This window comes from Lichenostomus cassidix, chromosome 1 (assembly GCF_008360975.1).
Source record: "Lichenostomus cassidix isolate B80296 chromosome 1, HeHo_3.0, whole genome shotgun sequence".
NCBI lineage: Eukaryota > Metazoa > Chordata > Aves > Passeriformes > Meliphagidae > Lichenostomus > Lichenostomus cassidix.
This window is the reverse complement of record NC_139479.1, coordinates 64,319,197-64,447,347: the sequence shown is the minus strand read 5'-3', so window position 1 is coordinate 64,447,347 and position 128,151 is coordinate 64,319,197. Positions and strand designations below refer to the sequence as shown.

Here is a 128,151-nt window from a genome sequence, read left to right as displayed (position 1 = left end):
CAAGTGTTTGGGCTTCTTGAGGATATTAATAACTTGGATGACAATAAAATCTATTTCTACATTAGCAGATATAAGTATTTTGCACCAAAAATATGCTATTTGGCAGATCTTTTAACTATGAGTCAGACAGACAATTGTAACCCTGCATCAACAATGTCTGTCAGGGCTGTCTGTTTGGAGAGACAGTCTTTTTGAGAAGTGTTATGCAAGTTTCTCAGATGGTGAAAATCAACAGAGTCCCCCGAGCTGTCAGAGACCTATAAACAATTCAAGTTGTATTTCAGGCCCTTAGCAAAGCTCAAATCAACTCCTTTAAAGCATGCGCCAGAATTTAAGGCCCCACAAATCAAATCAGCATTGCTGCATAAAATGCTGGAGCTCAGAGCAGTTGGCCTAGTTCAGGATATCACAACAGCAGCTGCACATGCTCTCACCTAATCCACAAATAGCCTAGAACATCCATAGGTGAAACAAAATAAGCATCCATCTTGCTGGTGGACTACTGAAATCTGCATAAAGTAAACTATTTTTTTCCACTCCTGTTGAAACCCATTTAGTTGCCTATTGAGGTTGCAAGACTATTCATTCCTATTTCTGTTCCATCAATAAAGTCAACAAAGCCTAGGCTTTCACTGTGTCTGTGGCATGTATGGGGAGGGAATTGCAAGAGAAGATTCAAATGCTTGCTAGGACAAGGGTGACAATGAGAGAACAGCCAGACTAAAGTTAACAGCAACAGAAGGTTCCTTAGTGCCCTCTGAAAACCTTTGAGGAAATATGAAATGTTGGAGGTGTGTGCAGGACGTGGACAAGAGCTGCCATTTCATGGAATATCAATGGAGTTCTGTCATGGGAGGCAGAAGGAGTCAAGGCAGCAGTGGCTGAAGGCGGTTACACTGTCATGCAGTAGTTAACTAGGACATAAGGTCAGAGACAGCATGGATGACAGCATGTTTTATGTAGTAGTAATGAAGACAGAACAAAGAGAATTAACCCATGCACAAGCTAAAGTAACAAGGGTTTGCATCAGGGATCTTCTGCTGGTCTGTCAGTTCTGGATGTGGCACTGGAAGGATTAAGAATCCTGTGGTGGCAGTCAGGCTGTAGGCAGCGTGTGTGAGCAAGAGGAAAAATTAATCCCTCGGCCAGTACTCCTCACATAGCAATATGGGATTTCATGGTAGCACTAACATCCATGCAGTATTGTTAAGACCACACAGTCCTTTCCAAAGACCTATCATAGATGCATGCTTACAACCCGGCACAAAGATGGAACATCCAGCTAGGATGTGCTGTGTATAAGCTATTGCTGAGGCTAATTCTGGAAAGAAATTAATTTAAAGAAAGGATATGTGATAGAGATGAGGGAGGTTTGCAGGTCAGAACTGTGAAGTGATTAAGTTATTGTGATTGACTGTACAGGCATTAAAACTAGCGATAGTAGTAAAATCTCTGTTCAGGAAAGGAATTAAACATAGACAGGAAAAGGAACAAAGATACAGGGCCAAGTGTAGTGCTTATCAATTCAGATATCTATTGGTTAGTGGATGTATGTTAGGTAGGACAGGATACAGATCACACTATTTGATTTTTCCCCTCCCAGCTGGAGAAGAAAGACAGTGAGTGAGTTTTAATGAGAGGATTTTAATGAGACGCTCTTCTATGAATGTCACATCTACCTTCCTGACAAGTGATCAGCCAGTGGTCAAGGATGTTGAAATATCTCTACTTCCATGTAACATAAACTGGCCTTAAACTGCAAGAAAAATGTTAGAAAATGAGCCCATGTGACCATCACAATGCTTATATCTCACACCATCTTCTTGAAAGGTTGTTCTACAAGATTTAAATGTAGTCTTGCTTGAATGTTCTTTTGGAGTGTGGTTTCAAACCAATAACATAGATAATAGAGTTATATTTGTTTTAACAGCTTTGCTATACACCAAATATTGTTTGCTATATAAAGCCCTTTTGCTAATGCACAGATCCTTCACAATTCAGAGTACATGACTGCCACTAGATCAACCATGCTATTGTATGTGTGGTCATTTTTTTCAAGCATTATTAATTTAACATGAACTTCTCTGTCAAGGTATTTTGATGAGGCAAAAAAAAAATAGACAGTGATTTTCAGGCATGTCCTTCTTTTTGTGGATTAATTTGAATTCTCAGCAAGCGTCAGATGAAAACTCATGCACTTCTCTTCAAAAAAAACACCAACTTGTTTGAATGCTAAACAGGTGTAAGCTTTTCTGATAGCGGTATTTTGATCATTGTTTCCCATAGCAGAAGCTAGAACATAAGTCATGAAAACTTTACAGTCTAAACAGTCAGGTTGTTTTTCTAAATTGTGTGTAAGAGTTTGGAAATGGGATGAAAATGAGTATTTTAAAGGCAAAAAGCAGGAATAATGAAAATAATATTCACTGGAAAGGGAAAAACACTTTGCTTATAAAGAGAGGCAAATAACTGTGAAAAATGGACAGCTGACCTAACTCTTTCAAAACTGTAAGTTCTTCAACCGAATACTTGATAGCAGAATAAGAATTAACAGGATAGATCTTGTTATGCCAGAAGATCAAAATAAAAGGGAAAGGCTTATTTTGTGTGGACTGAGGCAACAGCCAGCCATCGTTCTCTCTAGTCATGTCTAACTTTAGCATATTTGATCCAACCGCTGCCAACTGGGAACAGAAAAGAAAAATAGCAAGATCCTGTTTTAACAGGGTAACTCTAGAATGTAAGAAAATGGCACAGGTTTTTAAAAAAAAATTAAAAATCCAGCTATCACACTGTGCATCATTAAAATTCCTCCCCCCTCTAGCCCTTCCCCCAAACTGGAATAATTCTAACATGACCATTTTTGAGGGCATATGTGGATCTATGAAGATAGATTCATAGATCCAGTTTCTGAGCCATGAACAAGGACAGTTTATTTCAAGCAGCTGTAATGGGCTGTACCCTGAGCCATCTGCTGATGTTCAGCTCATCAGCAGCTCATTTACAGAACTACTGTCAAAGAAATCTGCAACTGTTGACCATTTAATACACCATGTTGAAAACTGTGGTAGGTCAGCTCTTGCTTCAGAACTGGTTTATCCAGCCCTGTGTGAAAAAGGTTAAGACAGCTGAACACAAAGCTGTGCCAGTCACCCTCACCTGTGAACGCAGAAACATCAGCTCTTGTCATCTCACCGACTGAAAGAGTAAAACAATTCATACTCTTTGAGGTCTGTGTACTACTGGCAAGACTAATGTCCTTTCAACCCCTGCATTTAGCAACAATCATAACCTGTGTGAAGAAATCCTGGCCTACCTTACAATAGAAATAGAAATAAACAGATGAACAGATTATTTGGAACTAAGAGAAAAAATATTTTTTTTAAATCAAGAGCCAAACTAAACATCAAACTTTTGTTTTATTGAATCCCAGAGGTATTTCTGCCCCTGGTATGTGTCTCTGTAGCATTCTCCTGCTATGACCACCTACACAGTTCTGTAATCCTCATTTTTCCATCTCTTTATGTTCCTCCTCTGAGGGAGGCTCTGCAAAGCATTAGCCAGCAGCTCAGCTCAAACTTGCAAATGTTAGACATGCTGAGAGGACACGGGTAGGAGGAAGGAAGACAGAAAGAAAACAGTCCCATGAGAGATGCTTCATTACAATAATACCTGACAGCCTTTCTCCTAAGAAATATGCTGTTTCTTTCCTACTCCATGCAGCATATGCCAGCAGTTCTAATGCCACTGCATGCTCCTGGAGACCAACCAAAGCTGTTGGACCTTAAAGGGATTGCTGCATTATTGCTGGCTGTTTATTGGGGTCTGTACCACCCAGCTGGCCCCTGACACTGCAGGACAGACAGGAGGGACTGGGTTTGGGTTTTTTTAGCACCCCGGTGGTGCCTTCCTGACAAATATCATGCACTCAGCAGTGGCAATATTCCAACAGCTGAGCTGCTCCTTGGTGGGGTCCCTCCCTGTACAGACTGCAGTGATTCTTTCTTAGGACTGTGGCTCTCATTTCCTTAGGCTTTTTTTGGGGACTGCAATCATGTAGTACATGAGACAGCCTCGCTGGCACTCAGACAATGTCAGAAACAAAGATCTGGGTGGGAAACAGGCAGACTGGGTCAAGATCAGTCCCAGAGAGAGCAACAGATGTTATGTGCTTCCTGGTGCTGTCCCATCAAGCCTGCAGTGTTGAGAGAGGCCTTGGGGAGCCAAGCCAGCAGGTGAGAGTCAGCATCAGGGATGCAGGAGGCACAGCTGCTGCACAGCTGGTCCTGCTCATGCTGCATCCCTTCAGGTAGAAGCAGCTCCCCAGGGAGAGGAGCAGAACACCTGCCCCACGATGGATCACATGTAGGAGGAGCTGACCCTGTACTCAACTGTGCTCAGCTCCCTAATGCTGCCAGAGATACTGCTCAGAGAAGGATGCACTCTGTGTCCTGACAATGACTGCATGGGGACATAAATCCCCTTTATTTTTGGCTAGCTAACAGTGTAACACACGGCAAAACATCTGTCTATAACAGCAGTATGTGTTGTTACTGATCTCACTGCAGAGGGATGGTGGGAGGTAGAGACAAAGAGATTCACAACACTATAAAAAAAAGTAGCTTTTCTCTTCTGCTCTTGTCCTTAACTCTTCCATATTCTGAGAGGGAATGTGCATGTGAATTTGCATACAAAACCATAGCATCTGCTTTCACTCTTGGTAGGAAGAAACATAACAGATATTGCAGGACATCCTCAGCTACATATCCTTCTGCTGAGAAGGGATTAAGATTATTTTTTTAAATTAAAAAGAAATTGATTTAAAGCCTGGCAGTGTTTAAAAGTCGTCTGTTAAAATAAACAGAAGTCCTGCCATTTGCCACCCTAAGACTGGAATTTCACCATGTGCAATATAATTTTCCTTCTGGTTACACCAGGTGCAGAAGAAATCATTTAATATAGATTAAAGGGGAAAATAAACTTTGTCCTATCTTCCCTGCAATAAAAAAAATTAGAATCATAGAATTGTATAGGTCAGAAAATGTCTCAAAGATCATTGAATCAATTTGTTAATGCAGTACTGCCATGTTCACCACTAAACCATGTCCCCAAGTGCCACATATGCCCATTTTTAAAATGTGTTCAGGTGATTCCACTACTTCCTGGGGAGCTTGTTCCAAAGCCTGATCAACCTTTACCTGTTTCTTGTGTAAAATAGACTAGACTTCTTGAGAAGTTCTATTGGATGGAGGATTTAGGGAAAGTTTCATGAAAAATCCCAGGGCTGCCGATCACTGTAATCCTAAAAAACAACGATAAGAAAATGCTTTTTATTTAAATTCATCCTAGACAAAAAACAATAACACCTCTGCCAAGAAAGAAAGAAAGAAAGGGGGGGGAGGGGGAAAGAAGGAAGCAAGGAAGGAAGGAAGGATGGATGTAGAAATTTCACTGACACACTTATTTTCTCTTCTTTTGCTTCTGGTCAGATGACAATATGGACATCAACACCATTCATGATTAATAAAAATTGAAACTATTGAATTTACTGAATACAACTTAATATTTAAACACAGAAAATAGCAACATTAAGACTATGTTTGGTCAAATATTTTCTTGCTTTTTACAGGGCATTGAACTGAGTTAACAGTCTTTATTTTATCCTTTGGATTTACGGATAAAACATTCACTGGCCTTTCTGTGTTCTCCTTCAGCTTTGTTTTAACATTTAACTCCATATCTCGGCAATATCCTGTATGGGAAGAATGATCTGGAACACTAATGGAAGATGATGCCCCCCTCAAAAATAATTATACTTAGTTATATGTTCTCATCAGCCTTAAAGGACTTACAGCAATTATACCTGTTAAAATATGGTGGCAAAAACCTCTGAATATACAGGCCTGTTAAACTCTGCTTCCCTGCCCTGAAATATCTTCAAATTGAAATCAGAATTACCTCAGTGAGAGACAGGATCTAGGATTGTACTTGTTATCTCCAGACTAAAGCCTCAGAAGAGTCCCTGGTCTCACAACCATTGCACAATCCAAAAGACTGGGCATGTTCCTTCTCTACTAGGCTGGGGAAAAAGAATTTTCATTTAGTGGAAGTTTTTGTTCCACATCTTCCTCCTTTGCAAAGAGTTGCATAGGAGTATAACTATCCCAGAATTCTCCTCCTTTCTCATTGGAGAATACACAGAATGAGAAGAAAGGAATTCAGCTTTACAGAGAATTGGTTCCTGTCACTCTGAGGCTGCATAGGTTGTTTCTTTTTAGCATTAACATTATCAAGGTCATCAGAGTGGTGAGGGAAAAGGCAGCTAGTCATTTCCTGCTACAATCAAAGCTTTAATTTGCAATCAGATCTCCTTAATAGAAATAAAAATGAGACTGGATTAGGTCAAAGTGACCAGGTTCCCTGGCTTCTTTTCATTCTTTGTGACTTTGAGCAAGTTTCTTAGCCTCTCACTATTTACCCAGCACTTTGACCATTCATAATGTGCATTATAACTGCAGCTAAGAAAGAGCAGCTCCAGCAATCACTTGTCATTTTGTTGGATTTTATTTTTTAAAATGTATTCACCAGCCCTTGAGAATCCTGCCAGCAAACAGATTAATAACTTAATGATCCCAGAGCATTACAATAAATGCATGATTTTGTTCAACTAATTTCTGCAGAAGCAGGAATATACAGCAATGACTTTTTGACTGAGAAAAAACACATGCTCTCAATTTTCCTTATAAGCCATATCAAAAGGGGTTTGTTTTCTCATAGCAAGTCCTGGAGTTTCACATATATGGGCTATTTCTGGGCAACAGTAGAGAGATCTTCACAAACAAACATTATTATCCTTAGAAAGGAATGATTTGGGGGAAAAGTGCTACGCACTGGAGACAGCCCTTCTGCTGGCCATTTCTCCTTGTGGAGGCATGCTTTTGACAGCTCCTGCTCTGCTCAGTGCAGCCACATAGATTCCTTCATAGAGTGACTGATATTCAGTGACACATTTCTCAGCCACTCCCTTTCTCCTGGAAGGGAAGAGCCTCCTCTGGCAGCCAGCAGGCAGTCACATCAAGCTGCTCCCACTCTGACGAGCCAAGCTGCTGCCAGCTGAGCATCTTGTAAGGCAAGATAGGTGTCTGTGAAATCTTCTCTGGAGCCACCATGCATTTCTACTATGCTTTTCCCTTTGAACTGCATATCTCAAAGCAATCAGTGAAGCTAAAACCCAGACAGGACATGACAGCAGCTGGACAGAAAAACACCTTTTTTTGGGAACATACATGCAATATGATTCTCTTCCATCTCCCTTTGTTGTCTTTCTATTGAAATATTATCCCTAAGTGCTCTGTAGGACTGGGCTGTCTGTTGTTTGACCCCAATGGCTCTTTGGAAGCAATAATTTTTGTTTCTGTCAGCATGCTTCACTAGGCATTAGGAAAAACAAGTATAAGGATGACTGATCTAAACCTGTGCATCCTGCACTTATGCCATGGTGTTTCATGACAGAGCCCCTAGAAGATTTCTGCATTGTGTTTAAAATACAAATATAGATATAACTATGCACCACAAACATCAGAAGAATTAAAAAAAAAAAAAAAATCAGTCGTGTTCTGAAACAAGCAGTTTCTCTGTATGCTGCTGTAGTCTCTGGCAGCCTGGATGGAGGAGGGCCTGCAAAATGAAATGAATCATCACAACTCTTATATTAAGCGTGAGTCCCTGTGAGTGAAATATCTTGCCCCAGATGACAGCAGTAAGAAAACAACCCACTTCCCCTCCCCCCTTCATCCCCTCCAGAATGTGTGCCTCTTGCCTTTACCACAGACAGAAAGCTATTCTGCACACAAAGACTCAGAGAAATATAAAATATTTTTCCTTTTATAGGCATTTTACAATTGCAGAGGTCAGGTAGACACTGTCTCTCCCTGATGAAAAATCTGTTCCTTGCCAGAACTGGTGAGTTTGGGCAGAGGGCTGCATCTTCATCCAGCTTAGAGAGCAACTGTTTACTGTGGGGTGTGTCTTGTCTAATTGGTACATTAACTAACAAGCCTCTTCCTTCTCCTGCCAAGCACTGTTGAGACATAGAATTGATGAATATATATATAGTTTCTTTCTTTTCCTCTCCCTGCTTTCTGCTTGGCATGAAATTCATGCTCAGAAAGCAGACCATGCTGACATGATCAAAATCTTGCAGTTTTAGGAGCTCCTACAATTTGAGGAGCTGTAACGTGGAGAGGTAATTATCATGCATACAGGGAAGAGCTGCCAGCAGAGCTAAGGCAGACAGGGGAAATTGTGAGCTGTAGGTCTGATTTACTAGGCACAAATACAGGCAAGCTCTGTGTACTTCACAAACTAATCAGGACTGACTGCAAGTGCCTAAAAACCTGTTAGTTTTCTCTAAAAGCCATGTCATAGTGGGGATACAGAAAGATGTGTGACACAGAGATACACACAGGATTGTGCATTCAGGAGAGCCAGTTTTGGAAACATCACTTTCTTTCCAACCTGCAAAAGAGAGCAATTGTTGAAAAGACTTGCAGTTTTTCTCTCTTCACAGATGCCCAGTTCCCATAAGTACTATTTCTAATGGTTTATATAAGCACAGTGCATTTGAAACAAAATAAGAGGGCTTGAATGATAGAGAATATGTTTCTATGTTCAAAATCATAGTCATGATTTGTCTTCACCGACGGACCACAAGTGCTGTGAATTGTACTTTCTGCACGGCCATCTTCTGTATTACTCATTAATGTTTTTAAAGTTTTTCAGCTCAGCACTGTCAATTCAGCCCTTCCAAAAAAAAAAAAATCCATATCAGACATGTCTCTGAGGTGACATCAGCTGCAAAATTGACTGTCCAGATTCAGAATGTCCAGTTGAGAATCTGCCATTGATTTGGATACGTTCAGTTTGTTCTTAGATCTTCGGATTCCACTGAATTTTTGCAATTGCAGTGAAATCTCTGAACTGTGAGGTATATCTGCAACTGCAAACTGCTCTTTCCTCAGATTTCCTAAGTATTGAAAATTTGATAGTAGCAGTAAGCTTCCCTTTGCCAATTATTAGCAGGTTCCCATTAATTGTCTTCATCGTGAGCATCCATGCTCAGTGATGCTCTGGACTGTCTTCTGAACACAATCAGGTCTGAAACAAACAGGAACTTTGCAGCATCAGATGGTTTGGCAGCATTATTCTGTGAGAAACGTTCTGTGAAATTATAATTTCTGAGGTTGTATCTAGATTGTTTTCCTTGTAAAGGACTTCCACCCTGAGTTGAGTATCTCATCCTTCTATTTATCTTGCACCTCTTACCTTACATTAAATACAGATATATAGTATAGCTAGGATTTTTAAGTCTTCTGAACAGGCTACAAAATTTGATGTTACTTGCAATATCTATTGTAGACATGCAGACATCTATCTTGTGTCATAATACTGCAAAAAGGAACAAAAAGGATGTGCTGAAGTAAGCAGGCATGATCTGCCACCTTGTCTATCAAAGCAAGTCAATAATATGTAATGAAAATCCAACCTTCTATAATAAAAATCAATTAAAATCAAGCTCACACACTGCAAAAGACAGACACACACAGAAATAGGTATAGAAATTTAAACTTTGTAAGGAAAAATTTGTCCATAATTAACATTGAAATAAATGACAAGGTAATCCCACCATCAAAATATATAATTTTGAGACTTTAGAGAGTTTAATCTGTTTAACATGCAAATCATATACTCAGTATTGGGGTTTGATTAAATACTTGCATATTTTTCTACCTTGGAAACAAAAATATAATCTAATATTTATATTAAAGAACATTTTTCTCACAACATTTCTAGTTTTTTCTTCTTGACGAGAAAAGCAATTATTTTATTTTTCAATAATCATAGCTGCAAATTATATAATTCAATCAATTGTAGTATTCCACCAAAGAAGAAAAGTCCAAAAGTGTAAGTTACAGCATAAATCTGTTTACAAATACAGCTGATTCCACACATTACCTGCTTGTATACATATAACTTATTTCTGGGTAAATGATCATTTTAACCAAAATGCAGATTAGTTCACTAGGGTACTGTCAAGTTAAACAGATGAGAGTTGTAGTGAAATGTAGCAAAAAGGAGAGTAATACATCTTTACAACTCACTGGATTTAAAAGTGTGAAGTATTTTCAATCTTTTTTCCAAGTCAGTTGTTGATAAATTCAGTTCACACTCTCTTTTTCCATTTCTATATATGGACAAATAATGACAGTTAGAAATGCCACAAACCCATAATAAAGTGTGCCCAAGTTTCTCTGCACTATATATTTTGACATAATTTCTCATACAATTGTTGTTCCCACCATTCAAATAATGATGTTTTTTCTCAGCTCAGCAGAGTGATGTCCAACAGAGTAGTGCCTGGGATGTGGAAGGCCAAGAATCAGACTGATCCTTTCTTGGGAAAGGATTGAATCCATCTTCTGGGAGAAGACCAGCACTCTAATGAACAGGCACTGGACACTCTTTTCTCCTTTTCCAGTAGTAGTTTGAAATAAAGGGCCTTGGCTGCACCAAAAAAGAAAAAAATAAAAAGAATGACCCTCAGGTTAAAGGAGGCGATTCTTCATCTCAACTCCACTTTAAAGCACTTTGTCCAGCTCTGGAGGCCCCAACATAAGAAGGCCATGGACTTGTTGGAACAAGTTTGGAGGAGGGTCACAAGTATGATCAGATGGCTGTAACATCTCTCCTAAAAAAACAGGCTGAGAGAGGTGGGATGGTTCATCCTGGAAAAGAAAAGGCTCCAGAGAGATATTATAGGATCCCTCCAGTGTTTAAAAGGCTCCTGCAAGAGAGAGAGTGGAGCTTTTTACAAGGGCATGTAGTGATAGCACAAGGGGTAATGACTTTAAACTGACTGACAGTAGGTTTAGATTAGATATTGGGAAGAAATTCTTTATTGTGAGGGTGGTGAGGCACTGAGACTGATATCCTTGAAAATCCCAGTTTTTAAGATAATCCATCACATCTCACTGAGGGTGGTGATCCCCAGTATGTTAAACAGGGTTTTTGAGGATCCCATCTCAAAGCTTGGAACAGACAACCATGGAGGGATGTACTGAGCTTGCTAAGACAAGCACCACTGAAGTCAACCAGCAATGCAGCTCTAAACAGTATTTTTATGCCTGAGGCCTGTTCAGTGTCTAGGACTGTACCATTTAAAATGTATCTCTTTACAAAATAACTATCTGAACAAAACTTATATAAAATTTGTGTGCCCATAAATTCTTAGAGGCAAAAATAATTGGGAGCATCCTGCATGAACACTCATTTGTGGAAGTTAATTTCCCAGAAGACCTGATGTAAGATTTCAAAAATGCTGGTTTTAATTTTAGCATAGAATAATTCAGAAACAATTACCAAGAACACAAAAATTTCTTCATTCATTGCTTGCTTATGTATAACATTTGTCATATAGGGTTTATTGCAGTATGAGAAATATGTGGTGTAGTTAATTTCAGGGAAAAGCCTTCTGTTTGTTCTGTAATCTGACATGGTGAATCCAAAAGTCAGCAGTGGGGGATGAGCTGATCAAATGGTGGCGATTTACTTGCTGTTTCCAACTTCTTATTACTAAAAGATGAAATTTATTAAATGCACTTCATAAGTATTCTCTGTGGATAAAAATGCATGAAAATATCTGCCTTAAGATATCTGATCTGAATTATGAATGATTTTTAAATCCACTGATTTCATATGATGTGTTTTTCTGCAACTGGTTTTCATCTGGATCATAGATTTTAAAGCCAGGATGACAAATATAATAGTTTAAACTTATTATCTGTCATAAAATCATAAAATACAAACTTTTCTCTCAGTGAATACAGATAGCTTTGATTAAATGAAAACTCACATTTTTAAAAACCTAGACAATGTTAATCTAATGATTTCTAGTGCTAATGTACTGCAACACTCAATAAATGTTTCCAGGGTCTAATTTCTCATGCAGATGGTATTTCCAGTTTGAACCTATGGCAGTTCTATTTCCAGCCATTGGGCCTAGACTTCACTGAGATCTTCAAGATCAAGACTGAGCTTTCAGTATATTTTTCCTAAAAGTTTTGCAGTTGAAAACTTCTCAGAAACCATCAACAAAGACATCTTCCTTAAATTTATTCAAAACATCAATATGGGTTATTGTCAAATAAAATTCTCTACCAATGTCGTCATATTAATCTAATTTTTACACTGTTTGTACACCAATACACAATTCTTATTATTTCTTTTGTCTTTCTTCTTCAACATTGTTTTGAAACAGTTTATATATTTCAATATAGAGTTCTGGCATTGAATGTATTATTCATTTTTGTTGTAGTGGAGCTAATATAAAATGTAATCTTCTGCTAATACTTATCTAAGGAACCAGCTGCTTTATTAGGCAATGCAAATCCTAAAATGCAGCTTACAGTTTTCCCATTCTAACTAGTTAAATATGTAAATATAAAAACTCCTAGAAACACAGACCTGAAGCACAATATTATTGCCTCCTGAGAATAATTTAACCTAAAATTGTCTCCTGCCTCCTTTGGTTTTCAGTTATGCCAATTATTATATTTTTACAATTTTTACATTTTAGAGTCATCGTCCTTTTCTGTATCAGACTATTTCAGAATTACGTAAAAAAAAATAGTTTAACAAGGTCTACTGATGAATTAAAAAAAGTAAAATGGGGGGATTCAAACTTTTTGTCAGCTCAGTTTCTCTTTGTATTATACTTCATTTCTTATGGGGATTTTTTTTCTTTCCTTATAACCAGCCTATTGTTTTTGTCATTCAGTCCTGTTTATTTATCTTACACAACCACTATAAAAAAATTCAGTAGCCCTTTATTCATTCAGCAGAAATATCTACTTTAAAAGAAAAGTTCTCTTATCCTGTATGCACTGCGTCAAAGCCTCTTTGGTTCTGTTCATTTTTAAGAGATGACATTTCTTGATAATCTTTACATTAAACTGGTTTGTGGTGACATTTTGAAGTACTCATTATCCTGTCTGAAGTCTTGTCAGCATTAGCCTTTAAATTGGCTTCAGCTTTGATATAAAATGGAAGCTAAATATTCAAGTGGGTAACTTTGGTACATGCTGAAAGTATAATAGATATACATAGTCAATTCACTAGAATTCCATGCATATGAAGGACAGTTCTTCAGCCAGAGATTTTTCTCCTATTTTCAAATAACAATCATTGAAATTATGCAAGGTTTTTATCCATTAAAAAACTCGTACTTACTCTGGAAAACTCAATTTGTGTTCCGTCTTTCAACATAGATTTTTATGTAGGACTTGCACATAATTCTCATTACCTTAGCAAATTAAACTCTGAGGATCATATTCACTTATTTAACAATCTACCAGCAAAATTACTTCGATAACTTCTATAACTCACAACAATGAGATGAAAATATCAAAGTTCCTAGGTTATAAAAACCCCATAAAATTGATTTAATGTGAATACTAAAGGCAGATGGACATTCAAAAGGACTGGCTCTCACCTGCATAAATTGCACCAATTGTGTTGAAGTGAAAGGGCACTAAAAGCTGTCATGGGTACACTCATTTTTCTGCTATTTTATGCTCTCAGAACTGTGTCAGACGCCTAAACATCTGTCCCAAAAGTAACAGCCACTCTCCATCAGACTTTCTTCTAGTCTTGGTGGAAGTTAGCCCCAGCAAGAACCAGTCCACAGTTGGCCACTCTCCCTCCTTTTGCCTTCATCTTCAAATTCATTCAGCTCCCGTGAAGAGCAGATGAAGCAACAGAGGATACTGGGAGTTATTCTTCTACCTCCACACTAGGCACACATACTCTGACCTTTCACCAGAGAAAATAAAAAGATATCCTGGTTTCTCAGAAGGAGAAAACAAACAAGTGAATACACATTCGTGATGGAATATTCTTCAGTAAGATATAAAGTCTACTTTAAACTTAATATTAGAAAATAAGAATAATAAGAAACTAATTCATAATTTTGAAGATGATAGTCTATGACAATGACTATATTTGACAGCAAAGAACACAAAATCTATGAATAAAATACCTTTGGCAGGGAAAAGTAATAATTCCAGAGTACAAAATATATTTTCGTCTAGTGTTTGTTTAATCACAGATTTTGGCTGCAGCAGAAGAAAGCACTGATGACATAATTTGACACTTTTCTTCTCTAATCTTATCTCTGTTGAAATACAGATAATTTTATATTTGGATTTTAACTCAAATGTCCCAAACATGGGATGATTTATACCTGTGCATTTTCATTAACTTTGATAGCATTGTTCTCAATTTGTGGAGGCATGAGCTAAACCCAAATCTCTTCTAACTTGAATGAATACCAGTAAAAACTTTGAAAACTGCAAATGTCATAATATTCTTTCAGAATATACATAATTTATTCTGACCCCTAAAAAAGCCCTCCTTTTTAATTCTCTGTCATTGGGACAGAACTTATGTTTCCATCCCTCCCTTCTTCTGCCTTCTCATTTTTTCTTTCCATATAGGGACTTTTCTTCTCCCAGAGGGTGGCTGGGCACTGGCACAGGCTCCACAGGGAAGTGGTCACAGTGCCAGCCTGAGAGAGCTCAAGAAGCATTTGGACAATGCTCTCAGAGGCACATGGTGTGACTCTTGGCGTGTCTTGTGCAGGTCAGGAGTTGGACTTGACGATCTTGATGGGTCCCTTCCAACTTAGAGTATTCTGTGATTCTGTGAATTTCCTCAAAATGATAATGTCTGTAATTTTACCTTTCTTCCTCCCAGAGATTGTTACTGCCCCTTCTGAGCCACAGGGCTCCAATTTTTGCATTCTGCTACATCAGAGCTGGACCTTGTTTCCTTGCTGCTGTGTAACCCTTCATCAGTCTATCTACTCTTTTTCTGCCAAATCTTAGATTTTTGCGTATATATTTATGCAGACTGGAAGACGTCTGATATAGTTGGACCATCTTCTTTATTTTAATTACCACAAGGAACAATATAGTACCACTAAAGAAAGCATATCTATCATTCGACACTAAAAGCATATTCTGACCATTTACACAAAAATCAAAAAATTAAAATTTGGCTATATTTCCATTACATTTCTGTGAATTTAGATTCTTTTTCCCCTTACATGAATTTCCAACCAAGGAAGAAGTTCTGGACAATGCATTTTCTTTTAGAGAACATAAATTTTGCTGACAACTGATAATTCACTTTCCCCCCATTTCCTTATCTTTTCACATCATGATATTTCTAGCACTGTCTTCAACACATTCCTCTCACAAGTTCTGTCAGTTTGATTTAAGAAAAGAAGGCTCTGTTCAACTCCATTTCCCAGAATTATACCAAGCTCTTTTACGCCACAAAATACAGACTGTGGTATTCATAAACTCACAGAATGGTTTGGCTTGGAAAGGTCCTCAGAGATCATCTGGTTCCAGGTCTCTGCCATGGGCAGGGACACCTTCCACTAGATCAGGTTTCTCCAAGCCCCATGCAGCCTGGCCTTGAACATTTCCAGGGATTGGGCATCTGCAACTTCTCTGAGCAACCTGCTCCTGTGCCTCACTGCCCTCACGGTAAAAAAGTTCCTCCTAATATCTAATCTGCACCTACCTTCTGATTGCAGCTATTTTATCTTGTAACATAGAGCAGGCATTTAGCTGCAGGACTGCAACAAATACACCTTAACATTATGATCTAAGGTATCTGCATGTGAACCATGTGTTTGTGTGATTTTGTGTGAAAGTTCTGCAGTGTTATCCTTGCAATCCCCAAGGCAGGGCAGGAATTTTTTAACAGAAAAGAGGGAAAGAGAAATAAGGCATATCTTATAGATTACTGGGCGCTTTTTTTTTTCCCCCTAAGAGTCTGAAAAACCTAATTTTGGACTGTCGCAGAACATGCTGTTACAATACTGAATCCCTTTCAAAGTTTTAATTCTTTAGTGGGTGTAAGAATAGAAATAAGGAAAATGCAAATCGAGACAATTCAATAAAGGAAGACAAAGAGAGGCCAAGGAGGCAAAATGTCATGGACTGTTCTCATCAGGTCCCATCAGGGCTTCTGACAGCAGTATAGTTCTATTTAGAACCACAAATAATTCACCTTATCAACAGAAATATATTTTTTCTCCTTTAGACCTAGAAAGAAACAAAAAAGTAAGTCAAAGAGGAGTCTGAAATTACCTTATTTTTGAATATTATACACACTATAACACGTTTCTTACTGCTCATATAAACCAAGCCTTGCTCCTATTCAAGCCTAAATCACCCTCTTAAATCATAACCCCTTCCATTTCAGACACTGATTCCTTTAGAGAGACCAGTAACTTTCTTTTCATTGAATCATGCCTTGAATTTGACTAATGCAAACCTTTCATGGAGACATCTAGCTTTGATTTAAAAATAGCAGGAGATATGCCACTTCCTTTACAGAAACTCCCCAAGCTTAATCACTGTCATTGTTTGAAATTCTGGCTCTTGCTTTCAGCTGTCAGCTGCTAAATAAGGCAGGCATTCAGGATGGCAGTCAGTGTATCCCAGGGAGGTAGTCTCTCTCTGGGCTCTGTCTCCAGGGAGAAGACCCTCATGGGAGTAATTCAGAGTTTACCTTCTGCTCTGATTGGCCTCATGACCATATTATCTTTCTGTACAGATGGGATAAAAAAGCCTCTAGAAGAATGGTCCAGGGCTGAGACTTGTTCTAATTTCACACCCATACATTTTGGCATGGAGGTACATGTGCTGTGTAATCAGGCTGCCTTTAAGTTCCCTTTTTAATGAGACACACAGTTGAACTTCTTAAGCACAACTGCTCTCTCACCAATCCAGGAACTATTTATTTCGATTTTCATTGGAATTTCTAATTTAGTTGTTACAGGAAGTATATACCCATCTTATTGGGTTATCTCATTATTTCATTTAAATGAGGACTCAGCATATTTGTACAAAGAGGCAACTCTGTTCTTCTTATTGGATTCCTATTTGCAATCTCCTTATCTAAACATTCCAGAGACCCAAAGGCCAGAATTGCTTGTTTAGGTGCTATTTTTTTTCTCAGCAGTACAGTGAGGTCAAAATTACTTTCTTCCTCTGGGGGACACTGAATTTCCTTCAGAGAGGGAAGGCACAGTCAGAGGTGACCTCATGAAATCACTTACTTTGAGGCCAAAGGCATTGCATGAGCCTACATCACAAATCTATGTTTTAAAAAATATTCCTCATTCTTATATCCCTTGCTTGCCTGCTGTAATGTCTAACTCATTTCTCAGTTGAGATTTTCCCCACATCAAATCTGCACATTCACTGAGGTAAATTCTAGCAACTATTTCTTGTTTCACATTTGCTGTACATTGAGAACAATGCAACACTTTCCGCGTTTTATCCTCCATTAGCTTTATCTTTTCCAAACTATACTGGTTTTCTTTCTTATTTTTTCCCTTTCCTAACTTCCACCCTTTGGATGGCTGCCTAACCTGATTTCCCTCCTGTTGTTGCCCTTCTGCAACATGTGAACCCATCTGCCAAAGCAGGGTGCCCAGAGGTGCACACAGTGCTCTGCATAAAGCCTCTCTGCTGCCAGGTACATATGAATGGAAATTACTCCATCATGCACTTTATGTCACCGTTATTATATCCTGGACTGACATATGCCTTTTTTTGGTGGCTTTTGTTTTTGCTTTTTGCAGCAGCATTATATTTCTGACTCTTACTCAATTTGTGGCAATTATTATTCCCAGACCCTTTACTGCAGTAATGTTGCTGAGACAATGAGTCCCAATTTTGCCTTTATGTATTCCATTTCTCTGTTCTTAAATGAAACACTTTGCCATCGTCTGCACTACTTTATGCTTGTTGATATCAAACCATCTGTCTAATTTAGCACAGACTTTCGAATTTTCATCCTGTCTTTCATTATTTGTGAGGCAGGAAGCCATCCATAAATTTTACAAATCAGTTCTAATGAGAGGTCAAAGTCATTAACAAAACTATTCAATAATACCACACCAAGACAGACCTCCCTGGTACTTACTGGAAATGTTCTTTTTCTCTGACAGTGAACAGCTGGTAAACAGCCTCTTATTATGGTGCAAAATGTCCTTTTTCTTATGTGCTTTTCAGGCAATCACCAATTTACATTTAACAGAGATTTCATCATACAGATCTAGATAAGAAACAGAAAGGAATAAGGTACCATAAATAGAGTAGCAAGATAAGAGTAGAATATTTACAACATGTAGCAGCTCATGGTTGGTTTTATTTTATTACAGAAGTGCAGTTTCTGTGATAAAAGCAATGAAAATGTATGAAGGCAATTATAGAAGGAGTAAGCTTGTTTTCCAGTTGCTACTATATGATGGGGAAAACAGCATTGCTGTAGAAAGAATATGAATAGGTTATAAAAGTTACCCATATTGTAGCTGTACAGGAATTATCTGCAATTTCCATTTTTTATCAAATGTTTGGAATATAATCAGTTCCACTCTCATCTTGTTCTTGTTTGCTTTATGGGCTGTCAGAGCACTAAGAATTTCAAAAACTAGTTTTTCCAAAGCATACACATACCTGCAGAGAGAATGGAAATGACATTACAGCTAACATTGTTTCTTTCTGGCTAACACTATTCTTCTGCCTCACCGTGCAAAATCAGTAAAAATAAATGCAACATTGCAGCAATAATGGACCCTGTTTTCCTAAAAGAAAAAAATATGGTTAGTTTAGCTTTCTTCTGAAAAGATCCAGAATTGTATTATAAATAAAAGTCTAAAACATTGCTGTAATGGATTTTATAGTTGATTAGAGGAAATCATAATGGTCATAATGAAGTCATAACCCAGGCCTTGGTTTGTTTAAACACATTTTTGTGCAACTCTTGTTTGGAAATGAAGAACCATTCCAGTAGTAATTTCATTTTTCAGTTTTTCTGGAAGAGTAGTGAGTGAAACACACATTAAAAGTTCTGAAATATGATTTAACAAAACATGACTTGCACAGCTTTCCATTGGCATTGGCTTTTCCCATAAGTGTATGCAGTCATGTTTTGGGAAAGAGGTATCTGATGAAAATCCTGAGCAAACCTGCTTGAAACACTGATCTAGTTTACCAAATTGTCTAAATCATTGTCTTTCCAGATTTTCATTTTAATTGCAAAGAAAATTGCTTTTTATAAATTTATGTCTTTAGTTTACATTTCATAAATAAATGTCTTAGCATTGTCAAATATTATCCATGTCATCCCCAGTTTGCCCTGTGCATATGCACACGGACTTCTAAATAATTTTCTAAATGCAACTATATACACTGGTGTGATATAAGTGGTTTTATATTTGTGCATATATAAAGTATAATAATGTAATTAACAGTGTGTGTGTGTGTGTGTGTTTGGAAATAGTGACTTAGACTAAGAGCAAGGCAAGAACTACAAGGCTTGTCTGTTTGTTTTTCAGTGCGTCAGAAAAAGGAGCAGTATTCAGAACTGCTGAAAGGGTAAAGAATTTGGAGACAGAAATTAGGTCTATGACCAACTTTATGAATTCAAAGGTATCAACAGAAACTGCATGCAATCAATGCAGGATAAAATCCTGAGGAACAGATAAAGTCCATTACACTTCTTTAGAGCAGGTTTTGGAAAAAAATAGGATCAATGAAACAAAGGATATATTTGTCTGAAGAGATGCTTAGTTTTGGTTTTAGAAAATGAAACAGCAAACAAAAACATCTTAGGCCTATGCTATCAATGTGGAGATGAGATATCATAAATCTGCTATCTGATAAACTAGCATAATTATGGTTACTGCCTTATATATTGCTGCTATAAATTAATATCTGATCAGGTTTTAAAAATACACAGAGTAGTCAACTAGAAAGGATCTTCTTTGATTCATATTCTAATTTGAAAAACAAAGGGAAATAACTCTGACATCAGTATGGTCTTAAGAACATTTAATGTGAAACCGAACTGAGTATTTGCTCCCAGAAAAAGGTTTTTTAAAAAAAGAATTTGAGATCCATGTAATAACAATAATAATCATTATAATTATTGTAACAATCATAGCCTGCTTAGCTTTAATGAAACATATTTTATGAATTCATTTCAGTTAGTTGCCCAGATCAGCTTCAATATCAAAGCATAATTATAGTATATGCCAGGTGAATGCCATTCTCTGAAATTAATTACCATGGAGATGGCCTCATTATAATCTCTGATAAAGAGTTCATTTATTTTTTAAGAGCTATGTGTTTCCATTAAATGTGAATCAAGAAGACCTTAAAGTAAATAATTAAAAGGTGAGGTGTCCTTTCACAGAGATCTTTAAGCAAAATGGAATAAAAGTCTACCTAAAGTGAAATGACAGATTTTCTCTCTTAATCAAATCCCAGTTTTGACAATTGGATTATGCCACCTTCCCCATGCAGAGAAATAACTTTATTGGCTTCTCTCATTCCCATACTAAGGGCTGATCAGTACAGTCTCTTTTCTCAGTCTCCGTTTTTTAAAAGTTGATGATCAGAGCCTTAATAATTGGATTTCTCTAAAGTGCAGATTAGATTTGATGAAAATACAGAGAAGAAAACTCCTGGTTAAAGCACTTACTGCCTCCACTGACAAAAATAACAGAAAAGGTCTCTATTACTGAGTATCAGTTTTTGTTAGTTGTCATCTGAATTTAATGAGAGCTGTAGCTCAAATATATTCTTTCTGTCTCATGTAGGCATCCAGCCAATGCCTAAATATTAGTTCCTTAGTAAAACAATATTTCTGAAGGCAATTTAGTGGAGCCAGTGGTGTGAAAAGGTCTTCAGAAGAGCATCTTTACCTGAATTTAAAAGCACATGACCTCCCTTAGGAAGTGCTCAGGTACAGTTTCCTCTCCACCTCTGCCGTCAGCTCAGAAATGTGTGTGCTTGCACCAGAGGAATTGTTTTATTAGGCACTTATAGTGTAGACATGCCAGTGGTGTCACTGGGGCAGGAAGTGCCATCATCAAGACTCTTCATGACAAGTGGCTTCTGGAGTGTCACTGCACTGGCCTGGTAAAGAGTTCAAGTGGAAAAAAAAGCCACACATTTCCAAACATTTCCACAGAACTCTAGTGTAACCATTAAATTAGTCCCTAGTCATATTCACAGCATTCTGTCATATTACCTAGAACTCCAGAGTTCAGTGAAAAAAAGAAATAACAAATCCCATGGCAGTTAATTTCTTCAGCAACGTGTGACTTGCAAAATCTGAGGTCTAATGTCTGGGCTTTTTTTTTTTTTTTTTAGGAAGGTAAGGCACCTAGAAATAAAAGTAGAAAGTTTTCAGAAGAACCTACCATTACAGGCCTTTCTGAAAACTGTATTTACATACCTGAGCACGTGGCTTGTTTTTCAGTCCACATGAAACCTGTTTGCTTAATAAAGAGAGCTGGTGAGAGCAATTAAGTGCCTATTCACTGACTGCAGGATTATAGAATAACTCAGGCTGAAAGGGACCTTAGGAGGTTGCTAATGCAACTTTCATCTGTGATCAGATCGAGCTGCTCAGTGGTTTTGTATGACTGATTTCTGGGCATGTCTGGAGACTGCACAGCCTCTCTGGCTGACCAACTCCACGAGGCAGAAAAAGCTTCTCAGCTTGATGTAGTGTATTCTGAACATCAACTCAGTGAGCTTGTGCACACTGCCTCTTGTTGTCCCTTGCTTCAGTGCAGAGTGCCTGCCTTCATCTTCTCAGAAAGGTACTGGAGGGCTCCTAAGTCCCCCAAATCACTTTTCTTGAGGACGAATGAGCCCAGCTCCTTCATCCTCTCCTTGTAGAACAAATGCTCCAGCCCTTAACCATCATGGTCCCTTGTTGAGCTCCCTTGAGTTAGGGTCTTTCTTCTATTGGGCTCCCAAAAATGGATGGATTGTAAAGGTGTATAATTTTGAATATTTCTGTCTGAAGTCAACTTTTTCTGCCACAGAGCAAACCAGTATTTCCCAGTTATTTGCTCACAATACTAGAGGTGGCCTACATGGCACAAATAAGTCTATGCCTAAAATGCCATTATACCTATTTCTAATTAAATCAGTATTGCACAAGTCAGTTTGTAGGAAAAGACACTGTGCTCCCCAGCCACGGGTGAATTTCAGCTGCATTCAGAGCACTATCTGAAAAGCCTTCAGTACAAAAATGTTCACCACAAAGCTGGGCATTGAGAGAAACAACTAAACATAATTCAGAGCAAGGGTGGCAAGCTAAACTCATTCAAAGCCCTGTTTCCTCTCAACCAGAAATAGAGTGGCAAAGAAAAGAAGGCTGAGCACCTGGGAAGTGCTGCCTGTGGTTGAATTGCACTGTGCATGTAACTGGTGATTTGGGCAAACATTCAGTCAGAAGTAACTCAGATGAATATATGTTTTAAAGGTGTCTAAAATCTCTGGAGTGCATCCAAATTATAAAGGACAAAGTTAGTACACAAAATTACTTGCATTTACAAGTGGCACACTGTATTCTGTTCTCTGAATGAAAAATTCTCAGCACTTGGGATTCTGAGCAAGCTGTCAACTTGTTTTTCACCCTAATTAAGTGCAGACCATACCACACTTTTTCTCAGTCCAGCATGGACTGACAGAACTTCTGTAGACAGATTGCTACACTTACTGTACAGCATGAGCATACTCACTTTTCCTACTGCCAAAAAAATAATTAAAACAGGACAATATAAAAAAGAAACAAACTTAGAGATAGGCTAAATGGGATTAATAATGCCTTAAAACCATAAATTGCTACTCTGGAGTAATCAGATATGCTCTGCCCTATTCTTAGGGCTCCCTAGGTAGACAAGACTTTCCTATTGTGCCCCAAGTTTCATAAATAGCAGAGCTGTGGTCTCCATTCCTCTCTGAGCCCTCTGAAATACATCCTTGAACTGAGGAAATGAAGAAGACTGTACAAAGACAGTGGCAAACCAATCTGATGCTAAAAAAGAAGAAAAAAAAGGTTGGAAACATCTTCATTCCTCAACAGCTTTAAAAAAATGTATCACTTTATTCCCATACATTTTAGTTTTAGGTTTTCCAGGAAGGCTATTTTATTCTTTCAGAAAAGCGAAGAGATTAGTAAAATTATCGGCAAAGCAGGAACAAGATATGACTTAAGGCACAGTAAGAACATTATAAGTGTTTTATCAACATTGTTCATGTATTTCTTCCTCTAAGAAACCATGTAGATTCAATGCCTGGAAGGAAACAAACAGAAACCTATGTAGAAATCAGAACTGCTAATGTTGAATATGTATTGGGTACCTGCTTTTTTGAGAGTAGAATTTAGGCATTTAAGAGTATCTTTTAAAAAGATATTACAGGCTTGAGAAAATCATGGCAATATATATCCATTTTAGAGGTCCAAGGGACATATCTACTATCTCTGAATTTTGAGCACTGTAATCAAATATTTCTGGTATTTAGACATGATCAACTGCTCTGTTAGTGGTGTTGCACTATTTACTCGGTAGAAAGAAAGATCTCATGATCCCTCTAATTTGCTAAAAGGCCTGAAAAAGTATCTGCTGCAGCTCACCAAGGAGTCACAAGGTATTATTTCAGGAGAGACATGGAGGAACTCCTGTTGATAAAAATAAAGGAATATATTATCAACTACTAAGGCATTTGTAGTGATTTCAGAGACAAAAGAGATAATCAAAAGTTCATTCAGATGTGGGACATCTAAAAATCATCGCATAATTAGCCACAATCCACTGATTTTTTTTATTAAAAAGATTGTCTGTAAATTCTGTTTCTTTAACATCTATGTGGTAACAGACTGTTCACTCATAAAACCAGTTTCTGTTGAAAATTTTCATATCAGATGATCTGAAAGAACAAAAAAATCTTTAATTCTATCATTTTCTGTAAGAAGATTGTTCCTGTTTCAGTTTGTAGCTTTGGAACTATATTATACAGTGAAAATAGTTGTTTATTTGGGTATTTTTTACTAATTTATTCTCATTTAGAGGAATAAAACCAAGATTTCCCTGATGTTCATTTGAAAAACTATCATAAACAGCCCCTTTTGATTGTGAATAGATAGGAAACTGAAACACTTTTAAGAGGAAAGAGAGTGCACAAAGTTAATAAATCAACTGTATCAATGAGTTTGCTGGTAATGTCATAATACCACCAGACAGAAATGCTCTCAAATAGCTTTTAAGTACCCACAGGAGAAATAAAGCTCCTGTATCTGAAGCAAACTGGCACTGAATCTCTGGGAAAATGTGCACTAGAAAAAGCAGAAGGAACTCTTAGATGATGAAAAAAAGTAACATTGAGAGGTGAAAAAATGCATGGGATTGGAACTTCTGCCTTTCACCAGCCCTTGAGCACAAACCTACTATGTATGTGTAATGTGTATGTATGTGACTGAGTACAAGAGTATGCACCCAGGCAGAGGTGAAGGGGACACACAACTTTGGTGTTGCAAAGGATGTCAAAGGTCCTAGATGAATTGAGGGGGTGAAAAGTATATTTTTTGGCTTAATTGAATTAAAGCACCCTACTGCAACATTGTGAAACTACAATTTGTACCAGAGGCAGTGACTTTGCGCATCAGATGTAGCTTGCTTTACAAAATGAGTTTTTTTACAATTATATCTGTCTTTGACAATATTAGAGCACAAGTCTCCAACATGTCTTTATTGTAGAATTAACCTTTCATACAGGGTAGTAGAATAAATACCACACTGTTTACTCCATTCATTTCCTTGTACACGTTTCATGCAGGCACTTCTGTAATACTAATATGTAAAACACACATATTTCCAACCACTGATTTTTGAAAAATCATGTAACAGTACCCTGCAGCATTCCATGAAAACACAAAGATTATGCTCTATCAGGCATCCCATGCTAGCTAAGAACTACCAGGTGACATGACAAGGAAACTTTTGCTCCCTTCAGTTTCACTGAGGTTTGAATTCTGTTTGACCACATGAAAACCTTTCTCTTGCAAATTTACACTAGCAAGGGTTGTCTGACATCACAGCTGTAGAACTGATAATGTGTAGAGAGCTTGCTGAAATAGCTTGGCTGAAGTGAAGCAGAGTCCTTTTTAATTTAAAACTTGAAAAATTTTGGCTTACTACCTGGATATACTTGGAAGGGACAAATCTGTTCTCCTACTATTCTCATAAAAATCCTCTTTGCCAAGTTGCCTACAAAACTCTCATCCATGTGCTCTGATCTCCACAGCTCATTATTTATTGTACTCCAGCTTTAACCATGTGGCTTTACTGGTTTTGTTTGCTGCACAAATTGCAGCTTTCATCATTGCTTATGCAAAACATTGAAGGCAAGGATTGATCTTTTCTTAAATTTAGTGAGGTCGTGACTAGAATATAGCATGCCATCTATCTAACTTTTTGTAAAGCATCTCCCTACCCTTCTGCCCCCAGGATCAAAGAGTTGTAGGTGATAGTGACTGTTCCCCTTGCTAAAAGTTCTGATGCACAGAGTCCGTGCTGAGCCAAGGTGAGCCCTGCTCCATGTCTTCACCCAGCTGATGGACACTGATAATAGAAGTACTTTTGATCCCCTGTCAGTACTAGAAACACTACAAAGTGAACAGGAAAGGGAGAAACTGAATTAACACTCAGGTGGGTGAGAAATGGATTTCGGGCTCTACTTCGGAGATTGTTCTGTTCAAGAGAAAAATGTGGGATGTTGCATATGTCACAGTGGTTTTTTTCATCACTGCACAGTATCTGAACATCTCGAAAACACAGTAAAATAAAATTATTTTGACACAGACTGTGCAGAACTTTGTTAAATTCTTGCTATGACCTTCTAGAGGTCATAGAAAATATGGCTGGAATGGGACCTTGGAGGAATTGCCTAAGCAGCTCATCACTACAACCCATTTAACTGCAATTAAAACATTTTGGACATCTGCTCAAAGGTGGTTGATCATGCTGATAAATTCTTTGTTTTGTTGTATTGTCACTCGTTTAAACCTGATCCTGCTGAGAAAAATCAGTTGTTTTGTTAGCCTGAGAGTATGTTGTTTCTTTTGTTGTTGCTGTTGTTGTTTGCATTAAGCTTTTATTTCTAAGTAATTTTTATGATTGCAAGACAAACCATAAAAACTGAGAAACAATAACAAAGAGCACATAAAGTCCTGTTTGATTTTTGCCTTTTTTTTTCATTTTGTTGTGAAACCTTTTCAGTGCAATTATCAAAAGCATTAGACGCTAATGCCAAGCTTTGTTTCTTTGTTTACTTTTACATCTTTATTTTCAGGGAACGTCTTCATTCTAATACAATTTCACCCAGTTTTAGGGTTCAGTAAATTAGTAAATGCATTGCAGAAGGAAAAAACATTTCTGTGGGGAACTGGTGTTCCATCTCTGAAAAAGGGCTTGCTGTCAACAACTTCCTATCCATCTTGGAGAGAGATACGATGTTCATGTAATTAACACTGCAAATGAACCAGGAAGCCATCAGTCAGTGGTATCTCTCCAAAACATGCAATATCCACTGAGGACACCTCTACAGAGGAAAATCATTGAGCCATGTAGTTTGGTCAGAAAATACATTAATTTATGTAAATATGAGCTTTTTCTCTGTATGCATGGAGTTTTAGTGATAGCAATATCACACACCCTGTTCTCCCAGACTTGATATGTTGAGCCAGATGGTACATGCACATTCCAACACGATTAAAAAATTTCTATAAAATTAATTTTCCGCATAACTTATTGAGGTATCACTGCTATTCCCCTGTGAAATTGTTCTTACCAGCTTCTGCAGGTCCCAATGAAATATTAAGATTAATTTTTAAAAAATCGGTTTGCTATAGATACCGTTTTCAAGCCTTTAAATCCTTAAACCAAAAGAGAAGCTGCTATCATCCAACAGCAGTTGCTGACAATGGAAAGACTCCACCAAACAGAGAATTTCTGAGCATTGTTCTCTAAAGGAATTTATCCATATATATCTCTATATGTATCTTTATTTCAGTTGTTGGAAGAATTAAAAAAGAATTCAAGTTAGCCTCAAACCTTCCAAATCAGAATATTCTGTGATTCTGTGGCAACAAAACAAACAAAAAAATAAAACACTTAAGATCAAATAAACTTTTGTGCATAGTCTGTGGTTTAATCTTTTTAGATATTTTCAATAAAGAATTGTACTCACAGAGAGCTGACATCATAAAATACTTTCAAGCTTCCTTCAAGAGAGCAGAAAAAGTTGTAAATGGGTCTCCAGTCTCAGCAAAAAGGATAATATACTGTGCTACCAGTGAAAGGAAGCAAGAACAGCAGCATGATCTCTTGAATTTTTGAGAATTGTATCCTTGTTCCTGAACATTTATATTTTGCTATGTTTATTCTTCATCCTGAGTTAATGCATGCCTTTGACCAGAAAAATAAATTTAAAAAGTTAATTAGATAAAAGAAAAATTTCTGTAACCACTTTGGGGTTCATTCTTCTAATTCAATAGGATAAAAATTACTTTCAAAATTGTTTTCAGGGCACAATTTCTATTGAAAGACAGTTTTATTAATTGTTTTGAAGACTATTTTGAGAAAAAAAATCCAATGCATCCAATTTCAGATGGTAGTGTCTTGGATTTCTGCATCATGTTCTCCTGTGTTTTGATTTAGGCTGGTTCTTAAAACAAGTAAGGCAACAAGAATGCATTTTATCTATTGATTTTGTGCTTTTCATCTTTGCAGTTCTTGAGGTCTTCAAGAAGTTTCCAGTATCTCATTTCAGAGTTTCTCTTTCAAATAGCATTTTTTGCTGTTAGTAATTAATGCTAAGTTATAATTTGCTTGCATACATAAATTCCCATTTATTGCTTTTTCTTTATTAAAAGGAGATAGTACCTCTGGCCAAAGAGCTTTCTTTGGTGGTGGTGCTGTCCTTTGCCAGGTTTCCCTCCCTTGCACATGAGCCATTCGTTGGCTGACTCCTCTCCTAGGAAGAGCTGCAGGGTATCTTTTTCATCATCTTGTTCCCGGCCAGCAGAACAGCTGAGTCCTGTGGCTTGGACAGATGCCATTTTCCTGCAATTGCCTCCCTGAAGTTTGTTGTGCTGTTTCTCATCTGCGCTGCTTTCAAGCTTGTTTTTCCCATTGCAGCCTATTAAATCAGACTACATTCACTCCAGAAAGTTTGTAAACCAATACTCTGTTCACTCCTCTGAAAAGGCCAAGAGCAGGGTTTCTATGATCAGTACAGCTCTTTATTCTAAGATGCTGGCATATTTGAGTCTGTCATGGGTAGAGAAACAACTACTTCAGCAATTTTAGTACTTAATGCCTTAATACTTATTGGTTGCTTGAAATAATTATTTATTTAGAACATTTAAACTGATTTACGCTATTATTTTGTATAGACATCAAAAACAAATGTTGGGCTTTGAGACATCTTTTTGTTTACAGAGACATGATGCACAGTGATGAAACAATCTCTTGAACAGCAAAATGTTGCCAAATTAGCAGAAGAGCTTGTTTACATCTTTAACAGTTAGAAATAAATAACAAAAAAAATTCATTAAATGAACTGGTACTTTTGTAGATGAAGATATTTTGCGTGCTGGACTAAATAAAAGGCAGATGTCTTTGTAATTCTTTTGATAATGATCCAATTTTATCAATGTGCCATTGGAAATATAAAACTGCTTTCAGAAATAAAGCCAAGGGTCTTCACCTCTTACAGATTTAATCACTTCACAGTTAAAACTGTTGATGTGTTAAGCTTTGTTTCTTTGTTTGCTTTTACATCTTTATTTTCAGGGAGCATCTTCATTCTAATATCATTTCACCCAGTTTTAGGGTTCAGTGAGCACGTTATCTTGCACAGGTTTGTGATGCAATGCCTTTCTTTCTTTTCCTAAATGATGTCACTCAGTTTCCCAAATCATGGTGGAAACTCTTATGACTCTTTATGAAAACTCTTTCTGTTCTTGTATTTTTTTTTTTTTAATTTGGATTGCTTCTGTATCCTTTGTAATTTTTCTGTTTTCTTAGGAAAGGATCAGTAGCACAGTAATCTGAGGCACATGGCTTTGCTGCTTCTGAAGGTAAACTCCCTCTTCAAACCAAAGAGAGGCAGGGAAAGACTCAAACCCCATGCCTCAGATAACTCTAACTCTTAGCTTGCTCCTCTGTATCTTGCTTCGGTGTGGTTCAGAGGAAGGTTCACTCACTCCTAAGTTTAGAAGATTCATAAGCAGTTTCTCCAAGGATGGACTTGTTTTCACTCCCTCTGTCTTACCCAGCCTCCCCAACCCTATCTCCAAAGGCTTTGGATGGGACTACCTAGTCTTCTTTATTGAGAGGAGCAAATCCACGCTGTCTGGCTCCAGAGTCAGTGAGCAATGCCTGTGCCTCATTTGCTGTCACTGCACAGAAACAGTCTCAGGGTAAAGGCTGCAGCCACCCTGGTTTGCTCTTCCAATGCTTCAGTGGACTCCAGTAACTGGAAGGACTGTTTATGCAACTCTGACTTGCATATATTTACTTTATAGAGATTATAAATGACCTGCAATGAAGTCAATGTGTCTATTTGCACAAATGAGTACAGCTCAGCAACAGCTACAGAACAACAGCACAGATCTGAAAAAAGCAACAGCTCATATTCATTGCTGGAGAAAAGGTAAAGGCCTTTGAAACAATATTGGCAAGAGCAATTTTACTGACAGAGTAAGAAAGCAATCAAAATATTGCAAATTCCACTCAAATTTTAATGAAAACTTTCCTGTGAGGACATTCCCAAGTAGTAAAAATTAAATAAATTTTTATAATAAATTTATATAAAAACTTAGCTGAAACTTGAATTAAAAACTGAGCAAAACTTTCTACTTTTTAAAGCAAATCTCTCTAGGTTACACGATTTATTCACCGATTTAGTCATAGTACAAAATCCACGCTACAAAACTGTGATTGCAGGCTTTTGTCTGCTAAAACATTGGTGATTGCCACAGTAATAAGTCAAAATGTGATTAATGACCTTTTCTTTCCTATGAATTTAATCTTTTCTGCGCTCTCTGTTCAAAAGGAAACAAATTCAAGGGCTTATATGTGTGGTTTTGGCAAACTCACAGTAGTGTAGATGCCAGAAAAAGATATTTCCTTGTTTTTAATCACCTTCAACATGGTCTCTGAAAGATAGTCTGATGAAATTCTGAATCATTGCTATAAATTAATGTCAAGACAGGTCTCTCCATGCATTAAATCAGCTTATCAATCTTCAAAAATATTTCCCTTGAAATATCTCCAATATTTGGAGAAAAACATATTAATATTTGCTTCGGTCAATTGCCCTAATTATGGAAAAATCTCTGTTTCATATTTTATTCCAAATACTGAATATGCAGGATAAACCTTTTACCATCAGTATAGCCCTTGCATTTCTAGATTGCAAGTAGATACATTCCCTTTGACTGTGGGTAGACACTCCATGTGCCACAGAAGTCTTCAATTTTTCTTCCTCTGAGGAAAATGCAGAAAATCCTGACTATGAGTGCTGCAGTGGCACAGTTGTTAAGAATAGGACATAATTATGGAATAGTGAAAAAATGTATTCCATATAGAGAGAAGTTTTTCAAATGGTAGATTCTTCATTTAGCATTCTGAATGAGGAGCTGGATTTTATGTGAAGCAGTGACAAAAATAAAAAGAGCTCCCAACAGCCGTGAGACAAAAGTTAGAACTAGTTCAAACATGAGCAACAAACAAAACTTGCCAGCTTGTTTCCTATGTATCACTTCACTACATTGTATTTTACACACTTCATTATATAGTATGCATTTCCATTTCTACTCAGCCCAGTTTGTCCACTGGAGCAAGAGTTTAAATACATGGAGATGACAGAACTGCTAATGATCACAGAATATTCTGAATTTGAAGGGACCCACAAGGATCACTAGTCCAGCTGTTAAGTGAACAGCTCATAAGGGGATTGAACCCCCAGCCTTGGCATTATTAGCACCATGCTCGGACCAGCTGAACTCATCTCAGGCTTTGTAGAGCCTCCATGTAGATTAGATGTCTGAGATGTACTGTGACTTTCTGTACTGAGAAAACTTTTTGCACTTTTAAGTGGTTCAGCTAGCAAAAAATAACATGGCATAATCAATTGGCATATTTTAACACTGACGTACTAGGACTTGCTATGATATATTAGTCTGCCTTGTAAAAATCTTTTAAATATATCTTTTAGTATTTTAGGCTTTTTATTTTTTTTATATGACACTTATGCAAAGATTGTTGAACTGAAGGTTTCTTTATACTAAGCAGAGACAGTGCTTTACACTTGCCTGAGCCGTAGCTTCTGAAGTAAGACTACTGTTCTGAAAACCTTTATTCATGCAGAAACTACTTAGTGGTTGTATTTCCTTTTTTTTCTTTAAAATGCAGAAGGGAGCCAGCCTGACTAGATGACCATAGCAGTTTAATAAACACTTAAAACAGCTTTTCTAACATTATCTCTTCTTATTCCATGGATTATGACTGTTAGGGCAAAAATTACTCAGTGAGATTTCCTTTATTTAATGTTAACATTTTTAGGAGGCTTCATCTACTGCAACCAGTTACCACATTTGTTAGATGGAATGCTGACTTATGAAAAACATAAAAAGATTGTGACTCAATCTTGCTGAGGGCAAGCCTGGCAGCTGAGATATCTGCCTGGGAAAGGTGGATTTGAGCAACCTCAGGAATGATGAAGTGGATGCCAACTCAAGTCAGTGATCTGAACATCACACTGATGAACTGCTGGTAAAGCAAACTAGCCAACACTCCCACCAGCACACAGATGCTCTTCGAACTTGTAATTTAGGGTTTGAGACGAAAACAGGGCCTGTGTTGTGTTTGGGCAGTGGCTGAGGTTGTTCAGAGACATTGCACAATCTTTTCAACCAGGAAAGGCAGAAAACTTCCTGGGCTGCAGACTGTGCCATGCACAGGAGTAGAATTGCTAAAGGGCATGGAATATAAGGAGATGATTTGTGACACTAACATGGCTTCACAAAGGGCAAATTGTGCTTGGAGAATTTGATGGCTGCCTAGAACTGGAGCATGGCATTGGTAGATAAAGGAAGAGCACCTCTCCTATGGACACAAACTGAAAGACTTGGGGTTGTTCTGCCTGGAGAAGAGAAGGCTCTGGGAACACCTTCTGTTGGCTTTCCAGTACCTAAAAGGGGCCTAGAGGAGAGCTGGAGAGGGACTTTTGGCAAGGCAATGTAGTGATAGGACAAGGCGGAGTAGGTTTGAACCTCACTTAGGGTGAGTATGCTTGGATTAGACATTCTTCACCATGAGGCAGTGAGGCACTGGCACAGGTTTCCCAGAGGAGCTGCAGATAGCCCATCCCTGAAAGTTTTCAAGGCCAGGCTGGATGGGGCTTTTAGCAGCCTGTTCTAGTGGACGGTATCCCTGCCTATGGCAGCAGTTTGGAATTAGATTATCTTTGAAGTCCCTTCCAACCCAAACCATTCCATTAATCTGCAACTTTATTAAATTAGTTTGGAGGAATTTCACAAAATATAAATATTTATATACTTACATACAGTGTAAAGTCCAAATTTTGGGTGTACATAGTTTTGTCCTGCTTTGATCTCACAGATATGTCCAAATATTTGGCTTTTCCTGCATTTTGGGAACTGGAAAGATAATGCAGCTCGGTGAAGAAATAATAAAAAAAAACTAATATGTATCACTTTAAGATTTAGACTTTACTCACTGACTTAGATTCACAGAAAGTGCATCTGCTTTTTCATTTCAAAGTACAGGTTGCACATTAGATTTAAAACAGCAATCCACGAATACACGTCTTATTTGAAGGAGAGTTTAGTAAAAGGTACTTGACAATGGCGAAGGCACACAAGTTGCCATCAGTTAAAAAAGATTGAATGTGTAATCAGCTGTCATTGAAGCAAGTATATTGAAGTGCTTTGTTGAGAGGCACTCCAGCTTCTCCTGTCTGGGATAATACTCATCCTACAAGTGTTAACATCCCTCTAGGTGTAGGACTCAGCTGTGGATTACGCACCACCTTCTCTACCTTTCCTTATGAAGGAAAACAAGTTACTAGCCTCAAGAGAGAACCAGAAGTCACTTTGAAGAAGAGGAAGTTTGGACAGACAAGAGGCAAGAGCCCCAGACCTGCATAGCCTTCACAAAAAAAAGTCTTGGTCCAGTTTTAAATTCTGAGCTGAAGTTACCCAGTAGTAAAAACGAATTCATAACTATTTGATCTGAACAAGGTACAGAGAAATCAAAGAATTGATCCTAAAACACATTCTTTAAAATTCAATGTTTTCAGCTTTCAGGAGAAACCAGTATATATATATGTGTAAAAACCAGCATATATGCTACAGTAATGACAATTTTTAAAAGAATTTGCCTACACAATTTAAACCAAGTGTTTCTGTTGAATTCAATAGATTGGCAATTACCTCCAAAACACATGATCTGAACCAAATAAAATTGGTTAAGGACAAACTTTGTCTTTAACTTGGGTAATTTCATCTTCTAATTGTAAGTTACCCACCATTTTTGGATACATTCAAGGAGGCTTAATATAGAAGTAGCCTATCTTTTTTCCTAAATGCCACTTCCTAAGTACTGGGAACTAGCCATCCTTTAGATTATTTATAATGTCTGTAGAGAAAAACTTTGTCCTTGTTTGTGGCAGTTAGCATATGTTGTGGTTTCCCTAAAAACTACATTCCTTTAAAGAAAATGTTAAAATTATTCCATAATTTAAATTTTATCACTTATAAATTAATCTGTACTTACGTATTATTTATATATCAGATCACTGGGTGTTATTTGAAAACAAAAAAATGCAATCACTCATATTTCAGAGTTAAATAGAAATCAAGTGAATTCTGTTATTATTGTGTCAATAATTCATAAGACACATCAGGACATTGCTTCTCTCTATTAACCTGTGGCTCTTCCTGTTAAAGATGTCTTCAATGGAATTAAGCTATAAAAAGTTAATATGGTCAATGTGAGCTTTGTTTCCAGAGTCTTTTTCCAGCCAGATTTTGTACTTGTTCATCAGTGCTTCACTGTTAAATGAAGAAGAACTGAGACTCCCAAAGGAAAAGGGAGACAGCTCTCAGTATAAGACACAGAATGAATGAAGATGTGCATTACATACATGCCCTCGATGAACACCCAGGGAATTTGTGTTTTCTCCTGGCCTTGGGCAATATGATATTCTAGAGTGGTTTCTCAGAGGTTTCAAGTTATCAGGCACTGTTGACTCTGTTCATATTTTTGGCCACTCTGTGACTTACTTCTGTAATTTTTGTGTTTTTACTAGATAAGCAGAGTATAATCTGTACCCAGATAGGGGGGAAAAAAATACCAGCAGTAAATGAGATTAGTAAGGAAGTTGTGGCTGGTCTGACATAAGCCTTTGAGGTGCTTTTATGCCATCACACAGCAGAGTTTATTCAGCATGATTCACAATGCCAGAATCACAACACCAAAGTGTGACTTCTGCCATTCAGGGTAAGAAAGTGCAAGAAGAAATTTTTTAATGGACACACATAGCAAACCTTGTTAGAGCCATGAAATCCTGGCCTAAGTTCTCAAGAACTTCTTAAAAAGATACAATAACAAAACTTCTATATTTCATCTTTTGTGTCATCTCAAGGATTTCCAATATTAAATATAATTGGAAAAGCATAGAAAAGTGAATTAAAAAAAAACCCCACAATGTAAGAAGAAACCTGGGAAATCTTTTATAAACGACTATACATTTTCAGAGAAGAGCATCAAGGGAAGAGAACATAATGTAACCAAGTTTCACAGCAACAATAGTAAATCCAATAGCTGACCTAACAAAAAGACATGTCCTGTAAATGTTGATGACATCTAAATGCAACTATATTAAAAAATGTCTCAAAAAATATTTTGAATGCAGCCAGTGTGCACTAGAAAAATTTTCTTACTCCTCTTCAAGTCAGGGAAGTGACAGCAACTGATAGATGGATTTTTTATTAAGGGATTTGCTGACTTTCTTTAAGAATGTCTCTAAGACAAACTTTTTGAAAAAAGAGTATAGAAGAATGTTAGTGATCCTGGTACAGTCGAGTGTCTGGGATAGTTCATATATGAAGTGGAAGATGAGACAATAAAGACAAAACTTTTAAAACCATTTAGCATTTTGCAGCAGAGCCATTCAGTCATATTTCCTATTTTGCATTAGAACCAGAGACCATAATGGCTTTGTCTGTATTAATATATTATATGGTACCCAGGAATGCTCCCAGACACTGGTAGATGTTCATCTACACTGCCAAGTGCCTGAAATGTTCCATGGGTTGATTTTGGCATATAATAATTCCCAATCACGATACCCTAACAGAGGGTGCTGCAGGGGACTTTCCCAGAGGGTCTTTTGCATGTGGTCACTCTGTTTTTGGAGACTAGGAAAATCAGCAGAAGCTTTACCAAGTGGCTGTGGTGCTTGGGATGCACATGCAACTTGCTGGTACAAACAGAGTTGTGTGTCAATCACAGAAAGGTTTTGGGACTGGTTGCCTTGCAGTCACTGGTGCAAAACAGAAAAAATCCAGCTGAAGAGGTATTTATAGTCAAACTGGTAAAAGTAAGAAGAAAGTGACATCTGAAATTCAAATAATGATACCAAACAATGTTTCAAATTAACTTTGTTTTCCAGCAATCACACATGGTATGTATGTTGTTTGACAGCATCATGAGAGAGAGTAGTGAGAAAACAAACCAAGTATGCAGATAGTTGGTTGTCATTAATGCAATTAACTGGGAAAGAACACAAAATTACATATATAATATATATTATTGTTGCTGTTATTGCAAATACCACACACATATTCATATATAATAGTTTGTCTCAGAAGAAACACCTCAAATTTTTCATTTGAGGAATTCTTGATAGGAAGCTGACTAAATTTAGAGACAAATTATCCCTACAAGTTAATCTAAATACTGTTTAGAAACAGCAAACAAACCAAATGTTAGATAAATAGAACATATAGAAAAATACTGATGGTTCATAAAAAAAGCCATGAGAAGAAAGCAGATAACCTTGACATGGCTTTATTGTCTTACACAACATGTAAGCCAGTAGAGCCTGAGAAACTGTTATTCTATATCTGCAGGATCCACTGCAGGAAAGATTTAGCCCTGAAACTTGCTGCATGCTTCCTATGGACTGTGTATGTGAGCTATATATAACCATGACCCATAGAGCTTGCTTGGCAGAGCATTGGACCCAGCTTTCTTGCAAACATATGGGGTTTTATTTTGGAAGACTGTTTTTATCCAAAATATTTCTGCTAAAGTTAAGATCCAGCTTCTTACTGACTTGGTATTCAGGAGACCTAGACTGTGTGCACATACTAAACAAATGTCTCTTGGACTGCTGCCTGTTCTCTGCCCTCAGGAAAAGTGGTCTGGCATGGCTCATGTCCGTATGGCTCAACTGTCCACCTCAAAATATGATGCCCACATCTATGCTGCCTATCAAGAATAGTCTGTGGCCCATGCCATCTCCAGAACTGTGGGCAAACATGGAACTGAAGTCTGGGATTTACCTGGGAGGGGCTCATTCCCTCTATAACTGCAGCAAGGAGTATGCTAGTAATTAAACCTTGTGAGGGACCTAAGGATGGTGTATGAGCCTGAACTCCACTCTAGTTTAGTTTCCCAGCACAGGTGCATTCCTACTGTCCTCATGACTTTTAAAATATTTAACTCTTGCTGGCTTGCTGCTGCTTACCTTCTTGGACATTAAGAAATGCTTCACCAGCAGACAGGATTGCAATTAGCATGAGGAAATTTGGTTTTGCTTGGTCTAGAAAAGTAGGCATTTAAAGACAGAACATCACGGCCTTGAGAGGAGTTAGACAATATGTTGGATTAAACAAGGTTCTTAATAGAAAGAGACATGAAAAGAACAAGTCTCAAAGCAACAGAGCGAATAAGGAAAAATAATTCAGCCTTTCAAAATAACTGCATTTATTTAAGCCTTTTACCTTGATAGCAGCAAAGAAAGTATCAGGCAATTCATTAGTCCTTGATACAGAAAACTATAAGAAAGATGACCCTAGTAGAGTAACTACAGAGCTGTTTTTGGAGAAACAGAATAATTTGGAAACGCCTACAAACATCAGATACCTTCCAAATGACCATAAGAATTTTTGCATATTCAGAGTCAAATCACTGTTCTTAACAGCTGCACAAAATTGGATCTCTGTTAGAGCTCAAATCATATCAAAACTGTATGAACAGCAGGGAAATTATGAACCCAAAGAACAGATGTTCAGAAATAGTTACTGTTTCTTTTTCTTTTGTATCTTTTCACTAGTGATTCTATAAAAAACAATACTTGGATGATCTGACCTACTTCTGCTTGCATATATATAACTGTATGCATTTATATACACATGTAAGCATCTGAAATTCAGCAGCTATTTATACAAATATAAATCCCTATGTAGTTTCCTGCGCTGAGTAGCACTTGAGAAACCAGAGTAACATAAACTGTATCTGTTACATTGATGCCATGATGAGGAGACAACGGAACAGAAGCCTTTAGAAGTTTCACCATGAGATATTTTTGACTGTAGATAAATCTCTATTGTTTACTTGGACAACCTCAGAAGTCTAATTTTTTTCAACAAAATTTTCAACCTTATGGTGTTCTGATTTTTAGATTCAAACACATAAGCAATATTTTTTATAATGTTTACTTAAAATAGTCCAAAAATTATCTCCTGTAACACAAGGAACAGGAGGCCAGCCATAGTGAAAACTTTTGGCAGACAGCCACTCTGTAAACCTTTCTAGAAATTTAAAGAACCCATTTCCCTTCCTAATTTTTAGGAAATCTTTATTTTTTCAACTATAAATGAAAAATGAAAATATAGAAGATATTCCTAATTCAAATAGATTTTAGAATATTTTTCAACTATTGGAACAGTTAAATGACCATTTTTTTCCTTCAATCATCAAGCAACAAGAACAACAGAGCTAAAATTATGATATTAAGGAGACACATGCAGTACTCATATGCCTAGTGAAAATAATATTTTTGGCAGTTTGTATGAGGTTTTGTAAAAGCTATAATTTGTGCAATCTGAGTAACTTCCTTAATGAGCCATCAGAAATTGTTTTTCATAATTGCCCATTTTTGAAGTTTCAAGTAATCTCTTCATTTCAGACTCTTCCATACAAGGGTGAATGCTTTTAGAAATTATGTGGTTTAATAACTTTCACCCTCCTAATCATGAAATAAGTATTAGCTCACCAGCACGAGCCTTAATACAGCTATTGTATGGATCACAGGCTAGAGGTCTCAGCTGAATTATTTAATGGTGGAAATAAGACATTTTCAGATACTAAACCAAATATTAGTGACGACATATGCTGAAATAAACACACATACATACATAGTGGCTGGGTGTGAAGAAACTGAAATCTTCCTCCAGACTGGCTGTACTTGCAAATTACTTTAAACATTTAGATTATCAATTGGCTTGGTATAAGTTTTTTTCATTGAACTGGTTTTGATATCTAACCTAAAATTCAGAATCATGATTACCTTGCTTTGCTGTGGTTTTCCAAAATTGACATAATATATCAGAATTTCAGAATTGACATATCAGATTTTCATCAGTGTCTGTTTTACAGTAATGGATATGTAGCTCCTTTCATACAAGTCCGCATTTTTTCTGCAATATTATAATTTCTATTTAACTGCAATCAAGTCTCAGACAGTCAAAACCCTAAGTAGATATTGCACTAAGTTGTTGTGATACAGTTGTAACTATAAATCTTATGGTAATTGCTTACAATGTTTGAGTGCTATGCTAAAAGTTGCTTTGTATCCTGGTATAGGCTAATTAACAAAGAGTAACAGGAGAAATTGTATAGTATAATTTACAAAGAGTATAGTCTAATAAAGAGTAACAGGAGAAATTAATGTCTTTCTCGTTGCTCAATTATTTGGCCACTCACTTGGCATATTTGATCTATCTACCTGGCAGGAGCTAACAGGAATGGCCAGAAGACCTTCATATGCTTTTTATGTGAAGTAAAATATAAAGTGAACAGCGCCACTAACACTACTTCGGGAACAAGGTTCTTGAGAAAAACTTACTGGGATCCATACAACTGTCCCCTCCAGCGCCAAAGATCACTCACTCTTTCCTCTTATTTTTTCATGGCCAGAAAACTGAAGAGAATAAAGAACCTCTCCCTGGAGAAGAAAAACTTTTTGAACTCATAGTGAGAACACAAATATTCATTGCAATGACAGTGACAGTGACATAAAAAGCTAAACATTATCTCCAGCAAACTGTGGCAATTTACTGCTCTCTTTGAAATTGCATAAAAAAGTTACTATCCCTTTTTTCCACCTGAAGAAAATGGTTGATGAGTGTGACTCAGTGGTCATGAGAGCCAACTTTCTTTGACATACAAATCTTTACTTATGTAGTTAGTTTTGCTTGTTTTTCTTGATTCTGTTTTTCTTGCCAGAACTGCAGATTGGGCATGGAAAGAATAACATCTATGACATGAAAGCTCTCCACTCAGATGGTGCTGCTTCTGGCCCCTGTCAGGAGGGGCTCAGACCTTTTCAACAATAAACTCAACCATGTTTAAGTGACAGTAGTGCTGCTGTTTTTGAATTTGTGTTAAGAGAAGAAGTAGAATTTATTGTAGCCTTTTTGCTTCTATTTCTATCGTGAATCATAAATGGCAATTGGTTGTATCATATTGTTAAGTTTCAATTTATTTTTAATGATCAATTTAATTTTTACATTTTGTTACATCTAATTTAGATGATTATATTTTTATTTTATTTTTTTCAGGGTGAATAAAGAGGATGAACTTAATGAATATTTAATCCATCTTAAGAAACTACACTGATCTGACTTTTAAGAAACCAATATACCACAACAAGTGTCACACAGTTAATAACAGTCATTGCACAGCAAAAGAAATTAAGTTCAGCTATCACAAATGAGATGAATGTGGCTCCACGAGTCCCTGTTGATACACTGCAGACTGGATTAAAATGCTCTTGCTGCCAAAGGAATTCTCTGCTACAGCAATGTGTGACCCATGCATCAGAGTACTTTATTTATGTAACATTTGGTTGAGATTAAAAATATCTTCTTTTTTACTATTTTTTTTTAATAAAAGGGCTTGAAGAAGCTGTCTCTTTATAAACCTGCCAGGGCTATTAGGAAACAGTGCCACATGAAATAAAGCCCTTGCTTCTTGTCCTGTTGCAGGTCCTGTTTCTGTGTGTGGCCCTAGGGAGCCACAAGATAAATGTCTTTAGCCCGGCTGCTTCTGCTTCAGCCTTTCTGTTTGGCTTTATTACTCACAGCCTTTTCCTACAGACCACAGATTCACAACTGCAGCCACGGGGGTGGTGAGCTGCCCTTAATCATGTGCTTTTTTTTGGATTTGTTGCCTGGCCAAGGGCTAAGGGAAGTCAAAGCCCCTCAGGACCCTGACGAGGACACTGAACCAAGGTGTTTTGCTTCCTTCTCTCTGCCTTGGTGGAAATCCTGGGGTAAGCTTCCATGTGATATGAGTGCCTCAGCATGACAGACACCTTATATAAACTGTGATAAATTTGAATTCTAATCCTAGACCCAAACTCCCTCCAAACACTGAAGAACTTTAAAACCAAGGGGAAAAAAATTATGCAATTTTGTGTTAACACTCATTGAATGAAGGGTGCAGCATGACAAACAAATAAATTAAATATCAATGTTAGCAGAAAAATCTGATCAAATTAAGTTAGCAAAAAAATCTGATTTAATTAAGTCTTTCAAATGAAAAGACCAGCTCTGTCTTAATAATCTTTGGGAGCTGAGTTCACCCAAGAGCATATATTCTTTTCCTGTTTTTCATATGCTAAACTTGTTTTGTAGTGTAATTATATCAATTTCTTAGTCTGTCACAATTCTGTATTATGCGCTCCCCACCTTGTATCATATCATTTTCTACTGCTCATTCAAGCCTCTAATGCTTTCTAATAGTAAAAACCAATACAGTACCACTTTTCATAGTCACAATGATTACCTTTTTTTGCTGCTGAATACAGTGGCAGTTCAGACAAAATTTCCTGTCAGTCTTGGTAGAATTGCAACAGAACACTCAGAAATGCTAAAAACCCACAATGGATAAAATGAATTCTACTTTCAAAAATCATGTTTTCTGATTAGTTCCTTCTGTCCTTTGGCTTACCATAGGAAAATTAAACATTCCAGAACACGTTTTGACTGCAAAGTAGCCAAACCAATGTTAATTTTATTTCCTCATAACTTGTTTTAGGGTATAATTAGAACTTTCTCTCTCTTGAAATCCATTCCTCCTGCAAGGCAAATTAATTACAATGTTTAGACTTGAGCTGGCATGATTTTGTTGTTAAAGGATATTATGAAAAGTTTCTCAAGCTCTTATATTTATTCCTATAATAGTCTTAACTGTTCTAGGTATTATATCCTCATGTGATGCACTTATGGTAAGGTTTGTTCTATAAGATTTTCTGCAGTGTTTGAAGAGCAGCACAACTGGCAAAAAATATATTTTCAATGAGCCAGCATTGAAGTTAGTGCCCTTGAAACTGTTTTGATCTAGAATAATCAATCAATTTAGAGCAAAGTCGTGAACAACCTGCAGCCCACTGTAGGAGTGGTTTGTGCACAAGTGAATGCCATTCATTGAATAAACAGCTAAGCAGGAACTCTCAATCACATTCCTTCAGCTCCAAAAGGGATATTTGGATCTGAATCAGTGTCTGTGCCTTGAAGTATCTTCAAAGCGCCTGCAACCAGAGTGTATTTGTCTCAGGGAATCAAACTGCTTCTGGTCAGATGTAAACACTTTGAGCAACCTGCTCAAAGTCTCCTGTGCTCTACCAACCTGCTCCCATGGTGCTACATCATTTGCTAAGGTACATATAGCTGATCTACAGACATTGAAGAACTCGGCCCATATTTAAAAGTAAAATTGGTTAGAAACTACAAGGAAACAATCATTTTAAACGATAAATCCAATATGCACATAAGTCCTTGAATAGCAACTCAGTGTCTTTTGAAAAGGTGTCCTCAGGCTGTTTGGTTTGGTGATCTTTCCTAAGGGCTTTAAAAATTAAAAAAAACTAAGTTCTTTCTCTGCAGAAGGAATGCCTGGCTGATCTTGGAAAAAAAAAAAAGCAGATTAAATGCTTCTAGACAGCTCTAAGAGTGTAGGTCACAAAACATACTGAAAACATAAAGAAGAGACATGTCCAAGTGCACTTTGAACGAGAAATTTTTAAATCCTCATAGAGAGCGGGTTTCAAAATGTAATTCTCTGTTAATTATAACTTGACAACATTTGGCTGGACTCCTTCCAGATTAGGTTTTTGGCTATTATTTCTAGCTCAGGAAATGATTTAATGCTACTTGTTGGTTTTACTGTAATATTTAAGTAAAGGCTGGTGCTTTTCAGGAAACAGAGAAAATCACACACAAACCTGTGCCCTGGTCCTCCCAGACAGACTGGGGAACAGCTCACTCAGGGCAGCTCTCCAGGTGTACCATACTCCCTGTTTTGTAGGAGTGCAGGGAATGCTGCAAGGCCAAGGCTCCACGGGCACTCTCATCCCATCTCCAGCTGCATCTCAGGGCCCACAGCCATGAGCAGAAGGGAACACAAGGCAGAGGCAACCTGTGCTGAACCTCCAGACAATGCTGCTACACCCCTGGAGACATCCAGTCGTGCTTCTCTACAGCCCTCTCACATCTGCTGCTCTGGGAAAAACATTTCTTTACCATCAATAAATATGATATACACTATGAATTATATTCACTGTGCAATGTATAAATTTTATCTGAATATAATATTTCTTTTTAAGTACAGGTGGACTTAGAGACCATTGCATAGTTCCCCAAATGAAACAGCTCTATGCTAGTGTGACCACTGTGGTGTTTATTCACTAGCAGGTCAGTCCTGATGTGTTCTTTGCCCTTTTCCCTTCTGCTCATAAAGTTTCTATCTGTAGCATCTAAGACCTTTACTTCCCACATAAATCCCAGAAATTTTATGATGACTTGACATAGTTCCAAAGGTTTTATCCAGATCACAGTTACTATCAGAACTTAAAAGGAAATTACCAAAAAAAAAAATTATTGACTTGAACCAGTGGGACAAGGGACATATTGGAAGAACAGGAAGGAGCAGAGACAAAGAGTTGGTATGTTGTTTTTTGCTGTTTCTCTAATAATAGTTGTATGATAAAATATAAATACCCTATTATGTTGAAGTACATTTTCAGAAAATGAAAAAAAAAAACCCCTGCAACCTTTTATAAGGTCTTTTTCATAGTAATAAGGTGAAGTCTGATAATATGGATAACAACAACAATAACAAAATACAGGATCAAAGTCAGCTGAGGCAATGAAAGACTAAATTATACAAGACTGTGCAAAGGCCAAGATAAATTTTTATGTGCCTGGGATGCAGAGAGCACTAAGAGATGTACATAAGGTCAGACAGGTAAATACAAGAAAGGTTTCATATGAATTAATTGAAATTGTCCCCATCCACTTTTCTATCCTTTTCTCTGTCAACATGGCATAATCAGTGATTCAACACAAGAAATTACTGGTTAGGAAAGGCAAACCCAGCAAAACCAGTGGCAAAAAAATGTAATTTTTTTATCCATTTGGTAATTAATAGAAGGTAAAAATAATAATGTCTCTGCTTTTGTCCACACAATCCCTAACCTACTGGGCTTTCTTTTCTAATTTAGAAACTGTGCCTGAAAAGAATACTGCTAAAAGAAGTTTTAATTCTATCCCTCTTTTTGAAGATTGTAAATCCAGAATTACTCCAAAAAAAAGGAAAAACTGCTTTAGAACAGGCTATTCTGGATTACAAGAGATAAAGATCATAAAATCTAATCCACCATCTAATCTGCTAGTTTTGCTGTTTTATTTGTCCTTATACAGGTTTTGAGTTTTACCAATTTATTTTGTACTGAAAATTCCTTAAGACACAGAATGAAGTTCTGGCTTATCAATACCTTGCAAACAACTACCACAAACACTGTACCAAGTTTGAGAGAGTCACTCTTCAGTGTTCAGGCTCTACAGATGGCCAGCTAAATCTCACAGCACTGTTTGCAATCTCTGGTCAAAAATGTATTCATAAAACGCTGCTTCCAGCCAAACTGAATTTTTGGTACTAAAAAGAGACATTTTATTTTCATGATTAACTGAAAATCATATGGTCAAATATTCACTTGACATTACCAAGTATATGAACAAAGTCTCCATGCATTCTAAAGGAGTGGTTGAATCTTAGAAAATATAATATGAAAAACAGATATAGTCTGGAGCAAAGGTATTCAGATCTGGATGCATTTTGTATTATTTTTCTGATAAATTCTTTCCAGACTTTTTAGGACTGAATCTCTTTGCTTTTTTCACTTCCAAGTACTTTATTCGGATTTTTGTGTATGCAAGTGTGAGTTTTTAGAATGTTATTTAGTTTTAGTGTGAGTCATCTGAGAAATAACAACAGTTACATGCTTTCAAGATTTTGGAGTGTCAGGCATTTGAAAAATAGCTAGCCAATGTTCTAAAATTCATGCAATTAGGTTACTGTCAGATGAGGATTGTTCATATTTGTATGTTTAGATTACCATGCATTTTTGTGAAAGATGTAAAAGAAAATTTAACTGTTTGTACAGGCACAAAATCTCAAGGTTCTAGAACAAGAAATACAAATAGTTCTAGGACATCTTGTGAATCACTTTTTTTTGTAATATTTCTATATTACCGTACATTCTTCTGTGGGTGTGTCCAGTTTATTTTCTCAATTTTCAAGAGTCAGAGATTCTCCTCTACAGAGAAACAAGGTGAATCCAAGTCCAATGAGAGCTGGTCGTTACATTTTCCTTTTCCTTCAGGTTGTAAACCCATCATGTGATCAGCTGTTCTACTTGCATTTCTGCTCATCTCTCTGAAGCAAATAGGAAACTCAGAATCAAAAACTTTTAAAAAAACCTAAAAAAACTTCCTACTCTTCACATGAGACAGGAATCCCATCAGAGGGAAGGACTTCTCGGAGTGGGGAACAAAACCAGAGGGACAGCAATAGTATCTTCTCTCCTCCTTCCTTTAGTGGTAGGCTAGTTTCCCTACAAGCCCTTTAAAAAGCTTCTCCTCAGTCCACTAAACCAGCAACCATGTCCATCATACCATCCCTGAAAAATTTTCTTCATCTCCTTCTCCTCCCTGGGCTCTCAAACGTCTGAAAGACATGAATGGAGCAGATCTAGCAACTATTGTGAATTTTTAGAGAAAAAACTCAAAGATTAAAGATTAAAAAATAGTTGAACTTGCAAACATAAGAGTTGGAGGAAGATTAATTCAGAGCCAATTAAAGCCAGAACAGAACAGATAAGAACATCAAAAAGCCTCTTTCTCCTCAAATTAGCATTTGATGGAATGATGCTCATTTTCAAAGCAGTACACAAACATTAATTATTTCTCACAATACACCAGTGAGATTAAAAAAAGTCACTTAATGCTAGCCAATAAAGTAATAAGGAAGAGAAAGATTTTTCTTTTTCAAATGTATTAGGACAAAAGGTCACAATGAGGGGATGTGTTGGAATGAAAGCCGTTTATGAACATAAAAGGCAACAGTGATAATTGTTACAGCAACAAGATGATGAATTCTAGTCACTGACAACTGGCTCTCTAATCAGAGCCAGTCAGTCCAGTCTCACTCAGAAGAGAGGAAAAAAATAGTGACTTAGGAAAAAAATAGTGACTTCTAAGTGCAGTTCACCCCACCTGGATTTCTGCGTTTGAGCTATTCTGGAGGGGCCCAAAATATATATTGGCTATAAAGAGGGCCCAGCTGAGATTAGGGATTTTGTCCTGATTTCTGCATTATTAAATGAGGAGACACAATTCAATTGCTTTGGATGCATTTCCTGCCTTTCTCCTTTTACACTGGGAGCTCTCTGGAAAAGGCTGTGTTTCATTACGTGTTTCTTCAGCGTAGCTTTTACCTCTGCCTGGGGCTCCCCAGAGTTACCACAAGGCCAACACATCTATGAAAAATCTTTCCTCCAGAGAATGATAATTACAAATCAGCTCTTCCAAATACATAAGAAATGACAAATACCTTGAGGTAAATGGAGAAAGAAAGGTGAATGGGGTAATAATACAGCTTTGTGATAGCATAAGTCATAACCTGCATAGTTTGGGTTCTTTTGCTGCAACTACCAAAGGGTTTTGCCTTTTAAAGGGAATAAAGATCCTTTTTTATAATGACTAAAGGTGCTACTACCCCTACAAAAACATAAAGAATTGTGAAATCAATCAAACTGCCCAAATTGTGGTATTAATCCAGATTAAATATTATTATTGTGATTTCTAATAATTCACATTGATATAAACCAACTTTGCTGAAGGAGAGCATTTTACATCAAGCTGAGTATTAAAGTCATGGAGTTACTATACTGTGTGCCTGGAATTTTCCAGGAAAAACTCAGACTCAGGCTCATACTTTTTTTCCTCAGATTGACTGTTTTTCCCAGTTAGTTCAGTTACACGTGAAATATCTTTTTTTCAGTAGTTAATATACGTAGTTTAATTCTTTTGGATTTAGCTAAAATGTGACATAATAGTAGCCTAGAGTTTGATTGTCAAATGGCAGCGTTCCTCGTGGCTGTAGATTCTATACAGAATTGCTGGGTATGACTGTAGTGAAGTTCAAGTGCACAGTACAAAAACCCCTAGTTAATTCAACACATTTATGTCTTTCAAAAAGAAGCAAACCAATGCCAAGATACAATATGCAATAAACCAAAATGAGCATTGAAACCCAGAGTTTTCACTTTGCATTTCAAGATAGGGTTGTTTTTTTACTTCTTTATTGCAAACTCTTCTGAACTCCCATCATTGAGGGATCTGAATCATCAGCTTACAAGTTGAGTCATTCCATTAATTTGGGCTTAATAATGTTTAGCCAAATCTAAGAATGGTAAAACATATTTGCAGGCAAATTACCAGGAATGAAATAAACAAGGAACTAGTAGACGAACCCTGTTCCTAATAACTATAATTAGGAACCCTGTGGTTATCTGAACATTCTGTATTTTGATCCCAGCACAGTTTTTGTTAGTGAAAGAATTGGTGCTACACCATTAGGATATTGATCATTTGCTGACTGACTTCTTTGCTTTGAAACAATTCTTGTTAAATCCTGCCTTTTTCAGGAGAGTTTTCCCACAATGTATTGAGATTCAGTGTGACAATGGGAATGCAGTGGAGGGTGGGAAACTTGCCTCTCAAGGAAATGTGTCACTGCAATTCACCTCATCTGTACCATGCCAAGAAGCTGAAGCTTTTGGCTCCAGATTCAGATCTTAGCAGGTGTGATCCAGAAGTGACTCTGAACCTTTGTATGAGCTGGAAGCTACTGAGGCCCTGCCTAGCACAGTCTCTCCCTGCAACAGTCCATCACAGACCAGTCAAATTCAGTCTGGATGTGATTTTAAATGTGTGTGCCAGAGGCTACTGAGCTTCATCCCAACAGCATCCCTCTGTGTGGAATGGTGTGGTGGCACACATAGCTCAGTACAGAAACACCTGAGAGCTCCAAAGACACAGGAAAGTCTTCTTACAGGGTAGAAAAGAAGGTATGTATTTTGGCATTTATTTGAAAATGACCAGAATCTGCTCAATTTCAGGGGGTTATATTAAAAAAATGTACAAAATGAGTGAAAATATAGGCTAAAATATGTATTATATATAGCATATATTATCTTTTCCCTATATATGAACCTTCCTATTTGGTAAATTGGTCCACAGTAATACCCTGAGTATTTATGCAATTTATACTTATAAGTTGAAGAGGGAAATATTCACTGAAACCTCTGTCTTGAAACAAATCATCTTTGGGCAAAGAAGGCTTTCACAGACTTTCTTTGAAGCCAGACTGATTCACACACAGTGACAGTGAAATCATTTCTGTAATGTAGAAACATTTTGTGATACTGACTGGAATAAAGCAATTGCTCTCCTAGAAAGGCAGTGGAATCACTAATCAGTTACAAGTAAGATTTTAGTTGTTTCTGTTCCTGACTCTGGATCTACAAGGAGTAAGTTGATCTACATATTTGTAAGCATGACCGTTTTACATCATTCTCACCAAATTAATTTTTCTCTTGGGGACAGGTTAGCTTGCCAAATTGAACTTCAGAAGGAAACACAGTAGGCACTGCTTGCAAAAATGCACAAAATCATCTTTCCTTATCCTCATCTGCAATGAGAACCTAGGGTTTCTACTTGCTGAGTACTTGCTGGTGTATATGTTGTTTGAGGCATCAGTTTATGAATGCTGGATCTATAATCAAATTAGGATTATATAATGTCAGCATGGATTGCACTGTGATGCTACTTGTACTACTACTAAGTACAATGAAGTACGACCTAGAAAGTTCCACACACATCAGTACATGGAGTGTGAATGAATTCCTTCAGACAATAAGATTGCTAAACCCTCTCTGCTGTACAGCTTGGCTTTTTATGACTTTTTATCCTTTGCAGGCATCAAGAAAAGTCTTAGAATAAAAGAAGTGTTTAAAGAGCTATTTGTGGCTGTTAAGACACATAAAATGACAACACTTTCTGGGCTGTTGTGAGATTACCAATGAATTCCATCTGTCTTCCCATGTTCACTGGGCATACCAGGAAAATTTATCAAGAATAATTGTCACCACAATACATTTTAATCTCACTATGCTTCATTTTTAAGATTATTTTCAAAAATGCTCAGATACACTTATTGGGATGCTGAAAGTGACAGAAAAGAGACAAGAGCCCTTTTCTCGTAAATAACTAACTTTAAATGAATGGCCTGAAGTGCATTTCTTAAACTTTATTACATTGCATTACTTTTAGAAAGATAAGACATCAGAAAGAGAACTATTATAAACTGAATACATGCCATTATTGAGAAGTGAAAGAAAAAAACCCCACAATATACGAATAATAAACCCACAAATGTGAAGAAGTCATCATAGAACTTACAATTCTTTTTCTTCAATAATTATATTTTTGATGTGCTATCTTTAATATCTTTACTTCAGAAACTCAAATTACTGAGAAAACTGCTCCATCAGATTTGAAGAATTAAGCCTGTAAAAATAAACAATTGCTGTCATAACTGCAGATTGTCTCTGCAGCCATATAGTTGTCGAGCTTCCTCCCAAAATGAAACATTTCTTTTGATACCTACATCGTAGACAACCATATAAAAAAATATTTCTGATTACTGGTCTTCTTCCTCACAGCTTCCTTAGGACCTATGATCCAAGTTAGAGTACAGGTAATTTTTTCCAATTTATTGCTTTAATGAAACTCTCTTTCAAAGTAATGTTTCCTAAATTACTTCAAGCCTCATTATAAATGTAATACAATTTCATTTTGGTGCACCTTAAAGCATAAGATTTTCCTAATAAAAATTTCACCGCAGGACAAATACAGTAGCAGGCTATTGTCTCAAATTAGCCTTATTATCTTGTTTGTCTGATAAAGAAATTACACTGAAGAGAAGCAAGCAAAGCATGCAAAAGCTAACAAATCAATCCCATCATTGCAAAAAAAAAGAAAAAGAAAAAGAAAAAGCTTGTATTTCTCATCAACACGCAGAAAACTAAATTGGACAAAATGAGACATATGCCAGATATCTTTGGAATGAGTTTTCTTCATGGCATTTGGCACCTACAGCATAATTACTAAAACATTTTCCCAGAGCAAACACAGCAAATTTAGCATGAGATATTATTTTCCATGCTAATTACACTTTTTGTACATCATTAAAATGGCTCTGAAGTCTATCTGTTTGAACAATTGTATGCCTTAATAATGAAAAATAAAGTAATTATTATGGAAATTTTTTCTTCAGACCTCAAAGGCAGTAGGTATTTCAGGCCAACATCTGGTAGCATATTCTTCAGTCATGCATAGTCATGGCTACCAGAAGTGCTGGCACAGTCTGGGAGAGAATAATGTCTTTTTCCTGTCTTCTCATGGCACTCTTTGTAACCTCATCCCACATTTTTAAACAGCCTCTGCTAATTGTGACTCAAACCCACTGAGAGAGTGATTTAGCTAGAGTCCTCTTAGCCATAATCATTTATAATACAAAGAAATCTCACACCTATTACCACTAATAGAGTCGAGGAGATTTAATCAAGGGTGTATTTTCCTGAAAGACAAATGAAATTTATATTCTTCGTGCCCTATAGCCATAAGGAGGCCATGGTGACCCGTGTGCCCTCTGCAGCCACACCTGTGTCCAGAGGTGACCAGAGTGGATTGAATAGCACACCCATGCTCAGCTTTAGTGTTATGGAGCTGTCCCCAGAGCCACCCCAGTGTGTCCTGCTCACCACTCCCACCCTGCTCTCTTGTTTCCCAGCGCAGATAGGTGAAGGCTCCCTGGAGCTGCTCCTCTGCCTTTGCTGCTCTTGGCTCACTGCTTTCAACCTGGGTGGTGTAAAGGAAGGGAATTTCCCCATTTTGGCTGGGAGCAAGGTCGGTGCAGGACCTTGCATCCAAAAGCTCACCTACCCAAGGTCCCCTTGGAGATGTGTGTGTCTGTCTCCCTCACACACACAACATTTAGCAAGTCCATCTCATACGTACATGGTAACCACAAATACCAAATTTCTCAGCCATCTCAAACCACATGGACACACACATGAACATGTGCAGCAGATGATCCTCCCTAAACATGAGATGCCAGAGTGAGTTAAGGTTTCTAAACCTCCTTAATGAAAGGATGTCAGGATTAGCATTCCTTAGCCCCTAGTGGACTTCCATCCTGCTGCTCCAGGCCTCAGATACCATTCTGGCAGTAATGTGATTTTAACATACTTGTATGCCAGAGTTGGAACAGAGGTAGTCCCAAACAGCATAAATTTCTCAGGAGAAGCTGTGCAGGCAATGACCCTACTCTTACTCCACACAATGGCAACATTCTGCCTGAACACATTTGCTTATCTAACCAGGAGAGAGTCATGACAGGTGACATGCCAAGCACTTCAACATGCCATCAGGAAACAGTAAAGAGGAATACAGTTAAAAATAAATTTTCTTGTGACCAAAGGGAATTTCTGCAGCCTCAGGTATGAGAGATTTGATTTCACAGCCACAGGTACTTACCTCAATACCTAAATATCTAAAATCAATATCTAAATTACCCTTTAAACGTAGGAAACTCAACCACCAGTGATGCTTGTGCCCATGCCAGATGCAGTAGCCAGGAGAGGGTGATGGGTTATGTGCAATGTGAGATGACACAGAAATGTGTTACATGGACCAGGTATTGAGGTGGATAAGGAAGTATTTAAGCAGACTTGTTTGCCCCATTTTCTTACTTTCTCTCTTGATATGGCTGTCTTCTGGCAGAGAACAATTTTCTGTACAACAGAACATAAGGCTGTGCTGTGCACAACCTGTGAGTCACAGAAGATGCACAACCCTGCATAAGAAGCCATCTTACATGGTGCAAGTTGAAGATGTCCCTTCTGCTGGGACTTGTGGTGCAGTAGGACCCAGCAATGTCTGCTCAATGAGCACAAATGTAACCTGTATAAGGGAGTTCTGCTCTCCAGACACTTCATGGCACATTAAACATCCCAGAGCCTCTCAAGAACCAGGCAGGCACTGTCCAACCTGCAGAGCTGTGCTCACATCTGCTCTCACTCTGATACCAGAAATCTCTCACTCCCATCCCTGCTGCCTCAGCTGGTGCAAAAGCAGCAGCAGCATTTGCATTAACCCTTGGCTTTTTTCCAATGGCTATTACGTTGCAGAGCATATATCCAGCACTGCTTGCAGAGTGGAAGCAGCCATAAGGTGCCCAGCAGTTGTGCTAAGAGAGGGATTAAACTGGAGAGGATTAAAGGGATTAAGGCACAGGAATGCTTATCTAGTGTGGTCCAAGTGGATTTTGGGTTGTAGGAGGAATGCAGACACTGAGATGGAGCAAACTTATGGCAGCTGCAAACTGCATTCTTGGTACTTTGGCACTGAGTAGCGTGCCTGTATGGCCACCATCATCCACACCAGGGACTGATCCTGGAGAGCAGCTCAGCTGCTGTGGTGTGGCTCTTGCCTGTAATGCAGCAACCTAACCTCTCTAAAATGGGTGCTTTTTCAATATTCATGATCACTGTTCATTTGAAAAAATGACAGAAATGTCAGAAAAGAAATATACGTGAATGTAGACTTAATGATGGGAAAAAAGCCCCCAAAATGACAGTGTATGGCAAGTTAATTCAGAGTTAAAACAGGTTCTCTTTATCTTTACAGCACTGCTGTTTTCAATCAGCTTTCATAGCACCAATGCATGCACCTGCATGGACCTAAGTGCACTAAGTAGCCACAATATAATTTTTTATTATAATCTGAAAAGAAAAATCTCATCATGCCTGTATGTTGGGAGGAAAAATTCTGATGATGACTTAGCAAAAGTAAATTCATAAAGTCCATCTTTATCTAGCTGAGGATGCTCAGATACCCGTAATGTTGAAGCATCCTCAGCTGGCTCACCTGTGGTCCCAGGTCAGGAGACTCTTTGTTCTGGAGAGCGACCCAATGCTGTTTAAGTGTTTTTAATAAGAAGAAGTTATAGACAGATGGTCCAGATGAAGTCATGGCACTCAGTTGCCATTTGATCAGGATTTAGACTGGAGTACCATGTGCTGAGATGAAAGAAGTACATTTCTGTAGGTGGGACATTGGCTCCTGTGCCAGCAGGGCTGCTCACTGCTCTCCTACGAGAGTGAGCCTGGCTGTGGGACTGGGATGAATACCCTGAATGCCTTCTCTTTTTAATGGGAGGGTTTCTAAACGAGAATTACTTTGTTGTTTTCCAAAAGCACGCATCTGTGGAACAGCACTCTCAACCTCACATTCGCACACAAAGAGAAGGAAATGTTACACTGGAGCTTGAATATGTGATGACAAATCTACCCTGAAGAGCTGGGACATGACATTCAGCTGGGAGATGGTAATCACTGATCCCAGCCTCTCACGAGCTCTGTTGTGTTGCTGAGTCTTGTCAGGCAATAAATGAATCATTTGTTTATTTGCTGGTTTTAATCAAGTTTCATAAACTTGAAGGAGCTGTATGTTGATTTTGCCTCCAAGCAGTTCTAGAGAAGATACTTTACTGTAGCATTCCAAAGTGACTTTTACCATGTTTCATATACAAGATTGAATAAATTGACCATATAATTTCTATCTCAACAAGCATTCCCTTCTACTCCTTTTAAAATGAGTTTTCTTTTTAATCCACCTTTTCTTTTTAGTCTATACTAGGGATAAATTACTGTCTTTAAAAGCAGTGCTGGGTCATTTTTCTACTTACTCACTCTCTGACGTAATCATCACTTTTATTTTTAACATTTATTCCCATTGGTTTTCCCTTGAAAAGTACTTCAGTGTTTAATAGCCCTAAGGTAGCCTTGGGATCTCTGACAAAGCAATCTGAACAAAATTCACCTCTCTGATTCTGGCAATGTTAAAAAAGGAACTGAATTTTCTAGCAATAATCCAATTTTTTTACTGAACAAGCTCGCAACTTTAGAGTTCTCAGCTTCACACATATCAGAGCACTTTTGACTTCTAGCTGCTGCTTTTCAAAGCAATTCATTGCTATTCAAACAGACCTTTTTAGAAGTAACTTTTTAAATTCTTTGTATTGAAGGAAATTTATTAAAGTTCTTTTCATATTGCTTTATCTTGAGGGCAAGTTATCTTTTATTTTTCTGCAAATAAACTGGGAAACAAGAATGACCTTTAAATAGACAGTCTGTGATTATGTTAATAAATCACTGTGTCTTATAGTAGACTTGCTCCAGAATTGCAATTACAATTCACCATATTAATTGCTGACAACGGATTCTTAAATTACTACTGAAAGACAGATTCTAGAAAAATACTATGCTCTTTGCTGGTAAAACAAATATTCCAGAAGGAGAAAAATGGTGGAAGATCTGCAGAAAAACTTGCACACATTTAAGTGTCTATGCACAGTTTTAATACTATGTAAAATGTATATTTCAAAACCAATGAGATGATAATTTTCTTTTCAGGCATCACTATGTGGACAATGAATAAAGGTTATCTATTTCTTAAAAATTAGGTAACTTCTCAAAGACTCTCTTCCTCTGACATTATTTATTTGTCTGACTTGTGGTTACAGATTTATTTGCATACTAGTTGTCAAACAAAATGAAAAGAAGGAGGAGAAGAAATCAAAGCCTGATCCACTGAAATTAATGCCATTTGCACTTACTTCCATGAGGCCAGGTATCTAATAACTTTGTAATCTAGAGTATCTAATAACCACAGGTTATCTTTCCAAGTACAGGTTAGCTCTGACCGGACAGAACAAGTCTATGTTTGAGCCTATTAGCAGCAGATTAATACAAAATTTTGCCAGCAATTATGATTATGATTTTCTACAAAAGCATTTTTGCTTGTTTGCTTTACTGACATCTGGTGATATATTGGCATAAAAATAGTCTGATTCTAAATCACAAAAAAGAATGAGTATATAAGGAAAAATAATCTCAAAAGTTTCTAGAATTGTTCTTTCCTTGGTAATTTCCAAAGTGTCTGGCAGATATCTCTGGTTCTAATAAGCATTGAAGACAAGCAAAATATCCAAAACCCAAAAAGGCAGGAGTACAGCTTCCATTAAGACCTGCTACACGTTATCTGTCTTTATCTAGATTATCAGTCCTGGACAAATTTACTTTGGACTCAACTGCAATGTGGGAGGAATATGTTAGGTACCATAACTGCTCCTTCTCCCATTTTCCTTGGTGAATCTGAAAAGGCAGGATGCTGTACTGTATGCATACACAGAAGAAGTTTAGAGATATTTTCTGAAGGTTCTGCATTGGCTTTGGCTTGATTTTGCTTCTGCTTTTGCTTTCATTTTTGTTGTTGTTGCTGACGTTTTTATCGATAGTTTAACATGCTTTTAAAGGATTAGACCAAAATAATTCATCATTCTTTACTGCCCTGTATTTATTAATTCTCTTAAAGAGAGTTTCTTAAGTCTACTTCTCCAATCTCTAATCCTTAATCATTTTTCTGAATCCTTTAAAATGTTGAGTAAGTCCTTCATTGCCTCATCAATTTTTATAGCACATTACATATTTGAAAGTACTCTAAATGTCAGCAAACTGCTTTATTTTTTGTCCTGGAAATCTGCTGGAAAATAAATGCCTGACATTTTTCTTCTTAAAGCCACCTAGCAAGCCGAATACATACCAAGGCAGAAAGGACTGCTTTAGTCACCCAGCCTGACTTGCAGCAAGGGAAAAATTAAAACATTTGACTCAACCATCTTCAGTGCATGGCTCAAGACTTATCATGCTGCCAAAAAAGCCCTCCAAAATACACAAGAAGTGGCAGCTGGCTGCTGCTATGAAGCAATTAGAGAGATGCTGCCCACAGCACATTGCTTTCACAGTACAGTACCCATGGGCAAGCAAGGACCTCTTAGTCCAGACCACATATGGACACGATTTGAGAGGTTACATAAATCTCATACTGTACCCTTGTGACTCAGCCAAGGAAAGCAGGAACCACAACACTTTTCTTTTGAGCTGTTTGAACTGAACAAGTGGACTTAAAAATGCATCGCTTAAATAAGACAAAGTCTAAATTAGGCAGATTCCTAAGCTGCTTTAGGCTCTCCTTAGATGTCTGATATTTGCTGTCTCCCCATATTCCCCTAGCCACTATGTTCTTAGTGCCACTTCTGAAAAGGAAGAATGGCCTTGAAATGTTTCTCAATGGACAGGATACGAGTCACTTTTTTTGCTTCTAGTTTATTCTTCTGGATAATAAAAAGAAAAGATAATTTCCTTCAGCCCCAGCCCTGTTATTCCAAGAGCCAGCTGTGACTTTCTAAAACATTTTCCTTTTAGACTTTCCAGTATGTTTCCAGACATTGGATGTCAAAGACATCATATGAGATTGCACAATGATTGCCTGACTGTATAGAACTTCTTGACCACAAACAAATTTAAGTTTAACCAGTTCCAAAAAGCTAAATAGGCCATGAAAAGTGTGCTAATTTCACATTGCTACTTAATTATTAGAAGCCCCAAAAGCCAAAATAAATTCTCTGATTTTCTATAACATGCCTGGTGAGTTTTTCCCCTACATTTATCATAATATTAAAAAAGACCAAAACATTGATTTGAACAGAAATGTTTACAAGCTCTTAGAAAAATTCTCTTCTTCCATTAAACAGGCATATTCTCAGATCCATTTTTTTAAATTTTTATCTATTTTTTCAAAAATTAGTCTTGTAAGATCAGATCTTCCAAAGAGAAGAGAACGTGGCAAGATTTTACATCATTTTTTCTCTTCAGTGTTTGCAGCTGTCTGATTTGCACTGCACTGAAATGCTTGATATTCTTTGCCCAAGTGACACTTTTCTGGAACCAGGAAAAAAATATTTCCTGTTAAACTAGGAACCAAAGTCTGTCTAACCATATCTAATGGGTCTACTTTTTGTAACAACATTTGTGGCTGCAATACTTAATTGGGGACAAAAGGTTCTTCTCTTTTTAATTTAATTTACATGCTAGAATGAATCTCAGAGGTGCTCCTTAAAATCCATCATTTCTCAGAGACAGCTGTACACTGGGTGGAGGAACTGCTGAAGGTTCACTGCATATAGATTGTCCAGATTATTAAAGAGAAAAAGTAACATACAAGCAGAAGAGTAATAAAATTATAAAGCTCATAACTTCAGAGAAATACCATCAATGAAATAAGCGAAAGCTAAATAGTCTGTGTAAACCATCAACAAACTGTAGTTTTTCCTATCTGACTAGGTGAACTGTTCTTTCTGGTGAGTAATGATGGTCAATATTTAGATGTTGGGCTATATTATCATATATTATTATATTATCATATATTATTATCATATTAAAGCAAAAGGGAAATTTAATGTAGAAAATAATTTCTTCATTTTCTTTTATTCTGTTAGCTTCTCCCCAGGAAATAATCTGAATACATGAAAAGAGATCAATGAATTCAGACCCAACAAATGGATAACTGTTTTCAATGATAAGGGAACCAAAATCAACAGAAATCTGTTGGGAAATGTAGAATATGGCAACTCTTGCAAGGATCAAGCTATAGAATTTAGTTCCCAATAAAGAAATTAGCACCCTATACAGTGAGGGAACTTAAGCACATGTGAAAATACAGATACATTGATTAGGCCCAACAGTTTTCCTGGATTTGGTCCCTACTTCAATATCCTAAATACACTTCAAACAAAGAAGAGATAACTGTACAGGAAGAAGAAGTCGTCCCTCAAAATAGGTAATTGCTAGATTCTGAATAAAATAATTAATCATAGTAATGTTTTAAAACCTTGCTGATTCAGGTAAGGAAAAGCAGTCTCAGCAGCTCTAAGAACCATGAAATCAGGTCCAATATTGTCTAAAGTATCAATTAAAGAAACTGTAAAAAAATGTTTTTTGCTCAACTCACATGAAAGGAAGCTTTATTCCTGCAAAGGTTTGTTTTGGTTTTTTTTTGATGAACACCTCTTCTCTCACTCTAATTTGTTAAGGATAACAGATTAATTGCATTTATGATAATTGATAGGATAACACAACATCCACTCTGATTCTTACCAAAATGGGTTGAAAAAAGCTTCAGATGCTACCTCAAGGGATGTTTATGGGATATCTCATGGAATGAATATGATAATAAGGGCATATTGGTGAGTGTCCAGAGGAGGTCACGATGATGGTCAGAGGGCTGGAGCACCTCTCCTATGAAGACAGGCTGAGAGAGCTGGGGTTGTTCTTGCTGAAGAAGAAAAGTCTTTGAGGAGATCTTAGAGCACCTTCCAGTACCAGAAGAGGCTTCAGGGGAGCTGGAGAGGGACCTTTGACAAAGGCATGTAGTGATAGGACACAGAGTAATGACTTTAAACTGAAGAATTTACTTAGACTAGATATTAGGAAGAAATTCTGAGGAGACACTGGCACAGGATGCCCCAAGAAGTTCTGGATTACCCATCCCTGGAAGTGTTCAAGGTTTAATATAAATGAATGTTAAAAAAAACCCAAAAAAATAGCTGGAGACAAAGGTTGTTTTAGCTGTACTGTTGTATGAACAATAGATTTTCCCAAGAATTCATTCTTGTCCTTTAAAGGCTGAAGAAATACTTGTAATTCATTTGGTATCAGCTTACCAAAATATGGAAAATTAATATTTATTGATTTTTTTACTTTTTTTCTTTCCATCTGTCTGGTTAGAACAATAAAAAGCCAACCATAAAAAGCCAACCATCCAAGTATTTTGTGAGGAGTATTTGTGAAGAGGAAATAATTTCTAAAGCACCAAATTACATGTCTTAATTCACTTTCTAATGAATTATGAAAGAGAGAATAAGCAGTAATGCACCAAATAGCATCTTTTATTTAATTTCTTTGTTTTTCATTTCCAAGTTTCATTTTTATTCACTTGGTTCAAATTTTCCCTGACATCATAGAAAGAATATTTCAATTGTCTGTTGAAGCCCTTACAGAATCTTTACTGACAAACACCAAATAACAGTCTTTGGAAAGTATTAAAAGATGCAGTGTCCATCACTTCCACATAGATTTTTTTTTTTATCCTTAAGCATAGTTGTAGTTTTGTTGCTCTATTTAAAATCCAAATTCATTTACATTCATTCAACTTCTATCTAGGCCTTAGCTGTAGGATTATCCTCTCTTCACTATAGTAACACATTAGTTATTAGCTAGTGTTTTTCTCTGTGAAATTACTTATACCTGCCTTTAGGTTAATTTTAATTGTTTTCTTTAATAACTTACATAGATTAAACTCTGAAAAGTGCTTATTTGCTTTCACTTATTCATTTTCTTGGATAACTTCTGTTTTATGGATATTCTTGTAAACATGTATAAGAGAACTAAATACAATATATTAGTATTTAACTTAAAAATGCAGCATATACTTCCTCTCACCTACTCATCGCTTTTTATTAATTTCTCTTCCCCCCCATCCCATTATTCAGATCAGGGGTGTATCTTGAAAGTGAATCTCTTGGGTTTCCCCCATGGACTACACTTCAATTTCCTTCACAGAGTGGTCATGGAGTGCCTAACAGCAATTCATTTTCAATGAGACCAGACTGGAAGATGGAAGCATTTGGAAGCAACTGGAAGCAATTCCAGGTATACATCTAATGCATTTCAAGCACAAATGGACACAGTCCTTGATGGCACAGGAAAAAAACCCAAACCAAACCAGAAAAATCTAGATATTTACAGTGTGAATGTCATAGTCTCACAATCAGATCTACCATTTCATAAATCCAGTTCTATTGGTCCATTCTATTTCCTAGACACGTCTATAAGCTTAATGTCTTTATTACAGCCCCTACAGTTTAGTGCAGAGCAACTCTTCCAACATTATGAGCTGCAGTCCACATTTTAGTGTCCAAATCCATTTAGGGACAACACATTTTGTGGAAAATATCCTAAAGTAGCAAGTGACTCCAGACAGATGCTTTCTGTTCTCTTCAATGCTTCCCACACAGAGATGATGTCACCCTTATTCATGTAGAAATATACCTTAGCTAACTTAAAGAGAGGAATTGAGTATACTTTAGAGGCTACATCCATTTAGACCTCATGTAAAAAATATTTCAAACAGAATCCATGGATTCTTATCAGCTATATATCTCTGATGATAACTGACAGGAAGAGCCATTATTAAAAAATGAAGGAAAAGGTACAAAGCAGTGATCAGCCATTGGGGGAAGATGGCCCCTAAATAAAGGTAGAGTTCAAAAGTGTAGAGTTCAAGACTGTGACCTTTGGAACTACCATCAAGCTGACATTGCGGCAATGCAGAGGAGAAACAGGGCAATGGGGATGGGAAATTTGTCACCACATTATTTACGCCAACAAAAGAAAAAAGTCTTATTTTCTACACTTATTCTACAGTTGCCAGAGTACATATCTAAAGAACAGTAATTAGCAAGGATTAAACAGAGCAGGTCAACCTTACAATTATTAAATTATTTGCTGTGACAAATTCACCATTCATGGCATTAAAGACTTAATTGCAAATAGACTAAATTCAGGGTTGCTTTCTGAGCTGTATAAAATTATTTTTAATTAAAATTCAAATTGTCAGAAACATATTCAGGCTTTTTATCTACTTCTCACATTCACCTAATTAGACCTCTACAGTATTATCAGATACTGGTGGTGCTTTTTCACTGTTCCTGCAATGTATAATAAATTTTGGTTGCATGCTGTGGTGTGCTTTTTTAGAAAGCACACGGTAGATAATCCCAGACTAACATCTATACAACAGCTTTTTGCTGCTGTAGGTTTGTACAATCTGCTTTTTCCCATCTAGTCCTATTTTCTTATATAATATCCATGGCACTTTGACAAAGAACAGAATTTCTGTGTCCTTTTTAGGGTACATAAGAATTTAAGAATAACTAAACTGACTCACACATAGGTCCTCTTTCCTAAATGATCTTTATCCAAGGGTGACCAAAAATGCATAAAGATAAGTATAAAACAGGAGGAAACTTATATAATGTCCAAGATAACTCGTGAGTTTTGACACTGTAGTTATGATATTAGTTTGAGCATTATCAAAATGATGTATTATTATTGCTAGTTTTCGAGTCTTCTTCTCTGGTCCCCATATATAGAAATAAATGTTCCCTTTATTTTCCTCTAAAGTTCCTCTCGACAAAATGGATTACAAGTATTTCCTCAGCCTTAAAAGAAAAGAATAAATTCCTGAGCAATTGCATTGTCCCTAGAACAGCAGATCAAAACATGCAGGAAGGAATGAAAATATTCAACCCAGATAAATAAAAAGACAAGCAAAGCCTGAGGCTGATGGGATGTTTAGGAAAACATTGTTAGCATAGCTACAAAAGTAGGAACTGTTTTCTTGGTCAAGAGAGTGGTCTGTAAAATAGAGGGCGAGATACAGGCACAATCAACCAGTCAATACAACTCACTAAAGAAAAGTATGTCTTCCTGCCATTACCAGCAACTCAAAACTACATCCAATGGCTGGAAACCTCACTACTCTTAGTGTAAAAAAAACCCAACATTTTTTTTTAAATCTGGCAGGTATCTACACTGTCTGAGTGATGAAACAGTTTCATTTGGTGATATGGCCAGAGGAGAACAGCACACACTTTCTGACCAACCAGTCAACTGATCAATATACACTGCTCTCCAACAGACCATGCAAGATAAGGGAAGTCATTACAGAAAAAGTAGAAAAATAGGGCACATACAGTGGAAGAGGTGCAGGGTAAGAGAGACAGTGGCAGATTAAACACTAGCAAAGCAGGGAGTTGCTGGCATGGACAGGGAGGCTGACTCAAGGGGATAACTGGAACTTCCCAATCACAGAGTCAATTATATTGGAAAAGATCTCAGAGAACATCAAGTCTAATCTGTGACCCAACACTCCCATGTCAACCAGGCCATGGCACTGAGTGTTATATCCAGGTTTTCCTTTAAATACCTCCAGGTGCAGTGACTACACCACTTCCCTCGTCTGCTTGTTCCAATACCTAATCATCATTTCTTGAATTTCTGAAGAATTTCTCCCTATACTTTCCAACCTAAACCTCCCTGGTGCAGCTTGAGACTCTCTCCTCTTGTCTCCTACCACTGGTTGTCTGAGAGAAAAGACCAACTCTCACTGGCTCCACCCTCCTTTCAGGCAGTGGCGGAGAGCAATAAGGTTTTCCCTGAGGCTGTTCTTCTCCAGGCTAAACACTCCCAGCTCCCTCAACCACTCGTAATAGGACTTGAGCTCCACACCCTTCCCCAGCTCCATTGCCCTTCTCTGGACTCACTCCAGCACCTCAATGCCCTTATAGTGAGTGGCCCAGAGCTGAACACAGCACTTGGGGTGTGGCTCCACCAATGCTGAATACAGGGGGACTGTCCTTACCCAGGTCCTGCTGGCCACACTACGGCTGATACAGGCCAGGATGCCTGTAGTCTTCTTGGCCACCTGGACACACTCTGACCCGTGTTCAGCAGCTGTCAAACAGCACTCCCAAGTCCTTTTCTGCCAGGCAGCTGTCCAGCCACTCTTTCCCCTGTAGTGCTGCAGGGGATTTTGTGGCCAAAGGGCAAGACACAGAACTTGGTCTTGTTAAATCTCATATTATTGGATTCAGGCCATCAATCCAGCCTGTCCAGGTCCTTCTGCAGAGCCCTCCTACAATCTAGCAGATCAACACTCACTCCCAGCCTGGTGCTGTCTGCAAATTTACTGATGGTAGACTTGATCCCCTCATCCAGATCATCAATAAAAATATTACACAGGACTAGCTCCAATACTGATCCCTGGGGAACACTGCTAGTGACTGGCCACCAACTGGATGCAGCACCATTGCCCACCTCTCTCTGGGCCCGGCCTTCCAGACAGTTCTGAACCCAGCACAGAGAGCACCTGTCCAAGCCATGAGCTGCCAGCTTTTCCAGGAGGATGCTATGGGAGAAAGTGTCAAAGGCTTTGCTGCTGAAGTCCAGGTAGAACACCTGTACTGCCTTCCCTGCATCTACCAGGCAGGTCACCTGGTCATAAAAGGAGGGGCCAACACTCACTGAGCTCTGCAATGCATTGCCAGGGACTCTGTACAGAAGACACCAACATTACCCTTATCAACATCACTACTGACGCTTGTAACAAGCACACAGACACAAATCTTCTCTCACCCTTGTATGCAGAACTCCTAAATTCTGTAGGATTTAAACATGTGGATTCTGTTAAAAGGCAAGGCAGGTCTTCTGGAAATTATTTTTCATGAATAAACTTTTTTTAAAACCAAACATATTCTATACTAAGTATTAAGTGAAAGAAATTAGCTTCATTTCAAGCATATTCAAAGTCTTTGCTAATGAGTTGCTCAAAAGTATCTGTGTACCCCTAACTTAACAGTTCCTTTTATTCTTATTCAACTCTATTTCATTCTTGAAACACTTTTTTATGTGCAAATATAAATCCTATTAGTTGCACTACACTGCAAAATTCTCTTTATAATTTGAACTTCAAACTTGCATCTGGGTTTCGGGCATCAGGTGAATCAGTCTTTCTAATTTATATTCCGACGTGTGTATGTAATCAATGAATGGTATCTTTGAGGACTTGTAGGAGAGGGACTACTCTAGCTAAATTTAACTGTCTAATTAATATAGCACCATGTTGCTCTGCTTCAAACAGTTTTCATCAAATTAAATCTTTATATGGCACTGTGGAAATACCAACGGGAAGTGGGGGACACACAAATAGAAATGGAAGATAAACCAGAAAATATGGTAGAAATAAAGAACAGAGCAATGAACAGGGGAGAGACTTTGGTGCAGCAGGACAGAAAACTGCAACAGATCAAGCTCCTAGGAGCATTTCCCCTTTTGGTAAAGTAAAAATGTAACTGTTTGTCCCAATTCAGCTGCATTTATTTAGGCAGGGAGAAAAATGGATGATTTCTGCTGCTTCAATTTTTTTGCAGGCGTAAATTTCAAAGCACAACTAAGCCTTTAAAACACATTGCAAGAACAACCTTTCAATACTGATGATGAAGAATATTTATAGCTGACCTGGAAAAAGAAAACGTACAATTTGCCAACCAATTGCTAAGCTTCATTTTTTTGGTTTTGAAACTGTTGTGCAGCATTTTCAAGACAAGTTCAAGTTACCCCTAAAAAATCTTAAAGGAACAGGTTTATATGACACCAAAGGTTCTTTCTGAAATTAACTGAGAGGAGAAAGAAGACCATGTGATGGAAAGTATTCCTGGAAAACAGGGACTGAGGTGCATTTTAGGAGCAGAGGAACTATGATCATAACCTATTAGAGTAAAACTTTTATAGAAGGATATAGATTCAGAAAAGTCTACTCATTGGTAACCATATACTGAGAAACTTCATGTGGGGAAGAGGTTTTGACAAATTTGAACCAGTTCTGGGAATTGGTCTTACAGTTAAGAAATTCCTTGAGCAAGAAAGATTTTAAGCTGTCTTTGTGGATGCGAACTTTCAGTCTCCCTAAAAGCACTTCTGAAAAATTTCATTTTGAGGGCTTTCTTCAAATGAGCCCAGCTGTTTCAGCTGTCTCTGGCATTGAGTTTCCTCTTTGCAATTGAGGTATTCTGAGAGACAGGATTCAAGGGAGACAGGATTCAAGGGAGACAGAATCCAGAGGACATTAAATGGCCAAGGGACTTCAATATCCTGTCACAGAAATTCCAGCAATGCCACAGTGTTAGATGAAATACAATCCCAAAACCAGACATTGTGGTTTTGGATGAGTTTTTAAAAAATTAATTTTGTCATTACCAAATCCATCTAGCAGGACTATTTGCCTGCAGTTGGTTTCTTATGCAGAGGACAATATACTTCAAAAACAGAGAAAGAAAAATATTTGAAATATGTTCTTATTGATGTCACTATGACAGCAATAGCACTGGAAATAGCATTTCAGTATTCTTGAACAAGAAAACAAAAAAGGGATAAAAAAAGACAAATAAAACCATATTATGGAAATAATATGCAATTGCATGATTGAAAACTTACATTTGAAAATTATTTTTTCCATCATTTGGCAAATGCATTAGCCAGAATCACTCTTCCCAATTCAATATACACAGGGATTGCTCATTGCTGTCAAATTATGAAGTAATTTTATGTTCTTTTCTTTTATTTTATGGATGAATGGAGTTATATGAACAACTACTCCTTAGCAAAAGTACCGATTTTGACTTCCCCATGTTCTTTCTTTCCTTATCAAAGTTATTAGAACTTTTGAAAATACTTTGTTTTTTCTTTTTGATTACATTCACCAAAGTGGTCAAGACTTAAAATTGAACTCAAAATGTGTTAAGGGAAATGACCAAGACAAATTGCTCTCCACAAAAATCTTGAGCACAGCAGAACCATAGACAAAAGTGTTTGAAAAAATTTAGAAAAGATACCCATGCAATATGAAGTTCTGTGCAATTTGAAATGATCATTCCAGACAAAGAATCTGATCTCTTTATGGAAAAGCAATGTTTTCTATTATTTCCTTTGTTAAGTGAATGGGGTTTATGTCTTTAAAAAATGCAGTCTAAATTCTTCCTAATTTTTTTCCGTATTCCAGAATAAATTGAATTTTCTCACAATATTCCCTGACTTGTTCTTGGTTCTCTATACAGACAAATCTAATTGCTGATATAAGTCTTGCTCTGGAGATACCTCCAGAATACATTTTTACTATCACACTTTTGACTAACATTGGAGCCAAGTGTGAATCTACTCCTACTCTAATCATTTAAATTAGGAGTTAAGTGGGTTGATTATACATCAAAACTCTTCCTTATTTTTCTTTCTGTTATTACACCCATGTCACCTAGCAGATAGTTAAAGTGTTGAGTCTTGCAGCTTGTGTTTTGCAGGAATTATCTGGTGATAGGTTAGGTATGTGTTTGGCACGGTTCTGTTTGCTCATAAATATTGTGCAAAACTGCATTTTTCAGACATTTTTGGTGAGAAAAAGCAAGAGTAGATAGTTCCTTCACCCACAAGTCTAAGATTCTTTCAGTAGGATTCCACCAAAATTCAGGGGAAGGTTTAGTTTTTCCATGTCACCCTACAAGTGTTACCCTAGTCATCATCATTGTCATCATCATCATCATTTTGGAAGGAAAATTTTGCCTCCCTAATGTCAGAGAGCTGTTGTTGCCAGGGCTTTTGTACAACTTCTAAACTTGATGTGGAATCCAGGCAGGCACCGTTGGACATGAGGCTTCTTGAGACTTTCGTTTAACCTATGAACTGCCACTGATATTCACCTATCAGTAATTCAATATTACTGGATTCAAAATGATGTTAAATCTAAGCATAAGCATCTCTTTCAGAATATTGAAAGTCGCAGAAGTTCTTAACACACTTTCCATTAACTTCTTCTCCATTTGCTTCCTTTCTGACTTAATTCCTTCAGGGAAAATTGCTTGAGGAAATACTGCTTTAAAACATTATTAATACAACATCTTCTACTTTGAGTTACAAGGTGAACATATTTACCAAACACTTCCCCAAGGTCTGGTATTCAATTTATGGTTCCCTATTTTTTTCTTTATGCTTAAAAAGTTGTGTTCAGTTTGAAACCAGACCACCCAGATATTCTTTCTATTTATGTCTATTTATCTCTATTTATTACTATCTCTCTGTTTATTTCCAAATCTTGCACAGGGGAATTTCAGGGAGAGAGGAATAATAAACTGGTGAACTGAAGAATCAAGGAGAGAAAGATCCTCACAGTATATAAATATTAGGGAATCTCCCATAAGACTTGAACTTCTAGCTAGAGATAATCCAATAACTTCTAAAAAAGAAAGGTCCAGAAGGAATGCTTCCATGAAGAATTACATATGAAAAGAATTATTTAATGTCTGTGAATCCTTGGCTTTCCAGGCAGCCTTCACTTGAACTCAGAGTGACCTTGGGGCCTAATTTGGTTGTCCCAGTAATGATGTGGATTAGCAGGATTTAGCTCTTCATTTGTTTATTGATTGCAAGCCTTGATGAGCTCTTGATTTCAAATGCTGCTTTGAGATACTGTCATTAAATCAATGATTAACAAACAAATGGGTCAGTATAACTGGAAACACATTGAGTAGAAATATGCAGTAATACAGAAAATTTGCTTTTTCTTAATGGCATGCACCTTTTAATAAGAAATTATTTTGCTTTATAGTCAGGAAAAACATTCTCTAGGAAACAGTTATCACCAAAGATGTTCAAAGGTATAGCACAATAAAGCATGAAATCCACTTTGCCCAAGGGAAATTAAGCTCACAATGGAATACAAGGAACAGGCCTACCATAAAATGCCTTCATGAGCTGTCATGCTGTGCCTATCATTATCTGAACATTGCCATGAGACATATCCAGCTGCCTCATCTGTCCATCCTCTTGCCAGTGCAAGGCCCACCCATCACACATCTTTGGAACACTGTAATCACCTTTCTCCCATTTGGTTGACCTACATTGCTCCATATTTGTTTTCCAAGGCGACATGTCAAAAGACTGGAAGAGACTGTTTACTGTTAAACTTTTCTTTCCCATTACTGCAGTCTTCTACATGCTAAAGAAATAACACTTTGTTAGAATGCTTCCATAGATTCCCCCAAAAATAAATGGATGGTAGCGAGGTTCCAGTGGTACTGCTGCACTACAATTCCACTCTCATGCAGACCAGGCAGACTTCAGAATCGCAGAGGTGATGCCCTCCACAAAGAAAGGAAGTCCAACTAAACAAGCACCTTCCCTGAATTAAGGATAACTCCACCCCATCTTCCAGTTTTTGGTTCGGTAATTTAACTGTCCAGTTAAAGGAATCTTTGCAAGTGGCATGGCCTAGTCTTGCTGCCTCTGGGTTGTCTGTTTTAACTTTCTTCACCTTTTCCATCTTCCTGTTTCTTTTACCATGTGCCTTTTAAACTCTTTTAAGCACTTCAGGATAGAAACTGATGCTGCTGTGAGACCCCAGGTCTACTTAGCTGACCTAGTTAGTACAATCACTGTTAGCAATTGAGTGTTGTTCCCCTGAAAAATTCAGCGTTGAACAACACTGAAAATTATCAAAGCAGATTTACTTCTTTTCTTATAGTAAATCCACATTTTCCTATAACATGCCTGGTATCTCACAGATGGTACATGTGCCATTTTTTATGTATCTTAAAAGGCATTTTTTCTGTGCAAGCCTTAGGGTGCAATTAAATAAAGCCAATACAACCAAGGCTAGCGCATGAAGGCAATGCATTAAGCACTTTGTATCCCAGGGCTGTACTATATATGGATCCTTCTTTTCAAAATTCCCATATTTGTAATAAATATAACTGGTTTTGACAGGAGGTAAATGCTTAAGCCTGTCCTTTTTTTGACCTGAGCATTTCTTGTAGGGTTCCATATTCTTGCTGTACATAAATAAATATAACTAAGAATGCACAGGAGACGAGTTCTAGAAACTGTTCTGTATACAACTTAAAGGGGAAAAAATCTCTTGGAAAATTAAGGCTGAACTACCTATCCCAAAGTTATGAGCACTTTTCCTTGAACACAGGGGGTTTTTTATCTTTTCTTCTGCTTTGCTTCCACTTGGGCTTGGGAGATTCTCATGTCATCAACTCAGTAAGTTTCTTGTAACTGTCAATAATTTTATTTAAACCCAAGATATTTAAAGAGCAATTCGTTCTGCAAGAAGAAAAAAAATCCTTTCTCTGCTCTTTTCAGTGTCCCACTGATCTGACTGATAAGGTATCAAAATGTATATTACCTAAAAGCTGCAGAATGACAGAATATGTTGAGATAGTAGTGAAAATGCTGGTGAAAAGAAGTAGGGTTTGTACACAAAAACATTTTGTTTGGAGCTCTTCTTAACTATTTTCTAGTCTAATGTTATCATCACCCAAAAAATAGCATCTGCTTTATATTCTTTGACCATGAGACCATGCCACCAGTGTAAAAAATCTAACGATGTTGGCATTTCAGTTAAAATCCAAGACTTGGATTGATGTGACCTAGTGTGTCAAGCTCTAGTGTGACCTAGAAGTTATGCTATACCTGGAAATCAACCCTCCAGCCCTATTCTCTGCTCTGCAGTGCCCAGTGTAGACCCCTGGATATATCACTGTGACCCTCCTGGCTCTCACCTTACCTGTAAACTCCAGGTAGAACACGAACAGGCAAGAACTGGCATGGGCAAGGTTTTCTCCCAGATAGTTATGGAAAGCACAAGAAACATAATTTACCCCTTCAGAGGGTGGAGTGAGAAAGGCACTAAAAAACCACAAGGACTGAGAGTGTTTCCTAGTGTCTTCTCCCTGGAGGAGGCCTAGACTTGAAGAGTGTTTGCCTTGGCAACTAGGATTAAGGGTTTCTGAAATCCCTGTCAGGTTTTCTCCTGTGTGAAAGACAGAGGAAGAACAGTATTGGGCTAAGCCTAATTAAAAATCAGAGTTGAATGCACAATGCCTGTGTAAGTACTAAATTGATTTACTTCAGTAAGGAACAAAATGATTCCAGCTCAACAGGCTGCTTCACATTTAAAACTGAAAGTCCACCACTAGTCCAATTAAGCCCCAAATAAATACTTCTCCAGCTGACTTGATTCACTTTAATGGAGGAGAGAAATGCTGTCAGGTGTGAAAATAGTCCTGTCCTGCTTTGTATAACTTTGGTGAAAAAAACAGTCTGGCCAGTTCCAGCTGAGCCAATTGCATGAGCTAACTTATTTTCATTAGAACACAAAACAAGGGCTGGCCTGAGTATTTCTGAAGTTTTCTAGTAAGTCAGTTTTGAAAATATATGTATGTGTATATATAGGAGATACTATGCCTATAGATAAATTCATCTTCACCTAAAATTTTATGGAAGAAAAGAAATCCTCTCTAATGCATTCAGCAAAAGAGCAAGTATTTTCACCCTTTACGTGTTTTTACTTGAAGGTAAGGCAGAGACCTTTTCTAGTATCGATATCTTTTTGCTGATCCTAAAATCACAAGCCAGACACAGTTAGCTGACAAAAAGGGGTTACCTTTATAAGGATCCTTAGGTGCACAGCATGCTAGATGGAAAGGGCTGAAGATGCACATGTAACATAAAACAGGCACAACTTTTACATGTTTAGCAAATTAGCATAACTGACAAGAATCCCCAGTTAGAGACATAAGTGATGTGGTAATTCATCCCTGGTTCTACCCTTTCTATCCGTATTAGAAATCCCTCCCCCCCCCCCCCACCCCAACAGGAACTAAACTTTGTTTATAAAAGTGTCTCAGAGAGCTCTATTCAACCTTGGCTCCCAGATAGCCTTGGACCCTCAGGGCTTGGAGACACTGAGCAATTTATTTTGTCTTTAGGTCTAATAGAGTAGGTAAAATGCTAGCTACAAATACTGTAATAGGCTACAGAGCTGCGAATGTGTATGTAAAGAATACAGAGAATATATAAAAGCAAAAAGACAAAAATCAATTCGGCATGAGCACAAATCTGAGACTATGCCTTGTAGCTACCGGAAGATCAGATGAGTTATTAAGGCCACAGAGTGAAAACAGAGTAACTATGAAAAGGATGACTGTGGTATTGCTAAGGAAGTGTGTAACTTCGCATTATAACCTTTAAAGCAGAAAGCTGCACTCAGCTCCCCTTCCTCCAAGTTTGCCTGCTCTCTATTTGTTGTGTAGTAGTTCTGTGTTATACCCTGTGTTCATTGGCTTTGGATTTTCTGGTAGAGAAATAAATCTGCTGTATTGATTCACCACATCAACCTATTTTCTCTTAAAACAAACCAAATTACTCCATTTGCAGAGGAAAAAGGAGGATGATTTTTCCTTTCTTGCTTGCTTCTTTTTCTGTTCAATAGTTCATTAATTTTCAAGAAAGATCAAAAGTTTCCACAGTCTTCTGGAAAAAAAACAAAACTGATGGGCACTGTTAAAACATCTATGAAATTACAGTTTTTTCACGAGTATAAAAAGAGCTCATCGTGTTAAATTATGAAGAAATCCAGATCTGCCGCTTACTCTAAAGTAATGCAACTTGCAATTGCTTGCTTTTAAAAGCTGAAGAACACAAGATGCTGCTATATAGATGCAATATTATGAACAACAAAACTGGCAGCAGATTGTACAAGATTTCTGACACAAAATAAATCTGTTCAGGTCAGATATGACTTCAGGAATTTTTTAATTACTGCATGACTAAATTTTTAAAGGAATGAGAAATGAAGGTTACCACATTCATCTTGTGGTTTTGTTATAAATAGTTGAACTTCTTTAACTCTCTTGTTGATTGCCAAAATTCTTGAGGACACATCACATGAACTAGCCTATGCTTTCAGGGACACTTTGTCCCTTTTTAGTTTGTCATGAAAGTCAAGAAGTGACACAATCACACTTTATCTAGGTGTTATTCACCTCATTCACTTTTAAATATCACTAATGTATATGTTTAAGGAAAGCTGTTAAGGTGCTGTTCATTCGTGTTGCCCATCTGTGCCTTTCAGCTCTGTGCTGAGCCAGTAGACAGCACAGAGGAATGGCCACCATGCAGACAGACCCACCACAAGCAGTAAAAGTAGGGCATGGGCAGCTAGCAAACCTCCTAGACAGTCTCTGAGAGTAGTCAGGTAAATATTAATTCTTATCCTCTGTTTCACAGCCACGGGTAACCATGTGATCACTAAGATTCAGCTACTTGCTAACACTTAAAAAAAAAATCTGGAAATGCTCTTAAACAGTGTATGTGTTGAAGGGAAAAATATTGTCTTGTATTACACTGAGTTTTATCAGCAGATAAACTCAGTAGTTTTTAGATTAACAAGGATTTTCTTCAGGCTTCATGCACAAAAAAGCACAGTCCAAGCAAAATGTAAGAGAAAGACAATTGCTATGAGTAAATTTAATTATGTCAAATTTGTATTAATATTTTAGCATGAGCATCTGACAGCTTGTGAGGTGGTAGGTCAGTGCCAAGGAGGCTGAGAAACAGGTATTGCCTTTACACATGTTAGCAGGAGAGCTGAAGAGCTGAGAAAATTCACAGCCACAGCAGCCTCAAGGGTCCCAAAACACGGGTGTGTTATGTGAAGTAGCCTCTGGTTATCACACTGTAGTTTGCTTTACATGTCAAACCCAGGTAGACTCAGCTGCCAAGCTTAGCTCACAGTAGGGATCACAGGTTTTATACTCTGAGGGTGAATTTGACCCTGGGTTTGGGTTTTGAACTGTGGCAGTAGCAAGTGCATAAAGGCTCCAAACCTCCAGACATTTTCTTCTTCATCATCATTGAGTCACCAAACACTACACTTGCCTTCCAGAAAGGGCTGAGTGTGCACACACAGACAGTAAAAAAGATAGGAGTTGCATCTTTAAGAACAGCAGTGCCTTTAAAGAAATTAGATCAGTCAGAATTGTGATCCATTTTACATTTGGCATTTCAATCAGACATGGATAATTTACTTCCCCAAATACTTTCATGTATCTTACTCTAGAGTGTTTGAAGCATACAGTTCTGTCAGTGAAATATAGTAGTTATTTATTCAGAACTGGCATAACATAAATACATAATGACTAGTGACCTACTTAAATATATGGGTGAAAACTAATCAAGAAATAATATTTGGCTCCAAAAAGATAACATAAATGTGAAACCATGCTCCTGCTCTGATAAATCACTGCTAATTTAAAGTATAATGTTCTACGACCCATAGAGGTACTTGCATATATATCTGTGTTCCGTACACTATGAAAGATTTCCTTTCTGGGGCAATTTATATGGCAGGCAATTCAGTCTTCTCTGTAGACAACAATAGAAGCTCCTTCTGGAAATGCATCTGTCTGCATAGTGGTCATTTGTTTATTTAGGAAAAAAATTAATTTTACAAAGTTCACATATTACACATTTAACCTTTGAAAATTGCAAGTGTCAAGATGAGAACTACAATGGAGCACAGTGTCTGTGCTTCCAATATATTACCATGTTTGTTTTCAAGGAGTCAAGGGAGTCCAGAAAATTCTTAGAATTTAATCACTCATGTTTGTAATCATAAATACACAACTTTACAGCAGAAAGCATTAAAAAGACAAACCATCTTCTGGGTAAGTGTTATGAGATAGTGGAAGAAAGCCACAATGTTCCTAATTGATACTCGAATGGAAAAGCTTTTAAGAAATGTAATTACCCCTGTACTGATTCAAATCTTTCTTGTCGTGACAGAATTTCTAAAACATGTTTTTCAAGGCTATTTGTCTTTATAGAGAGACAGTAATCATCATTTGAAATGGATTGCACAGAAAACTAATAGATTGGTTTTAATACACTACATAAAAAAAAAATACTGCCACATTGGGATGTTCAGCTCTAATGAATATTTGCCACTACAGAGGTTATTGTTAAGCTTAAAAATAAATATCTTATCTATCTGGCATATGTACAGCAATTATCACTGAGAAATAAACCCTACCTGTGATTTTATGACTGATTTATTTTCAAGGCTTTCAGCTGAAAAATAGGATTCTGACTTGGGCTGTCCAGGAAGCGATTGCTTTTCAAAAGCTTCCATTGTCATAGACAGCATCTCATTAATGGAGAAGGACATTTTTATGGCTTGTCTGAATTTGGGAGTTCCTGGAGGAAGCAATGTTGGGGAGTCAGGACTCATAAAGTACATGTAAGGCAAAGCAAAGCTGTAGTAAAAGAATGAGGCAAAAACTCAAGAAATAGAATTTCAATAAGACTAAGGTCAAGATACCTCTCTCACTGTATTGCACAGATTGCATAAGGAGAATTCATCTCACCTGCCTACAGACATCTGGAATGCAGGTCTTCCTTCAGAGCTGAACTATTTAGCTATATGGAGAGCTAGCTTAGCTATGTGGAGAAGCTGAACTACTTTTCTATGTGGAGAAATACCAGCATCTCTGAGGAATTTGTCTCGTCCTAAGTTAAAATGTAACTAGATCTGAGGAATCAGGTCCTGAAAGTGCCTGGTTTTCCTCCTCTGGCAATAAGAATGCCTGGTTCAGATACAGCATCTACATTTAGGCAAAACAAATGCACTGAAGCTGCTGAGCCTCAGAGCACTGATATGCAGGTGAGCTCTCCCCCAGAGGCAGGCTAGGAGAGCAGAAGCTGCAGCACTTCTCACGGAGCATCAGCTATCAGCCTTTTGCAGTGCAGCATTGAGATCTCACTTTGGCCCAGAAATAAATGATGAACTCTTCAAGTATAACAAGTAAGTCAAAGGCCTACAATTCCCATAAACTTTGTCCAATTCTCTTTCTTTAAACAGTCAAGGTATAGCTGTGGGCTAATAACACAATGGATCTATCCTGTAGACTTCCACATCCAAGGTATCATCAATAATCCCTCTGATAGACAAGGGAGACAAATAAGCTTTTTAATGTCATATCTTATTTCTTTCTGTGAGCTTCTGAAACAGGCCAGATTTGGCTTAGAAAACTGTTGCTATTCTCCCTTGACAACATTTGGAGTTTGAGATAGTAGCTCAGATGTTTGCCTCTAGTCTGTAGACCTGATTGGATGAGATGGATGCCAACCCAAGTTTGAGTGAAAAAAATCACTCAAGTCAAAGGAGGAGAGAGCTCAGCTTTTATAAGGAGGATTTATAAATGCTCATATACAGATATTTTGAAGAGACAATTTGAGTCCTTTATTCTGAGAATCTCCTTTTCCTAATATAGACATTTTCCTCTAGGCAAAATGTACAGAATGATGTGACAAGTTACTTCCACTGACCATCATACACAAGGCTTAGAAAAATACAATTGGGTATATCACAAAGAGGCAGAAATGTGCAATTGCTGAAATAGAGAATTTCTATGTTGTTGATTGTGTAATATTGGCTGGAAAAAAGAAAGCTGTATCTCTAGTAATCCCCATAGCCAGTCCAACAAAATAAGGTTTGGCTCGATATATCAATTTTACAGCCTCTGCTATTACGAACACACTGAACTTTATTAAAAACTCAATAAATGTACTCAATAAATGCATGACTGAGAACTACTAGAAACTATGTAATCTGTATCAAAGGCAGAGAACAACCAGCTTCAGATGCTGATAGCAAGGCAGGCATTATATTATTTTGACATAATTTCCTTGTCTAAGTGACCAGGGTAATGAATTCTTAAATCCAAGAATGTGGTATAACCCAATAATTTTTTTCTAAAATCCCATTTCAGTTTTAGACTTAGTTAAATTCCATCAAATGTTTTCAGGGTGGCACAGTGAGAATCACATAAGATATGGATGGGCCTCCATTCCAGCATCCTGGTTTTAAAGAGGAAAATAAAAATCAAATACAGACATAGAAAATGCAGTGAAAGAAGAGTCACAGAATTCCTATTGCAGCACCTTGCTTAAGTGTTTGTCACCTATATTTTATTCAGCACACTTTATTATTATTTAATTATAAACGCTCAACTAAAGCACAATGCTGGATTTCTTTTTCAACATGTAACTTGATAATATTGTTTCAAATATTTTTATATTAACATAAGACTATTATAAAATTTTCAGGGAATTACATTAACTAGACTTCTACACTTTTGTGTTTAGTAGCATAATTTTAATTGAAATTACTTTATTAATTTCATTAAGTGAATAATCATTAAGTGAATGGGAATCCTTCACATAGATTGTAAAGCAGTGTTGATAAAGTTACAAAACCTGTCATGCGGCAACTCAAGAATATTATATGGTTGGCTTATTTACTTAACTATTCATAACTGCAATTTTTCAGAAAGCTAGTGAGCTGCTTTGCACACTAGCCAATCCTTTTGGGGATGCAATAGTTTGGAATTGTTTTAGCAATAGTAAGAGAAAAGTAACTCTGTACCTTCCTTGAATCAAAGGAAAAGTAATTGCAGTGAAAATATTCCAAGGAGGCACATGCAGCTTCTGGAATACCATGGAAAAAGAGCTTTAAAAACAGCCAATCCAGGCACTGCTGCACTGCTGTATCTCACACCTCTGCTCCCCCAGCTTCAGACTGTTGTGCACAGGAAAAGTGAGGAAATAAGGGTTAAAACCACAACTCCAGATAGTTCTTACTTCACTTTTTTTAAGTTGCAAACGTCTTGAGACAGCTAGTGAATGAACTGGCTCCTCAGAATAAAAATCAAATGGAGTCTTCTGCCAGTAGAAAAAAGTCCAGTACCTCTTCACATCCAGAAGTGCAAGCGTGCACATGGCAGGGGTTGAAGCAGCAACTCTTTCAGAAGGAAAAATTTACTGATGCTCAAAGTCTGTATCACAGCTCAAAGGAGCAATTTTTGCAGAAAATGGCAAGCATCAACCATCACTGGCATAAAATCATGAATCCTTCTGCCACCAGTGCTGCTAACTGCCCTTCAGCTGTCAATGCGATGTGCCTGGGTAAGGAGGCAAAAGTCTCCAGATCAGTAATGCCAGCAGACCAGCAGCTGCACTGTGCACAAGGCTATCCCCTCACTGGATGTAGAGCTCTGTGCATAATGCCTGAGCTCAATAGAGTTCTTAATTGGTTGTTTATCCCTCTATCATCTCCTGTCTTCTCTTCTACACTGCCTGAAAAGTTTGTTTCCTACAAGGATGGCACGTGGGAACTGTGAATGCTATTTTTTTCTGTACAGGAACATAGGGAAAATTCCAACAACCAACTTGGAAAGTCCTTTCCTTCAGGGCTTCGAGCACAGAGACACCTCATGACCTTCTGAGAGTTTTACTTGAAAAAAGATTAATTTCAGTGATAATCCGTTCTAGAGATGATCAATCTCAGACCAAGGATCAAGTTCAACAATTCACTATTGACACTCTTAAGAATACTGTCCCAGGCACAATGCTACTTAGCTCTGTTACTTATGATAACAGCCCTGAATTTACGATTTGGTCATCAAAGACATGTTGGTTTGTTTTTTTCTTTCTTCTAATTTCTTGTACATATTTCTCTAATTCATATATGGCATAGATATGATATCGATGTCCCCAGTGGTGTTGCTCTTCCACGAACCATGGAAACTGAGAAATAAAATTAAAACGACAAGATGTTTCTGGGAATTTCAGGGAACATTTCATAGCAGATGGCAATAATATGTCTTTGATATGGACTTGAGAATATTGCTAGATACTGCTAGATTGTATTTCACATTTGTAGAAAGAGACAGAGATCCACTGCAGAGTGATTGCAAAATTAGATGCCTTGTGTACAGTGTTTGCAGTCTGGTTAAAATGCCATTTTCTTTCTTAGTAGGATTTGTCTGGGCCTACAGTTTACTACTGACTGCATAGATCAGTGCCTGGTTTTGGATGCCAAAAGTCTCTTTTGCTCAAAATGCGTTACAAGCACAGAGTTTCTCAAATTTTTTGTCTACTCAGTATCTAAATGAGGTGGGAAAAATATTATAATACCAACTTTTTGGTGGTAGATCAGCAATTTTTTTTTTACTGTAATACTAGGAAATTTAGACTTCAGGGAGATCTCCAGCACCACAAGAAACCACTGATTGACTTAACACTGTTAGATTTGTAATATCTTGACAAGTTTCTGCTTGGGTGGCAACTTGGATCAGAACTACTTCTTTCTTTGAGTAAGAAGTTCTCTAGCACAGAAACTGCACAGTAACTCACAAATTAAATAACTGTATTAAGAGTTTTTAAAAATTAAATTCTCACTTTAAAAATTATTTACCTACATTAAAAAAACATATTGATACTGATGTTTGTCTTCAATAAAATGTAAGCATGAACAAATCATAATGAATCATGAATAAATAATTTCTCCTAAGTTAATTCCTGGACAATTCCATGGGATCTCATTATGTGAATCAGTTTTTAATCTCATTTCATGATACAAGTAACTGTGACATGCTTAGGTTAGATTTTATTTTGATAAGTTATTCTACAATGGTAATCAACTGCATAATTCAGGTAGTGGTAGAACAGCACTTGCTATGCTGTATTTCAATAGCCATTTTCAGTACACTCTGTACTAGGAATGTATTCCTTCCTCACTGAGTATGCACAAGCATTTGCCATTTACCAAGTGTACATTAACTGAATTATATTAATTAAATACAGCCAGACTGATTCTTACGTGCCACCTTGTGGAAAATAAATGAAATTTTCTTACTCAGCAGCTGATACTAAAAATTCTGAACTCACAAAGAACTGTTGGAAATTATAAAAATAGCTATGAGAAAGAAAGATAGAATATTGATGCAACAAGATATATGTTCTGATAATTTATTTGTATAGCATATCTCAGCTACAACAAATAACTGAACAGAAAAATATAGGGCATATTTCTGTCTGAGGCTTCCTACCAGCATATTTTCACCATGGATTTCTCTAAATGTGGCCAAAACACACTTCAGAGCTGAAACAGTTAAAAGGTGTCATCCTTAACCAATGACCGTAAAGCAAAATGTGTAAATTTAGTTAATAAGGTGTCAATGTCAATCAAAAAGAAAGCTTTTATGTATTTTAAAACCATGATTATGTTGCCAGTGTTCTAATGTCTTTCGGATATCTTTTGCTATATTTTTATAGCACCTCAGCAATGGCTCAAACATAATCTGCTGGTAAAACATTGAACATCCACAGTTTACATGTTAAAAAATGCAAGCTCCCAGTATTAAATTTAGAAAATTCAGTTTCCACAAGAGATATCAGAATTATTTCAGCAGAGGTAAAATCTCGCCTATTACATGTAAAATTGAAAGTGTTTCCAGTTTCCAAGTTTCCAGTACCTTTTCCAAGTCAAATGTATGGCCTTCAAACAGGTATCTGGAAGGGAGTATTTTGTAAAAAAAAATTTTTGTCCTTCCTTAGATTAATGCACATAAATGGGAACAGAGATACTTAGTACAATTTCTTAAAGGATCTATGGGATAATGATGACATATTAAGAAGTCTAGCAAAAATGCAGAGAATATTATGATCCACTTTTCAAAAGTTTTGATCAGAGACTTTAGAACTTTGTACTTCAAAAACTGTTGAAAAATCTGCTGAGTACAATATGGATGGTATTGTTTGTCACACAGTTAATCACAATCACATTTGGTGTCATCCCTGACAGTAGTTAAGAAGATGGCAACTTTGGTAATTAAATGGGCAGCTTGTAAACCCTTTAAAAATATTAAGGGTAATGATATAAGGCATCATAGATGTGACTCAGGCTGAACCTGGAAAACAAAGTGATATTGTGTAAACTATCAAGGCCAGAAAGTTCTTGTTTTACACAGTGGATGCCTTGAAAGAAACTAAGGGAATAGTTTGGTGGTAATCAGAAGAACTTACCATTTCAAACAGTGTTTAATCCTGCCTATTTTTTAACTACCTTCCAAACTAAAACTGCATTATTTCTTCCAGTCTATAGGTATTTTTTTTCCTAATGACATATTTGAAAAAGACTGTGTGTGCCTTATGTACTGAGTGCTAACTAAGAAGAGAAATTATGGCAAATTATGGGGGATTTTATATTCTTCCCAAAAATCATGCAAATATGGGATGAAACATATCTGATGTTCATGCAATTTCACACTCCTCTTGGTATGCTCAGAGAAAAGATTTAAATTTCTCTATGACTGCTCCAGTTTCTGGGAAGGGGGCAGTTATGTGGGTTTTTAACTTGTATTTTTCATAACAGTACATTGCCAAAAATATTCCAGTCTCCCAAGGGCTCTAATGAAAGGCTATGAGCACGTTAATGGATTATAATGAAAATCCAGTGTGTTCAAATGTGAAAGAAGGGGGGGTGGCTTTTTTCTTTTATTTCTTCACATCTTTTATTTTCTCTGAACCAAATGGCTTGCTAATGCATTTAGAGCTCCCTCCTGTTGAAAAAAGCTGTGGTTCTAGCTGTGAAACAGCCCAACCTACTCAACAGCACGTTTGCCCTTCTCCCACCTCCTACACCTACCACTCTTTTCTTCCCAGAGAGCCTGTATCACCCAGCTGGCTGAGCACAGAAGCATAGAAGAGTTTGGGTCCCTTTCTTATTGGCCTTTCTGGATAGAGAGGTTTATCATAATCTACAGCTTCCCCTCTCCTGAAAACACAGAGGAACAAATCTTCCTTGCTTCAGTTTGCTCATATTTCTTAGTACAGATGAAGGAAAAAGCCAAACAAGTCAGGAGGATTTCTGAGGAAACCTAGAAGGGAACAGACAGTATTTAAAAGCCAGAAAAATACAGAGAAAGACACAGAAATCCTTCTCTGGAAGACTGACACACCAGTCCAAATGCATACAGCCTCCACAGGTCAACTGCTGGACTTACAGCAAAGAGAAATAATTTTTTCCAAAGCAGCTACACATTATGGTGTAAGTTGTTTTAGGTAGGTTCAGCGCCTGTGCTACTGAAGGGTCTTTCTTAAGGAGGTAGCTGAGGATATAAACTACAGAGTACCCCATTTTAAAAGGCTGCCTAAGAAATTTGGAAATCCTTTTTCAAGATTTTATCCTTACTGCACTTTGAGATGGCCAGTAGGATTTGTTTGGAGGAAAGCAGAAAGATTAATCTTTGACAGACACTTTCACTGTTCATACATAGCAAAGACAGAAGCAGTAACTCTGGGTAAAACAATCTTTATGTATGTTCAGTAATATGTCCATTACATAAAATTATTATTTTCTAGGTGATGTGGCAACTTCAACCCCATAATTTGAAGGATAATGTACCTACCTATTTATTTCTCATTTTCTGTGGCTCTGTGTCCATGATTTACAGTGTTTACTAGTGAAAACAGAAACTCAATTCCCACAAATGCATCAAAATTCTCCCTGGGAAGCCCTTTAAACAGATTGACAAACACTGTCTTCGTCTTCCAAAACATAGTTGAAACTGATCATTACTAAAATGCTTCTCCTCAGTGAGCCTTCTTCAGTAACTTATCCTTCTCAGATAACCCCCCAGTGATGAAACAGCCTGACTATGCCCTGGACAAACTCCTTTAAAAATGCAAGCTTTTTCAGAGGGCTGTTGTGTACTGGGAACTTGTGATCAGATCTGAAAAAGGGCAAAACAGTTTCAATAGAAAAGCATCTAAAATATAATGCTAACCAGATACTGACCTCCTTCCTGAGCTCTGCCAGTTTATTTGTCAGAAGTATTTTCCCCTTGCAAAATCACAGAGTTGGAAGAACCACACTAACAAACAAAGATACATTTCATTATGAAAGGTTTGTGAACAACACCACATCACAACAAATCCCGTGACAATCCTGGAATATGGGAGGTGGGAATTTTCAAAAGTCTGGCATCAGCACCTTTATGAGGTTCAGGAAATAAAATCCTGGAGAGATATGAAATGGTAAATATCTTATTCAGTTGCCCTCTCCTCCCCACAATCCCTTGCAAAGCAATAAAATGTGGTTGAAAAGTTTTGAACATGGGTATCTGTATATAGGGTAGATATAGAACTGACCACTAAAAATAGCTTACTAAATCACACTCTATTTGCACACAATTTAGATGCTGCTACTTGAAATTCCACTATGTTTAACAGCAGCAGGATATCTGGACAATAAATCACTTAAGTAAAGACACTGACACTGATTCCATACAGGACTGTAAAAAATGGATAATAATTAAAATGGGGGAGGGGGGAATGAATTAGCAAAATAATTTTCAAGGCTTGACCACAGGAAGAATTCTGTATTCTCTGATGAAATTCTGTAACTTTGCGTAGTGTGCCATGATGACCTCTGTGTGTGTCTGTGTGTGTGTCTGTGTGTGTAGATAGATATATATAAGTATGTGATCTTTCTGAATATGATCTGTAGTACTACAGGCAACCTAGCAGGATTTTTCAATATGCTGAGCTGTTACAGAGAAGTCTGCTGAAATTCCAGCTTTCATTTGAACATTAGGGCTACTTTTCCCTCACTGATTACACTTAATCATTCTCCTGATTTTTTTTCCACTTAAAATATTTATAATGCAATGATCATCAAGAAAACAAAACCATTTTCCTTATATAAAATGATTACATTTATATGCAATCTTTGTTGCATTACAAACAGAAATTTTATAACACTTATTCTGGGTGTTGTTATTCTTACTCATAAACTGAACTACCTCACAAATTTTCATTTGTACTGGGATAATGCCTCGAATGCCTATTACTTAAGCAATATTCCCTATAAAATGTATTCAGAGTTACTAAGTGCTTTCCCAGGTGTTAGCAACACACAGCAAGACTAACAGGCAAGTGAGGAAATTTGTTGTCCCTTGAAATATGACTTTGGATGTGTTCCCTCAGTTGTTAATAGGTTTGCCCATCCTACTTTCACCAGCTTATTTAGGAAGATGGCATTTTAACAAAATACTCTTCTTTTTATTGATTCAGTCATTCACAAACTTTCCCACTACGGTCTGGCTTTTTTTAAACAAGTGATTTAAATCTTGTGTCAAAAAAAAATAGTAATTTAAGTACTCAAAACTCACTGCACCTTTGATCCAGTTTAATGTTTTTTTAAACACCAAATCATGGTTGTTTTTTTTTAAAAAACAATTTTTTTAAACAACAAATCATGGTTGCTAAGATATGTCTGTCTGAAACACACACACTCTCAAGCTGCTATCCCTTAATCTGTATTCTTTACTGGAATTCCTGGTTTCCAGGAAGCTAGACAGAATCTGAAGAACTCATTTTGCTCCACAGAAAATTTTATTTTCTTCCCTATTAACTCTAATTCTTAAGTATTTTATTCCCTTATGCGTCTCAGCTGTACTTCCAGTCTGCAAAATATGTACAATGGTATTTTCATTTAATATGTAACATTGTGAATTTATCACAGTGAATCTCACATTTTGCTAAGATCTGCTAAAAGTACTTGATTTTTAGAAAAGGTTGTCTACAGCTCAGTGACATATATGGTGATATTTGATATTCATAGAGAAAATACCCCTATCCTATGGTGTTGCTATTACCAGTGGCAAAAACACTCTGTGGGTCTCTATTGCTATTTCTTTATGTTGACTGGTTCAACTGCAATAAAGCCAGTCCACTCCTGCTCGGACATTTTGATCCCATGCAAACTGTTTCAAAGAGTTCAGTTCATTAGATCAAAGGTGTTTTCTGAAATGAAAGAAATAACTCTTGGTTCCTTTGAACAGGGAGATTTTAATATTTTCAGTTGCACTTTATGTGGCACAAATCTAGTGGATTAGGTCAGAGAGAACCGGAACACATTAATTCCTGACAGAGATGTTGATATAAACAGAATAATATCTAGGAGATGTTTAACAACGGAGACAAGAAGCTTGAATTTAAGGCTGGAAGGAAACCCAGGAGTTAGGTATTAATTTTAGGTATCTTATTTTGACTAGACTGTGAAGGCAAAAAGAACAAGATAAAAAGATAGAGCAGATAACCAGCTAAGGATAAGCTTATAGGTTTCGTTTAGCCTTGGATCCACACAGTCCCAGAACAACCAAAGCTGGACAGGGTCCTGCAGGTCATCTGGTGCAAAGCCCACTCAGAGCAGGGTCAGTTAGCTCAGCTAGCACAGGGCCTTGTCTCTCTGTGTTCTGAGCATCTCCAACAATGAAGATTCCCAGCCTCTCTGGATAATCTGTGCCCATGTCCAATCACCTTCACAGGATTCTTTTTTTTCTAATATCTGGTCAAAGTTTCCTCCACTGCAACTTGTGGCTACTGCCTCCTGTCCTGTAGCCTTGCTCTTCTGAGAAGCCTGGGGCACCTCCCCTACACACTACCAGCAGAAGCAACAAGCTCTGCAGAGAACCATGTACCCCTCAGCCAGAATGTTCCTTCAAACTATTTATGCTTAAAGCATGTAGGTTAAGATAAAGCAGCAGGAAAAATATTGGGAAAGTATTTTCTTTGAATACATTATTATTTATTAGTATTTGTAGTTCTACTTTTGCTTTCACATCACAGATTCCCAGCCAAGGGCAGGGTAGCTGATATCTGGTCTCATGCTTTCCTTGGCAAACTGGACTAACAAGCTGAATTCAAAAGTGTGTGAAATTTGTCTGCCATTACAAAATAAATATTTCTTAAAAGACCATACAAAACTGCTACTTTCAGGATTGCCAATCTCACACTTTTTAAACAAATCTGTCTTGGCTCAGAATAATTTTCTGATTCATAATGAGCATTTTTTTTTTTTTTTGTTTGTGTCAATTTTATTCCTTAGGTGACTTTGCTTAGAATGACTGCAGCTATAAAACAGTAAATGAATTTCAGTAAAACTAAGCCTTTCCTGTGGATTTGTTATGCTCTACTGACACATCTCAGTTTCTGTCCTCCACCTTCGCTCTGTATTAGTATTCTTCAGCTCAGGGAAATATCACAAAAAGGATTATTGAATTTTGTTGTATTAAAATGTCATCTCTTGCTCTCTGTTTTGACATTTTCTTGGTCAATAAGTTGTCAATGCAAAAAAGAGACAGCTATTTAACTTTTTGTGTGCAAAGAATACGAGCTGTTAGTGGATTTCTCAAAGGCTAACGTGTCGGACATGAAGGAAGCAGTGCATAATGGTGGGGAGCCTTAGTGAAAGGAAATGGGACAGATAAGGCAGAGATACCACACAATTCTAAATGAAGCAAAAGAACAAGGTTTAGGAAAATGTTCGTCTTCTAAGAGCTTCTACGGATACACAAAATGTTTTTCTCTCTTACAATAAAAAATGCAGTGAAACAGGATGCAGGTCTGGTCATACAACCATAACAAATAAGATTTGATGGTTTCTTTCTCTGCCTGGGTCATCCATACACAAATTTCCAAAAGCCTGTGACACAGGCAAAACCATCTGCTTATTATCTACAGTATGTACACTATAGGGTTATCTGGCAATTTGAAGAAACACATAGTTACTATCTGTGGTCCAAACATCCACTTGGGTTTCTTTGCAGGCAGCATAATCAAGCAAAAGTCACAGCCAGAGAACATACTTTTCCCATCTGCGCTGAGCCTGCCTTTGCTGCTGCAACAAAATGGAATTTTCATCTCTGATGCTTCCAGCTGTGTTACCATTGAAGCAACCAGTTTCTCTGTGAAGACCACTTCGTCACTCCTGACAGAATCAATTAAGGCTGCTGATTTTCAGACAGAATACATCACAGCGTTTTGCATGTATGCCTTTCAATCTCTCATTGTAAATCAGAATTTTAGGTTTGATATTTGGTCTTCGTTACTTTAGATGTCAACAGTAAAATAAACCATGTGTGTGTGGCTCCAACAAACTGATGTCCCATTCCTTTGCAGTTACAGAAATACTGCATCTCATTCTTGCCAAGGTCAGTGAGTCCTTGGAAAGCAGCCTGAGAAACAGGACCTTCAGCCAGGGAGAGACTTTTCCAACTGCATCTAAAGAATAGAAAGGTAACAGCAGAGCTCCTTTGTTACATGTTCACCACTGTAGTTTACAACAAAAAGCCTGATTACATTTTTAAAATACACGTTGTGGTGTTTTGCTTATTTTCTTAAAGAATAATTGTACTGCATCATTTTCCACTTCTATACTAAATTCTGCATGAGACTTTTCCATTTCCAAAGCAGATTTAGGGTGTTATGCATGATAAGCCTGTTTTTTCCTAATTTTGTGCAGATAAAGTAGTGTTTTGCATTTGAAATTTTAATGAAAAAAGAACATACTTAATTCTTAAGCAGAATTATGCCAAAATTTCCTATGTTAACTGATTTAAATAGTCTGAGAATTTAAAAAATGCATTGGCTAATAAATTCTTAGCACTAAGGTAAGAGGGGAAGGACTGATTTTAGAAATGGACAAGGGAAATGAAGTAGACCCAAACACAAATCTGTGTTTTCTGTCCTCACTCTTACTTGTTTACCATTTCTAATGGAATAGGATGTGTTTCTTCACACAGTGTTTACTTTTTCAGCTTTCTACTGACGTTCTCATCCTTTGACTACTGGAAAAACTGCTAAATCAAAATCTGTGAATAAACTTCACATCATAAGATACATACTTAATTACATTTAGACATGCTGAGAATATCTGCAAGGTGATTAATATCACTTGGCTTAATATAAAATCAAGCTAATACAAATAATATCTTTCATGGGCTTTCCATACCAAGAATGTAAATCCTTACTAATGAAAGAAAAAGCTTTTACATCAGAGTAGGATTATTATACTGAACAAAACCTGCAGGCTTTATACATATATATGTATCTCGGAAACTACTTACAGATTAAGAAATTTACAAATCCTAAATAAAATTAGAGCATGTAGTTACATCTAGATATTACATATATATATATATATATATAAAATAAAGAACAAGAAAAGCATGGAAATTTACTCTTCACGCTCCTCTATATTATTAGAGTGGGTTTAATTATTGAATGCAGGTATATTACATTCAGTTCTTCTGAGCTAGAAATTTTACAAGTTCTTAATGTTTGATGTTTGAGCGACGACTTTTCAATTTCTATTCTTCTTTACTTCATCTCCAGTCCACTTTAGCTAGAGGGGAAGGCTAATTCACTGAAATATCCATATTTACTTAATCACTATGCTGCACAATATCAATATTACCCAAGGAAGACTAATCCATGCTAAATATGAGGGACAGAAATTGAAAAAGTAAGGTAAGAAACCATAATTAAGGTGTGATAAGTAATAATAGCAAACCATAATCAAAAATAATTTGAATGCTTTTCAAGCTACAAAACATGCAGGGAGGTTAGGACAGATTCTCTTTTACTCATTATTTGGAAGACAATAAATTTGATGTATCACGCATCTTGGTGACAACAAGATTCAATATTTTCTGTGTCAAAACCAATCTGCATTATTAAGCTGCACCACTGAGCCACCAAACACAAATGGGGTGGAATACACAAAAATCAGACACATGTATGTGGCATCCCTCAATAATGACTAACAAGATACGGGAAGTTTAAGGATGCAAAATATCTGAAGGCAAACATATCAAATACTGCAGGTGAATCTCACTTTAGAAGAGTTGTCTTTAAAAGGAGTCAAGGCAACCAGCGTGGGATTCAGTTAGAGATTATGACCACCAAAATCTAGGTGGTTAAGCTGCTTCATTCTGCACAGATGCAGACACTACCCCTGAGACTAAAGAGTGACTCAGGTGTCCAACCACTCGATACAGGATTTAGATGTGCAATGGTGGAAGTTTGGGCCATTTTACCTGCAACAGGGTATCCTGGGTTTCACACTGAGAAGGAAGAAGGGTGCAAATCTCTCTGAAGTGCATCATTTTTCCAGTCCCATGTAGTGGGCCTAGATCAAGAGATAGTTTCAAATGACACCAGAAAAATTACTTTTACGCAGCTGAATCCTGTCCTACCCAAACACCACCGCCCTGCAGTGATCTAATTACATGAACAGATGAGAGCATTGCAAAATCAGATGTTTCAGTGGTTTCCACACCCTTTTTTACAGTGGGAAAGAAATGTGTATGCTAGACCATTCTAAGGAATTCTTTGAGGCTCGGGAAAAGGTCTGGAGATACACCATCATAAGACTATATGACATCATAGGACATAGTGACACCATCACTAAGAAATTTGCCAGATCCTCCAGATGGAAGTCCATGTGATAGGTATGGCAGGAAGATGGCACATGCCAAACTAGTCCATGATAAAAGGATGTCTCACTCTCCTTGCCTTGTTCCTCCACACCAGTTAACAAAACAAGACCTATTGCTTCCTAAGGAAAAGCTGATGAGAAAGTCACACCATCATTATTAGTTTTTATATGGGTGTACAGGGTGAAAAAAATTCTCTGAGTTGATCTGACAAAGCTTAATATGAGGTAAAATAAGCATTATTTGAACAAGCAAAGCAAATGTTAACACATTGGTTCTAAATATGTGTTACAGAAATGAAGTTTAAAAAAAAAAGATCCTAACTAAACTGTTGCCAACAGCAAAATAACTCTCCCCAAGCAAGCAATTTGCAAATATTAAAAGTAGGATGTGATCTTTTTCAGTTTCTATTAAACAGAATGGATTAAGAGCCCAGTTGCTCTTGCATAATCATTTCTATGTCTTTTCAGCTGAATTTACTATTTCACGTGGATCAAAACTAATCCTTTCCTTTTTCTAAAGGTTTGTAGAAGCATGTCTTAGAGTTCAGTAAATGCGACTAGGGGAGTATATACTTAGGAAACATTTTTTTTCTTTTTGTGTTCTTAGCTGTATCTAGCTTGAGTATTAACCAAAGTTGTATGAACAGTCACATGAATGGGTTAAAATTACCAATTATAAAGATCTGCTGTCAATCAAAAAATTGAAATGAATTTTCATGAAGGTCACATGCAATTTTTTTAATGGAATTAGAGAAGAGTTTATAGAAAAGAAAAAAGAAAAAACTCAGAATGCTCACATTTTTCAGTACTTCTATTTTTTTCTGGTTCAAATTATTTTTTCTCTCAAAAACTTTAGAACAAGATTCAAAGAAATTTCTACACTTGATTCAAAGGCAGCTTAAGTTCCAAATTTTACAGTCATAAATATGTGTGAGTGAACTTTTTGATCCATTGAAGTAAATTGCAAAACTCCCTTTGACTTCAGAAAGTTCAGGAATCTAAGCTGTGCTCTCTTCTAAAGTTTTCTTTATGGTATATATTTTTTATCACTGGCTTGGAACTTCTCTACATTAACCTGTACATTTCTCTCTTTCTTGATGTGTATGTGTACAGGAAGAAAGAGAGAAGCAGAACTAGGTATGCTAAAGCACAGCATCTAAGATGAGGGGTTTTTTTCAGTGAACTAGGTAGTGCTGAGGGACCTGGCCAGTGTCACTGCAAAGCTACACTACAGGGCCTTAGAAAGGTTGTGGCAATCATGGGAGGTTCCTGGTGACTAGTAAAATACCAGATCCAGGAACAGTAAGTAGAACTGAAGAACCACAAAACAGACATTCCAATGACAGTGAGGAGTTTATGGAGCAAATCCTCCTGGATTCTTTATCTGGGGCATACTCAAGGTGACTGGGTACTGATTTAATCAGTACCAATTTAAAAAGGGCAGACACTGCTTGAGCAACTTAATAGCTTTCTGTGATGAGATGATCAGCTATGCAGCTGATGGGAAAGCAGTGGATGTCATTTACCCTCTCTTTGCTACAGTTTTTAGGGTGGTCTCCTATTGTATACCTTAAGCAAAGTGGTGATATGTTTTCAGTAGGTGGACTATAATGCCAGTGGACAATTTGCTGGACTGCTGCACTTAAACGATTGTGGTCAATGGCATGAAGTCCAGCTGATAGTGGTGTTCCTTGGGGATCACAACAACAAAGGATATTTTATTGAAAACCTGAACAAAGACACAGAAGGCACCACGAGGAAGCCTGTGGATAATCACAAAACCAGGGTGCTGGAGGGCAGGGCTGCTGTTCAGGGAGACAAGAGAACATGGAGTCTCTCTCCCTGTCAAGAGGCTGGAGGAATGGGCTGACTGGAAACTCAGAAAGTTCAACAAAGTCAAATGCAAATCATGTGTCTGGGATGGAATATCATCAGGTAACAAAACTGGTTGAGGAAGATCAGCTGTGCAGAAAAGTGAGTAATGAAGGTCAAGTGCATTATTGGGCCACATTACAAAGAGTGAGGTTAGCAGACTAAGGGAAGTGATTCTTCTGAACACAGCACCTGAGACTGCATCTGGAGTATTTTGTGCAGTTTTGGGATCCCTAACACAAGGAAGATTTTGATAAATTGGACAAGTCAACTTCAGGCACAAACCATACAAAGAAAGGTTGGGCAATGTGGGCTTATTCAGAAGTAGAGAAGAGTAAGAGAGTGGATTTGCTGCTGTCTTCAGCCAGCAAAATATTCTCAGAGTATTTTGTTCCACCAGATGTCACACAATTAAATGTTTAATCCACTTTTCTTCACATTGTTCCGGAGCATAAACACTAATACTGCTAATTCCTGCATCAGTGCAGGCCTGGTCTGGCTGGTTTGAAAGCAGTTTTGCAAAGTGACTCAGGGAGCTGGTGGGTAACCAGCTGACCGTGAGCCATCAATGTGCCCCGAGGCAAAGGAGACCAACTGCCTCCTGGGCTGCATTAAGCACATCACCAGCATGCCAAAAGAGGTTATCCTTTTACTGTGAGGGTAGTCAAACACTGGCACAGGTTGCCCAGACAGGCTTTGTACTCTTCATCCTCTGAGATATTCCAAACCCAACTGGAAAAGGACCTGGATAACCAGCTTTGATACTGCCTTGAGGAGGAGAGAGGTGATGTAGACCATGTCCAGAGGCACTTTACAGCCTCAAATACCCTGCAATTCTGAAAAGAATAATGTAAGTAACAGCATAAAAACCTTCAGCATGCCAGAAAATAGCAAGATTACCTCTTTCCTGTAGCGTTCATGTTCTGAAAACCACACAAGCAGCTTTAACAGAATAATTGACTCAAGAAGTCAATAGGGTTTCTTAGAAATTCTGCTTCCACCGTACCGATAAAGCCTTTGATAAAACATGCCTTCATGGGCTTTGAAACAGAGTTAATAAGAATCTCTTTGAAGTGAAAGAGACTAGTTTAGTCTGACAAAATATCAGTAGGAAGCAGGGCCATTTTACATGTGGTGCCAAGTCACTCAACAAACACAATCATTCTACTTCAGAAGACCATTAGTTTCTGCAATCATCGTCCTATCTAGGGAGTCAAAAGGAGTTTTACCTGGAACAAATATGTTCTACCTCATGCATTATTTTGGCATAGATTGTTCAAGAAAAAAAAGGCAAAACAGAGCAAATGCACTCTTACCTGATCTTGGAGTTTCTGGCTAATCTGAATCTGTAGAATAGACCACAGACTTTACCTACTACCTACAAACACTCCTCAAAAACCTAAATTTTCTCACATTCAAAATAAGGGACGTTCTCCTTTTCAAAATAAATACGTCTAATTAGAAGTCAAACTAAACTGAACTAAACTAAAATAAAAACTCCCCAAATCCCCTAAACCATCTAAATAATTTGATTTAAAATGACAAGTTGGAGGAACTTTTGAGTGGACAGCATTTCCTTGAACTAACAATACTTTTTCCTTTACAGAATTTTTCCAGAGTAATTTCATTGAAGGTGATCAGTTTATTTGTGATATAGGTAGGAAGAATGTGGATTAATAACTATGCTACAGATCTATTAGAAGCAGTAAGTCTAACAAACAAGTTTAAATTATTTCTGACAGTATTTGTCTTTACTTGTTAATATACTTATTAGGGTTTTGGAACCTACTAAATTTTGAATGCTCAGTTCTGTGAGAATATGATTCCTGCAACAACTTGTGTATTAAGACCAATTACTGTGTCATAATGAATGTCACATTACCACTTAGTTTCAGAACTTCCTGCCAAAACGTTTTATTGTGAATCATAAAAAAAACAAGGAAAATTGTTAATATGACACATTTTACATTTTATTATAGATGTTAATATGATACCCTTTGTTAAGTAGTGTATAGCTGTTCCATGTGATATTTTTTAATTTTTAAAATAGGTCTTCGGTGTTTGGAAATCTGCTGTTTTTACAGTAGGTATAATGTGATGTATTGCCGAGGAAAAACACTAATCCTTTTTATAAGCAACATTTACATTTGCTTTTCCATACAAGTGATTCATTTGGAATACATTGTCAGAATCTGCATCACTGATTACTCTTTATGGGAAAACCAGATCCAGGTGTTTATTACCCATATCAGACAGATTTTAATGTAACAGGTAATACTATGACTTTAAGGTTAGATAACAGTCTTGCAGCAGCCATCTCTTGGCTTAGATATTAAGGAAAAACAGATGGAAGGTGAAAAATGCTGAAGAACTGGTAATTTCTGCAATACAAACATGATTGAGTACAGGGAGTACAGCACGGGGAAGGCAGAGAGATAAGCGGAAAAATGTGCCTAGAGTGAAAATAAAGTATGGATCAGCAAGAAAAAAGCAGAAAACAAAGAGAAAATGCAAATAATGTTGGAATTATTGAGGATAAAAAATTAATTTGATATAGAAGAAGAATACAGACATGTTGGCAGAAGATTTTACCAGGCTACAATAAAAAACGTGTCCAAATGGAGACAGTTCAAATGTAATCAGTATGAAACTATGGGGAAAAAAAGTAAAATTTAGAGAATATTTTTCCTCCGCCATTTCAGTTTTGGGTAGATTTTGCAAGTTAACAATGTGTTTGATGTCATCTCATACTTGCTCATTTCATTTCCCCATTTTATGAAGTTTCAGTGACCTTACTACCAATCCTTGTGGTCTTACCATTTTAGTTCCACTCTTCTGAACAGCAGACAGGTGATACCCTCAAATTTTCTCCATTCTTTTCCAATCTAATTTGTATTTCATTCTTCTGCCATCACTCTCCTGTACAGCTCATTTGCTTTGAATTGGTGTATTGAACGAGAGGCACTGGGCACAAACTGAAACACAGGAGGTTCTCTCTGAACAGCTGGAAACACTTTTTCACTGTGAAGGTGACTGAGCACTGGCACAGGTTGTCCAGGGAGATGATGGAGTCTTCATCCTTGAAGACACTCAGAAGACAAGTACACATGGTCCTCCACTACCTGCTCTAGGTGGCTCCGCTAGAGCAGTGATTGGACCACATGACCTCCAGAGGCTCCTTCCCACCTCAATCATTCTGAGATTCTGTGATATCTTCTTTCCAATTAATTTATTCAATATTCCTTTTGCATTTCTTTTCCATTGAACTTCTTTTATTTTGTGCTATGCCATCATTTACTACTCTGTATACTACTCTGCCCTTCTAACAATCATAATCCTGATTTATCTTTAGGAGTGTTACCAAAGCAATTGCTGAAGGAAATAGGTGCAATGAAGCTTTCAGAAAAAGAGAATTATCTCCTAAAGTTAGAAATATAATAGCCCAAACTGACTATATGTGGTGGGACTACTGATCCCAGTACAAGCAAAACCTTCAGGATAGGGGGCAGGAAGGTTAAGACACCTAGGTGAAAATTTAAATAGTAATTAAAACACTGTTTTTTCTCTTTTCATAGGAGGCAAACTTAGAGAGCTTAATTCTGCAGATCAAAGATGCACTCTTCTGTGAAGGTATCATATCAGCCTCAACTGAAGTTGCCCCTGAAATGTGAAATGTGGTTATTCTTTTGCTATTGCATGAGAATGGTAACCATTACTGTATTTATCCACTGAAATCCTATTTGCACTATCTTCTTCTTCCAGATCTTAATGTGATTTTACTTTCATGTCAAGGACTGATTGTTAACTGGTATTTTGCTGAGCTTTTTTAAAGATTGATATAATCTTTCATGCTTTGTCTCCGCCCTTCTAATGAGAGAACCATACAAAATCAGTTGAATTCAACTGGGTACCTGAAGTTATAGTAAAGGAACAGGGGAACAGGGGCCGCATTAATGAAACTCCAGAACAACCTTGGGACATGAATGTGGTGTAGGATTCATGTCACCAAACCCTGTTGTTTGCACAAAGCAGATGTCAATGTGAGAGCTAGCCAGTCTAACCTCTCCCTGTTTTCAGTCTGGCAAAAAACTGGCACTTTGAGGAAATAGCTCATCTTTTCATATGTCTACTTCAAAATGATACGAATTGTGCACTAGAAGTACCTTCTTCTCACATTGAATATAAAGGGAATACAAGGGAAGTAGCTTCGGTATATATTTACAAAGTTGGCACCAAGATTTGGTCAGCTGAACTCTATAAATTCTGTAGTATTTCTGGATTTGCAGTTAAAATTTATTGTAGTCAGAATATTTAAAGGTCTTAATATACTTACATATTTTCCTAAGCCTTGCTAAATAGTAGCATTTAGGAGATGGCATAAAGATATTTTAACAAGATAATACGCTGCATAAAAAAACCCTGCAATAGAAAAAACAAAGTTACTGAAATGAATTATACATTGCTCAGAAACTCATCTGGCATAAGAAGTTGTGACTCTGGTCTTCATTTGCTTGTTAAGGGTCATTGTCTGTTCTCTGCATGTTTCTTGATTATTTCTAAACAGTGTTACGCTTCAAAGCTTAAAAATCCCTTATGCCAATGCAATTTTGCACTTACTAGAATTGATTGTGCTTTATGGGTAATGGTCCAGAAAAAAGAAGTTTCTTACCATGTCTAACACGAAAGCATCTGAAATGTTCAGACAAAATCTTGTAGCATTGTGCTACAGCAAGCACCACACAAGGGAGCATATTTGCCAGGTCAGAACATTCCAGCTAAACCTCCGATCAATTAAGAAGCCCACAGGAAGGCGACATGCAGAGAAATACTTGGCTTTGTACCCAAAGAAATTAGAATGCAAATCCTGATAAACAGAGCCACGATTTGAAGGCTGGTGTCCTGAATCACAGCAGGTTAGAAAGGCCTGTTCTAGACTAAGAAAATTAAAGGTCATGTTTATCTTTTTGCCAAAGAAAACCTTTAGCAATTTAAAAGTCCAGACTTTGCAAACACAGTGTAGGTTTTCACTTCTCTTTCATTTTCACAGAGATGCAGCTCCTTCTGTAAATCTCTCCTCTAATCCCTTCAAACATTAAACTAGTGATCTGTGTAACTTCAGCTGCATGACAGAGAAAACTGTCCTCTTGCAATAATACTTGCAGATTATATAAACTCTCTTCTGGGCTTGCCATCAAAGAGAACAAAATGGAGAGGAAATATACAAGAAGTATCTTCATAACAAATTACCGAATAAAGAAAACATATACAAGGTCACCTTGTTTAAAGAACTGTGAGGGATATCACAGTTGAAATCTTGTGCTAAGCCTCTTGGAATCACAACTTCCTGGATCTGAAATTAATTACTTCTTTAGTCTCCTTCTCTTCACCAGTCTTTACATTCAAAAAAGGAAACATAATTCGGCTTAGTTTCTTGCTTCACTTCAGCATGGATCTGTGTATTTTTTTTTAGTTAAATGTTAACTGTGAAGTCACTTCAATAACCTGATTTATTTAAAGTTTATTAAAAAAAAGCATTCCTCATTATAAAAATCTAACAGGCTAGGCACTTTATCAATAATTAAATTGCAGTAGGAGCTGAATCAGGACTCTTGCTGGTGTTTTTTTTTTATAATGGCTGCACATAAAGGATGAAATTTTGGTCTCTCATTGAATTTTTCACAACGCTAGTAACAATTTAAATCTGCATGTCAAGCCCAACCTGCTTAAGAAATGAAACAGCACAATAAGAAAACAAGCCCTGGTAGCATTGCAAAAGCACCTTGATTGGATTTGTATTTATTCTCTAATGGAAAAAAAAAAAGGAATACAACAATAAAAACAGTCTTAGCCTGAATTTATGCCTCAGTACACTCTTATGTTTCACTGCCAGAGTCTGCAATACATTTGTGTGCATTGTTCAATTTTCTGAATCATCTTGTAAATACGGTGATTTTATCTCCAGTAGCAAGCCAACATCCTGTAACACATAGTAGTAGTAAAACTAAATGACAGAACTGCACAGCCTGATGATGGACACAAGAACATCAACACACTGTTGATGCAGTTTACTGGAGAAGAGAATCTGCATAATTAGGTGAAATACATACTGGGCCATTTCAGAGCAGCATCACAGAATCAGATCACAGCTCAGATCACAGAATTTGCTGCTTGCAGCAGACAGGTAAAAAAGGTATGTGTAGTTTCTCAGACTGGCGACTAGCTGACAAAATAAAATCTCACAATTCTCCAAAGCACAGTTAGTAAAATATTCTATAAAGCCCGAAGACAACTGTGCTCATTGCATAACCAAGCAAAAAGAATTTTGATAAAGTTAATAGCAGCAAAAAGGTTAAATATTTAGATCTGGACATGCTTTCTTTATATCCATATCTTCCATGAAAATGTCTTTCTTTCCTCACCAGAATGAAGGGTGATCTCCCCCCAGATTTGAGTAACTACAGTTTTTTAAACACTCTCAAATGAAAAGATGGAATTTGATTCTCAGTGCCTAATTAGAATATGGATATGACTCCTATGGAAAACATTTTAAAAGCATTGCCTGTATATAAAACCAAAGTATCACAAAAGCATAGCCTTCACTAAAAAAAAAAAATCCCTAATTGTCATCATGACAAAAGAGATATATATCAAAATACTTTTAAGATGATTGGGATACCCTAAGAATTATTCATCTGGAAAATTATTCAGAACTAAAATGATTTCAAATAAATTCTAGATAATAGCACACAGTACACATGTGTAATGCTGTCATGCCCCTACCACATAAATCAAATTCCATGACAAAAAAAAAAGTCAGATAGGAGAAAGAGTACCTAATTGTGGTTCTTCCAGACACTTTTACCCTGATAAATGCTTAATATCATAGAATTATAGACTCATTTAGGTTGGAAAAGGCTTTTAAGATCAAGTCCAACCATTAACTTAACCCTGCCAAGTCCACCTCTTAACCATGTCCCTCAGTGCCACCTCTATCTTTCTTTTAAATACCCCAAGGACGGTGACTCAACCAATTCCCTGAGCAGCCTGTTCCAGTGTTTGACAACCCTTTTGGTGAAGCAGATTTTCCTAATGTCCAGTCTAAACCTTCCCTGGCACAACTTGGGGCTATTTCCCATTGTCCTACTTCTTGATTCTTGGATTATCGTTTTGATTTAAAGATTTCTTAATAATTACTTTTTCAAAGCAATCAAAAAAAAAACTCAGTGCTAGTACTTCAGAAGATTAATCCTTAGTTTGATATGTGGTTATCTGTACTACTTAACCACACACACATAAAATTAAATTTCTGGAGTCTAGAGACGTAGCATTATGATGTCTATATGACTAATATGACATTTGCATGTGATCATCTCATTTTGAATTATTTTAGTAAAATGTTTGTGACACAAGAGAACTGTAGTAGGTTTTAATTATTATTTTGTTAAAGGAAGATTATGAAGATGTGTCAAACTGTCTGATGATTAAATTTACATGGCATTTCTAAAGTGTTACAATCTTCCTCTATCTTTGGTTTAACACTTTTTGAAGTGTAGGTAAGCCTATATTGTACATATGTATGCCTATATTTTACAGAGAAACGCAGTGACACAACATGGAACAAAACTCATATGGGCTGTGTGCTCCTGAAGTTGAAACTCCCTTCTTAAAGGAGGTTAAAGTTTTCTCACTGGGGTGTAACAGGCTAGTTTAAACACGGTAAATTTATGTTGTATGTTACACCCCTAATTCTGTTAAAAAATATTAGAGAAAATATACAATCTGTGACCATTGGGGAGTAACCAATGGCAAGAAAAAATCCAACTTCGAGATCATGCAGTGCTATTGCTTCCTTTCTGGAGGGCTGAACCTCCTGCAGAAGGATTCTACTGGACTCTGCTTGAGAAAGACAGCTGACTCCTGCTGACATAGGAGGATTCTGCAGCCAAGCAGGTGCCTCTGTGCCCTGGGATGGGTCACAGTTACCGCTGAGGAGCTTGGGAAAATCAGGGGAGTGCCAAGAGACACCAACACATAGAGCCAAAGGAGAGTTCAGGGGATGTACCAGCCAAAGGAAGACTCGAGTATCCTGACTATAGGAAATGGTATCAAGAGGAAATCTTAACCCCAAGACCTTTAAGACCATTAAGTCCAAACATGTTTACGCTTGACTCAATGATCTTAAAGGTCTTTTACAACTTAAAGAACTTTATGATTCTGTGATTTCCTACTGACAAAACAGGAAGATCTCCTTGCCTCTTCCCCTGTGTCAGCTCAGACCTTTCCCCGAGCTGATTCAATGCTCTGAGCCAGCAGGGAAACATCCACATCTTCTGCTGACTTGGATTGACTCACTGCTGGGTCCCCAAAGCACAAAGACAAATCAAGTAGTCAGGAGGCCAGGAACAGATTGTGAGGCAAAAGTGGGGGTAAAAAACAGGACCTCTCCTTTTTCAAGGGAGTTAGCGAAATCACAGCCTCACTGAGAGCTGAAGTGATCAGACTGCTATCCATGTGCTTGGTATGGAAGTGGTTGGTTGGAAAAATGCTGTGTTTCTTCTGCCACTCCTGCCTGTAACACATTGCTTGGCAATGCTCATTGTTTAATTCACTGCAAGCAAAGAAGGAAAGTATGCTGGTGCCAAGACTTAATTTTCTGGGTACCTGCTAAAAGGCTTAATTCAGTGCTTTTTCACCAAAGATTCCTGACAGTCTAACATTCATTATTCAGACCAAAACTGACAAGCTAAGAGCACATTTTACAGGTGGAACACATTTAATTGGATTTCTTAAAATTTCAAATTTGATACTTCCATAGAGTTCTTAGCATAAATGCTTGTGTAATAAGCTCTTCCTCCGCATGACCACATCTTAAGTAGCACAAAAACTGGCATTCTTCAAATGGCACATGCAGTCATGAATGTAGAAATGCAACAAAGGTCAGAAAATTTAAGTTACACTGTGTACTTCAGAAGCAAAGGAGAAATCTTTCAAAAATAAAAACACTTAAGCTTAATTTTATGGCCAGACTCCAAACTGGTCATGTTGACTTGCTGTTGAATGAGCAGGAAATTGTGAGTCCCAGTTCTGTATCATGGGGCACCTTTAATTGAATTCAGCAATACATTGTAGCTAACAGAGACTACAGTAAGGGAGAATAGGAAACAAAGCAGGAAAAATAAAACTAGGCTAAATAACATTGCTTTAAACACAGCTCTCCAGCATTTTCTACTGTGTTGCAGTTATTGTTCTGTTTATTTTCCCTCTCAACTCAATTACACTAGGTCCAGGTGGAACATAGGCATGTGGGACGAATAGCTTCTATGTACTGTAGTTCTTTTCTCTCTTGCAATGCTATTAACTAGAAGGTCTTGCCCAAAGAATTGTCAGAGGTATTCCAGTTCATCTCAGTAACATCCACAGCATCCAAGGGGCTATATTGTTATTTTCTCATTTGTACTTTTTTTTTCCCCCATTTTTCTGACCTAAAAGCTTTCTGTTGAACAACTGCATTTACGTATTGCCAGAGATCCCAACTGTTTTAATTAATTGCTGAAATTGTCATTTTTTTGTCATTTACACAGCTAGAAAAGTCAAAGTTAAGTCTCATTGCTATCACACAACATATTTGAGTCTGGGTAATTAAGAGCTGTAGCAAAAACAAATTTTATAACAAATTTCATTTTTTTCTCTGCCTTCACTCACAGGGAAAGGAGGGCACTTTTTTTGGAAATGAACCAGTTTTTCTGGAGTTGAAGAGAATGTTGTATTTAAACCCATCAGTGAAATCCAGTCCTCTAAACAATCCCTGGCTTGTTTGCAGACAGAACAAGTCCCATTACCTCTCCCAAATAAAAGAGAAAAATCATGTACTTTCTCCTTCCCCTATTCATTGTAAATTCATTTAAAAAAAAACCAAAAAACAAGCCTGCCAGCTTTTTAAACAGGTTGAGACAGCATAGGAAAATTCTTAACTTGTAGAGCTGGAGAGATCTTACTTTTATGAAATCACTTGGATTCCTGAATCTACATCAGAAGATCCTGACTCTGTGGGTTGGGTTTGCATGGCAAGGCTTTGGTAGTGGCAGGGGACACAGGGGTGGCTTCAAGATGCTGCCAGAGGCTTCCCCATGTCCAACAAAGCCAACACCAGATGGCTCCAAGATGAACCCGCTGCTAGCAAAAACTGAACCCATCAGCAAAGGTGGTAGCATCTCTAGGAGAACAGACTTAAAAAGGAGAAAAAAAACCCCCAAAACCTACAGAACAACAGAGAGAGGACTGAGAATATGCGAAACAAACCGCTCTGCAAACACCAAGGTCAACAGAAGAGGAGGAGGAGGTGCTCCAAGTGCCAGAGCAGGTTTGCTGTCAGGACTTGTGATCCCCTGGGAGGGACCCACGCTGGAGAATTTTAAGACTGTAGTTTGTGGGAGCAACCTCACAGCAGGGAAGAGGTAGAGAACTCTGAAGTGAAGTTCAGTCCAGAGGGAAGGCAGGGGGCAGGGGGGTGTGTTTTTAAGATTTCATTTTATTTCTCATTACCCTTCTCTGGTTTGAAAAATAATTTCCCCAAGTCACGTATGTTTTGCCCCTGGCAGTAATTGGTGACTGAACTCTTCCTGCCCTTAACCAACAAGCCTTTCATTATGTTTTCACTCCCTTGCCCAGCTGAGCAGTTTCTCCGGGCACCTGGCATCCAGCCAGGGTCAGCCCACCACACCCTGACATTACCACGAAACTCTTGATGCCTGCTAAAATATAACTACACAGCACCTTAAGCGGACCTAAGGTGCAGTACAGTATCACTGCCAACTAGATGTGCTACCTCATGTCCTTCTTTGTTGGTGGTTTGTGAAGATAACCACATTAAACCATCTAAACGGAAAATGTTGGGGGTTTTGCCGAATCAGTTTTCTGAACAGATTCTGCACCTGGTAACAAGTGTTGGTTCCTTTGCTTGACAAAGGACAAGACCACATGGCCAGAACACAGGACTACCCAGGCCTGGATTTAGACTGTTCTCAACACTATAGCACTCACATGCTCAAACTGGATTTAACCAAGTAAATCTGGGCACTAAACACAGTCCAGCTCCAACAACATGAAGAGCTGGATCTGCTTATTTCCTCAGAGGGGAAGTACTTATAGTGAGAGGCCAGAAATGAAGTGCTGAAAGGATCAGTCTTTTCTTTCACATCTGCATTTATGACCTTGGAACAGGAGACAGCAATGCATTAATGAAAGCTGCAGATGACAGAGCTACATAAATCAGACATAACGTCATACACACACACAAAACCAACTGATTTGGAAAAGGGCAAGAATAAGTACAGCATGACATTTAGCTACACTAACTGCAAGGTTAAATATTAAGAGATGACTATTAATTAGCTCTAATTTCAAGTGTGATCTCTTAAAAGCAGGGGGATGAAAAAGCCATGAGATCACTAATGGATCACAAAATGTGCCTGCGCCAAAACTTCAGTACAGCTATGAAAAGAGTCACAATAATATAAATGCAGGAGATACTGGGAAGTATTAATGCCAATGGACAAGCTGATAGTGAACTTCTTGTTTAATTTTTTTTCAGTTTGGTCTATGTTCATTTAATAACAGCACAAGAGTGAAAAGCTGAATTTCATGCCTGGGCTGCAAGCTAGTCCTTACGAAAAATATTATTTACTCCAATATATCAACTGCCTTTTGCACAGCATCTCATCTATCTTAACCTTAATGAGACCCCAGCTAAGGAGAACACAACAAAGTGTGTAGCCATGACTAGTCTGGCAAGCAGTGTGTCACAACAAGCTGCAGTGAAAGTTGTCCTTCCTGCAGACAGCGGACTGGAGAAAATACGAGGGGAATTTGGCAAAATATCTTCTATAAGAGTAATACTGACACGTCAGAGATGGAATTTCTCGTGATTTAGTTTCTGACCACTGCTCCTCGCCCTGTCGCTGGGCACCACTGAAAAGTATGGCACCATCCTCTTGGCACCCGCCTTTGGGGTATTTAAATGTAATGCATATTCTCTCCCAGTGTTCTCCAGACTAACCAGGCCCAGCTCTCCCCTCTCCCTCGTAAGACAGCTGCTGCAGACCCCTCGTCATCTCTGTGCTCCTGCGCTGGACCCTCTCGGGGAGCTCCTCGCCTCTTGTACTGAGGAGCCCAGAACCGGACACAGCGCTCCAGATGAGGCCTCCGGTTACCCCACACAGATACACACACACACATAGAGCACACAGCACACACACACACACACATAGAGCACACAGCACACAATACACAGCACACACACACACATAGAGCACACAGCACACACACGCCCGGCGATCCCACGGTCCGGCTCGCCCCAGCCCCGCTCCCTCCCGCTCCCGCCCCCGCCCGCCCCTCTCTCAGCGCCTACGGAAGCGCCCGCTCCCGGTGCCCCGGGGTCCTACCTGAGCGGCGGAAGAGCCAGGGCCACTGCCTCACTAGAAATCCTCCCCATTGCTCCCCGCTGCGCCTCGCCCACCCCTCAGACTCTCCCTTCCCCGGCTGCAGTGAGGCGCAGAAGAAGAACACGGCGGTTCCCTGCCTCCTAGCAGGTCGATGGGGCATATTATCTTCCCTTTGTGATCAGGCGCGCCCCAGGACAGCTCGGGGCCGGCGAAGGCCCCATTGCGGCGGGCGGCGCTGACGTGTCGGTGGGAGCGGCGGCGGCCCGGCGGCAGCATGTGAGTGAGCGAGGGAGGGAGGGAGGGAGGGATGGAGCGGGGGTCCTGCAGCCCCCCTCGCCTCCTCGCCAGCCCTAACCCCCTGCTCTCTCCACAGGTCGAAGGTCACCTTTAAAGTGACGCTCACCTCGGACCCCCGGTTGCCTTACAAAGTGTGAGTGCCGGGCCGGCGCTGCGTGGGGCGGCGGGGCAGTGCAGACGGGGCGCATCGCCAATAGCTTCCAAAGGCCATCCCGGAGGGCTTCCCGCCACGGGAACGGCGTCTGTCTGCCTCCGTGTGCAGGGACAGGCCGTGGCGGTAGCTCGCCGTGCGCTCGGGGCTTTCCCGCTTTGCCCCACTGCCATGTGTGTATTCGGCAGAGTCATGGAGTCATTCAGGTTGGAAAAGACCTCTGAGAGCATTGAGTCCAACCTCTGGCCGCTCACCACCGTGTCAGCCAGACCATGGCACTGAGTGGCACGGCCAGGCCTTTCTTGAACACCCCCATGGACTGAGACTCCACCACCTTGCTGGGCAGCCCATCCCAATGCTTGACAGCCCTTCTGAGTGAAAAATTCCTGCTGATGTTTAACCTGGACCATCCCTGTCACAGCCTGAGGCCAAGCAGAGCTTAATCCCACACCTGAGATTTGCCGCATCTGCTGAAAATAAGAGGTGTTCCTTTTTTCTGCTAAAAATGCTTCTCTTGAAGCATCTCACACCCATCAGGGACCTATTCTCCCCTTGAACAGTGCTTGCACAGCTTTGGCAAAAGTACTGCCATTGGTAAAAGTGAAGTTTCAGTTAGTAGCTTAATAGGAGATAAAGTTGCTTTTTGGTTTGTTTTGACAGCCACGTATTTACTTGGGTTGTGATTTCAGGTTAAGTGTTCCTGAGAGCACACCTTTCACAGCTGTCCTCAAGTTTGCTGCAGAAGAAGTAAGTAGAGAGTGATAATGCTGATTTTAACGTTTTGAATGTTCTTGAAAGCAAAAGCCTATTTAATGGTAAAAATACAGTTGTTAATTGAGCACAAGGAACTGCTGTTGGTTATAGATGGACACAAGCTTTATTGGCCTAAGTGGGGGCCCAGCAGAACTTTCAGAATCCTAAACTTAGCAATCCTTGCACAGTTTATGCATCAGCAGCTGGCATTTAGGTACTTTTTGTTCTTTTTTGTAATTAAACTGTTGTATATCAGTGATGTAAAAATTTGTGATAGTGAAGAGACTCAAAAGATACTGCTTTTGGATATTTAATATTAAAACTGCTTACGTGGAATATCAAGAAAATTCTTAAGAGTTATTTAGGAAACTCTTAAAGTCTTCTCTCATTCAGTTCCAGTAACCTCTGACTTTAGAAGGCATATGGATTTTGATTGTGGAAGGTATTGAGATAAGCCATATGGGCTAGATTAAAAAAACTGACTTAAGGGAAGAAGATGTGGATAGTGCGTTCTTTGGTTTCTGGGTGTCAATCTTTCACATGGAATCCTATACCATTAGATGTCTAAATTGCCCTCATAATGTATTTGAACAGATGTATCATGTTGTTTCAGATTAAGCTTGCAAAGATAAAGAGACGTTCACTGGGTATGAACAGTAAAATCAAATGCTCAGAAGCGTGATAGCTCTCTTTTTCTAATTGGCAAAAAATTCAGCTGAGACTCTGTTTTTGCAATTCCTCTTCTGTCTTTTTCGGAAAATGTGGGGGTTTTGAAAATTTCTTTTGTTCGAGCATTATAATTGTAATAAAATAGTTAGGAAAGATAATGGACTTCATGTCTCGAGTCTCTTTATGTTATTACTGTTACACCACGATGTGACAGAAGTTCTTAGAGGAAGCACAGCTTGTGGGAGGAGGTTGTGGACTGTTTTTGTTGTAAATTTACTTGAAGAGAACATTATACAGAATATTACATGCTATTAAAGATATCTGATTGTTTAATTGGGGATTTTTTTACTATGTTTTATTTTACCCAGTTATTTTATTCTGAACAGATGATCACCAAACACATACATAGGGACCTAGACTGAAAAGTCTAATAAACAAGTATGAGGTACTAGAAACAATTGGAGTGGGACTGAGTCGTTGGAGATACTGAGAGGGAGGGGCCTCTTCTGGTTAGAGGGTTGCCATTGAACCTGTTAGCTCTACCTACTCCTGGAACCACAATGATAGTTACAGGGTCATCTGAGAAATGGATTTAGAGAATAATTGCTGACATAAATATTCACAGTTAGCTAACAATTATTTTAATTTATGTGAGTATTTTGAGTATCCATGGGAGTTCTGCTGTTTGACCTCAGACTGCTCTGGATCAGCACTGAAGCTTTTTGCATCTCTTTGAGACCAGGCAGAATGAAGTGCTTTGTAAACAAAGAGCAAAAAAAGGTTGTTAAACTTTTCCCCAGGAATGAAGCCCCTTTGTGAACTGGCATTGAAAAGAATGAGACAATTTTTGTCTTACATGATTTTTTTGTTCCTTGAACTGCATAGCTTAACATTAACTTATGCAGTTACTTATCCATTACATTTGTGGAATTACTACTAAAATAATCACCCATTTCCATGAAATAAAATTAGCTATATCTATAAATCTGTTTCTCTTTTTTTTTTGTACCTGAACAAGCTAAAATTATAATTTAATATTCCATATGTATTATCTGCTTTAACTATGTCTCTTATGCCATTTTGTCCTACTCTTATTTCCTTTAGTTCAAAGTTCCTGCAGCAACAAGTGCTATTATAACAAATGGTAAGAATATAGTTTATATATATTTTTAATAGTTTTTGTATTGAAGTTTCAGTGAAAGGTTATTGATAAGACCAATACTGTCTCATATTTCACAAACTCCACATCCTGCAAATTGAATTTAATAATATTGCAGCATTATTTAAATCTCTTGTGCATGGGGTGAAGGTATTAAACCACTAATCTTGTTTTGTCCATATATATAGCTTGGACTTTTCTGTACTGAAGGTTTCCTGTCAGTTCCCATGCTAAGACTTTTTGGCTATAGGAAATAGCTGCATGATGACCTGATGTAATAGTTGTATCTTGTTGGTATGTTTTTTGAGCTGCAAGTTTAATGTGGTAAATAGTAATATGTCTGTTTTGTCTTCTTTTTTCTCTTTTTTTTCTGCTTCCTAGATGGTATAGGAATAAACCCTGCACAGACAGCAGGTAAGTTACTGTATGTGAATCCCAGAATTTAAAACCTGTTGTTTCTCTTTCAGGCTAGTGTATAGCACTTGGGGTTGTATTACATTTTAACTTTTGACTTCGTAAACAGGAGGAGAATTACCCAGAAGTTGAAAACTATGGTCATTGTAGTGTGTAAAGGTGAAATCCAAAGAACAGTGTTTGGGGTTTTTGTTCAGTGTTTGTTTATTTAGTTCTGTGAAAAACTGAAGTGCTTCTGATCTTCAGAGCTTTGCTCTTTAATATACAGTTTAAAAGCAATGCTGTATTACATGCTACTGCAGTAATGAGTAACAGCTATTTTTCCCCCATGCTGTATCTAATTCAGTAGTATTTGCTGTTTTAGCAGCACTTTTAATGAGATGTGTTAAAAAACATACTCAGTTTTGGAGCAGGAACTCCAGGTGCTTTGGAAAGCATGTGTTGGGCTGGAACTAGGTGATCATAAAGGCCTTTCCCAAATCAAGCCATTGTTTGATTGTTTCTGGTAGCTCTCTTGTTCTCACCAAGGGATTCCATGTCAGAAATCCCTGATTTCAAATGTGGAGGCTGGCTATGAGAGGAGCGGTTATCTCTGTCACAGAAAGTGTGAAGCTCTTCCCATCACCTCCTGAATTACATGGAAACATAGTACAGAGTTTGAATTGTACCAGTAATGGTCTGCTGTCTGGAAGCAGATTCTGTGGACTTGAAAAGCTATACTTTTAAACTAATTGGGAAATAATTATAGTAGTCTAATCGTAAACCATTTGAGAAGAGAGTGGAACAGAGCATTTTGATAGAAAGTTACAAACATTTCTTAACCTACTAAGTACTAATAAAAATGGCTTTGGTGCTTATGGAATCCAGTCATCCAGTGAAGACTGAATAATTTAACTCCTGCTTGCAAACACGATGAATGGAGACCTACTGCTGAGCTGGTTTTTGCATGAAATCCATGCATCCATCTGTCTCAATTATGCTCTCTGACTGCCAGTCATTATTGAAGGTACCACAGGAAAAAAAAAACAAAAACAAAAAACAAGGTATTATCAGCAGACTTAGATGCGTAAACGGTATAGTATAAAGTAAATGCTTGCAGAGCACAGAACAGTATCTGATGGATAGAAGAGCAGTTGCTTGACATTAATTTGGGGAATTTCTTGAGTTGTAAATGAAACAATTTAGTTGTAGAGACCCATTTCTGAGGTCTGTGATTGCATCAACAACATTTGAAAATGAAGATCAAACAGACATTTGGCTTTCTGCTCCACTGGAGACTTCTGTCTTAGGACACCTGGATTATGATTTCACAGGTGTACTGCCTCAAGCAGACTCCTCAGCTGATATTGTCCTCATCATGATCTCATGACCAAGTGTATTAAAAACATAATAAATCTAATAATTTAGTTTAGTTACTAGGTCATCACCCACACGTAAAGCCACATGACCACTGAAGACTACTTGGGCAAAATGGGTAAAGTTGCTTAAGGTATACTTAGGCTGTTTCTCTTCCTCAGAAGTATGCTTTCATTTTGTATGATGTAGCTCAAATTAGTTGTAGCTTAATCCTGCCAAGTAAATGTATTTAGAAGTACTTGACTGCTGAGTGAAAACATCCATTCAGTGGTTCATGATATTTGCAGCTGTGCATATTGAATTCACATCTCCAGTTGATTTTCTTTACCTCTCCTAAGCTCATATAAATTATGAGGAATTATTCAGTAGTGTAAGACAGCATCTCATAATCGAGGAACAGGTAAATCAAAAACCTCTAGATGCAAAATATTGTCATTGCTGTCTTAATCTGCAGATGTAAAATTAGGCACATGGATTATGTTTTCTTTAATGTAGATGTTCTGACAATGCTGTGTGATGTTGCCCTTAACTGGGAAAAAGACAAAAAAAAACAGTCCACAACGAAACAAACCTCCTAAATAAATGCAGACAGAACAACCTAAATACAACCTACACCAAACTCAGGGCTCAGACCAAAATCCCTCCTCAGTGTAGAAGTAAACATATATAATTTAGGTTTAGTCTTATGTTCAGCCTCATTAATTGGTATCTCAAAATAAAATTTACTTTTTTCCCCATTTTTTTTTCCTATATCAGAGTTCCTAGGGATTGAATAGTTACTTTAGTCTTCAAAAACTTCCAAAATAAATTACATGGGAATAAAATTTTATTAATCCTTGGGGATTTCAGAGGTTTTGTATTGTTCCACGATTTCCCTTATTCTCTGAATAAAAGTGCTCAAGTATGACTTTCATTTTCCTTACATGATTTCATGGAGCAGGGGAAATGAAAGCTGGAAGAGTTAGGCTTAGCACTTAATTCCTGTATTGATTTCAATTTTAAATCCTTGATAGTTCAGGGAATAGTATGCCATAACTTTAATAAAATCAGTGTGATGTTAAGGATGGAAACAGACTGAAGTGAGGTGAACTACTGTCTCCATGAGATGCAGCTGTGGCTGTTTTAAAACATTCAGACTTTATGAAGGCCATACAATAGGGTATTTCCATCTAGAATAGTGAGGTTAGTAAGCAGTTTTCTGGTTTGCTAGTGAGACAGGCTTGCATTCAGTGGGTTTTGTAGATCTCTTCAGTACATGGTCTTGGCAGATCTCTAAGGTCAGAATTTCTTCTGATAACGCATTTTTTTAAATTGATTTTCTAATGGTCATTATGTTAACTGTGTACAATGGTTTTGATCCTGATCCACATGCTGGAGAAGTGGAGTTCCAAAAACCATAGCTTTGTTCTAATGTGCAAACAACTTAAACAGATGTCAGGTATCTTAATCTTATTTGTGAGAGCACTCTACATCCCTGGAATGGGATGCTTGGGAGAGAAATACAATTACCTCTGTTTTAGAAGTTAATGCAAGTTTGAAAAGGAATCACATGTAGTCCATTTTGTGCAGTAGCAGTATGAAGTAAAATAAATGTTCCAAATATTGATTAAATAATGCATCACTTAGTGATGTGGTTTCCCTTTCAAATGTTACATTTAATAGAAGAAAATAGCAACCTAAATGACAGTGCTGAATACATGAAAAAAATATTCAAGGCATCTAAGTATTAGAAACTTTTTTTTCTATTATGCCTTCTTGAAAAGACAGAGGATTAAGACAATACAGTAGTAAATAAGAAGCTGAAGGGAATTTTTGCACCAAAATGGGACTAACTTATGCTTGGATATTTGGAGAACCTTTGTAAAAGAAAAGTACAATTGAGGTTCTGAAATTAGAAGCTGATAAGCTATGCACAAAGGAGAGAACTAAAAATGAATGACCTCAAGATAACAAAATAAGTATGGAAAACTAAAACTTTGTTTTCTGTTCTTGAAATTATAATGGCTTATAAGTGAAATCAGGTATTCAAGTGTGGAACTGCTAAGTTTGAAATGTGACACTTCGCAAGGTCTAGCATTTTTGTTTAAAATAAAGAGTTCTTTAGAGAAAGAGAGACAAGATAAAATTCTGTAGAAACATGAAAAACTTATTTCTGGTGTGTCAGAGGGATTGCTATGAAGATGTTAAACACTGACCTAATACTGTTATCCTTAAAAAGCATGTGTTTATTTAGGTAACATTGTATTTTCTTGGTTAGTAACACATCCTGTTTTCTTGCTTTGTTTAGGAAATGTATTTCTAAAGCATGGTTCAGATCTACGGCTCATTCCCAGAGATCGAGTTGGGAGCTCATAACATCTCCTGCAAGCTGGGGAATAAGTGACATTGCTGTGCAGCAGAGGCCTATTTATTTTGGAACTCCAAAATGCAACTGATGAATTGGACTTTTTTAAAGCAAGCAAAAATGACTTTCAAAGGATTTAATTTTATTTTTTTTTTTTGAAACAGAGATAAGGTTTCATTTTCCTGTTAAAATACATTAACTCATGCACTGATTCTTCCCTGACTAGTAGAAGAATGGGCTGGTTGAATGTTATGTTGCTGTAAGAAAGACAGGCTTCTCCATAGGTGTTACTGACACCACAAGGGTAAACATATAGCCACCATCAATAGATATTCAAAATACTGGATATCTTTGTGAAAGGGAAAATTGTGTTATGATTTTGCTACAAAGAAATTATTCCTACTGTGTGCTAAAAGTTGGTTTTTCCTGGTTTGGTTTGGGTTTTTTTTCTGAGTTTATTTCCATGTTTAGGGGAACAGCTTTTACCTGTCTCAAGTATTAAGCACAAGTAGAATGGAAATTTCAGGAGTTTATTACTCAAATCAGTAAACAGCTGCCAAATGTTTCAAAGTAATTCTAAGATTTAATTGATGCGAGTATTTGAAATAAAGGAGAAAACAGAGGTTTCTGTCTTTTAAAACTTCATTTAGGCATACTGTGAAGTTAAATTAAACTCCATTTCAGAGAAATTATGAGACCTAATCTCCTCACATGAAGTGCCATCAGCTCGGAAGGATTGCAATGTAATTTGGGAATGTGTAGGTACTGGTCAAATATGTCATTCCTCTTCTAGTAAACTAATACTGATTCTTTCCAGAAATCTTTGTTTTGTTACTGCCTGTTACATAGAAAACAGCATAGAGTTCACTGAAATATTTGTGTTCCAATTATAAATTGCCACATGTGCACCGTCAGTTGTGTCTTTTAAGTAGAAAAATTGCTGCTTTTCTTAAACTGGTTATCTATGCTGTGATTTAATGTATTTGGCAAAATCTTACCATATTGCATTTTTTTCTGTTCTGCTGAGTTGAACAGAAAGAACGATGGGTATTGCAATGCTTGGTTAAATGAATATTGTCACTAATATAACTGTCCTGTGCAATCATCATGCTTTAGAAATATGTTCAGATAATGTGTCAGATAATGCAGAAGTACAAAATGCCCTTCTGAGTGGGTGTAAGCTGAGAAAATAGAGCAAAACTCCTCAGAAATCAATATTTGCCTATAAACATCATCCAAATTTATGATAAATTGTAAAATTCTGTATTTTTCCATAATAAACAACTGTATGAAAAAAGTGCAAACAGTGTTCCTCTCACATTCTTAGACTTTGATGATAATTAAAAACTCTTGCCATTCAACTTCTATTCAACATGCTTTGAGATTCATTTTAAACCAAAAGGTTATTATGCAGAATTCTACAGAACACTGCCCCTGAAGGGCTAAGTGCATAGTTTTTGTTAATCTAATGCCACAATATAATTACAATGAGCGAAATTAATTGCATGTAAATTTTAGCTGCAAATCTCTTGACTTAATGCTTGAAAAAGCACCTGATACTGGAATATAAAAAACCAGGAATTTTTTCTTTCCTTTCTAAAGGTGCAGTGTTTTTGAAAGGCCATCATGGTTAAATGCATTTTGGAACTAGGATGCTCTGATGTTTAAATAATTGAGGGTTATGTAAAAATGATTTCATGCGGTGGCTAACATTTCTCACACTGTTACTTAGGTTATAACACAGTGTACAGTATTTGTTTGACATACTGCATTGCAGGTAGTTTATGTAACGTTAAGAATTTGTTCATTTGGAAAAATAACTGGTATTTTTAGTGCTCTGTTCATTACACCTTTGTCTCAATATGGTCTCTAAAATCTGAACGTGGCTTTTCTGTTTGGTAAAGACACGATTTCTGTGCTGAAACGAATTTAGCAGACTTTGCAAGTTGACTTAACCTTTGCAAGTTCATTTTGTTAAGTCATGTTTGACATGGTTGTATAGGAAGCTCTAAGTTTAGAACCAGGCTTTCTAGGGCTTAGGAATTGTTAGAAGAGTGTGGAAATGCTGTGCTGTTAAATTTGTACTAATTTGTCTATCCATACTTTATGGTGTACTTTAGAAATCAACTCTACCTGACATTTGTGTTGTCTTCGCATCTGGCTATAACCTGACTGGTGTTAAACAAAAGATTTGTTTGTGATTCACTTTGTTACGCCTTTGCTGAAGTCAATTTGAAGGGTCTTTTTTTCTGTATTCTACATTTATAAAAGGATGGCTGATCTGTGTAACAAATCAGATGTGAAATGTGTAACAGAATTTTCATTCTGTGGAAAAAAAAAAAAATTGGCAGAAGCGTAAATGTGAAAAGTCCCACCGAAACTTTCAAATATCTGTATTTGTTCTTTTGATTTATGCAAGATCATAGATGTTTTATTTTGATAGAATTTGAAGATATCATGGACATTTTTCAAGGGGGGAAGCACAACGGTCTGATGAATTATAGTAGAACAGGAGAAGTTAGAAAACGACCCTAATAATAAATTCTGTCAGCAGTGTGGATTTCTTCCTGTGTTGTCACAAAACCTAACTTTCTTCTGTGTTTCAGATGAAAAGGCCCTTTTCTTTTCTTGTTCCTAAGTCATAATCATAAAAATTATAGGCAGCAGGTCTCAAAAGTTGAGAATTTTTATTGTGTTTAGCTTGATGGTAAAAGCCCAGTTCCCCCTGCTGCTCCAGTGATACAAGGAGCAGTCGGAGTGAGAGAAGGAGCTGTGCCGGCATGGCTGCACGAGTGGATTCTGAAGGTGCTGGGGCACAGCAGTCCTTTGTATGGCAGCATACAGGTGGCCTTCAAACAGAGCACTTTAATGGGGCACTGGGAAAAGCTCAATCCTGCAGTCATCCTAGCAGTGCTGCGGATGCTGTTCTAGTGATTCTAGCAGGAGTGCTAAGCTCCAGCTGGGTGAAATTCAGTCCATGTGCAATGCCCAATGCTTAGAGTTAAATAGAATATACCCAACAGTAAGTCTCAGTAGTGAATTTCAGACACTGATAGACAGTAAATACTGGGGAGTGTTCACAAAAGCAATCTGTGATCTTTTCAAGGCTCATCTCTGCAGGCTGCTTCTGAAGTTAAAAAGTTAAAGTCCTTCAGAGAGATTTGAGAGTAGCTAAACGAATCTTCAGCTCTGAATGGCTCTCCGAGAAGCCTTTATCTCTTTACTGGCTAGAGAAAGCAATTGAGGCATTAACCTGCAGGGGCTAATGTTAACCCTTATGAATGCCTTCCCCGACTGGTACTTCCCCCTCCCTTCAATATTATATGCTGTATACCTGTCCACTCAGTCTGGCTTGATCTTGATTAACACGATACAAAATTCCCAGGGACTTGTTCAGAATTACAATAAGCATTTTGCATGAAATCAAATCTGCTTTTCGATGTAATATAATTAGTTTAATGCCATCTTTTTTCTTTTTGCAGCAGGTTCAGGACCCTTGGTGGTAGTGTGAGGCAGGTTTGTATTTACAGAAAGCTTTGCCAAGTTACAATTAGTTCTGTTTACAAACAAAAAAGGAAATGTATATACTGAAGAAGAAAACAAAAGATTCTACTACTGCATCTTTTCAGAGTATGGATTTGGTCTCCTTTATCTCTCTGAAGCAGTTAAATGTTCCTGGCAAGCAGATTTTGAAGGGTTTTGAATGCATACAAATAGCCACTAGTAAAAGGACCAGGTGCAGGTGCTCCTGTTTGCTACTCTGAAGAAAATCCTGAGGCTATGAATGGGAACTGTCTGTCTCTCTCTGCTGAGAAATACCAGATGTGGTGTGTGAGAGCTATACCAACCCTAGAGGCTTTTAATAATTTTAATGGAGAGAATTGCTCTTTGATTTTGAACAATAGAAAAATTGGTTTACAGACCTTGAAAGTAGTCTTCATGTGGTGGGAATGAGGTCACTGTCCACAATCCCTTTCACTGCTCATGATATTTGACAAGAAGAAAGTCTGGAGCAATCTGGCCCTTTAATAACTGGACTTGTCCCTGTGGAATTAAGTCTCAAAGGTGAAGTGTGAACTGAGAAGTGCAGCCTGTTTATTTTCAGAAGACTTGGCTGTGATTAATAATCCATTGCTGTCTGATACAAAGTTTAAAATGAGAAGGGGATGAGGAATATTCTTTGTCTTATTCTTTGACCTTACTGAGTCATAAGGTCATTCTGCAATTCCAGGGTCACACTGTATGTCTTCTTGTAGGAAAAGCCATAAGATTTTAATAAATAAATGTTTGCTATCAAACATCTTGGAAGTTCAACTAAAGAGCTGTGGACTATTTGTAGGACAGTAAATGTGAAACAAGTAGACATATGAAGCATATCCACATCTAGGGAACACTATGGAATGCTAGGGATGATCATAAATAGCTTGGTATTAATACTGATGTGTGCTTCTAATGCTTTAAAAGCATCAGGCCTTACTTTGAACTGCTTTTCATGTCTGCTTTTTGGAAAGTAATTTGTAATACTTTTGATTGCATGCTAGCTTTGCCAAAGTGCTGTTAATTTTTACTATGGGCCAAACTTAGTGCTTTGATTTTTCTAGGGTTTAGAAATAGAACTTCTTCTACCCCAAGCTGGGTTTGTGCAGACCTTGAATAAATATCCATGTGTGAGTGACTGACCTAAGCAGCGCTCGTAACTCCTCCCCTGAGGAAGGGACCTTAAAGATCATCTAGTTTCAGCCCCCCACCCCGCCATGGGCAGAGATACTTTCCATTACAGGCTGCTCTCAGCCATTTTGTAAATTAATTTTTTTATATTTAAATTGGAAAAAAAATGGCAGTGCTGGATGTAGCTAATCGGCTGATGTTTATTGCAGTAGCGTTTTAAACCGTGGGCAGGGGAGGGAGTAAATAATGTTGCTGTAATAAAGTGCTGTCAGGCAATGCATGTTGCTTGAAAAATTAACATCTTTAAATTCATTTTTGCATTGACATTTCCAGTTAGTAGAGACCCATTAATTTGTGTCAGCGTTCTGTTCTATTGCTGTGGGCTCTTGAATAGTATACAAATAACACTGGCTAAGAGTGAGAGCAGCCAGGCATCCTTACCAGCAGCACGAGCAGTGAAGGTTTGTACAAAGCACTCAACATCAGTAAAGCACCACCCCTGCAGGGCAGCTTATTAGTACATGAACAAGGGCACAGTACATCTTGCCAGCTGTTCTGTAGCTGATGTGATACATTATAGGTGACAATGATAATCAAATGGTCCTATTATTTATGTCAGGTTCATTTAATTCCCACTTTCTGACTAAATGCTGTTCCAGATGTGTGTAGCACAAAGAGTGTCCATAGGTCAGGTACTCATCGTTCTTATTTCATGACTGTTTTGGACAGCTCCAACTCTCCCCAAAAGAGATCTGTTCCAAAGTGGGATTGCAAGACAGTCACTTCCATGGGGCCTCACATCCAAAAACCTGTCATTAAAGAGCTGGTCTGAAGTTTATGCATTGCATTTAAATTTGTCATCCTGTGGCCATGGAAATTTAGGGTGGAGATTTTCCATTGATTTTCAACCCTTAGGGTCCGGGATTGCTGAAGATTTAAGTGGCATATCTAAACATCTGCAAATGACAGGAAAGCAATTTTAACCATGTGCTTCTGTGAATTAAATTTCTTTCACGCTACTGACAAGCCAGAGGAACTTAATAATAGCAGAAAATTCTGCAGCCATGAAAAATATTAAGGGAAAAAAAAAAAAAAAAAAAAAAAGAAAGATTGAAAATTGAGATCATGAGGGTACTACAGGGCCTGACAAAACCTGACATCCCATTTCAGTGTTGCAGTTCTCTCAGAATTTTCATTGGTGACCACTCTCTTCTTGTTACTCCATTGCCCTGATTCCAGACACTTCAGTTATGAACTGAAGATACAACTTGTCTCTGAACATCTCTAAAGAAACATCCTGCTTTCAATTCTGATCATTCAGGGTATTCATATGTCAGATATCAATTATACTTCACTTGGAGACATCATATCTTTTATCATTGCAGTAGTGTAGACAATTGTATCTCTAAATGATTTAAGTAATGCAGTTTACACTGGGGAAGTCCTTGCACCTAAGGAAGCACAGCCAGTACATAAAGTGTCCCCTGTTCTAAAAGTAGTTAAAATTATGAGGTATTTTTAGGTCTCTAAATTGAATTTGAAAGAAAACCTGTAACTTCACCACTTTATCCTGAGAGTGGCAGCTATCAAAGTAAAGTATGCATTCCTCTTCATATTGAGCCTTAAATGCTATTTTTACTTCTAGTTTGAACAGTGAGATCACCTGGAAAAAGCCTATTAAATTGCTGCTGTGATATGCTTGCATTGATTGATGACCTCAAATTAGAGTGGCAGGGAAAGGCTGTAACAGCCTCTATTGTTCATCACAAAATTAAGATATTCGTTTGGCTGATTAGTGGAAATTATTTTAATGAAACCATTGACAGGTTTTTTTCTGAATATTTGACAATTGATGATGTTTAATGCAAAACAAATAAGTAGTTATGATATCAATAACATGTATGATCATCTACTTGCGTACATGTGAACTTTTTAGTATTAAAAAATGAAAGACTCTTACGGATGGGGAAGACCTGCAACCAAAATCCACTGACTGTTCTCCATTTTGCCAGAAGTGTCAGCACCATTCTGTTTAATGCAGAAGACTATATACAAAGAATTTAAATTTCTTTAATAGAATAATTCTTCAACTACTTTTGTTGTTAACTTGCATGAATTATATACATTCTACATATGTAGAATTTCCAAAGGAATCTAAAACTGTTCTGGAAATTCATTAAGGCTCTAAAGTTGAAAAAGGCTGAATAAATTTGATCTGGTTTAACTATTCCTGCAGTATTTAAAGAGTAAGGCAAGAATAAGTCTAACTGCTCTAGAAACTGTTCCTTTCTGCAAATGTGGTTCTTTAAAATGTGCTGCCAGTCTCTGGAAGTTTTGTAGAGCAGTGTTCTACTCCACTTACATTTAGAAAGTTTTAAACAAACTCCATTTTAATTTGCAGCAATTAAGCCTGCTTCTTCTTCCTCCTTTCCCAGCATATATCTAGGACAGCTGATGGGACCAATGCCTGCAGGTGCCTGTTTCTCCAGACTCTTGGAGAAGCCTGGTTGATAAGTTTACCCTGAGTGAACTGCTAGCTCAGCTAAGATGGATTCCAGTCAGGGAGGTTTTACAGAAAACAAGCATGAACCAGCACAGATGGGGGACATGATGCTTCCTGTTCCCTGCAGATCATTGATTTTATGAGCTTCCCAGCTTCCCACAGTACTGCTGGTCATAAACATAGGCAGCTTAAGGATCTGTTTGAAGCTAAGCTAAAAAAACTCTGTAGATTGTGCTTTAATGAAACTCCTGTCAGAGGTATTCAGGCAATAAATTAATTTAAAATCTTATAAATAACTCTCAATTTGATGAATTTATCATGTCATACATTTAAAGATGTTAATTTTTCTTCTCAAAGGTGATTTTTTTGCTTAGGTAGTGCTGCCATTTTCACATTTTATCCCAGAATATGCTGACTTGGAAGTGAGCCACAAGGATCATCAAGTCCAATTCTTGGCCCTGCACAGGTCACCCCAAGAGTCACACCATGTGCCTGAAAACTTTGTCCAAACACTTCTTGAACTGTGTCAGGCTTGGTGCTGTGACCACTTCCATGGGGAGCCTGTTTGAGTGCCCAATGTTTTTTTTTTTCCCCTTACAGTTCTCTTCCCATATACTTTTTAATAATTTTCTTCTTCCCATGTTTTAATTCAATTCAGATGGTCTGTCATTTGCCTTGTTCCATCAGTCTCTGTGGCTGCCTGGTTCTGAATGCCTGAACAACCCTCCAGCCTGTTTTGCTTTCTTCATCCCCAGTCTGGCTGATACCCTGACTGTTTTTTTTGCTCTTCCTGGCCCCAGGATTAATTTGATGTGTGAAGACACGCTAGAATATTGACATAGGTAGCTGAAGAAGTCTCCTCTACACCAAATACAGTCTCACCAAAAAAGAAAAAAAAATCTGGCATGCAGAACACAGTTTCCAGTATTCTGGAAACATAATATATCAGTCTAGACGACTCAAACATGAAATTAGTTTTGTCTGGTTTTTCATATTCTCTACATGGCTTCAGTAGAACTAGGTTTGTGCTACTCAAAAGATTGAGAGCTGAAAGGCTGTTGTGTGACCTAAGAAATCCAATGCTGTTGTGCCTTACTTGTCTCTGCAGTTTTCTATTTGTTTTTAACTTTTTGGTCTGTTTATCTTCTCTTTGTCCTTTTTTTTATTCCTTTTTTATTATTTTTTATTTTCTTCTGGAATAGTTCTTAAAACATACTTTAATCCCATTATCCTACAAATCCACCATACATTATTTCCTTGCTAACTACAGCAGCTGATAATCAGTACAGCCAGCTCTCACACAGAGTGGTGAGAAAGACAATAAACAGGGCATAAAAAAACTGTTTCAGGTAGTTTAAAGGAATCCTAACTGCAGCAGGAGACTATAAAAATTGTGGTTTACTCAATTAAGGAACATAGGATTTTTGTGTTAATGGAAGCTGTGAAAAAAACCCTTCTCAAGCAGTGAGGGGCTTCTCTTGAGCAGATGCACAGAATTGTCCTCTTCTGAAGAGGGAGGGAACCTCTCATGACTGTTTTTGATTGTGAGTGGGAGATGGGCTGGGTGACATGACCTGATCTAGGAACATAAAGGAGGTGAAGATACAGCAGGGGACTCATCATCCAGGTGTCTGCATGTCTTGAAATAGGATGCAGATATCTCTAATCATGTGTATGTCAGCTCCTGACAATTTTGGTATTGTACCCTCACCCCCATGCACTGTCTTTTCTCCTGCTAAATGGCATCTCCATCTACTCATTGGTGAGCAAAGGCTTATCTTGAATAAGGGAAGCAGAATCTGGCAGATTGGCACCATCCCACCCCAAACACGGGGCAAATCTGCCTTCCCTTCAGAAATGTGGAAGCTAACGCATGGTTTGTGCTGTTGGAGAGCACAGCCATGCATTTCATCCCCTGTGAGCCTTGCAGGGGTGCACAAATTGCTGGATTCTTACTGTGCTGGATCTTGCACTTTGCAGCACACATAATATTGTTAAACAAAACACTTTGCAAAGCTCTGTGGTTTGTTGAATAGCAGTGTTCCTCTTATGAGTGGATTGTGGAAAGCAACCTGTATTAACCTTCCGCTTTGTGGCTGACTAGCTCAAACTGAGAGCAACTGATTTGTTGCAGAAAACTGTACAGCAATTAAGCTGTCTGCCACTAAGAAATGCTAACTTAACATTTTAATCCAATTTACAGGCAAGTGAATTGATACTTCTCTTTAGTTATGGCTGCTTTCCATCTGCTGCACTTGGAATACCTGCCCTTGTCTCATGCATAAACCAATGTGGGATATGAGGGAGAAGGAAGACATTAGACTTGGTCCTTTTCCAAATCTGTTCCTTTCGTCTCTAATACTCCCAATGCAGGTCCCTTCTGTTCATCACAAAGGAAGGATTGTAAACTGCAGAATTTCCTCCTCATCCCCAAGAAAACATGTTTCCCCAGAAAACGGGGTAAATGTAATATAAGGGCTCTCCATCTCCACAGGTATGATAACACTGGCAGAGCTTTGCTTTTCTTTCTTGACCTGTTTCCTTCAAGGCCTGAACTGAGCTACATACAGACACTTTTGTTCTAGAAATGAATGCCAGATCATTTTTGAAAAATGTCGGCTGCCAGTAGTGGAAGCCCCAAGAAGTTTTACCTCAGGAGAATTAGTTCCAGACAGGAGGTAATAATATCAAGCAGGAGAGCTAGCAGTGCTGGAACCATTGATGTAGGTTGTATACAGGTGAGAAACCAAGCAGAACAGTGTGTGTATGAACCCAATATAAATTGCTTTTCTGATGCAGGCTGTACATCAGTCAACGAGACAACAGGAATTTTCAGTTTATAATTCCTCAGTGAGCACTTCCTGTTGGCTTATACATTTTTAGAGTAAGATTTGTGAGCAGTCTTGGTTTTGGTCAGGGGATTTTTTTCATCAGGAAAAGCACAAAGTTGATGGAATGGAAAGACTTTTTCCTTAAAATCTCAAGTGTGTGGGAGAAGATAAAATCACCCCACAGAATGAAAAGCCTCAAGCGACAAAAACTGGTGTATGGAAGGCAATTCCTGTGTATGGAAGGCACAATGTGTCATTGCAAGATGGAAAGTAGCTGAGGAAGAACTTACTTTATTCCTCTGAAAATATTAGGATATTTTTATACATATCTATGACTCCAGAAGGGGATAAATGTGCATTTGCTGTGTTCTTAAAAGAAAGCAAGGCAAAATAATTTAATTAATCAGACTTTATTGCTTTATTAAGGCTGCTGTCTGAATAGTCTTTCATGTAGCAGAGGGCAGGTGAGAGTTTAAAAGAGTGCTTCATGATGTAGCTTTCTGTAAAGGAAAGTACCTTATATGGCTATAAACTCAGTACACATCTGCTTCATTTGTCTCTTAAAAACATAAATTGTACATTTTGGCACTGTGTAAAATAACAATTCTAAACAAGACAGCCATAGCAAAAAGAACTAAATGTGTCTGCTTAAGGACAAGAAAAGCTTTCTGATACAGTATTATTAGTTAGAGCTGCCTGGGAAATTTTATTTCTATTTTAAAATCCATTAAATGTTCTTGTTTACAGAAATTAATACCTGAAGTTGTTAAAAGTGCAGGGCTCGCTACAGGCTCTTGCTAGCAGAAGCATTAAACACTGAAAAGAATTTCCTGAAAACTGTGGAGAGAACTCTGACAGTACCCATGGCAACGAGGTGGCATCATTATTGACCAAGGCCTCATCTTTTGTGTCTGTTTTGTGAGATTTTGGAGAATGTGAAACACCCCCTTTTTGACAGTTTGGGTTTTTTTTTTTTAATATTGAAAACACAAAGACACTGAATAAACTAATGAAAAAGAAAACAGGCTTTTTCCACTGTAGTCTTGATCATCTGCTGTACCTAGTGGAGCTGGTCTTTCTTTCCAGACAGCTCAATGGTATTCTGAGTTGGAGAATTGGCTGCTCCATCCCTCTGGTCTCAGAGAAGCTTTTTGCCTCTTTCCTGGGGCAGGCATCTTCCTCTTCTTTGCTGCAGTTTCCCAGCTCTTGTTTCTCCCACCCTGGAGCACCTCCTTTGATCCAAGCAGTAGATCTCCTGGGAAAGTGCAAGATTCCCCTCCTAGGTTACAGTTTTCCAGACAGAGTTTAAAGGAACATGATATTCATCTGGAAAGGCATAACTATGATGGATACCATCAACTATACCACTGAAAGTAATGACAACAAAGTACCTTTGTAGTTTAGTGTCAAATCATTTATGGTGTGGAAAATTTAAAAATGGCTGTCTGAAGGTGGGTATGCTGATGCTGGAGGTCTTTGTCCACTGCAGTGCAGAATATGGCAATAAAAAAGGAAGCTGATTCTTTCCCACATTCCTGAATAACTGCTGAAACCAACACACAACTGCAGAAGATGTAGAAGGTACCTCTTGATATCTGTACTCAGACCTGACCCTTATTTGCAACCGCTGTAAATGTTTGACTTGTTAATTAAATGCTTTCCTGAAATTGGGACAGAGTGAGTGTGTTTCTGTCTGAATTCCCATTCAATTTTAAGATGACTAAGCAATCTGAATCCCTTCCCCATGCAGTAAATGAAATAGACATATGTGAGGAAATTATTTCTATCTTCAAGACTATCTCCTGCAAGCAGAAATGGGTTGCATAAGCAGTCCTAGTTCTGGCGTTCCCTACTTTGACTTTGCTGTGTTAATCTCAACTAAATATATACCTATATATATATTTTGACTAACTTCGTGCAGATGAAATTTCCTGTGTGAATGCAGCTTCAATCTTCCAGACAGATTTTTTTTTTTTTTTAAATAAACTCTTGGAGATGAAACTTTAAAATCTTCATCCGGTCCTTAAAGTTTCATAAATTTGCTTGAGGCCCAGTTTTCACCAGTACAGTTTTGTCTATCCTGTATTTCTGTGCAGTTTGATGCATGTCTGCTCTTGTCCATCATTAAAGAAGGAGTTGTTCTGTCCCTGTGGTGTGCATGGAAGGATGTGCCTTGTATGTTTATGGGGAGCTGCTATTTCTGGACTTTTAAAGTCCAGTTCATACCCCATAAACGTTTATGCTTCACTCAGACAATCAATCCATTCACAAAATGGAACTTTATTTGTGATTTGGGGCTGCATGTATCATAAAATTTATTGGGTCCCTGAGGCACTGCCAGCCCTGATCACAGCCCAGGACCCTCTGCCAGCCCGTGGGGCTCTCAGTCACTGCCCTGTGACACCACAGCAAAGCTGGTCTCCAGCTCCCCACAGCCTTGCCCAGCCATGGCCATCACTGCTCTCTGACAAAATCTGCTCAGGTTTGAGTCTGCTCCACAGGCTGGCACTTCTGTAAAGTATTGTTGAAAAGAAAAATTCATACTTAATTAGTTTACACTGGTACAGAGTTCTACTGACTTGACTTAATTCTTAGGTCTGGCTGCAGATTATTAATGTAACCCACTAAGGGTTTTAAGTTAATACACCTTTCTAATTTCTACTATAGCACTACAGTAATTCCAAATATTACACAGTGATTGTTTCATTTTAAATGTCAGTTCAATTAATTTCAAGATGGATTTTTAGTCTGTGCAGAAAGTAGTACAATTAATTATGAATCCACATCCAAGTAAATTTTTTATGCTGGGCCTAGTTTTTTAATTGGTGTTTAAATCATTTACAGACCTTTCTTTCAAAATGATCCAGCATTTGACATGTGTTCTTTTTAGTTATTTTTAGGTTTTCAGTATCTCTAATGTTTTTGAAAAGTGTCCAAAACAGTAAAGGGGGGCAAAGAAAACCGCTTAGTTTTAGAGTCTGTGAAGTCCTGACAGCCTTCCACAAGGAAGTGACTGGATTGGTGGATGAGGAAAGAGCAGTAGGTGCTGTGTAAGTTGATTTCAGCAAGGCTTTTTCAGTTGTTGTGTGTGAGATCCCAATAGAGGAGCTGATGATGTGCAGGCTGGATGGACCCATGGGACGAAGAGCGGCTGAACAGCAAGGTCCAGGGGGTGGAGAGCAGTGACTAATGCTGTGCCCCAGGGATCCATGCTGGGTCCAGTCCTGTTTATCATCTTCATGACTGATCTGTATGATGGGATGAGCCTCAGCCGTGTTGCGGATTGCACCACACTGGGAGGAGTGGCTGACCCCCCCCCCAGAGGATCCTGCTGCCACCCAGAAAGTCCTCAGCAGGCTGGAGAAATGGGTTGACAGGAACCTCATGAAGATCAACTATGAGAAGTGCAAAGGTTTTTGGAAAGCAAGAGTACATCAGTCTCACCTACACTCCAGAGCACCAGCAGATCAGCCCCAAACCAGCTACTCTACCTTGACACACAGCTGACACCAGGGCTGTAATGTCAAGGACGCAGAGCTGATTGTGCACAGCACTGTGTATTTCCTGTGGTGACCTAATTGTATGATTAGGAGGAAAACAAAGAATCATTCTCACATTTTGATTTTTCTGTTCTTCATGTTATGGCCTGGAGCAAGGAAATCATTACTGGTTAGTGCCTGTGTAGTAGTCACACAAGAGGGAGAAGAGTCACACTTTCTGCAGTCTGTTTTGATGCACTGCTTCTAAGCTGGAGGATGTTTCTTGATCATTGTATCTAAATATAATTCATCACAAAATTGGGTTTTATACGCACACAGGCTGCTTGGTAATAAACTAGAAAAATAACATCATACTGGTTTCATTTTCTTTGGAAAGAAAGTCTATTTAATCACAACACTATTCAGCCACATACCTACATTTCTTTTTGTACTGTGATATTTGTAGGAGCAGCACTCTGACCATCTGGTATATTTCTACACTCAAGAAAGAAAAAGGAGTGCAAATCTGGTTAGAGGGAAATGGAGGTTAGAGGTCAAAACATATTCAGAGAAATTTTCTCTGCTTTCTCTTAGTAGCTCTAAAGCTTCAAATCAACAGCTGCAATTCCCAATCATATGCTCCCTAAGCAATTTCTTGCCCTCTGCTAGCATCCAAGGTCCTGGGAAACGTCATAGTTTTATTTGTATGTCACTCATATAAGTTTTTATTCTTTTGGGCTACATCTACATCTCCACACACTCTTTTTATCCACTGCTGTTCCTGAACTGGATGATCTTCAATCTAACAACCAAGACATGTACTATATTAAAATATTTACTAAAAATTTTATTATCTTACTAGGTTTTAGTCCCTCAAATGACTCATGTCAGTTTTGTCTGTTTTCTTGTCTCTTCTTGTATGTTGTGAATTTTGTTCCTAGAATAAATGAAGTATTTTTGAACAGGAATATTGTTTCATCTTCCTATCTATGGTCACTATTTCTTCCCTTCTTGCAAGTAATCTCGAAAAGGAGGAATGAAATTTCTGATTTTCTATCCAGTATACCAAACACCAGTGTTGATCCTATGGTGCTATGATATCTGGTGTTTTATGTTTGGAGTTTTTCAGTCTGCAGAATGACATACATGCAGGTAAGAGCTCATTTATGCCGTGTTTCCAACAATGTCTCTTTCAACACCACTTCTCTTCATGCATTCCCTCCATTTCTGTGCCTCCCAGAGCCCAATGGCTTTCCTACATCCCATGTGCACAGATGCACCATGTGCTCCTCTAACAGCTGCAGTTTTGGGTCAGGACAGGCTTCTCATAGCAGTTTTGGAGCTGCCTACAAGTGACTGTGACCAGCACAGGGCTCTTCTTGGCTATCTCCTACAGAGGCCCTGCTGCAGCCTCCTTCTGCCAAAACCTTCCCAGCTATGTCCACCCACCACCCTTTCAGACATTAATCATTTAATACAAAATCCACACTGCTTCAGCTGTTGGCTAGGATAGAACTCCCATGGTCTTCAGCATCATAAGCAATAGGTGGTTTTGTGTTTCAAGTGGCACCATGGAAAGGGAAGATGTCTGCAGATGGGGAAACAAAATCTGTGCTGTAAATAGGCACTGGCCTCCACTGTGCAGGACATTTGTGTATTCCCATCCATGGTCTGATGGCCCAATACAGGAAGGTTTTTTTGATCCAGGATCCTGTGTTAGTTTTTATAGGTATTTATAAATGTTGTGATTTATGACCATGGGCTTTTGCTAAGTGTTTTCTGTGTTTGTGCCTCGGCTTGAAATATCTTGTCAAGAAGGACAGGTTGGAGAGCACTGAAGATGTTTCCAGATACTCTACAGATAACCTTAGACACTCAAAGCTGCTAAAACCTATTCTCTTTTACTAGCTCACATTTTCAGTAAAACACTTGGAAAGTGCAAACCAACTATTTGAAGACTCTTCTGAGAGGTGCTTTTGTATAGGCTTTAAAGGCTATATGAAATATTATGGTCTTGGATTTTTCTTTTTGGGGGTTCTATTTATATTTGGGGGTGCTTTATTTTTTTTATGTATATTGAGAGAGAAGTGAGAGATGAATGAATGAAAGAGAAACATTTTTCACTATTATTGAATAAATATGATCAAAACAATATAAATTCTGTGTTATTGAAAAAGAACTGTAGGGAGGATTGACACACAGGCAGTTTATATTCACCTATAATATTAGAAAATCAGTAAAGTGATAAAAATGTCACTGCTAGGCTTTACCACAGAAATTAAAGACAAGATAGATCAGCTGAATCTCCCAGAAGGAGGCCAAAAGAATAAGAAAACATTCCTTGAAGACAACAATTCATATTGTATTTATTGGAGGAGAGATGAAGAGGGGAGTTAGTTACTTGGTTGGCTGATCCTCTAAAACCATTCACAGCTCTTCATAGCTCCTCTGTCATCAGCTCTTCTTTCTCCTCTTTTCTCTCTTGGTCCCAATCCTTCATCCCATGCCCTCACTAACCTGCCCTGGCCATCCTGCTCTCCTTGCTGTGCCTTCCCTCTGCTCCATCATCTCTTCCTCCTTTCCTCTACTGAAGTACCAGGAAGAGGGGTGGAACAGCTGAGAGAGCTGCTGTAGGAGAAGTCTGAGGTTGAGGGTGTTTTCCTGCATCTTCAGGGAATGTGGGGCAGCTCTGGATCATATCCTGTGAATTGAACCATGTAAGAAAACCCTTAAGGTGTTGCAAGGTGAGTATGATGTCTTGTCATGTAATGTGCTGAGGATGGAAAAAGCGATTTTTCAGAGACATCTGGGGAAATTGCTGCATCCTGAGCAATGGCCTCCTTGGAACACCTTTACAGTGATGTATGTTAATGTGAGTATCTCCAAAAATATCTGGAAGGCAAAAAATATCTGTGCCCATTAAAAAAAAAAAAGTTCCTTTACTATGAATCAGAGGAAATCTGGAGGCCAGAAACGGAACAACTATTTCCTTAAAGAAGAAAAACTATGTTAAATGCAAGAGAAAGAAAGAGTAGATATTTTAAAGCACAGTAGGGAAAGTGCTTTGAGATCAATAGGTAATAACTGGGTACATAACCACTATCTTATATTCAGCTATAAAACACACCTTTTGGAACATGCTGTGAGAGCTCCTGTCATGTTACCAATAATTGTTCTTGTATTACTTACTCCCGAGAGGATAAAATAATCAGAGCTTAGTTCCCCTTAATATTAATTGTCATAAACCATAAAATAAGAAGTCAGAATCTGTTTGTGACACCACTTCATATTCAGAGTGAAGACTGAGGCTCAAGCAGTTACAAATGAGAACTGCAAAATGCTTTGGATATTGGAGGGGAAAATGAATGGTGATCAACACAGTCTGGCTTTAAAACAATCAGCCATAAGTAAAACAAAATTAACATGTAAGTGAATGGAATAAAATCCAAGTACTAAAAGGATCACTCAGCATTGAAGGCTCAGACTTAGGATCATATTTGCTTGTTCAGGGGAGTTGTCTTGTATGGACTTGACAAATATCCAATTTCATTCTCCTGCAAGTGTTGGATTGGTTTTACAGGACTTTGTGTTTTCACCTAAGCTGAAATTAGATACCTCAAGGGAGAGGACTTAAATCATCTATTTCAGGAGATTTCCATAGACCTATAAACTTTTATAAACAAATATTGTTTCAACTTCTTTTCTGCAGTCACTCCTAGAGATTCAGAGTTATTGTTGTCACTATTTCTGCTACAATTCTTTTTTTTTTTTTGGGACACTGATCCGTAAGGTTCAGATCTCAAACATGGATAGCTAGATCTCTCTTAAATAGAGAATAATTTTATTGTATAATACAAGAATTGCTACCAAACTAATTTATTTTTTTTATCATTTTGTCTTATTCTCCAAAGCATTTCCACACCCACATCCTACCACCTACCTTTTGTTCTATGCCAACACATGAAGAATGGAATTTTAAAACTAATTTTCTTTATTTATATTATGCAATAAAACAGTAGTTACTAGAAAAAAAAAAAAGAAATCTTCATATCTATTGGTTCAACAATGCGCAGAAGTTAGTAAATCTTTGCATACGTTCATCTTAATATATCAAATGTAGTTATGTTAGAGGATATTTTCTTTGTAGCTAATAGAATATTTCTGTCAATACTTTAGCCTGCTTCATTTTATGATTTGTTTTATCATTTTAATGATAAGCAGAGGACTGGTTTTTTTTTCTGAGGAGTCTGAAAGCTGAAAACCTTCTCACTGTTCAAAGATCCTGCCTCTGACAGCAGGAATGGAATGGATAGCCAGTATCTGGCTGCCAACAACAGCAGGTGCTTTGACTTGTTCTTCTGTCCTGGCTCAAATCACAAACCACTACTCTGCATATGACACACTGGGAGATGAACCCAGCCCTAAGTGAATCACATCCCAAGTTCACTTAGATACCAATGAAAATTTGCTTAAATGAGAGCCTTGAATGAGTCTTTACAAAGCCTGGAGTGAGGCTTTACAGCTAAGTGTTTACAACAGTGAGTCATAGCAGTGAAGGATGGTGTACCTCACCCTCCTCTCACCAGTTATCCAGATTTGCCTTAGCTTCCTGACAAGTATTGGTGCCTGTAGAAGCCTGTGGATTGTGTCTACTGACTGAATATGGGTCACTTTAAGATGAGTTTTGTCACTTTCTGAGTTCTATTGACTATACGAATTCTAAATCTAGGAGCATGGGAGACCTTTTCCATCTGGAAGCTTGATGAAATACCTGATAACACCCCAAATGGTGCCAGATACCTATGTTTAAGTGATTAAATTCTGCCCAAATCTCCACTGATGATAGTATGTGCTCACACATAGACACTATCCTTACTCTGTAGGTATCCACCTTTAGTTACCCCAAAGCACCAGAAGAAGGTACTGAGGAAGGTGGTACATGAAAAGCCAGTGTATCTGCAGTCAGAGCTCAGGGCTATATGAACACAGATCTTATTTTTAGGAAAATTCTGTCAACATTTGGTACATTCAAACCCAAATGACCAAAAATCAGAGATATTTTGAGAAAATGAAGACAGACAACAATGATTTCAAGACTGTATTTGTATCGACATACTGTCCAGGTAGATGCCATTTGCAAGACTATGCAGCTGTAGGAGGAATCAGCATAATGAAATGCTATTATCTCTTTTCTTTATAATAAAGCAAGTAAAATTACTATTTATTCTCTAAAAGCACATTTCGAGCACGAGTTTATGATTTAAATGCTCAATAAATTCCACCATTTTATTTTCTGTGTATGTGTGTAGGAAAATAACAGAAAGGTGTACACTAATGAAATCTACAGCTGCTTTTCAGTGGTGCTTTTTCTCACCCTGGATAACCTTACTAACTGAGTAAATTATTTCCTATGTGTTTTATTCCAATGGTAATTGGAATAAAAATATTTTGTCAGATATGAATGACTAATTCCCAGTGTCTCATCACTGAGGGCAGGATTTCTCTTCCCTAACTTTAGCCATCGACAACACATAACATATGAATTATTTTCCCCAGATCACCTATGTCAGTGGAGAAAAGATCAACACTTATGGCAGTGCATTTTCATTTTCCTTAATTATAGAAGGATTTTGTAGTGATTAGTTCAGACAGGGTCTTCTACGTGATAAAAATCTAAGATCTTTGTTGCTGGCAAGGCACCTTCCCACCAGGACTAGGATGAGATGTGTTTAAGGAAATCTCATCAAGTTGGAAGGAAATGTGGTCTGACAGCAATTCAGTCAGCATACACATGATTTCCTGATGTTGTGTCAGGACCAAGGTGCTTTTCTGTCAAGCCAAAAGGTCATTTCTTTTAGCTGTGATATATAGCAGGTGCTCTTGAATTGCCATCAGCCTGTAGCTGTAACTTGCACACTGGGTAGTTCTGTGTCACTGAC

The 128,151-nt window shown here is 37.7% G+C and overlaps 1 protein-coding gene and 1 long non-coding RNA gene across 2 annotated transcripts; one reads left to right on the top strand and one right to left on the bottom strand.

Annotated features, from left to right (window-relative positions):
• Positions 1-15,088: 15,088 nt before the first annotated feature.
• LOC146444790 (uncharacterized) lies at positions 15,089-101,675 on the bottom strand. Its single transcript, XR_014852383.1, has 3 exons — positions 101,589-101,675; positions 18,067-18,198; positions 15,089-16,175 (listed from the first exon to the last, which is right to left on the bottom strand). It is a non-coding gene; the product is annotated as an uncharacterized LOC146444790 (long non-coding RNA).
• Positions 101,676-101,743: 68 nt separating this feature from the next.
• UFM1 (ubiquitin fold modifier 1) lies at positions 101,744-110,035 on the top strand. Its single transcript, XM_085060995.1, has 6 exons — positions 101,744-101,864; positions 101,962-102,018; positions 102,726-102,783; positions 104,563-104,602; positions 104,999-105,031; positions 108,675-110,035. Coding segments are annotated over exons 1-6 (258 nt in total). The 5' UTR covers positions 101,744-101,862; the 3' UTR covers positions 108,743-110,035.
• The last annotated feature ends 18,116 nt before the right edge of the window (positions 110,036-128,151 follow it).

Bases quoted from the DNA above. Each gene is read 5' to 3' on its own strand.
- UFM1 (XM_085060995.1), top strand. The intron at 102,784-104,562 runs GTAAGTAGAGAG...TATTTCCTTTAG, and splicing joins TCAAGTTTGCTGCAGAAGAA to TTCAAAGTTCCTGCAGCAAC. The intron at 104,603-104,998 runs GTAAGAATATAG...TCTGCTTCCTAG, and splicing joins AAGTGCTATTATAACAAATG to ATGGTATAGGAATAAACCCT.